Source organism: Haliotis asinina, chromosome 6 (assembly GCF_037392515.1).
Source record: "Haliotis asinina isolate JCU_RB_2024 chromosome 6, JCU_Hal_asi_v2, whole genome shotgun sequence".
NCBI classification, from domain to species: Eukaryota; Metazoa; Mollusca; class Gastropoda; order Lepetellida; family Haliotidae; genus Haliotis; species Haliotis asinina.
The window spans coordinates 13,947,890-14,092,068 of record NC_090285.1 but is presented as its reverse complement, the minus strand read 5'-3'; the positions used below and the strand labels follow the sequence as shown (position 1 = coordinate 14,092,068).

The following is a 144,179-nucleotide window of genomic DNA, read 5'->3' as shown; positions in this document are numbered from 1 at the left end:
ACGCTAGATGTTTTCAACAAACAACATCTTACATCTGAACTGCTGCTGAAATAAACATACACTCATGATGCAGGAGCACTGCAATTGTACGCCCGACTCTGGTTTCAGCAGAGATTGCTTATAAAGAGGTAACGTTAACGGTTTTCTTGCATGTATTCTAATACTTAAGCACCTTGAGACATTTCTTTTCTTTGGCAATGCATTGCATTATTTTCAGGGAATAATGTTCCAAGTGAAATAGAAATATTTCACGAAAGATTTGTACGCCCATTAGAACAATATTGTGTAGAAGTTTTGTGCGTGACATGAAACATTGAATACAATACATGTTATACGTTTGACCTCTTTCCAAATGGCATTTGTATTCAGAGAAGTTGAACAGTAAATTGTCTGAACGTTTCTATAAAGCACTGTAAAATGTTAGTTCTAAAGTGATAATTCCTTTTGGGTCATTATTGCAAAATCAGGGTAAAGTGCAATCACAGCAGAGCTAGAAAACGTTGAGAAATGAACTGAATGTTGTTCTTAGACGCTCAGACGTATGAACACAGGGTTAGGCTTTTTGACAATGAGCCCGGAGCTGACAATTTATAAAGTACGTGTTGGTACCCTTCGTAGGGACCAAACGTTTTTGAGTTATTTCATTCCTATTTACGTTTTGCATGCCTCGTAGTAAATCAATGTCGACTCAAGGGCTTCACAATAGCGTACCCGGCACTATGGGTAAAGTTCACCGAAACAGGTGTAGATCCGGGTTAGGATTGGTCTTAACCCATGGTCTTAACCCAGCAACCCATGCTTGTCTTCAGGGGAGACTAACGGGGTTTACTATTGAGGCTCGGTGACATCGACATTACATAGATCTTCGCTCATGATGTTGAACAGTGGTTTGCCTGGTGCAGATTCGATTATTTACATAACACCGCCATATCGTAAAACAAACGCTGAATCAGCAAACTCAGGTTCCGCCTTACGTTTATGGTTACAGAAAATGATGGGAAACCATGTCACTCCACAAAATCTAAAACAAATTAAAACTGATGGCAAACACCAGGAATGTATGGTATATGGACATATCCGATATGGCCATCATTTGTACAATGTATTTTTGTATTTGTACTAGGTACTCTCCGTTAAGAACATCGGTAATCAGGTAGATGACGTTGGTGACATGATCACGGTGGCGGGAGGGAGGCTGCCAACGGTTGCCGGGACGATGGGAGCATCTGCCGTCACTGCACACCGTCTGATTACAGTGGAGAAGACGCTCCATCAAGTGTGTACAATTACGTCATTTCCGGTTGTACTATCAGGTTTTGGTTGAGTTATCAGTGACCACTGTAGCTATCCGTTTTACTGACATTTCAAGAGAACTTAGAGCATATCCAGGTCCATTAAATCTCCATTCCATGAAATAATAACTGCTCCACTGTTCGAGCTCCAAGATTCGAAGCCTTTTGTGAAAGGAATGCAATGAACACGTCACAATTTAATTCTGGACTCACAAAAGTCCAGAAACTCTCAGCACTCTGGCCACTCTCTCACAAAGGATTTGGCAAAATTAAACAGGCAGCTGTTATGTATATGTGCTAAGGATGAAAAAATGAAAAAAAAAATTTTCGAAAACTCAAAATTTAAACTCGCTCGCCCATGGGCACACCCATGGGCGAACAGTGGCCAATGGGTAGGCCCATGGGCAGGCCCATGGGCGAAAGAGTATAATTTCATCCAGAATAAATGTTTTGGAGGTTGTAAATGAATGAAAAAATGATAATAAGTATCATGACACACATTTCAGCTTGTTGTGACTTGACTCTGCTAACTGACAGCGATTTTAAAAAATCTCGCCCATGGGTGAAAAACATATTGGCCCATGGACGAGAATAATTAATGTCATTGAAACTACATGTTTTTTCCAGACTTTGCAGTTTTTCAATAAATGAACGTGTATTTATAAGTGTCGTGACGCGAAATTAAGCTTATTTTGACTTAATTCGGCTAATTTAGAGTGATTTTTCAAAAAGTCTCGCCCATGGGCGAAAACCATTTGGCCCATGGGTGAGAATATTCACTTTTACTCAAAATACACCTTTTCTCATGTTTTGGAGGTTGTGAATGGATGAAAGTATGTTCATAAGTATCATGTCACAAAATTCAACTCATTTTGAATTAATTCCGTTAATTTAGAGCTGTTGAACAAAATCTCACCCATGGGCGAAAAACATTTTGGCCCATGGGCGAGAATATTTCCTTTCACCCCAACACACATCTCTTCCAATGTTTGGAGGATGTAAATGAATGAAAGTACATTTATGAGTATCATGACAGTAATTTCAACTCACTTTTACTTAATTCCTCTAAATGAGAGCAATTTTGAAAACTGTCGCCCATGGGAGAAAGACATTTTGGCCCATAGGCGAGAATATTTGCCTTCACTCAAAATACATCTTTTCCTGTGGTTTGGAGGTTGTAAATGAATGAGGATATATTTATGAGTATCATGGCACAAAATCCAACTCATTATGACTTAATTCTGTTAATTGAGACCGATTTTCAAAAACATCTCGCCCATGGGCGAAAAACATTGGGCCCATGAGCGAGAATATTTCCTTTTCACTCCAAATACATCTTTTCTAATGTTTTGGAGGATGTAAATCAATGAAAGTGCCATTATGAGTAGCATGACACCAAATTCAACTGATTTTGACTTACTTTTGCGAATTCAGGAAGAGTTTTAAAAAATATGCCAGAATAATTACTTTTACTCAAAATACATCTTTTCCTGTGTTTTGGAGGTTGTAAATGAATGAGGATATGTTTGTAAGTATCACGGCACAAAATCCAATTCATTTTGCCTTAATTCTGCTAATTTGTAACGAGTACAAGAATCTGGACTTCCACTTAAATTTTCGTAGTTTTTTTTTTATTGTCTTGGAGGTTGTAATTATATGAATAAAAGTGTGTTTATAAGTATCATGACAAAAAAAAATGAAATCATTCCGGTCTTAATTCGACTAATCTCGTTCGTGGACGAAAATATTTTCGTTTGCTTGTTTTCTTTATTTTGCAAACATATGGTTTAAAAATAGATGAAATTCTAATGACAATTCAGTTTAATTTCGTGAGTTTAGTTTTATGTCGCACTCAGCAATATCCCAGCAATATGGCGGCGGTTTGTAGATAATCGAGTTTGGATCAGACAATCCAGTGATCAACAAGATGAGCATCGACCTGCACAATTGAGAACTGATGACATGTGTCAACCAAGTCAGCGAGTCTGACCACCCGATCCCGTTACTCGCCTTTTATGGCAAGCATGGGTTGTTGAAGCCCTTTACTTCCAGCAGCATGTACAGTACACTTAGAATACTAAGCCTGGAGATTCGTTTGAATTTATCTATTCTATAAAAGATAACAAAATTCAACCTATAGCTATGAAGTTGAAGTTATTTGAGAAAGCCCTAATCAAGAGTGACCAAACTCCACTGACTATGCTGGGACACATTAATAAACGGTGTTGTGAGATCTTTAAATTGTATTGAAATATGTCTTGTCAATTCCACTGACATTCACCAAATGTACCTACCTAGTAGTTTTAAGTGTACCTACCCAGTTTAGCATGTTTCGTTTTAATAGTGTGGTCTCCATTTTTAGTAAATCCCTTTTGCCCGTCCCGGCTTTTCTTCGTCCGAGGTTTTATGGGGTATTCTCCTATTTGTCAGACCAGAAATAATCTACAACAGGGGTAGGTCACTCGCTTGTTTTCTTTACCATTTGTACTAATTAGTATGCGCCTCGTCATGCTCCAATGCACAAAGTGACCTGATTCGTTTCCATTGCAACTTTTAACAGTACTTCAGCCAGTTTACTGTATCAGTCGAAATCTTACAATGAATGAATGAATGAAGAGCAAGGAGTATATGTGAATGAATGAAAGAAATAATAAAAGAAAGAAGTTCATATGTGAATGAATGAGACAGATATGATAAAAGAAAGAAGTACATTGTGAATGAATGAAAGAATAAATGATACACCACGGCCATCCCTTCCAAAACATGCTAAAGAACGCAAAACTATCGTTAGATCACATGTGTTAACATCAGCTTGTTATTGTCTCCCTGGTCAGACGTAACAATTGTCAGACAGGTTAAAACAACAAACTATCTGGTTGACTGCACAGCTGCCTGTTGACGTAGTATACCCACATCACCTACTTTTCCTGCGTAACCTTCATATAACCATCCTTAATATATTGAGCAGAGAGTACAGAAGGCCGTATAGATGTAACCACTGAACCGTGGCGTCTCTCTGCTCCCAATTGGGGGTGTCCTTTTCTACCTCTTCCATTAATCTTTAAAACATCTAACAAGCTCAATGCATGCATCTTTTTATTAAAATGTGATGTTATACATAATCATAGAGTATTTTGTATGTATTATTCAGTTGATAAATCATTATTTTATGATCCATATATGTACCATATTTTGCTTTGATGTATTTTGCTGTAACTATCCACATTATCACATTGAGACCTGGACAGGTCTAGGGCATTTTGTGTTAATTTACCATTCCCATTTTCATAATGCTTAAAAAAGACACTCATTAATCTATCACAGAGTTTGTCATTCCTTCACTCCAACATGGTTGCTAAATCCCCTATGATCATAGTATATCGACTCTCCCATACCCAATTCACCTAATCCTGAGAGATCAACCAGTCATGACATACCCACATCGCCTAATTAATTTTCCGTACCTATCGAGTAGAAAATACATAAAATGGGAGTGAGCCTTGTAGGGAGTACCCTCACTCTCACAAACCCATATATTGAGGAGAAGCGGCCGTGTTTGTCGGGGATTTTTCTGGCGTTGCTAAATAAATCGTACATAAACATGTAAAATATTTTGCTTTGATTCTGTAACTACCCACATTATGACATTGAGACCATTTTGATTTATCGAGTAAAATACGATTGAATAGTTTTGAGTTTGAATCTTGCCACTTTTGCGCTCTATCTTTTTAAATGGGGCGTGCATACTAATATTTAGGTTGTTTTTAGTATTCCATCTATTTGTTTAAATTAATTGATTTATCTGTTTTTGCTTTGTTTGGTTTTTTTCACTGCTAGTGGCCTAGCGAGTGAGTCTGCTTTGATACCTGTAAATTTATTCTGACGTTTGACGAGGGACGTAAACAAGAACATATAATGAGCCCCTGCATCAATACGTATTAAATTGTTTGAAACATTATTCTAGACCAGTATTTGTACACAAATGATGAAATGTACCTGAAAGATCAAGGTTCATAAGAACGTACAGGGCACATTTCTCCTACCCCATTTAAGAATGTCCATTTCTGATTGGTTCACGTGGCCTTGCGAGGGAGAATAGATCATTAAGTTTTTCCCCGCCACGTGGGAAAAGCCTGCATCCACGGCAGTCAGTGAACTGTAAAGCAGTGGTTCGAATCGACTATAGTTAGTACCATGTTAATATAATACACGGTTTCAGCTTGTTTTGATGCTCTATTTACATAAAGTGATATTTAAACATTCGTTATGGTAAATACTTTGTAGCAATGTGATGAAGAGTATGCGGGTTTTCTTCATCCCATTTCATCCACCGATGAGAATGGTGGTATCCTCTTTTGGTTCACACCCGGATTGTTGAATGTTTTATCAAATACACAACAGGACTGTCGAAAAGCAGTGTAGTGTGACAGTGCTCAACGCTGTTCTAATGACACCCGGAGCGTCGACTGCCTTGGAGAACTTGTGCCCGAGAATAGCAGAAGACTCGTCTCTTCGCTAATTAACGAGCTAAAACACATACACAAAGACATCGGTGAAAGAATGAGCTTTGGAACCAATTCCTGCATGATACGAACAGTAGTCGAGAAAGCTGGCGTCATCGTGAATCGAGGGTCTGTGAGCAATGTAAACTGCATATTGTGACACAGTGGCCACAATAAAGAATAAAGAAAAAATTGACAAGGCTTCAGCGTCTCAACGAGCAGCTCCAAAGACAAGAGATTTCCGTAATGAGCTGTGCTCATCAGACTGTCTGCCTCGCTCACAGTGACCACATTACTGTACTTTATAACGTATTTGGTTTTCCTTCATGTCCGGAGCGTCGAACGCCATAGTGTTGACACCTGATTACCTCCATACGTAATCCCCGAAACATCGAATTTACAAAATTTTCAATTCAATTTTAGACAGCCCAGGCAAGTTGATTGTTTAAGGAGTAAGAGGATTAGGAGGCATGGTCGACTAGATTTCTTTGTTTAACTAATCTCACACGGCCTTCACCTATAGACGGAATGATTTCTGTTCAGTTATGACACTTATGTTCTCCATAGGTCTTTATTTTCTCCACACATCTCCATGTTGTTGTATATTTGTGTGTTTTGTAACTCTGATTGGGACTGGTGAACAAGCTTTACAGTACCTCACCCATACAGCATATAATACAATATAAATGAAGCATGTGCCGTCATCCATATGAACTATCATATAATAACATATGCATACATATCATTACATCAAATACAACTATCATATAAGTTGTATATGGTTTGTTGTGTCTGACTAGCTCTTTGTAGAAACACTGAACATTTGCGAGAAGGTTTTTGACAAGTTAATTAGTTTCCTGTTAAAAATTAAAAATCAAGCTTAGTGTTTTATGATAAAATTGTGGACGGATTCAACTGTTTTCTGGTTTTCACAGTGAATAAGTTCTTTTCCGTTCACCGAAGTCATCATAGACCACAGTGAGAAAAGGTCGATCTTCAAGCAGTAAGGAAGACCATGATAGCGTATGGAGTACGTGTGTCTTGGTCGTCTCCTCCGTTACCCCCTCCCCCGAATCCACACCCCACCAGGGCGTGTAGGACTTGTCTCGGTGGATAAAAAGGGACTCCTTTTGTGTATCCGGTTTTGTGTATTCTGTAATATTGTATAGTACTGGTGAAGTGTTAATCAAAGCAATATTTTGCTTGCTAAACGAACCACATTCTTTGAGAATCAAAATATGTTTTAAGCACATTTCCAAAATTGAAATGCAGCATGCACACAATAACTAAATTGGAAGAATATCGTGCCGCACAAGGTTTTTTAAGAGCACATGCACATAAATGTCAATGTCTTTTAAAGACTAATATGTGCAGGTCTTGCAAAAGGACAAAGCAGGTATGCTTGACAAAGTTCTTGCCAAGGAGGTTTATACACAACACCAAAACCAACTGGTCAGCTCGACGCCTTATAAAACAATCAATTCGAGATTTCCTTTGAATGTGAGATATTTGGCTGCGCGTCTTGCGCAATCAGTCTTTTTCATCCATATATACTCACGAACACCTGTTCATTTCAAAGCTGGTGTCCCCTAATGACCTAATGTGATCCATGGATGAATTTTGTATATGACAAGTAAAATACACTTGAAAGCGGCAGCTGTTTTACTCCAATAAACAAGACCAGCGGACGAGACATGACGTTTTCGGCGCAAATTGTCGTAGGCGCTTTGCGGAAATTACGTAAGTGAACGCGGAAGAAACAAAGCGTCATCGTTCCGCTCAGTTTCCACTGTCTTTGCGAGTTATGCTGAGATACTCAACAAACTGAGATAAAAGTCAAAATGATGAAAAAGTTGAAATCAGTGTGTGGATTAGAACTTGAAAATCACTTATGAAGTCTCTGACAAAGTAATATCTTTTCAGGTCATGATCATTTGAAAAAAAACCCGAAAGTTCTATGGATATACAACTTCTTATAGGGTAAGCAGCATTTCGGCGTAGCTGTTAAACTCGTTATCAAGAAAGGGATATCTACAGGAGAGTCCTGTAAACCTTTGTTTTGGGTCGAGGTCAAAATCGTTTGGTGTAGTGACAACGGTGTAGTTTTATGGGATTAGACACGGATTTTCTATAAAAAAAAGTAAAATGTGTGTCCGCAGGAAACGAAATAAGACACGTGTACCAGAATGTAAGTGAATCGATGTTAGCGAGTTCAGTCAGTGACTTCAGTTAATAAAATGGGCTTTCAGTTCACTCCTTCCATTAGTAATGAGTTATTTAGTTTCTTGATAAAATTGCTTGCAAGGTGAATGCTGGAAATGACAGTTTTCAGGATTATTTTAACAACTTCAGATATGGCAAATGCACTGCTATGCTTCATGTTTCTTCCTACTTATTTTACGGGAAGATACCTTTGTGTAAACGGTTATATGTTCATTTTGAGAAATGGTAAAAAGGGAGAATATATCTTGTGAAAATGAATTTTGAAAGACTGCAGATCAACAGTTCCAGTTGTCTCAACAACATAATTTCTGAAATACTTAGAGACCACAATCACGAAAGCCAAAGTAAATCTTTTCGAGTGTAGCAAAAATAGTGAAAATTTATTAAAAAAATAGAAAAGTAAACGCAAAGTCAATCTTGATTATATTACGTATTCCTCATAGCCCGATATAATGATTACACATTAATAGTATGGATACGTTAATCTATAGTTTAAACCAATCTCCTCAAGTAATCGGGACTGGATTGGCAAGCATAAACATACATATCAATGCCGCTCCATACCAATAATCTAATTACATAACATACATGATAACAACACTTCATGTTCCGCTCGTCAAACGTCAGAATAAATGTACAGTTATCAAAGCAGACTAACAGGCCCACTAGCAGTAAAAAACAAAACAAAACAAAAACAAATAAATTAATAAATCCAAATGAATAGATGGAATACTAAAAACCACCAAAATATGCACGCCCCCTTTTAAAAGGTAGAGTGCAAAAGTGGCAAACCGGTAAAATATGCCAAGATTCAAACTCAAAACTATACAATCGTATTTTACTCGATACATCAGGATGGTCTCAATGTGATAATGTGGGTAGTTACAGAATCAAAGCAAAATATGGGACATATATGGATCATGAAATAATGATTTATCAACTGAATAATACATACAAAATACTCTTATGATATGTATAACATCACATTTCAGTAAAAAGTTGCATGCGTTGAGCTTGTTAGATGTTTTAAAGATTAATGGAAGAGGTAGAAAAGGACACCCCCAATTGGGAACTTGGGAGCAGAGAGACGCCACGGTTCAGTGGTTACATCTATACGGCCTTCTGTGCTCTCTGCTCAATATACATGTATTAAGGATGGTGATGTAGATGAAGATTACGCAGGAAAAGTAGGTGATGTGGGTATACTGCGTCAACAGGCAGCTGTGCTGTCAACCAGATAGTTTGTTGTTTTAACCTGTCTGACAATTGTTACGTCTGACCAGGGAGACAATAACAAGCTGATGTTAACACATGTGATCTAACGATAGTTTTGCGTTCTTTAGCATGTTTTGGAAGGGATGGCCGTGGTGTATCATTTATTCTTTCATTCATTCACAATGTACTTCTTTCTTTTATCATATCTGTCTCATTCATTCACATATGAACTTCTTTCTTTTATTATTTCTTTCATTCATTCACATATACAACTTGCTCTTCATTCATTCATTCATTGTAAGATTTCGACTGATACAGTAAACTGGCTGAAGTACTGTTAAAAGTTGCAATGGAAACGAATCAGGTCACTTTGTGCATTGGAGCATGACGAGGCACATACTAATTAGTACAAATGGTAAAGAAAACAAGCGAGTGACCTACCCCTGTTGTAGATTATTTCTGGTCTGACAAATAGGAGAATACCCCATAAAACCTCGGACGAAGAAAAGCCGGGACGGGCAAACGGGAATTACTAAAAATGGAGACCACACTATTAAAACGAAACATGCTAAACTGGGTAGGTGCACTTAAAACTACTAGGTAGGTACATTTGGTGAATGTCAGTGGAACTGACAAGACATATTTCAATACAATTTAAAGATCTCACAACACCGTTTATTAATGTGTCCCAGCATAGTCACTGGAGTTTGGTCACTCTTGATTAGGGCTTTCACAAATAACTTCAACTTCATAGCTATAGGTTGAATTTTGTTATATTTATAGAATAGATTTTCTACAAACCGCCGTCATATTGCTGGGATATTGCTGAGTGCGACATAAAACTAAACTCACGAAATTAAACTGAACTGTCATTAGAATTTCATCTATTTTTAAACCACATGTTTGCAAAATAAAGAAAACAAGCAAACGAAAATATGTAAGTCCACGAGCGAGATTAGTCGAATTAAGACCGGAATGATTTCATTTTTTTGTCATGATACTTATAAACACACTTTCATTCATAAATTTACAACCTCCAAGACAATAAAAAAATTCTTGTACTTGTTACAAATTAGCAGAATTAAGGCAAAATGAGTTGAAGTTTGTGCCATGATACTTACAAATATATCCTCATTCATTTACAACCTCCAAAACACAGGAAAAGATGTATTTTGAGTAAAAGTAATTATTCTGGCATATTTTAAAGAAATCTTCCTGAATTCGCAAAAGTAAGTCAAAATCAATTGCATTTTGTGTCGTGATACTCATAATGGCACTTTCATTGATTTACATCCTCCAAAACATTAGAAATGTTGTATTTGGAGTGAAAAGGAAATATTCTCGCTCATAGGCCTAATGTTTTTCGCCCATGGGCGAGATGTTTTTGAAAATCGGTCTCAATTAACAGAATTAAGTCATAATGAGTTGGATTTTGTGCCATGATACTCATAATTACAATCTCCAAACCACAGGAAAAGATGTATTTTCAGTGAAGGCAAATATTCTCGCCCATGGGCCAAAATGTCTTTCTCCCATGGGCGACAGTTTTCAAAATTGCTCTCATTTAGAGGAATTAAGTAAAAATGAGTTGAAATTTCTGTCATGATACTCATAAATGTACTTTCATTCATTTACATCCTCCAAATATTGGAAAAGAAGTGTTTGGTGTAAAAGGAAATGTTTTTTGCCCATGGGTGAGATTTTGTTCAACAGCTCTAAATTAACGGAATTAATTCAAAATGAGTTGAATTTTGTGACATGATACTTATGAACATACTTTCATCCATTCACAACCTCCAAAACATGAGAAAAGGTGTATTTTGAGTAAAAGTGAATATTCTCACCCATGGGCCAAATGGTTTTCGCCCATGGGCGAGACTTTTTGAAAAATCACTCTAAATTAGCCGAATTAAGTCAAAATAAGCTTAATTTCGCGTCACGACACTTATAAATACACGTTCATTTATTGAAAAACTGCAAAGCCTGGAAAAAACATGTAGTTTCAATGACATTAATTATTCTCGTCCATGGGCCAATATGTTTTTCACCCATGGGCGAGATTTTTTAAAATCGCTGTCAGTTAGCAGAGTCAAGTCACAACAAGCTGAAATGTGTGTCATGATACTTATTATCATTTTTTCATTCATTTACAACCTCCAAAACATTTATTCTGGATGAAATTATACTCTTTCGCCCATGGGCCTACCCATTGGCCACTGTTCGCCCATGGGTGTGCCCATGGGCGAGCGAGTTTAAATTTTGAGTTTTCGAAAAATGTTTTTTTCATTTTTTCATCCTTAGCACATATACATAACAGCTGCCTGTTTAATTTTGCCAAATCCTTTGTGAGAGAGTGGCCAGAGTGCTGAGAGTTTCTGGACTTTTGTGAGTCCAGAATTAAATTGTGACGTGTTAATGGATTTCAAAGATGTTCGGATACATTCAGACGTTCATAGATTATTCTCTTTTGGGGAATGCTTTTAAAAGTAAAAGTGAACTCCTTTTTGTGAGTCGTCATGCATCCCTTATACTTCCGAAACAGCATTCATCTTGTGTAACACAGGTTTGTTGTAGAAAGCGAGTAACGGGACCGGTTGTTAAGGCTCGCAGACTTTGCTACTGGAGGCCATCGAATCCCATTAGAAAAATGCTCATGATGTTGATCACTGGATAGACTGGTCCAGACTTGATCATTTACAGACCGCCGCCATATAGATAGATTATGGCTGTGATAAACACGAAACAAATTCTGTGATGCAAATAAAATGTGCATATTAGTGTAGTTAGTCTTCTGGAAGCCATATAGTCGGATAGGGTCGACCTTAACTACCCTTGAGCAGTTACAGAACAAATTCATCTGACACGCCGCCCTTGTATATGTCACTTTTCATTGTGAATTTTTCCCATTACAGAGAAACCTGGAGGTCGAGAAATTAAAGGCGGAGTTGGACAAATACAGGAAGAAGGAATGAGACAGACCACTGAAAATACTGAAATCCCAACAAAGTGTCTTGTTTGTTGATACCATATTGCATTATAACAACCATGTACAGACAAATAGTTGTTTATCAATAGTATTTTAAGTTAAAAATGAAATCTTATAAAAGTAAGCGTTCATGTTTATGTCCTTATGATTTTATTTAAAAACTTGTGAAAATCCAGAGTTGCGTTTCTTTTGCTGTCAGTATATGAGTGGTCGATAAATACTATCGATAAACAATTATGTGTATAGACATTTTTGTTCATGTACCAGCCTCGATTATCCATCGCAACACTCTATGATGCAATTATATATAGAGTGTTGCGTTGGATAATCGAGGCTGGTACATGAACAAAAATATAAATATCCTGACACATTATTAAGACTTACAATGTGACTAGGGTGATGTTTACCTACGAACTGACAGAAACAAATAATTAAATAATTTTTTGTGATGGCGAGCCATGAATACGTGGGACACTGCAATAGTGAGGTCCGAGTTTGAATCCTTATTTATGTTGTCATGCCTTCAGATAAACGTAACGTCACTTGCGAATCGTGTGTTACTTGAATCTTGAATGTACTGTATATCGCAGTATCTTTGGACTAGTGTTCTGGAATATTGTTAATCTCATGAATATATTCACATGTTAAAGACTGTGTATGTACTGTGCTCAAGCCCTTGTTTCATAATTAACTTGAGAGATGCTCGAATCTACAGGGGACATGTTTCAAAACACACGTCGTCTATGTTTATATTTTTCATTGCCACGACACATTCCGTGATGTCTGGTCACAAGGTAGCACATGCACATATGTTAAACATATTCATATATCGGGCACATGTGTACTCCATTTCATAAGTAAATATTGAACGTCATAGCCTATCAAAGATTCTAAGCAACCGCCGGAAATCCATTCGGAGTATTGGTGGTTAAGCTCATATTAACGGATCACCACAAAATTACTGATGACATAAAGTGTTCTCGAAAAGGGTAAGCATTTAAAACCAGTATGAATAAGAGACTTATTCTCTTAATAATATGATAATATAGCATTAATTGTGAGAAGATGATCATATGTGATCATCGTTAGTTACCGAATTGATCACTATGGACGTGCTATGTTGATCAAGGATATTATATTAGCACAATGTGCCGCTCTAAGGATACGCCCTTGAACTCCGCTTACCTCCATGCTTGTGTTTGTTTTTGTTTACACTTTGCAGTTGTTTATTACACGACCACGATAGACTCTTTGTGTAAAAAAAATTAGTGTTTCTTATCATATTGAAGCTAGTCCTGGTCAATCAGGGATCATGTGAGTCACTTGGGTTTCACGATTGCCATACTACGGGACGATGAGGATGTCAGAAGGTATTTAAACTTTTATCCTCTTGCATATAAGGGAGATAACTCGAACGGAAATGTTGCTGGCGAATCAGAATTACACTTCATGTGATTTTGGGCTTCGAAATCATGATTTAAGATCCTGATACGTTCAAGGTACGCAACTCTTCACAGCGGGAAATGTCCGTGACATGTTTCCAGCTTTGTTCAAGGTGCATGACATACAGTCATCCATGAACGCCTGTGATATTGTCATGAATAGCTTAATTATAGAATTAAAACAGTCCAGGCTCATGAACTGACTCGATTCAAAGTCCATAGCTGTGCCATGCTGTACTGATGTTTCCGTTAAAGTCGTGAATAAACGTTCTGGTTTCCTTCAACATGTTTTCTTCTTGTTTGTTTTATCTATGTGTGTTTGTTTAAACATTAGCAGAAAAAAAACAGTAATGATACCAGGTGTTCGCGAAAATGTGAACGTGTTCTGCCCCACCGGTGACACCTCCCATGCCCCACATCTATTGTTTAGGGTCAAAGTCCACTCGGACATCACCAATTAGTTAACAAAGGGAGATTAAGCAAGAAACAAGATAACACCATTGACACTTAGTATAAATATTATGCACAATTTGATGTTAACCGAGGTCGTTGAATATGATATTCGTAGATACAGTAAGAACATTTACAAAATTCAGTACTGTGTTGAAGTATTAGATGGGTGTCTTGACACCAGTGAGCAACAAGTTCTTCCCTTCTATGACTCTCTCATCATGGCTGCGGTGCTTTCTTCTCTTGGGAGCACGTCTGCCTCCAGATTCGAGTTGCCTGCTGTTCAATTCAATATCGTCTCTGTCTTGATCAAGTCGAGGAACTTGTATGTTTGGATGGCAGGCACCAAACTTCTTCAGTTTGAAGTGCCATCCTTCCAGACGAGTGGTTGTCCTTGGCCAGATTTCTCTGTCACCATTGATCCAATGATCTGTCACATAGTCCTCAAACTGGTTGACTCGGGGATCTTCAGACTAGGATAGTTCCATGATATAAAATCAGGTATTTTTATGTCACGTGGTCGAAACAGGGCAGTGTGTTATTTATATCAAAACGATGAAGCATAATTAAAACTGTAATTTATTTGGTTTTATTTCAAATTAATTATTAATTCAAGACCTATCAAAACCGAACACAATTTATAAGTGAACTGGCACTCTAACTGTCCGTCCAATTCCTTTTCAAAATGTTTGTGTTTGATGTACCTAATCCATATTCATGATTCATTCTTTGTTGTAAATCTTCATTACTGGAGGAAATAAAGAAGTATATATAATTAAAACTGTAGTTTATTTGGTTTTATTTCAAATTAATTATTACTACAAGATCTATCAAAACCGAACACAATTTATAAGTGAACTGGTTTCACCATTTGGTCTTTGCTCCCTTCTACTGATCGTGAGAAGGGTTCATCAGTGATGTTAATTAGGACAGATCGTAGTCTCACATCCTTAATCCAGTGGCCTCCTAATCCCTTATCCAAACGTTCAGATGCGTGGAAAGTGAGGTTAAATCCGAAAGATATGAAAGGTCTAGCAAGAATAATTCCAGAACGTTTGGTAACGTACACGCGTGTTGTGGGAAGCTTACTGGTTGGTTGGTTGGTCAAGTGAGTGAGTGAGTGAGTGAGTGAGCGAGCGAGCGAGTGAGTGAGTGAGTGCGTGAGTGAGTGAGTGAGTGAGTGAGAGTCACTATACACACAGAAGTCGTTCGAACCTGACAAGATAATACAATGTCCAAAGTCTTCTAGTGACCGTATTATTTTATTGATTTGTTTTTGTTCGCGAAACGTATACATTCAGTGTCACATGAAATATGACGCATGTAACTGGCGAAGTTACTCAGGATATCACATTGCTAACGATGTCTCGGGTGACGATAAAGATCTCTGTATGTGAATGGCCTCTAATAAACCATACTAGAGTTGGACGGGTCCATATTTTCTACCCCTGTACCCCATTTCCTATTAGTCTACCCTACCCGGATACCCGCATCACATTTGCAAGAAATGGCAACACATTTTACTCGGAGGCTAAAATTTCCAGATTTCATACATCTCAAAATATATTATTATTAAAAAGTAACAATAAGTTATGTCTAAATGTTCAAAGACAATGCAACATTTTTATCATGGAAGAGTAACATGTTGTTTAATCCATTAGTAACATGGTAATAACCGGTCCGGGTACAGAGACGGGTACCTGGGCCTAACTCTTTATCCACTCGTAACGGGTATCCGGGCTACCCAGCCCAGGGCGAAATCATGCAACCGTGTAATTGAGATCACAACATGTACCACGTGGTTTAGCTTTATTCTGAAGCGGTCCGTTTAGTTTTACGCCGCTTTTGATAACATTCCAGTAATATCAGAGCGGTGGACACCTGACATGGGTTTCTTTGTGCCCATATGGGGATATTTAGCCCTACAACATATGATGGTGTATTTATGTGTGTCAAATGTGTATGTTTCTTTGAGGAACAGCCATGATAGTTTGTGGCATTATTGTCTTAATCCTCATGAATACTTAAATATTTAGTATTAAACAAAGCAAAACTCAGACCCTTATTTGATTCAAATTGTCTGTGCAAAGCTATTGAAGACGAAGTACATGTTATATACAACTGTAAGTTCCATGATAGCCTTCGCCAACGCCTAATTCCAAAGACATCAGGTGGACATTATATTTCGATTCTTAGTCTCTGTACATCTCCAGATACCAATATAATAAACAACCTTGTGAAATATTTGAAATATGTTTATTCGTCATAGTAGTGTTAGCACATTCTTTCTTACCCTTAGTTTATACCCATTAGGAAATTCAACATATTATATAATATTTCATATACAGACCAGGGTGTAAAATATTCGGTACGCAGTCAATCCAGAAAAGGTTTAGATGATGTCAGTGAAAATGTTGCTGATGTATAATTCAGTAGTCATCAAGTGGGAAATATGTCTTTGTCTTCTCGGATATGCAATATATTACCAACTCTATGAAATATTTAAAATACTTTTATCCTGTGACATAGTGTTAACAGCATGGTCTCCTTGATTTGTGGTATGTACACATCTGATAGCTCAGCTGTATAATGTACCACCCTATATGAACCTACAACGCGCCTCTTTATCTCCATCCAATGGCCTCAGATATGTAACATGTCTAACAACCTTGTGATGTATCTCTATTACGTGTATTCTCCGAAATACTGTTAGTGAAACTTGCCTCTTTGACCCATATTGTACACATATCGGGTAACGTATCTGTACTATGAACTATTTTGTACTGTAGGTCGAAAGGCCATATATACAAATCAACTATCTTCTTCTTCTTCTTCTTGAACTACTGAATACAAAATCATGAGCAAACTTTCCAATTTTTTTCGTCATGTCTGTTAAACCAAACTTACAAATAAAATGAACGAATATGGTTTTACGCTTCCAGCAATACGCCACAGGATTCCAGATTGTATTCATGGAAGAACTCGAACCCAGACATTCCGTGTGACAAACTAATGCTTTAACTACTAGGATACCCCTCTCCTTCATTCACAATTCAAACACGGCCCGTGAAGAATTGGTTAGACCTCGTCTTCAGTCGCCCACTTTTGTCGTAAGAGTGAACAAGTTTAGTTCTACGCCGTTCTATTCGCCAGCAACATGGCAGCTTGTAGCGACTAACGTTATTAGGTCTTCAAGCTCGCTAATTTGGTAAACACATGCCATCGTACTCCAGTTGTGCAGATCGACGCTCATGTTGTTGATCACTGGATTGGCGCCGTTATTTACTGACCGCCGTCACATAGTCCTCAAACTGGTTGACTCAGGGATCTTCAGACTCGGATTGTTCCATGATATAAAATCATGTATTTTTATGTCACGTGGTCGAAATCAAATCAAACACTCGAAATAATCATGAAATATACACAGCAAAGGGAAATAAGAGGGATACTTTCAGCAATAAACAAAATTATATCCAGGGGCGATTTGACAGAGACCAATGCAAAGCTACAAGAGAATCAATATTCCAAGGAGTCGCCTCAACAAGATACACATCATCGAGATTCTTTGTAGGTGGCATATACCCCATGACTACTGAAACTGCTATCGTTAACTACCTGAAGCAGAGAAATATTACTCCAACTCATCTCCGTTATATGAACATTCCAGGGAGAAGAACTGCTTATGCTCAACTAAATGTTAGAAGCCAAGATAAAGATGCGCTATTGGCCGACGACTTCTGGCCAGAGTATGTATACGTTAAACCCTGGATACTATGGTCTGCCAAATCTGGAATGAAACCCAACAGCAGGAGGTACTAACCATGGATGTAAATATACTTACCTGGAACTGTAGGGAATACACTCGAGTATTCCTTATTTATTGCACTGCTTACAGGACAAGAAGACGCATATTTGTTTTCTTGCTGAACATTGGATGGCGGAATATGAGGTTTCAATGCTCTCTCAAATAACAACCGAGTATGGTACATTTATCAAGTGCTCTGATGCGGTGACGTTAGGAGGTGCTTCGTACAGATCGTGCCACAAAGGCGGCGTCGCATTCCTTGTAGCAAATGACTTCTTACCATACTTCAGAGACATCCCATGCGAAAGCGATAGGATTATCCTTATTGAAGGCAATATTCCCGGATGTAAGCCAATATTCTTCGTAGGAGTATACCTACCTTCGACAAATTATTCTGATCATCTGTACTCCTCCTTGATCGACACTATAGCGGAATTATATGACACGTACTCTGAGCATGGAGAAGTTGTAATCCTTGGAGATTTTAATGCCCAAATTGGAAATAACATACATGAAACTAGGGCTAGTAAGAGAATGGTTATCCTTTCAAAGTTTCTTCGAGATAACGGACTGACATATCTCAACAGTCTACCAAGCTGCAAAGGACCTAGATGGACCTTCCAGTCTCACAAAGAAGGACCTACTACGATGGTGGATCACATTCTTGTGTCTAGCAGTCTTCTCAGTTCCGTCACTGATATCCGAATTCTTGACGATCATCTGTACAACGTCTCAGACCACAACGGTATCACGTGTACATTGAAAAGACATAGTATACTTACTCTGCCGAAGATTGATTGCAACTTCCAGGTTTCTTGGAAGAACGCTCTGAGAACGGAGGCTATAGGAGCCTACAAAGAGTCGATTAACGACGACCTGAAAAATATCAACATCAAAGCCAGTAACCCGTGCCATGATGATGTTGAATCGTACTACAATTGTTTAGTTTACACCATCAATAAAGCTAGTAGAGAAACCCTGCCCAGCAAAAAATTCTCTCCTCACTTGAAGCCCTACTGGAGCAAGGTTATTAAGAGTCACCAAGACATTATGAGACACTTCCGGCATATGTGGTTAGCAGCTGGAAAACCTCGCGACCCTAGCAACACCACATACACAGACTATAAAAAAGCTAAGTGTGACTTCAGAAGAGAACTACGTCATGCCTCCAAAGAATATATAAAGTCCAAAAATGTTGAAATAGACACTGCATGTGAACTAGTTGAAGACCTATTCTGGCGTCTTGTAAAAGACCGGAGTCATACTAACAGGGGACCAACCATAGGCAACCTTGTGCTTAATGGTAAAAGACTTACATCAACAGCCGATATCCTAAGCGGCTGGGCAGACCACTTCCAAAATGTGTTCACCTGCGATAACAATCCTAAATATGACAATAACTTTGCAGAATATGTCTCTTCTCAAGTAAATCAAATAAGGAGCAATAATTCCATCAAGGCCTGTGTTGTGCGACTAACAACTCACGAGGAAGTGTCAAGGATATGCTTGTCCCTCAAGAACAATAAAGCAGGCGGTGACGATTGCCTTGTTTATGAACACCTCAAGTATGGCGGTACATGCTTACATCAAAACCTCTCTGCACTGTTCAATCTAGTAATGTCTACAGGACACATCCCATCAAACTGGAAGTGTAGCACTATTGTACCGATCCACAAAGGAGGAAACAAACCAAAGTCTGACCCAAACTCCTACAGAGGCATATCTCTCACTCCCGTTATAGCCAAACTCTTCGAGAAGGTCCTTGAAAAAAGACACCCTGAATTACATACAGATTCAAACTTCCCTATCAAGCAACAAATGGCCTATCAAAGAGGACTCTCTTCAATCCATGCTTCCTTCAACCTACAGGAGACAATACATCATTATCAAGAACGTAATGACTCTGTACACGTTGCTTTCCTAGACTCATCAAAAGCATTTGACTCTGTGTGGCACGATGGACTAAAACTGAAGCTATTCAATGTGGGTATCATAAATAGAAGATGGTCACTACTGGACTCTCTCTACACAGAAATCAAGAGTTGTGTAAAACTTGGTTCCGAGAGCTCCCGTTACTTCACTTTGCAACGTGGTGTTCGCCAAGGTGGTGTCCTTTCAGCCAAGTTATATTTTCTTTATATAAACGACCTACTGGACAAACTAACTTCCTGCAACAAAGCAGCCGTAGTCCTCGACTTAAATGTTGGGTGTCCAACACAAGCAGACGACGTAGCTGTCATCAGTCCAAGAATTTCCTGTCTTCAAGACCTTCTCCACATCTGTGAAGATTACAACAACCACTGGCGTTTCAACTTTTCCCCCTCGAAGAGCGCTGTGATCTCTTTCAATAACAAACCAGGTGATGAAGTACAAACAGGACACCTCACCCTATGCAAAGAACCACTTCCGGTATCGCAGAGTGTCAAGCATGTGGGTATTCTCCTCGACAAAAACTTTAATAGCATGGAGAGAACTGTCTCAGTCTGCAGGTCTCTAAAAACAAGCACTCACAAAATATGTGGCTCATAAATCAGCTCTTAACCTGATGTCAAGTGCCAAACTTATTAAACTATGCTGTCTTACAAAAGCATTATATAGATGTGAACTCTGGAACTTCATTTCGCCTACACAGATAAAAATGCTGGAGAGGGCACAACACCACTGCATCGAAGCTATACAAGGACTTCCAAAAAGAACACGTTCTGACATGTGTCAGAGTCTGATAGGTTGGCATCCAATAGAAGCATACATCGACAGGAGGAACCTTCTATTCCTAAGTCAAATTCTTCATCTCCATCCCCGAGCTCTGCCTAAACAACTTCTTCTCACTAGACTCATGAAATACAAAAAGCAATGTTCTCCAAAGTATTAACGATTCATCCAAGAATAGAGACACACTCTGCATGGAAGCTGTGTAAGTTGTACCCCCATATTACAGGCAGAGCACAGTTCCGTGTTCTACTCTGCGCCTCTGTGAGGAGTTCGACATCAGATATCCTGTGCCATAAGTGTGGACTGTTCTTCAACAATGTGATCGTACATGCAGCAACAGGCTGTCAATCCACAATGACACTCCGTGATAATCTCTGGACAGAACTAGCCAATGTAGGAAGCCTGGAGTTTAGTGTGTATCTGCACAATAAATCAGACATGGACATTACGTGTATTCTCCTAGCTGCCAGAGAAAACAGTGACCTGTTATGTCCTGAAGAAAAAGAACAGTTCTCCTTAACAGCTGTCAAATTTGTGACAGCCATGTGTCGACGGTACCTCGACATATCCGACTATTGCATTGTGAATATTGCATGATTAATCTCGCGTAAAGGACATCTGAATTGGTGCTGTGTGTGTCTAACTTCCCCCTTCTATACGTTGTTATCTGCCTGTCATAAACGCCATTCTTTACTGTCTCTGTCTCACTGAGTTGTCAGTTGAGCTTTGGATTAGGTTGCCTGCTCGATGCGTCGACTTGATTCCCAACAGAATCACAACGCCTATCCACCCAATTACCTGCCGTGTACTCTAACTGTCCGCCCAATTCCTTTTCAAAATGTTTGTGTTTGATGTACCTAATCCATATTCATGATTCATATTTGTTGTAAATCTTCATTACTGGAGGAAATAAAGAAGTATATATAATTAAAACTGTAGTTTATTTGGTTTTATTTCAAATTAATTATTACTACAAGATCTATCAAAACCGAACACAATTTATAAGTGAACTGGTTTCACCATTTGGCCTTTGCTCCCTTCTACTGATCGTGAGAAGGGTTCACCAGTGATGTTAATTAGGACAGATCATAGTCTCACATCCTTAATCCAGTGGCCTCCTAATCCCTTATCTAAACATTCAGAAGTTACTCAGGATATCACATTGCTAACGATGTCTCGGGTGACGATAAAGATCTCTGTATTTGAATGGCCTCTAATAAACCATACTAGAGTTGGACGGGTCCATATTTTCTACCCCTGTACCCCATTTCCTATTAGTCTACCCTACCCGGATACCCGCATCACATTTGCAAGAAATGGCAACATATTTTACTCGGAGGCTAAAATTTCCAGATTTTATTATCTCAAAATGTATTAAAAAGTAACAATAAATTATGTCTAAATTTTCAAAGACAATACAACATTTTTATCATGGAAGAGTAACGTGTTGTTTAATCCATTAGTAACGTGATAATAACCGGTCCGGGTACAGAGACGGGTACCTGGGCCTAACTCCTTATCCACCCGTAACGGGTATCCGTGCGACCCAACCCAGGGCGAAATCATGCAACCGTGTAATTGAGATCACAACATGTACCACGTGGTTTGGCTTTATTCTGAAGGGGTCCGTTTAGTTTTACGCCGCTTTTGATAACATTCCAGTAATATCAGAGCGGTGGACACTTGACATGGGTTTCTTTGTGCCCATATGAGGATATTTAGCCCTATAACATATGGTGGTGTATTTATGTGTGCCAAATGTGTATGTTTCTTTGAGGAACAGCCATGATAGTTTGTGGCATTATTGTCTTAATGCTCATGATTACTCCAGTTGTGCAGATCGGTGCTCATGTTGTTGATCACTGGATTGGCGCCGTTATTTACTGACCGCCATCATGTAGCTGAAATATTGCCGAGAGCGGCGTAAAACAAACAAAGAAACAAACAAACAAAGAAAGAAAGAAACAAACAAACAGTAGCTTGTGCTCTAAAAGCGCACATTGTTACAAATGCACTAGCAATAGAATTATACTTCCAGCCAACGTCCCTATATTTATTACTTGCTTTCATGAAAGCTGCATACGTTTCAAACTTTACTCTTGTGACATAAGGGTATCGTATTCATCAGCAGGTGACTTTAGACTGATGGAATGACACGCACATTGTGAAATCAACAGGTCATGAGCTCTGTCGCTAGTGTATAAGTATCGCGGATGTCAAGTTGCTGTTCAGTAGCATCAAGTAACTAATACCGGACGTGTGGATAAGAACGCTCAAACTTCCATCATGGCTGAACAAAGTCGATTGAACATTATCAATGGAGTTGCGTCCTTACTTGTCTTGGCGTGTGGTAAGTAGAATTGTATCAAGATATATTTGAAATCAATTTCATCAATTTACGTTGTCTTCTCATTGTCCTCAGTTAGCATTGTCCTCCGCATTGCTTTCCCCATCGTCTTCCGCTTTATCTTTGGTAATGTCTTCAGCTTTATCTTTGTAGAGGATACTAAACTAAATTCTGTATAATACCATTCTTATTAAACGAGGTAATGATTTTGGCATCAACCGTTTAAAAAGCAAGTCTGATACTAAATTTTTCACAGGTGTAATAAAATGGTATTTCACGGAAGTGAGTTTAGTATTCTGTTTATTACGCTCCAACATAAACTGATAGATACTGTGGCGAAATTGGGTACAGTGTGATGGCACCGAGCTTTCCGCGAGTCAGGCAAGGTGACGCGTCATGACATCTTACGTCTAGCGGTGTTACACTAACGAAGTACTGCCGTAAAATATTACACTGCATTATCTTAAAAAGGGCGAGTTAAACAGTATCGTGTTCAACATTTGTCTCTGCGTTCTCCTCAGGACTGTCTTCCCCATTGTCTTCATCAATGGCTTCAGCATTGTCCTCACCCAACATTCCTTTATTTGATGACACAGGCGCTAGGATATTTGTGAAATTCATATTAAATGGTATTGAGGTACACAAGTGATGATATATAAGCTATATCTAAGCAACACGTTTGAAGTACAGCCAACACTGATGTGTCGAACCTGGGGTCGCCTTTGGAAATACTTCGAGTTATTCGAAGTTTGACTCAGCAGAAAAGCAGATAAAAAGCATCAGAAAGGACCAAGCATGAACTTTGAGACAACTGGAAGATCGACATATCACTATTCGACAAAACGGTGTTGGATTACTTCTGGATTGTTACCTGAAGTATTTGTTCCCGACTAGTAAAGGTCCTGGGGGCAAAAGTAAATTCACTCACTCACCTTTTTCCCCTTGTAAATTTTTGTCTGATTCAAAAAAGTATCAGTACTAACAAAACCTATTTATATGGCAAATGACAAAATCCCTGACAACTGAATAGTTCTGTCTATGGCTTCTTCATATTCTTGCTCAAAAGCTTGAGCAGACCTGATGACCAAAAGCATAGGTGAAACCTTCAAACCTTGCATGGCAGACAAGTGGACCCGAACAATTATGTCCAATACAATTTTTTTCTAGATGTTTTTTGGGGAACACAATTGACTAGTCTTAAGAGTATTTGTTACCGAACGATTAAGAGCAGGGTATGTTCTGTTTATCACTATTTGACAAAGATCTAAACACTCTCTCGTGATAAACTATGGTCGTAAGTTACTGTACAATAAGATCCTTGCGTTAGTTGTTATATAAAATGATAATTTCATTTTATGTAGCCTGAAGAGTCGTTATAGTACGATAGGAAGATTTCACTGCATAGGCACATTTCAGTTGGTGCACATGTCCAATTATACATTTTTAAAATAATCTTTTCTGCTACGTATGGAGCCCACAAGTGCACAATTCCATACTTTATAAAAAATCCTTTCTGCAACGTGTGGGAAACGCTATGCTTAACACTGGTATTGACATATTCTTTTAGAAAAAAACATAACATTTAAATTATTTTCTCATATTCGAGCGGCTGTAGAATAAAACAAATTCTCTGAAAGCGTGCCACATAGTAAAACAAAATGGGCGACGTTACACGCCCACGGCTGAGTATGCGATAGCACATTATTTGACCTTATGCAGAATGTTGCTGTGATTTGGGTAATCAGAGACAAAACAAATACCCAGAGATACCCTTCCCTATCGAGTGGCAAGAAGATCAAAGCCCGATGGAAAAGCTTAGTAGTTGACGCGTCCGCTTGTCACGCTGAAGTCCCCGGTTCACTTCCCCTCATGGGTACAAAGTGTAAAGCCAGTTTCTGTTGTCCCCTGCCATGACATTGCTGCCAGAAAGTATTCCTTATTTGTCTCGTGAGTTTCATTAAAGGAAATTTTAACATAAGGGCGGCACTTGACGGTACGAAGTATTCCGACAAGGTGTTGCGCCCCTCGTGCTTTGCCACATGATACATATTGACACCAATGCCCGATACGTTATATACACATGATCGTGAATGTAGCAACTGGTACTTTGACCTTACAAGTAGCTTGTGTTTACACGGCAGCTATTGCCATGGTCACGTGTCACAAGGAGCAGATAACTCTAAATGTCACAACTGGATAAAGGCTTCCTGTGTACAGTTACTTCGGGACGATTATTGAAAATACTTTACGTTTGAACAGAGATTGTTATCTCCTGCTCGATCAAGTTTAACTAATACTACTTTTAAAAAAATGTCCACAAAAAGAGTTTAACTAATGTGCTGCTTTAAAATAGTGTTGAGGGTAATCACTGAGAGCAGTCAAATTTCAACAGAACCTCAAAGCTCTTCCGTTTCTTGTGGTTAGCATTGGCAGTGTGGTGTCTTAATCAACAATGATAAACAGAGTTTACTTTTACCCCGATTTTAGCAATATTCCAGCGATACCATGACACAACAAATGGGCTTCACACATCGTACCCATGTAGGGAACAGAACCTGATAGCCCGAGAAGCGAGCCTTTTAACCACTACCCTACCCCACCGCCCTATAATCAACAGATAATGCAAATGTGATAAAATATCATTTTTCTGATAATTGCTTCATTATTAGTAATAATACATCGAATTACATACACTATCGAGAGGTTAAAAGCAAATTTGTAATTTCTCTGTGAATATGTCAATATTTAGATAAGCGTGTTTTATAGACGTTGTCGAATGATTATCATTATCAATATTATTTTCCTGGTAATTTCTTTACTCCTAATTGAATGGGTGTGTGTGTGTGTGTGTGTGTGTGTGTGTGAGTGAATGTGGTTTTAAGTCGCTTTTAGCAGTATTCCAAGAGTATCGCGACAAGATACAACAGGAATGGACTTCAAACATTGTACCTATTGCGAAACGAACATGGGCCTTTGGCGTGACGAGAGAACGAGCCAGAATCATGTGGCAGTTGTGCAAATCTTTTTCTTCTTCGTTTGTCAGCATCAAAACTATAACCGTTGATGTCGTGGGTCACTTCAACATTTGACCTGTAATAATTAATTTATTTCAGTAATAAGGACTCAAATGCGAATATTTACAATCGGTACTGCATTTCATAAATTTTAAAGATATGACGATCGTAGACCGACAGCGTCTTTAACAAAATTTGCCAGCTTTTGTAACAGTGTGATATCAGAGGACTGTAACATTCTTACAAGAGTCTCTCTGTGATTAATAGTACGCACGCGTTAATAAGGACAATATGTAAGACGAATATCATGATAGGACAAACAAAAATAAAATGAATTTCATTTTCAATAGCATTTAAACTACAGAGTGGGCAAAAACGAATGTTTTTGTCCATACCCTGCCTTCTGCCTGTATTTTGCATAATATCGAGTTCTAAACAAGGTAAGCATGCATGCGTATTCTTTACGTAAACTGCTTAGGTGTAGCTCAGGAAAGAGTGACACTTTGAACTCTGCACACAAATTTAGTTTGTAATAGTTTGACACCTCAGAATACCATGTTTGTGTATAACAATCTTTAACCCTACGCGTAAATTCAAACATAAAGCAATTCACATCACCAACTCCTTGGCATTGTCAAAACTATTCCAAAACCTAGAGAATACAATAAATGCTTAATATGAGTAACCCAGCTTTCTCTACCAGCTGCATCTACACCTACTAATTTATTGTAACACTGTTGGGGGTACCTGTTTTGAGTCATGTTTAGAACTTTGAGCCAGTATCTTATACATCTGACATAATTATGTATCTACATAAGTACCACAACGTCCGCATTCGCCCACTACAGCAACACTGGTAGATTTGGTGCCAACACCCAAAACAAATTTACAAAATTTAGCTTGAAAGCGTTCAAGAAACAACCACTGGTGGACACCCCAAATCTCTGAACCATACAGAATTATTGGCTTGATTTGTAACTCAAACATTTTAAACAAAACCTTAGGAGAATGTTACGAAGTTTATACCTTAGTTGACGAATGGAAACGACAGCTTTGGTACCTTTCTGGACTAATGTTTGTACAGCTTTGGACCAACACAATCTATTTGAAAACATAATACCAAGATAACAATAGTAGGTTGATATTTTGATTGGAACATCGCCCTGTTTCCATTTTTCATATTTCCTTAATTTAACGCCGTTTCGAAAAAACAGTATTTCAGTCTTATCTAAATTCACTCTTAAGCCCCATTTGTTAGAAAACGTATGTAAAACGTCTATTTTCTTTTGTAACTCGAGAACAGAATCTGCAAAAATACACAAATCATCAGCGTATAAAGAACTCTAATACATCTTCGCGAAAAAAGATATCCCTACCACCGAAGTTCTGTTTATCATTTTCCAGCTGGTTTATGATCAATGAAAATAAGACAGGACTTAAAATGCATCCCTGTCGAACACCACTGAAACAATTGAAATAATCCGTGATATTGATATTTTAACAGAGGCCAAAGATGTGGAATACATATCCTTGATGATGGTGAAATTTTTACCATGAATATCATGTGAATACAGGACATGCCACAGATCCCTGTTGACAGAATCAAAATCCTTTTGAAAATCGACAAATAGACAATGAAACCTTCTTTTGATTTAGATCCGTACTAGAGACTGGAGAATAAACATGTTATGAACCGTGGAATATCCCTTCCGAAAGTCAACTTGACACTCTGGGTATTTATCATACAATTCTACAAAGGCTTTTAATCTGTTATTCAGAATTTGTGTAAAAACTTTGCCACAAATGTCCATAAGTGAAATACCTCGATAGCTGTTGACATTATGAACGCTTCCTTTCTTGTGGAGTGGGAAGATAATACTTCTGAACCACTGGCCTGGAAAGTTACCACTTCTAAATATGTTATTGAAAACAGTAAGGAGATAAGGAAGTAAAACATTTTTACCACACTTTAACACTTTAAATTTGACCTGTGATCAACAGCATGAGCATGCATCTTAGCAAGTGGGACATGTGTCAACCAATTCAGCAAGCCAGATCACCAGATCCCGTTTACGACAAACTTGGGATGATGAAGACCAGGGCATCGTTCCTGAAGGCGTTCGTTCAAAGGGTGAATGAGTGAGTGAGTTTAGTTTTACACCGCTCTCAGCAATGTTCTAGCTATATGGCGGTGGTCTGTAAATTATCGAGTCTAGACCAGAAAATCCTGTGATCAACGCCATGAGCATCGATCTGCACGATTGGGAACAGATGTTAACCAAGTCAGCGTGCCTGACCACCCGATCCCGTTAGTCGCCTTTTACGACAAGCAGAGTCGCCTTTTATAGCAAGCATGGGTTGCTGAAGGCTTATTCTATCCCGGACCTTCACGGGTCGGGAAAAAAGACTTCAGGTAACAATCAACAACACAAGCACCGATCAATGCATGTGGGATATGATTACGTGTGTCAACCAAGTCAGCGAGCCTGACCACCCGAACCCGTTAGTCACCTGTAAAGACAAACATTTGTTACTGAAGACCAATTCTAACCCAGATTTTCAGGTTTTCGTTCATAGCGAGCAATGAAAATAACAGGGTTCGGATGGGTTTACTTCGCTTGATGCACGTCATCAACATAGAATTAGGATCACTCGTGATCAGTGTTATGAATGTGCAAATCAATGTGTGATTTATCAAACAGAATAAATGGATATATTCCACTATGGCTATTGCACATGAACTCTAATTTACATGCTTTAACAAGTTACGCATATGATTACTAATTAAGGTCAGTGAGTTGAGTTTTGCGCCGCACCCAGCAATGATTACCAATTAGATGTAACAAGACCTCCGAGAATAATTCACGAATTTGTCACCTAAAGAATTAAAACCAAATAAAAATTCTCGAATGACGCCACGTCATAATTTGACAACATCCATCCCTATGGTTGCGATTACGATTAAACGCTCCATTTCTGTGATATTCAGATGGTAGCTGTAACCGTGATGTTATTGGCGGAAAACTTAACTCACTCTCTCTGAATATCAAACTTAACTCACTCTCTCTGAATATCAAACTTAACTCACTCTCTCTGAATATCAAACTTAACTCACTCTCTCTGAATATCAAACTTAACTCTCTCTAACTCACTCTCTCTGAATATCAAACTTAACTCACTCTCTCTGAATATCAAACTTAACTCTCTCTAACTCTCTCTGAATATCAAACTTAACTCTCTCTCTCTCTCTGAATATCAAACTTAACTCTCTCTCTCTGAATATCAAACTTAACTCACTCTCTCTGAATATCAAACTTAACTCACTCTCTCTCATTATCTTTCTTCGACAGGCATCATCATGAGCTCTCTGATCGGCGCCCTCTTAAATAAGGCGAAAGACTTTATTCAAACTGTAACCACCTACAACATTTCCTTCTCAGATCAACCAGTGTGGGCCCTGGGTTTTGCCGTAAGACATTTCACCTGTTCTACAGCTGTAAACGATGTACGCCAGTTCTAGTTGGATGAAGTTCTTGAGAGACACAAGTATAAGACAAAGTATTACGGATGACAACATCTTCTCTGTTGTATACACAACGTTTCTGGGCTTTTTCTTGACGGCAATTGGACGCCATTCCTTTTTGTTGAAAACGATATTTCTTCATCGATCTAGCCATTTATAGACTCTTAAAAAGTAGGGTATCTTCATTTTTATATTTACGATTAACAATATTTAGGAGATTTATCGGAGTCAAGTTCATTATCCCCTACTTTTTTTTAAGAGTATATATGGGCCCTTCTTTCAGTACATCGTTCCTGGGGTCATTGGTATCGTCGCGACGGCGATTAGAGCCAAGGGTGGCGTAAGTAGATTATTCCTTTGTGTCTTGTTTGTTTATTGGTTACTTCAGCATCTCTTCCTTCACTTCGCTGAACAGGAAGCTGGCAGGGGGAATGGAGGCGAAGAACGATCTGATATACCACGAGTTACGAGTTGCCTTAAAATGTTGATTAAAATATATTTCAGATGAGTAATTATTCAACATGGGGTTGGAATTCTGAGAGCACAATCCAGTGAAGAAATGGGTGTCTACCTTTGATTTTTATTTTGACATGAAAAATATTTTTCGAACCGAAGAGAGGGAAGTACGTTGCCAACCTTTGCTCGGTTCGTTCGCATATAAGGAGACTGGTCGTATACTCTTTGCTGCGCAACGTAATTTGCACTACTGTTTGCCTGGTCTAGCATATGTCAGGTGGTGCATGCGCATAACAAAACCGTCTATCCCCTCATAGTGGATGTGTTCGGTTTTAGACCAGCGTGGGGCCGTTAACATGTCACGACCAAGACCCGGCTCCGACTCCCCCATGGCACAATGTTTGGTGTCCGTGATATTTTTGGAATACTGATATATTGAAGGTCACATGCAACCAAAAAATCAAACATAATTAAAACACATTTATCACTTATTCATGACATATAATATACATTGCTGCTTTTACAAAAACAAATAAACACAATTATAAGCGTACAATCGCGATTCAAAAGTGCAATATTTTGTACTTGGGCTTACTTCCCCCGAAACGAAGCCCTCGGGAGACCGAACCCAGTCATAGCGGGTGGCTATGCATTCAAGTGTAACGACGGCTTCCGATTGGCTGGTTCATTTGCTGATATGCTGAGGGTTCATTGTGTGTACAGAAAGATGATCTGTTTGATGGGCATTTTAGAAGTATAGCCAGTCACACAAGAAAGTAAGATTCTTTATGGATAAACAACTTCTTTTTGTGTACTTGATGAGTCGTTTCTGTATGGATTCATATACTGTTGTCAAACAAAATCATATACACGAAAAGAAGTCGTTATCCACGAAGAATGTATATAGAGATGTTGGGTTTGGAAAATACATGTTCTCTGAATTTGCGCTCGATCCAATAACTGTAGTGATGGTAAACTACTGCGTGGCTGGAATCTGTCACTCGTCCAAGTACAAAGCAGGACTTGAAACTGACAAGAGTTTGCACCAGTTTCCGTCAAATCCAGTCATCCGAAAAAAATGAATGTAGTTTGTTTGCAACCCACAGACATAAAAACGTCATGTGTATCACACGTGCCTAATTACATAATGTGGCAGACACGGGACTCGGGTGCACGAGTCATGAATCAGCTTATTTTCTTTATGTCGTATAGTCTGATAGATGTTAAGTTCAAATTGCATGTTGTCTTTAGCAGACAGGCAGACAGACATATAGGTGTCAATAAACCAGACATTGAGCTTTCTCTGTGACAGAGACTGCTTACCACAATCAACAAGTTGTTTTACGTAACGAGTAGATTAATTACTTGTTTGTGTACACAACCAAGAATAGACTACTGCTCACGACCTCAGACGCTGGGCATGCATACTGTTTCATGCTCCGCGAACCTATTCACTGCGCATGCGTTATGGACGCAGCGCAGCACAGCAGTTGAAACCAGTTTTCCCCCCAGCGCTGGGGGGAATTTAGTGAAACGTTTGAACTCCGATTTCGCGGGCTTTTTTTTCATCGCGTTTTTTTTCAACTTTATGGGTTGAATTGGCATTTTTTATGATTTGTTTCGGTAAGTGCATACCGAAAAGTACCAGAATCTGCAAAGTTGTGTTTTACGTTGCATGTGACCTTTAAACGACGTAAACAAATACTCACTCAGTCACATTCGTGTTTCAGTACGTCGCTCACATGGTGTTTTCAATCCTCACTCTTCTCGTGATGGGAATCTTCACCATCATTGGCATCATTGCCCTTGGTGCCCTGGCTTCCACCAATGTACCATCTTGCAGGTTTGTTTGTTTGTTGTCAGCAATATACCAGCAATATGATGGCGGTTTGTAAACAATCCAGTCTGAACCAGACAATCCGGCTCTACTACACCATTCTGTTTTTGGTTTCAGTACATTGGGTGATACCAGTGCTGCTTGCGCCACGGCCGAGTCCATTTATGGAATGGGGGTAGGGGCTATCGTCATGATCGTGTTCGGCTGGATCTTTACTCTGGTCACGACTATCCTCACTGGTATTTTGGTCTGTAAGCCTGAGGTACGTTGATGTGACGGCGGAGTCGCGGAGTCGTTTGCGTCACTGATGAAGACATATATACGTGTGAGTGAGGTGAGGAGAGGTGAGTGAATGAGTGAATCTAGTTTTCCGCCGAACTCAGCAATATTCCAGCTATATGGCGGCGGTCTTAAGTAATCGAGTGTGGACCAGAAAATCGAGTGATCAACAACATGAGCATCGATCTGCCCAACTGGGAACCGATGACATGTGTCAGCCAAGTCAGCGAGCCTGACCACCCGATCCCGTTAGTCGGCTCTTACGACGAGGTGAGGTGAGGTGAGGTGAGGTGAGGTGAGGCGAGGCGAGGCGAGGCGAGGCGAGGCGAGGCGAGGCGAGGCGAGGTGAGGTGAGGTGAGGTGAGGTGAGGTGAGGTGAGGTGAGTGCGTGCGTCGGTGGACGCCCGGGAAGGAGAGCAAATGGGGAAATGCATGAGTGAGTGAGTTATGTATGAGTTATGAGCCTAACTGTTTATGAGTAATTAGTCTGGTAAACCATGGCAGGCCAAAACCGGATTGAAAGTACGGACAGTAAGGGAGTATGATTTTACGCCGCTTTTAACAATACTGAAGACTGTTCAGGCGTTCTCTAAAACCATGTTGATATACACTTACATACATAGACAGCCTGACATAGATATCCTCATATTACATTTAGTGTCTCTTATTGTATTAGACTGCACACCAGTATATAATCGATTAAGCTATACCCGTTTACACTTTCAGGTTGCCAACCCCACCTCGCAGTATCCATCAAAGCCCTTTTAGTTAACGGCGAATATTTGCGGTACCACTTCATCATAATATCGGCTGTCATAACACATTGGAAATATCACTTTGCCACGTCGGATGCCCCGTTTCAGATATAAGGACATCTCATCGCCCGACCGACTCTTTGACCACCGCCACCGATATTAATAAAAACCCAGTTTTTATTTCTAACACGAAATGGGGGTGGGGGGTATTAATTGAGAGCAAGTGTAAATGATCAGGAATGCTTGGCGCTAGATATTATCATTCTCCACTCCTACATTTCAATACATTCTAGAATCAAAATTGTGTTAGAGGTGTCAAACTTTGTGAGTGTAAAATCTGATTGAATCTAATTCGATATTCTCTGCTATTTTTATGTGTTATTGCTTGCTGTGTAATCTGTGTTTTAAATTCAAAATCAAATTTCACAAAAATGTTGCTGCAGGTGTTCATCTTTTCTGAGTAACAGAATAAATTTGTTTCTTAAGACTTTTCTTGTTTTCAGTACGAAGATTCCCCATAGCCACTTATAAACAGGCGAAATAGAACAGAATCCAAGTTATATATGTTCTTGTTATATTTTCTGACCGAGAGTGAGTGAGTGAGTGAATGAGTGAGCATTATTACTCCTCTTTGTCAATTCCAAAATGTCGCGTGTCACTTCAGATTTTCTTCAACATCACATACACTCGCCGCCTTGACTGAGTTAGTGAGTGAATGAGTCAGTCAGTCAATGAGTGAGTGAGTCAGTGAATCAGTGATTCAGTCAGTCAGTGGACAGGTACGTGAGTGAATGTATACTAGCCAGGGTTGAAGGTAGGGATAGCAAGCGAGTATTATTTTACACCGTTTTAACAATATTAATGAAAGTTCACACTCTATAAGACCGTAATGGTATACACTTCCCTGGCTAGTCAGCCTGACCTAGACACGTGCATATTACATTTAGTGCCTCGTGTTGTATTAGGTTATATGCCAATGAAAAATCGACTAATATGAACCCGTTTACACTGTCAGACTGCCAACGCCCCCGTGCAGAGCGACTGAGTGAGTGAGTGAGTGAGTGTGTTTATACCGCTTTTTGCATTATGTTGCACTATTTCAGCAATATCGAGGTGGGAAACATCAGAAATATGCATCGCACATGGTCGATGGTGGGGAATCGAACCCGGGTCTCCGCTCCGGTGTGACGAATGGTAGTGTTGATAGCGGTGGATTACATGTAGGTGTTTGAACAGACAGATTTTTATACTAACTGAAATATTTGTATATTTTGGGCAAACATACACGCGAATGTAAAGATCCAGAGTGAAGCGCTCCTACAATCACTGCGCTACCACCACCGCATACGCGTCGACGTTTGCATAGGCAATATCAGTGAGTGAGTGATTTAGCAATATTTCAGAAACATCAGGGTGCGAGACACCAGGAATGGGCTTCACGCATTATAACAATAACCATAGTCGAACACAGTCCTCAGCGTCAACACTTCATCCACTGGGCTACCCTACCGACCCTTGGCAACATCAGAAAACATCAAGATAGTGTTCTGTGCAAGATTTGTTTGTTAACACTTCTTGCTGTATGTGTAATTCAATATGTTGATAGGTGCAGAGTTTATCTTTATATGCAATAAACCTTTTCCTCCAAATAACACCGAGACGGTGTGTTAGCCTACTGGCCAAAGACTCCACTCGTCACGCCGAAGGCCTGGGCTCGATTCCCCACAATGGAACCAACTACAAAGCTTATGCAGCTTAACTCCAAGAGGATCATACATCAAATTGCTGACAAACACGTGTAAATATCACGCATATGCACAGCTGCGTTTTGGTGTGAAGTTTTAAGACTTTTTAACTGATTTTTATCATAATTTGAACTCATGACAATAATATTTTCAAAGTTACGCATTTATGTTACAAGACCTCATGTGTAAGCAGTACCTGTAAACAGTATGGGATATTTGGCAAAATTTAGCTCAGAACAGTTGCAGGAAGTAAGTAGCTACAGGTCACATAACTAGTGACCACAGAGGTACACTTGACCAGTTTCGATTAACGGGGTGTGAATGGCTCAAGCTTATTATCGCTTTTAAAGGGGTATAATTAATTTATTGTTACATCTCTACAGATGATATTTCTAATCAAAACACAAATCCCTTAATATTCTACTGTTTCAATTCTTGATGACAGCGTAGAAGATATCCTTTCGATGAAACCTTGTTCCAAAGACCACAGAGGGAAATGCCACTGGTGCTAATACTATTCAAAGGTGCAGCGTCATATGAAATTAGCGCTCAGAGTTAGCCTAGGAAATAACGGTACACTCAGGTCATAGCATGTACTTCCTCCTTAATTCCAATGGTGTTTTAAAAAGCATTTGTCCCCGTTTATCACACTAGTGGTTTGTTTATTGCATAGTTGAAGTTGAAGGGACTTGTCTAAATAGTTCGAGTTACCAGACAATCGACACAACGGAACATGCTGAATTAAGAAGGTGTATGCAATGACCTGGTATTTACCTCGAGACGGTCCTTAATTCGACACAGTTAATATTAGCTACAAGATACTTTCATACCATGCGCATTGCTCTCACAAGGGTATTCCCCGTTATTGCACCACGCCTGGTAAGTTAATGTTATCGCCAACAGTCGGCGAGCTTGTCTGATGTGACGTCACCGTGCAGGATTTCCCTTAACCAATCAGAAAGCGGCTAAATCTGGGGCATATCTCTGTCGAGTAAACTGTTCATTATTAAAATGACGAGGGGTGATAAACCCACGGACCTAGTTGAGAGAAATATCCAAATGTCAGTTCATGTAGACAGTGATTAAATGATCGGTTGAACAGTCAATGTGGTTGCTCTACTCGTTTCGCCGTTGGTGATCTAATCTCTATATAATGGGTCACGGTGACAAGCCTAGGTTTAACATATTGCACCACAGCGAGACACAACTCCGCGGCAGCGTATTTAACACTACAGTTTGGAAACCTTTAAACAAATGAATTGAGCTTGCAGCTGTGACCTCCCGCATGTCACCTTGACCCTGGCTATATCATGCAACCAAGCACCAAGGTAAGGCAAATGTACAGGGCACTTTTATGGGAGTATACAGAAATTATTACTCAAGCATGTAAGTGATACGACGAGACGAGTGTGTATTTGGAATTTGTATTTGGTGAGCTAGTGCGAGGGCAATACATAAATTGCACGAGTTTTATGCCAGCCACAGGACACATTTGCTCGAGTGCAATAATTTCTTAATTATCCATTTTATTCATATACATTTATGCAGTAAAACACGGTAAACAAATGTGAGGACCCTTTTCATGATGTCACGTGCAATTGTTTAATGACGTCACTGACAACGAAATACAGAGACAATGGTTGCCTGGCAAAAGTGATATGTACACATAAATATATGACACTAGATATGTATCAAGATATGGGTGATAGATAATTGTACAGACTGGAAGAATGGGTAGATGTGAACGGTAATGTTGTATGTTAATAGGGGTATATATAGTCTGGTTCATAATTATTGAGAATTTTTCTTCTTACTTTGAGCTATCCTAACACCTCAACTGATTCACTGATACTTAAAACTAAGTAATGGTATAAGGGAGGTAACTCATCTTGGCCTACTGAGTATAGTACAATTAGAGTTACCTCCCCTGAATTTGTAGCAGACGTCATTTTCCTCAGCACTGTCAACAATGTCTGCTGAAGATAAAAGAAGGTTGATTTTTGAGTTGTGTAATCAAGGAATTGATGATGTAAATACATTGGCAGAGAGAACAGGAACTCCGCTTTCTACTGCGTATAGGATTAGGAAGAATTTTAAAGAGGGAAAGGATTTTGGCCATCAGAAAGGAGCAGGGAGAACCAGAAAATTGGACTTCTCAGATCGCGTCCGGCTGGGAATTTTAGCGTCTAAAAAGCAAAGGGCAAGCATCTCCAACATCAGGTATGAAATGATAGAAAGGGGATCAACAGTTGTATCAAAATCTACAGTTAGAAGAAATTTGATTGATCTTGGATGGGAGAAAAAGACTGGAATTCCTTCTCCTCTCATGAAACAAGAACATAAAGACAGGCGTGTTGAGTGGTGTTTGGCACATGAAAACTTTGACTGGGAAAATGTGATTTTTACTGATGAAAGCTCAATATGGGTATATCCCAATAACGTGAAAATATGGACAAGGTCTGCGTCAGCACCGTTGTATGGACGACCTAAATACAGCCCAAAGTTTCATGTATGGGGAGGGATATCCTTATTAGGAACGACCCCGCTGTGTGTGTCTGAGGGAAATCTGACAAGTCAACGCTACACTAACATATTAGATAATTTTCTCCTTCCAAGTGCACATGTGTTTTATGGAAATGACTGGATTTTGCAGCAAGATAATGATCCTAAACACACCGCAAAACATGCCAAGCAGTGGTTTCAGGAGAAAAATGTGACTGCATTACCATTTCCTGCATATAGTCCTGACTTAAATCCCATTGCGAACATTTGGGGGATGATGAAGGAATGTGTGAATCAAAAGGGGTGGACAAAAATTGAAGACATGAAGAGAGAAGTGGTCCGATACTGGGACAGCATAACTCACGAGACACTAACCTCTCTGATAGGAAGTATGCCTACCCGTCTTAGACTGTGCCGTGAAGCTCAAGGAGACTTGATAAAATATGAAATTGTTACCTACACAACATGAAAAGGTCAGTTCACTTTCACAATACATTCAATTTTATCTGATTTGTTCTCGTTTAATAATATGAAATGCTTTAGCTATTCTCAATAATTTTGAACCATACTGTAATTGTCCAAGCTGTTGTAAAGGGTAAATATAGATGGCAATGTTGTATGTTAATGGGAGTCTATCACTTTACAGACTGTTGAAAAGGGTAAATATAGATGGCAATATTGTATGCTAATGGGAGTATGTCATTGTACAGATTGTTGCAAAGGGTAAATATAGATGGCAATATTGTGTGTTAAAGGGAGTATATCATTGTACAGACTGTTGTAAAGGGTAAATATAGATGGCAATATTGTGTGTTAATGGGAGGATATCATTGTACAGACTGTTGTAAAGGGTAAATATAGATGGCAATATTGTGTGTTAATGGGAGGATATCATTGTACAGACTGTTGTAAAGGGTAAATATAGATGGCAATATTGTATGTTAATGGGAGTATATCATTGTACAGACTGTTGTAAAGGGTAAATATAGATGGCAATGTTGTGTGTTAATGGGAGTATATCATTGTGCAGACTGATGCAAAAGGTAAATATAGATTCAATATTGTAATGGGATTCAATTAATGGGAGTATATCATTATACAGGCTGTTTTACAAAGGGTAAATATAGATGACAATACTGTATGTTACTGGGAGCAATATTATTGTACAGACTTGTACAAGGGATAAATAAAAGGTATGTTAATTGGAATATATAATTGCACAAAAAAGGATAAATATCGAGGATATCTTAATGTGAGTATAACATTTATTCAGCCTGTATAATTGTACACACTGGTACAAAGTGAAGACACAGGTATTGATGATACGGTAATCTAATTGTGATCAGGGGAAATATCCCAAGACGTCGTGTTTCTATCAGTATTTATAAATTAAGTATTTATGTTTGCTCGTTTTCGAATCAACTAATATGAAAACAACAGGCAACTATAGGAATTCCGTTATTTGAGTGTAGTTTTATGAAAAAACATACACTGGTACGTAGCCCCTAGTTGAAGGCTTTATCAGTTGATACTGTGATGAATACATGCATAAAGTGATGACAGAACATTATTAACCTCCAGTTAGAGCCATGTCCACAGCAGACTGCCTCCAGATGGTCCAAGCTCTTCTTCCTTTGGTCTTACGGGTACGTATATGTACATTTTAATACAAAACCTACAAATTTATTCAGGTTTTTATATCTTGCACGGATACTAGCAGATATTTGTTCATGGTTAATGATTGGCATCGAATCCCAAGTGTGCAGATCGATGATCATGATGTTGATCAATGGATTTTCTGATGAATCGAATCGAATAACAACCTTATAATGAGGGTCCTATTGTCAATAAATGTGATCTGAATTATTGTGTGCAGATCCAGTTCGTCCGGCTTGGTTCGCTGCTCATGCTATCATTCACTCGTAGAGTGACCCAAAAAGTTGATTATTTCGAAAACGAAACTGCATAACCGAACCTTTAACCACTGCGTAGATTTACGTCACTAACTGTCTGAATTGTTTTTCCAGGTTAGTAAAGAAAGCAAACGAAGAGAAACTAACTGAAGACAACATTTGGGACATCAACCCCAGAGATAAGTGTTACAATGTGTGCCCAAGGTTTGAAAGAGAGCTAGCAGCAGGAAGGTTGAAGCAAGACTCCCACAGGTAATGGCGGTGTCTGATGTTATCAAAAATGCATGAACAAAAATTCAGGTCCATGTCTCACATCTTCGATACCTCCTGCTCTAAGTCTGCACCTACTTCGGAATCCATCCCCATAGTTCTTGCAATCTCAAACTTCCTGTCTTTGATGACACTTGGTCGAAGGTACCAATGATAACTCAAGCTACAAAACCAATCTTTTAAATTGGTGTTATATCTAACATCCCGGTGAGTCCCACTACATATGACCAAGTTTTGATCAGTGACTCAAATGCAAAAGAATGTCAGCCAAAATGATCTTTTTGAAGGAAAGCATGTCACAAAGCCCATTTAAGACGGTAGATGGTTTCTGATTTTTGGGTTATACGGATTACCTCTTCTGCTCTTTCCCTTATTAGACATTCGATACCTGAGTCGCATATTGTGGGTGCATGTGTGAGACCTGGTCAGACCTTGACAGATGAATCCACGAAAGAGATTCCGGCGTTTTTTCTTTCCTTATTAAGTTTTGAGAAACATGTATACATAATACAAATGATGAAAGTGAATTTAGTCTAACTTATCACAACGTATATGTCTAGTATGTGTGCATTTATATGTATTATTTTAACGTTTGAAACAAATTGCAGTTTATGTATTAGCCCTTTGTGTAAAGTATTCTTTAAGGACTGGCATTTCAACCTCTTGATATCATATTTTCAAAAGTCAAGCACATGCAGCTGGTGCAGAACTGTTTGGCATTAGTCTATTTGATAAATGAAAAATCTTAGTCTGACTAGAGCCGTTTCATTTTCAGATGTGATAATTACGCATCGAACAGTATCCGATCAACACCAGCACCTAACATTTCCAGCGAGACTATCAGACATAGGGGAAAGAGAAAGACTTCACTTCCTGGGACGAAATTATCAGCCCACAATGCTCACAACGAGAAGGATTTTTATGACTCACATGAAACGCCCTCGGGGAAGAAAGTAGATCCTGTTGACTCAAGGGAGAGTATCGCATGCTCATCTCTGAAGGTGGCCATACTGAAAACCTTCTGGAAACAGTTTGTCTTTGCGATGGGGCTGAGGTTACTACAGTATTGCACATTCTGGATCACAAACCCGCATTTCATGGTGTAAGTAATTAGTAGCACAGGGGACCGAAAAGTGTGGTGATTATTTGTTCTTTTAAACACCTTGCCAACTTTGCCCAAACATATAAGTAAATAATCTATTTTCAAATGGAGTCAAATGTAACATATGTCATATTTGTGATTACGCTTTCTTAGTAAAGTTCAAGTTGTAATACTTTGAGCGTCGAGTCTGGGATTCGAAAACACATTCCCAGAGGAATAGTCAGCGCACAACGTCAGTGATCTCACCCACTCTGCTACCGTGACATTTACCAAAACTGGAAGTCTGGCTGTGTTGTCTTGGACCCCCAAAATGCTCCAAAGGTTCCAAAGACTTTTGTCACTTTTCACTTGTGTCTTTCTACATGTGTTCAAAACTAGTTTATCAAATTGAAATCTAACTGTAGAGGTGTAGCTTGGCAACAGAATTTGATAATTTATATAATTCGCATTAACTACGATAATCGTTGACGCATGACTGCGACATGGTGGTTCTAATGTGCAGCAGACAGGCGTGAATACAGACGAGTTCGAATTTCAGTCGAAATGATTACGCACTTACATTTTCGAATTATATTAGAACTAGATGTATCTGCATAGCCTTTGAGAAGAGTTACCTTTGTGAATAGAGTAATAATTGAATGATAGTGACTGAGTTTTGTTTTACGACGCACCCATCAGTATTCCATCGACAGTTTGCACAAAATCGAGGACCAGACAATCCAGTGATCAACAACATGAGCATCGAACTACACAGATGTGTCAGCTAAATCAGCGACCCTCACCATCCCGTTACCTGCCTCTCATGGCAAGCATGGGTCACTGAAGATCAATTCTAACCTGGACCTTCTCGGGTCAGTTGAATTATACGCTATTGAAGAGAGCTGTGTTTGCAAAGTGACATTCATTTTTCAGATTTCTCATGGACGTTGCAGACGACCCTTCTTCTAGTGTATGGACGGGGGCTCTTCTCTCTTTTGCGCTTCTAGTACTTCTTGTGACAGGGGGTCTCCTTTTTGAACATGCATTCTTCCATAATGAAAGTCTGCAACTGCATCTTCGTTCATCATTAATGACATCGGTATTCAAGAAGGTAACAAATATTTAGCCTTATTGTGACCAAGCTCTATCGTTTATGAAAGGTCTTCTTCTCTAACATACCTTATTCAATAATGAAGCTCCGGAACTGCATCTTCGTTTACCACTAATGACATCAGCATTTAGAAAGGTAACGGAAATTTAGCCCGATTGTCACCAGGCTGTTCGTTTATGCATGTCTTCTCTAAAATACCTTATTCAATAATGAAGCTCCGGAACTGCATCTTCGTTTACCACTAATGACATCAGCATTTAGAAAGGTAACGGAAATTTAGCCCGATTGTCACCAGGCTGTTCGTTTATGCATGTCTTCTCTAAAATACCTTATTCAATAATGAAGCTCCGGAACTGCATCTTCGTTTACCACTAATGACATCAGCATTTAGAAAGGTAACGGAAATTTAGCCCGATTGTCACCAGGCTGTTCGTTTATGCATGTCTTCTCTAAAATACCTTATTCAATAATGAAGCTCCGGAACTGCATCTTCGTTTACCACTAATGACATCAGCATTTAGAAAGGTAACGGAAATTTAGCCCGATTGTCACCAGGCTGTTCGTTTATGCATGTCTTCTCTAAAATACCTTATTCAATAATGGAGCTCTGGAAGAGTATCTTTGCATTTAAAAACAAAAAACGTTCTCTATGTTGGCGACTATCTGCCTTACGTTCACTCTGGCACTCTAGAAACTTAAGATAATTATGATCCTTGGTCTGAATCCCGCCTGACCTGGGGTATGGTTTATCAGCACCACACTCGTAGTTGTATGGGGAAGGATTACACTATATGGATGAACAACTTCTTTATTGTTCATCTAGTGTCATTTTCCCTTACTACTATAACTTCCAAATGCTTCTCAAAGAAGTTCTCGTTTTTGTATAGTTTACCAAAGCTTAAAACTGTAAGAACTATATTACTTCACATCACTGGAATGCTCTTTAAATCGACTTTTAAATTAGCTCTCTATTTAACATTAACCAGAATAAACATACATTACTGCCACACAAGTCCTACATGCTGCTGTTCTTCCACAGGCAATGAATCTCCACTGGAGGTCCAGGAAGAAATACTCCATGGGCACAATGACCAACTATATGTCCAGCGATACAGAAACCATCGCCTACCATCTCACCCATCTCACAGAGGTGATATTCACCCCGCTCCATTTCATTGTCGTCTTTTACCAGCTGTTCCACATCCTTGGTCCATCTGCAGGATTTGGTCTCATCGTCATTTTGCTGATAATGCCCATCAATACCTACGTAGCTGTAAGGATGCAATCTCTGATCGATGAGAACGCTAAACACAAGGATGAAAAGATGAAACTTCTCAATGAGGTCCTCACAGGAATGAAGGTATTCCAAAAGTAAACGATACAGATAATTATCTAAAATGTTTTTGGAGGAAAGGAAGGCTTGATTGCAAAAGAAGTGGCTCGGTTGCAAACTCATTATTCCTGATTCCCCTTGTTATAGTCAGAGTTCGTGGAGAGAGAGACATATATGGCCATACTGGAATGCCAACCAGAGGAATGAATTATGCTCTTGCAAATGCATTCAATATTAATTCGCTTTACTGAAGATATGTGGCATAATAACATTCAAATGTTAGTCATTTCCTTGACAAATGCTACAACTGCATCCTTGTTAGGTAGGTGACCCCGAAGTTCTTACTAACCGTCCAGTCCTAAGATTAGTATACGCAAGTGGATACATATACAAAATGTAAGGATCCTCTGGGACACTAGGACAGATTAAGTGCCCAGTACCTCGGGAGTTTCGAAATCGTGACAATGACGGGGACGTCAGTTCAGTAAAAGTCTAATATCTTTCTAAATAGGCATTATATTCGTTTCATTGGCAATAACTGGGATTTCAGGGCAAAATAGGTCCCTCAAGAGTTTCTAAATAGGTGACAGGTAGGGGTATGTCAGAGCAGAACAAGCCCCCAGTGCCTCATGATTTCCAAAATGGCGATCAAAGATTGGGCATCAGCATCTGTCAGTTGATGGACTGCATACGATTTTGCTTTTAGAAATTGAACTCCCTCGATCGTTTACAAGCCGCCATGATGAAACAGGAATGCTGCACCTGTGCAAGGACATTATCTTTCAGTTAATGTGACAGTTTACATGCTAGTATTTCTGTAGCAGTCATGTGACATATTTGGAAACAAACGTCTTTCTCTTTAGGTATTGAAGCTTTATGCTTGGGAGAAGTGCTTTGGAGACAAGATCCATGCTGCCAGAGAAAAGGAGTTGGAGTGCCTGAAGCAGCTGTTCTCTATTAGGGCATTCAGCATCTTCAGCTGGAACGCTGCACCTTTTGTGGTACGTTAACACATTGACTAGATCATTACCAGCTCCATCTTGCAGAAATATCGGTAACACCGGAGACTTTACTTTTCAGAGAGTCCACAAGGCCGTTTATTTTCACATATACATGTTACATGAGTACTTGTTGGTAGACCGACCTCAAAGAAGCAATAATTAATTATTATGTCGGTTTCGAGAACCGGAAACTAAACAGTTCCGCACATAGTGTCGTTCGGTTGAAAATACCTGTGGTCATATTCAGTATAAGTCTTGTCTTCATTTAATACACGAAACGCCTTAATTATGCAAAAAATATGATACGTTTAAAATAGTTTAAGGATGTACATTTAACAGTCACAAAAAAATCTTACGCAAAATCATCCAATCACAGCTTTCTGCACTGTTACACGGCCCTGTCTGTGACTGTAGAAATGTAGGATATGCAATCCAAACTGTAACGTTTGAGCCATTCTACGACTTTCTTGAAAAGCATTGTGTATCCAAAGCTTTTGATTACGTGAACCGTGTCAATTGACATTTGTTCGAGTGGTTCAGAAAGTATGTGGTCCAGACGACCAGTGCTCGAACTCTTGCGAAATCATCGGTGGCTGAGTGGGCTAGAGTTTGTTTACTGACGGTTGGGTGATTCTTGTACAGAGTGTGAGATTCAGCCCAAAGTATTACGATGTGTACATTAACACGAAACCAAAATACAAAAATAACACATGTCAAATACAATTTTAACCAAATGTGACATCGAATCCTTGAAGGGCATTTAGAAATTGTGAATGTGTAAAACATTAAGAATGGATAAAACGATTTGGAGGAATTGATTGATTTCTTGCACTTCAAATGAATTCTCGTATCAACCTGTTAATCGCACCTTAATTTTATATCACATGTTCGTACTATTGTTAATCTCCATTCCTGAAGACAGACAACAACTTTGTTGAACACAAAATAAGAAAAACGCCTTCAGAAACCGTGGACCAAATGTCCTCCCTCGAGGTTTAACCTGAATTTCAGAAACAATGGTCCAAACACTTATTTCCTGCAGACAAGTTTTAATTCCTTACGATCTTTTTTCCTTGTCTAGATATCCGTAGTGATGTTCTGTGGATTTTTCTACCTGAACGGAGATAGTATTTTGACCGCTAAATCAGCCTTTGCCATTGTGTCTTTGTTGAATCTACTCCGATATGCCATTAATCAAACTCCTGAAGTTGTCTTCGATCTCATTAAGGTAAGCCTTTTGGATAACATTTAGAGCAATATACATATAGGGGAAAATGTATGACTGTCAACTTCTTTATCATACACTTTCAAGTATGCTTGCTGGAAGCAAATGCATATATACTGAACATCAAAAGAAACGCAACAAATAGAAAAGATGAACATGAACGCTTATAAGATTTCATTCTTTTTGAAATATTGCCTTTTGCTGTTCGGTATATATCTACATTGCAACATACGTTTTGGTGCGTTTAATTAATACAGCTGTCAGGGAAGGGTTGGGCTCAGTGACGACACGCATTCACGATCGTTGTTTTCTGTGTAATTACTATATTAACACGATGATAATATATGAAATTTGAATTGAAAGGGTGCGATATTCTGTGGTGTGTAAGAAACAAATGACTATGCTCGTGGAAGTCATTGATGCAAAAGGTATAATAAATGCAATAATCATGTTTGTCAGTAACAGACGGCGTCATTCACATTATTATTTCAACAGGTATCACTGATTGTCAATTCATGCTAGAATGTGAGGTATAACTCAGTGTTTATTCATATTTTTGGGGGTGTTGCACCAAATGAAGAAGATGACAATTTTCAGTGGCTTATAGCACTTGGTGTGATGAACTATAAGCAGAGCACTGGGGATATAAAAAATCCAATTATCAAAATGAATAGCTTCAGTCACATGCTTGATAACGGTGTTAGCAGGTACCCTTAAACGTCGAGTGACTGAGTGAGTGAGTCAAGTTTTTCGCCGCACTCAGCAATATTACAGCTATATGGTGGCGGTCTGTAATATATAATCGAGTCTGGACCAGACAATCCAGTGATCAACAGCATGACCATAGATCTGTGCACCTGGGAACCGACGTGTGTCAACCAAGTCAGCGAGCCTGACCATCGGATCCCGTTAGTCGCCTCGTACGACAAGCATAGTCGCCTTTAATGGCAAGCATGGGTTGTTGAAGATGACGTGTGTATATTCCCAACTTCCCAACACAACCATGATACCCACAGCGGCAATAATGTATGGGTTTTGCTCTGTTACAAGCAACACGAGAAGTAACAGTTAGATGATGGACAACGAAATCTTAGCATCCGTTCATTATCTCTTTATCAGTTTGGTAAATGGAACTCAATAACTCACGTTTCAATAGTACTACGGCGCCATGAAAATGTTTCTTAGACATGTAGTATCATAGGGAAAAGAAGGCGATTTTTTTTGTTTGAAACGTATTTCAGGCTGACGTCAGCATCAAGAGACTCCAGGAGTTTTTCAGGGAAGACGAATTTGGTGCCAACATCGATCAGTGTGATAATACAAATGGTAAATTCACGTACATCTTCACCAAAATACGTTTGTCATCCTTACGAAAAATCAAGCTATGAAGGAAGGAAGTTCTCTAATACAATATGTAACTATAATTATCAGTAACAGCAAACCAAACGCCATCTTATCGAGAATTACTTAAACGTTTATATTCGGAATATTATTTTTACATTAAATAAGTTATTTCTACCTAAAGTAACACACAGTGTGCTTGATGTATACCCGTTGAAGCATTGACATCAGTCCCTTGGGTTTCTTTGTTTGTTTGTTTGGTGTTAAACTCCACATTCAGCAATATTCACTTTTATGGCGGAGGTCTGTAATGGATGCAGTCTGAAAATCCAGTGATTAACATCATGAGCATAGATCTACGTAACTGGGATATGGTGGCGTGTCAACCAAGTGAAAGAAAACGAACACTCGATCATATTCGTCGCGTCTGGAGAATATTTATATTCTAAGGAGGTCATAACGTATGTACAATGTGCGTTTTGCAGGTGTGGCAATAGAAATGAAGAATGCGTCCTTCTCTTGGGACGACAACAACCATCCAGTTCTCAGCAAGTGAGTTCCCCCATCCCGCCCTCTATCTGTGGTTGGTTGATTGTTGTTTGACACCGCACTCTGCAGCATTCCCGCTGTATGGCGGCGGTCTGTAAATATTCGAGTCTGGACCAGACAATTAAATGGTCAACAGCATGAGCACCGATCTACGCAGTTTGGAAAAGATGATATGTGTCTACCCAGTCAGCGAGCCTGATCAGCCGTTAGTCGCCACATGCAACAAATACGGGTTACTGAAGACCAATTCTAACTCGGATCTTAACGGGTATAACCCCAAATGAAATTAAGCTTAAGACAGAAGTATTCTGTACCTATGCTTCTGTATTATTTGAATGACCTACGATCAAATCATATTGATGCATTTCACATTAGCGTTTGTTTGTACTGGACTGATATGATTCTTCCAATCTTCCAAAACGAGTCGTAAATCTATCCTAAACTAAAGGCTGATCATATTAAATCATATTAAATCATATTGATGCATTTCACATTAGTGTTTGTTTGTACGGGACTGATATGATTCTTCCAATCTTCCAAAACGAATCGTAAATCTATCCTAAACTAAAGGCTGATCTGCTTTAGATTGAATATTTTACAGGAAACTTGTACTGTTAATGAACAATATATTTTCGTCATAAAAGTCCGGGAACATTTTTTTACGATAATGGTCAAGTGCTTTATGCAGACTGGACTTTTCATTACCACAAAACCTAATAAATCCTTCTTAGGATGTTTTCAGTGATGAAATACTGACCAGTGGTCTATCTTTTCAGTATCAACCTCAGCATACACGAGAACAGATTAGTTGCCGTGGTAGGTCACGTCGGCAGTGGTAAGACGTCCCTGCTCGCTGCTGTTCTTGGGGAGGTTGAAAAGGTACAGGGTCAAATTGGAGTGCAGGTAAGTCAGCAGACATCTATTTCCGTTATTCTTTTAAAGGGGCGTTGAGGTAGTCACGTGGATAAAGTGTTGCACATCCTATCTCGATCCCCCCCAACACAATATGAAAAGTCAATTTCTGGTGTTCAGTCGTGACACTGCTGCAATATTGCTAAAAGCGGCGTAAAAGTCACCCACTCACTCTTTATTCTTATAGAGTCAACTGAATTAATTTTCAAAGTAAATTCCATCTCTAAACATAGTTCATTGTCTGCGGGGGAACTATTGACTAGCAGAATACTTCTCAACTTGTTACAGATCTTATCTCGATTCCCTATTTAGGTAGTAAGTGAGTGAGTTTAGTTTTTCGCCGCTCTTAGCAATATTCCAGCAATATCACGGCGGGGGACAGCAGAAAATGGGCTTCACACATTGAACCCATGTGGGGAAATCGAACCCGGGACGAGTGAATGCTTTAACCACTAGGCTAGCCCTCTATTTAGGTAGAATATGTGAGGTTGGTTTGTGGTGAAATGACCTGGTCGTAAGCAAGCACTAGTATAGATTGATGGTGTGGTCAGACCTTGTAACTTGCCTCATTAACGTTCATCGTTCCGCATGTTATGGCTTTCAATGTCTTGACTTGATTGGATAAAAGTGACTGTGCTAGGGCGGACTCATCTCAACTGAATTGCTAAGATCTATTGAAAGACTCACTTACATGCATTGCAGGGCCGTGTGGGTTATGTTCCACAACAAGCATGGATACAGAACGACACCTTGAGGAACAACATCTTGTTTGGCAAGCCACTGGACAAGGATCTATACGAGAGGGTCATCAATGCTTGTGCGCTGCAGCCTGATATAGACATTCTGCCTGATGGAGACTTGACGATGATCGGAGAGAGGGTCAGTTCACATTTGATATGGCATATGGGATGGATGTGAGAGCAAAACGTAACAGACTACTTGTAATTCTGAGGCTTCCAAAGCCGACGTTGGCTGGGGTGAAACAAACAATCTACACAGGTTAAATACTGCTGTAATGTGAGAGGTGATATGCATGTTAGTCTAATTACCTTCTAGAAGATTCTTCTCAAAAGATGTATTGGGCTCACAGTTGTTGAAACTTGCAGATGTAGCATAGCGATGATCAGAACAAAATAGCTTAATAACGCCACATATTTCTCTCGGCATTAGGGAATCAACTTGAGTGGAGGTCAGAAACAGAGGTTGTCGTTAGCTAGAGCTGTCTACGATGATGCAGACATATACCTCCTGGACGACCCTCTCAGTGGCGTGGACAGTCACGTAGGCAGACACATTTTTGACAAAGTCATAGGCTCCAAAGGCATGTTAAAGGACAAGGTAGGTTCTTTAGAGGATCTTGTAATGATAATATTTATGCTAATGATGGTTATTGACATTAAACATCACTGAACCGAAAAGAATATAGCGAAAACAGTTATCCCTACCATATATTGAATGACTCACAGGAGGTTATGCATCGAAATGGATAGGGCCTGTAAGTCCCGAGAGACGCTAAGCTGATTCCCGTCTCCCTTTGCGAGACGGGGCCCAGCTTACTTCCGGTACAAGATTTCCGTTGCTATGCGTATATTCAAGGACGAGTTCTGGCTCCAAATTGCGCGACCGCCACAGATACGACTTTGCTAGACCTGAACAAGTGTACAACTATGACTGGCTGTCACAGATGTTGACAGTCGTAATAGTTGCCTAATTTTGGGATGGTTAGATCGGAAATTATTCCTGTAAGTAGGATCGGTTCATTACTGTCAACTGAATCATGGAACTATTCAGTCACCAGATGAAGGGGTAAGAACAGTAAGCGTCGTGGCCCATCACAATAAAGAAGTTGTCATCTATTAAACTCTTGCCTTTATGTGTATCACTTCTAAATATCCTTCAAGGGTTCTTTTTGAAAAGGTTTGAAACACAGGCGCCCACCGCGGGTCCGAAAGATCGATAAACTAAGTCCGGTTTACTATCCAACCCCCTTACTACATAAACTATAAAGGTGCATCACCAAATCACGGCGACGTGATCAAAAAACAGGACAATTTCGCACTCTGCATTGAATACCATGACATGTGTGAACCAAGTCAGCGAGCCCGACCAACCGAACTTGTTTGTCGCCTCTAAATTGTAGGTTGGTGGAGGATCAGTTTAAACCAGAATCTTTACCGGCATTTTCGATGATGTGATCCCGTCGATCACACTGATATCTGGTGTCATTTATGCCATAACGGACGTCTTAGCAATTTTACTCGGGGTTGGACGTTGTAAAAAGGTGTCAAGCTGATCTCAGCGATGCCCAGTTAGATACTGACTGACCAGGATATTCAGAAACGGGGATTGATATTGTTTTGCTGGCTTACTGAAAAAGGAATCGGGATTTGGACCTACGATCTAGCACACCCAAGGGAGACTAGTCTACGTTGTGAACGCCATAGACCAGTAAGCTACCCTCACCCTCATGATCTACTTTCGTTATTAGAACTATATACACACATCAGACGGTGATTGACCTGCATGAAATATGTTATACGTCATTTGAACCAATACTTACAATGTGACCCGTGAAGGTCCAGGGTAGAATAGGTCTTCAGCAACCCATGCTTGCCATATAATGCGACTATGCTTGTCGTGAGAGACGACTAACGGGATCAGGTGGTCAGACTCGATGACTTGGTTGACACATGTCATCGGTTCTCAATTGCGCAGATCGATGTTCAAGCTGTTGATCACTGGATTGACTGGTCCAGACTCGATTACTTACAGACCGCCACCATATAGCTGGCATATTGCTGAGTGCGGCGTAAATCTAAACTCACTCACTCACTTGAGGTGTGTACAATAACCTCAGTCGTTGTATTCACAGCAAGGTTTTGTTTACGCAGACACGAATCTTGGTAACGCACAACGTCCGATATCTACCTGACGTTGAAAACGTCATCGTCCTGGCGGAGGGTACCGTGGCACAGACGGGAATCTTCCATGATCTTCTCAGAAGCGAAGGGGCGTTTACCCAGGTTCTCAAGTCATATCTCACAGAGTACGAAGAGAGTAGAGAGGATATCGGAGGTACTGTGCCATTGGTGGCAAAGTATAATTTTAAAACTACAATAAAATTCCGATGAGTCAAATAGCTAGGGACCAAGTAATAAAATCGACATTTCATTTTGAAAGAGAGCAGTGCAGTGGAAACCGAATAGTCTGTTATTATACTGGACACAATAACTTAGGGACATGGTATTTTTATGACTGATATTTCATCAGTATATCAATGAATATATACATCATTATTCATATTATTTGTATTATTATTGTCTTATTGTTTTCAAAATTTACAATATCCCTAACTATTTTATTTATCGAGCATAGAGCAAGACCTGCGTCAGTTTAACGTCGTAATATGTAGACAACATATATGTGACTCAAGCCAAGACTTTGAAATGTTACACGGCAGAGGAACCTGAATAGTATGTTTGTAGAACATGACTTGGTTCATTTAAACATCGTAATATATGGACAACGTAAACGTGACACGAAACAATGTATATCATTGAATGTTCTTCTTTGATAGATCTTGAAAATGACCATGATTTAAAGAGTACACTGAAGAGGTTGGAAAGGTATGTATGTATGTATGTTATGTATGTATGTGTGTGTGCGTGCGTGCGTGTGCGCGTGTGGGTGTATGTGAGTATAATTATGTAAAATAATACTTTACTGGGCGTTGCCTGTGATCACTGATTCTTGAAGTGTATTGCGTAATAACGATGGGAAAGTAACGCAGAGTGTTTAACTGTGGCTCACTTCCTGCATCACGATCTTATTATGCTTGCAAATACGTTTTGATGATGAAGTCGTTGCTTTCTATACAACAATTGTGTCATGGTGGCTTTGCATTGTTACATATAAATCATTTAAATATGCAGTAAATGTATTTGATTTAATTACTAAAACCATGTACGTTCAGTGAGGACCACTCACCTGGGCCATCAGCTGGATATGAAAGCCAGACATCGAGAACTTCCAGACAGTCTTCCATACGTCTGTCTACCTCAGAGGACACTCACAATGCTACTGGTGCTACAACTGATGAGGAGGAGACGAGAGACATTAGCGGGAAAGTATGCAGCAATTACACATTACACATTAAGTCTTCTATACCTTTCAAAAAGTAGGGGATCTCCCATTTTGCGAGCATACCACTAGCCAATTTCAGTGTATATGAGATTGAGGGGCTTCATTGTTATAGCCGAAGAGATTGGTCAGTATCAGTCCTTTATCCTCTTTAGTTATGTCTGCTATGATATAGAGCCGAAGAAGAAGAAGAAGAAGAAGAAGAAGAAGAAGAAGAAGAAGAAGAAGAAGCAGTTTAAGATATGAATATGTTTGAGCACTATAATGTTATATAAGGCAATTATATAGCACAGTGTCAGATACAGTGTGAGATATGAATATATTTGAGCACTATAATGTTATATAAGGCAATTATATAGCACAGTGTCAGATACAGTGTGAGATATGAATATATTTGAGCACTATAATGTTATATAAGGCAATTATATAGTACAGTGCCAGATGCAGTTTAATATAATATAAAAATGTTTGAGCACTATAATTAAATATACGGCAGTTATATAGTTGCTATTTTCATATTTTAAGGTCTTTAAAATATATTTTTAGATCAGTATCATTGTTACAAAGAATGGTAAGTCCTCTAGAATTAGATAGTATTTCGAAAGTACCCCGAAAAAGGAGGGAGGCATTTTCCAGTGTAGTATAGTATTGATTCATTTCTCTCTACACTTTTGTGTATTATATTCTATTTTGTTTTCTTATACAGGACAAATGGTACCTGCTTTTGGACTATATGAACGCCTTTGGGCAGTGGAATATGCTTCTACTGCTTGTTGCCTTTGCACTCTACTATGTCTTGTTTATCGGGGCCAACATCTGGCTCGCTAACTGGACCGAGGACCCTTTGCTCAAGACGGTCAGTTTAGAGGATCCAGGAAATGTAACACGGGAGGACATATGGAGGACCAACATGAAATACCTTGCAGTTTACAGCGGACTCGGACTGGTGATGTGTGAGCATTGTTATAAGATTTTTTACGTTTTGTTAATATATGTTTTTAAAATCATTTAAATTATGCCGTGATTGCAGTTTTCTTTGCAGAATTTCTCTTTGCTATCCGTACATTCATCGCTTGGGCTTTTAACACCACACTCAAGTAATGTTCCAGATATAGGACAACGATTTGTAAATAACTAGACAATCCAGTGACTAACAGCATGAGCATAGATCTACGCAACTGAGATACGATGACGTGCCAAAGAAGTCGTCGAACTTAACCACCCACCCCTTTACGGATCCGGGCTGCACATAATGGATCCTGAGACAGCCAGTAACTATTTTAAAACTGGTTTACCAACGTTCAAGGAGTTGAAGTACAATGCGCTTCGAGCATGTTCCAGGAGTCCATTATGGCACTAAAGCGAACCGAAAACATACCCAAAATAAATGACAAACATACTAGTTTTTAACTCGTACTAGGTATCACTACTATTTGATAGTGATTCATGATCGTTAAAGGGGTCAAAACATTTCCACGAGCATAAGGAATGCGAACTAAAACACAATCCATTCCTTCAGAATCACTATCTAGTACTAACCAAGTTAGATTCCCCGGGTCTCACTATAACCTAGATTCTAACTGAGTCCTATTATTTTCAGCATTTCTTAGAGACACGTCCCCGGGTTGTTCTGTTTTCATGTATTTTTAAAATCTGTCTCGAGAATTATTTTTATTTCAAAGTGTTATAGAAACACCCAGCAAGACTGTAAAAAGTAATACTTTGTAGTGTAATTGTTGTCCATTTGTGTTTTTAATTCAAATCCGGGTAAGTGCTTCTTTTGGTGATTCAATGTTTCTAACGAACATTTTGAACTACGGAAACCATTTTTGTCTATGTTTATTATTTGATTCCAGCCCTCTGTCTCCTGACATATGCTTTATTAATGGCGGTGGGAGTTGTGAGGGCATCACGAGACTTACATCACAGACTACTGAAAAGTATTCTTACATCACCAATGGAATTCTTTGAAACAACTCCAATAGGCAGGATAACCAATCGTTTCTCTCGAGACATAGAGATGATAGACGGAGAATTACCCTTTAGACTGGAGTTTTGGTTCGACTCGGCGATGAACATAAGTGTCGCCATGTTTGCTGTTGCATACAGCACCCCGCATGTTTTGGTGTTATTGATCCCTTTGGCATATTACTATTACGATGTGCAGGTAACTTGTTTACTATATTCATTGCTACAACAACACGGTGGAAGCTGTCTAAACCGGCACTCATGGGGACTGAACAATAAATACGGTTTAGACAACGTGCTGGATTGTAGAGCTGATGATAAATGTACATGCCATGAAGTGGACTGATATTTGTGCCGGTGTTGACAACTTGCCAGATTGGACAGCTGCCGGTTTTGACAGCTTTCTCTGTATATAGAAACCCATTGACCATCATAGAGTGTGCTACTATCATATCATATATTGAACTGTTAGTCATCCAAAGGGGTATTGCTACCACGGTATATAATACATGTAAGATGTTATTACTGATTCCCATATCATATAGGGACCTATTAACCATATACAGGGTGTTACTGCCACTGTAGATAGGACTTGTTAACCATATACAGGGTGTTACTACCACTGTAGATAGGACTTGTTAACCATATACAGGGTGTAACTGCCACTGTACTTAGGACTTGTTCACCAGATATAGGGCGTTACTACCACAGTAGATATGATCTATTAACACCATATAGAGGGTGTTATTGCTAGTGTAGACAAGGTATATTAACCATCCCATTAGGTATTACCATCAAAGTAAATAGCATCTGTAGTAACAACATATATATAGTTAACAGATCCTATCTACTGCGATAGTAATATCCTACATGTGGTCAACAGATCCTGTCTACTGTGGTAGTAATACCCTATATATGGTCAACAGATCCTATCTACTGTGGTAGTAATACTCAATATATGGTCAACAGATCCTATCTACTTTGGTAGTAATACCCAATATATGGTAAACTGATCCTATCTACTTTGGTAGTAATACCCTATATATGGTCAGCAGATATTGTCCACTGTCATTACTATTACTAATACGAGGCTGCTCCGTCGACTGTAAGGACTGAAACGAAAATAACGACATGTGAGAAACTGGAACATAAATTATCCAGAAAATACTGATGCGCTGACAATGCGATATGGTGAAAACGAAGGCTAAATCGTTGTCAACCCGTTTACCTGTGTCTCCGTAGAAACGTTACACCAAGACAAGTTGTCAAGTGAAGATGTTGGAATCGAAGCTGCGGTCGCCAATCGAAAGCCACTTCACCGAATCCGTCGCAGGGGCTGACATTGTGAGAGCATACAGAGCTCAAGGAAGATTTTCAGAAAGGTTCGAGGAAGTGACTGACAACTGGAACAGGATGGGATTTTATAGTTTGGTGTCGCGCAGGTATTTGTTATACATGTCTTATATGCTTTTCCCATAAGCCTTTACTTACAGTCTTGCTCAGATGAGTGACACTGTGGCCTCTGTCGTCGCAATACGCAGTGTAGAGTCACCTATGTATAGGAGGTGGATTCAAAATCTGTTTCTTCGCGGCCGTTTGCCACGCGTATCTGCAACATACCCACTTACGATGGATTCACCTAAGTTGTAAACGTGGGAGATCCGACCATTGTCTTGCCGAATGCTACACTTGTCGGGGCATCCACTACGCGCAATATTTGGATGGGTGGATGCATGGAAGTATGGATGACGGATGGATAGGTGGATGGATGGATAAGTGGATGGGTTAGTTGACGGATGGGTTGATGAATAGATTAATAGACTGATGGGCGGTTTGAAGGATGGATGATGGACGAACAAACGGATGAATCGTTGGATTAGTGGGTAGGTGGTTGGATGGATGGGCGGGATGGATGGGTGGGTAAGTATGAACACCTGAACGGAAGAATGGATAAGTGGATGGATGGTTGGATGCACTAACACTTGCATTGTTTGGCCATATACCTGATGAAGTGGATGAATCAATCAATCAATCAATCAGTCAATCCATCAATGAACTAAATCTTGCATTGGTTTTTGCAGGTGGCTTGGTGTACACATGCTAGGTGTGGGTAACTTTGCCTGTGCGATGTCTTCACTCCTCAGTGTTGTCTTCAAAGGTCCCATGTCTGGTGCCCTGCTGGGGTTAGGGATATCATTTTCAATCGAGGTAATGTCAGCAAAGGGTAACTAAAATACAGTTCATTGCACAGAGTATATTATACGCCGCTTCTATCAATACTGTAATTCACACTTTCAGCTACAAGGAGAGTGATTGGGTAGCCGAATGGCTAAAGCGTCGTCTCGTCACGCTGACAAACCGGGTTGGATTCCCACATGACTGCAATGTGAGAAGCCCTTTTCTGGTGTTCCTGTAATATGCCGGAATATTGCTGAAAGGTGCATTAGTATTGCTAACACTGAATTCACAACATTCACAGTTTTAAAGATGAAAAAATGCCTTACCTATAATGAGTGAGTGAGTTCAGTTCTACGCCAGCTTTTTGCAATAGTCCAGCCGAATAACGTCGGGGGCACCTCACATTGTACCCATGAGAGAATCAAACCCAAGTCTTCGGCTTGACAGGCGAACGCTACTGTCCCATGTATTAATGTGGATTGTACAAAGTTCCGAATAACCTGGCAGCGTATTGAATTAATGTGTTTGACGTTGTGTGACTGCAACTCCAAATGGTTGTATTTTGGGTGTTGAGTAATTCCTTTCGGTTGATAAAAGCTCAATAGTGCAACGTAAACCCCGCTCTCTCTGTTGTCAACAAGTCAAATGACAGTGCTCCCTTGATGGGTGTGGCCTAATTTGTGTCGATTGATGGAAGTCCGATATCACAACGTATACGTCAACTCTTTTATCAGTCAGTCAAAAGGCAATACTCCTTGATGGGTGTGGCCTAATTTGTGTCGATTGATGGAAGTCCGATATCACAACGTATACGTCAACTCTTTTATCAGTCAGTCAAAAGGCAATACTCCTTGATGGGTGTGGCCTAATTTGTGTCGATTGATGGAAGTCCGATATCACAACGTATACGTCAACTCTTTTATCAGCCAGTCAAAAGGCAATACTCCTTGATGGAAGTGGCCTAATTCCTTTTTGGTTTATGAAAGCAAGAACAGAAAAAAGGATGACCAATTAAATGTCATGGACTCACATATAATATATTTATCTTGTTGTTTCAGATAAATGGCTGCATGATGTGGTTTGTGATTCTACAGGGACAAGTTGAGACCAGCCTCATTTCAATGAAAAAAATAAATGAATACACTAACAGTCCAAATGAGGTAATTGTGTACATATATATATGTGTGTGTGTGAAGTTTGTTTTAATTAGTTGGTTTATTGTCCGGGAACTCTGTGGTGTATCCAGAGACCGAGTACATCTAGGAAGGTAACTAGCATAGTTAACTAGCATCGTCTGAAGTTTGTGATCACTCTGCCTTTGAAAAAGAAGTGGCAAAACCCTTTTTCATACCATACGAGTGAGTGAGTTTAGTTTTAAGCCACACTCAGCAATACTGCAGCTATATGGCGGCGGTCTGTAAATAATCGAGTCTGGACCAAACAATCCAGTCATCAACAACATGGGAATTCCACCATCCAGAATTCGAACATATACCCTCAAAGCCAGGCACCTAATCGCCTCCACACTAAACAGCTGCCTAATCCGCTCAGTGGAAGCTGCGGTGGGTGACCGGGTTAGGCGGCTGACATTTTATGCTGGCGACTAGACACCTGGCTCAGAGGATGTGGGTTCGAGGCCCGGATGGTTCTCAACCCAACAAAAGCACTAGAATCTGTACTTAAATTAGAACGTTTAAAACTAAATATAACAACAGTGTTGTTTGCTTAAGACTTGGTCGTACATTGGTTGCAGGCTGCCAGAAGAAAAAACACGGATCGGTTGCCAGCAATGTGGCCACAGAAAGGAAATCTAGCATTCAAGAACTATAGTTTACGATACCGAGAAGGTCTTGACTTGGTATTGCGGGACATCACTTTTACCGTTCATGGAGGAGAAAAGGTAAGCATTTGTTTTACCATTACTCGTCAATGACATTCGTCTCACTGACGATGAAAACACATACAAGTCAAAACATTGATTACAGAACAGTCTCGTTTCCTTTGTATTGGACTCCTTCCTATTACGCAGCTTAGTGCGATACCCAGTGCAGAATTTTTAGACTAACTCATTTGACTGGATGCATAAATATTCATCAGTTTGATGTAATTCGTCTAACTACTTGTATGTTGTAACATTAGGCTCCTTCTGATCCATGCAAACACGCACAGCGTGCTCAAGTTGTCCCTAGGTGGGGACTGGATGAAGAAAGATAAAGACACCCTCGTGAACATACTCGATAATCTTCAGGACACATGTTCCGATACATTTCTAAATGTACCCTTGATGCATCTAAGGCTTGGCCCGATTATTGTATTACCTCCCCTTGGTGACTTTGTATCCTGTCGGGTGTCAACTTTGGGAAGTTGATGTACCAATCACAAGGCTTCTGTCATAACACATTTCTGTTTCTTCGGTAAACAGTATGAGGTAGAAGACGATTTTGTAAGGTTTCCTACCCCTCAGTTTGTCTTCATGAAATTTTCATTTAATCTCAGTTGCATTGCGATCAAACCTTCGTGGCTGCAGTCGCCACCTTTGTCGACACCGGCAAACATGTTTGTAACGGCTTATCAGATTGGCTGCTGTGAGAAGACAGAACTAGCAAAGGGAGGTAATCAAATTATGGAACCGAACCGTAGATACATCGAGGGTGATAGTGGAAATTTACCGGATGCCTAATGAAGAGCAATCGCATAAATACACCATATTATCGCTGAATAATACGTCACTAAGTCATTAAAGACAAGAAAAATACTCATCCATAAGGTGTGATCCGTATCTCTCAAAACTCACTGAAGCTGAAAATCAGTTGAAGGAAGGTAGCAGATAATTCTGTATGCCCTTGGGCTGTGTCTATCATGACTGCACTTAATGTTAATGTATTTCTTGTGCTTGTGCACATTCCTGAGCCATGCTGAAGGGAATTAACCTGCATGGTTCTAGGGTTTCTCCGGTGTACTCTATGTTCCATGGGCAAAAATAATGTGGTTTCCAGCTTTCCGGAGACCTACACGAAACTGTGAAATGTCAGAATCACTTGGAGTCAAATGTACTTATTGAACACTTGTTTCAAAGACGATGCCATCAATGATGTATTCCAAATGCGTTATGAAATGGGAAACTAACATTGATTCTTTACTGTAAGTTTCCATTTCTGAAAACAAACCTTGTTGGTCTCAGGCAGTTTTCAGTGGCTGAAACTAACCTTGTCAGTTTCGGTATGAGAACACCTAAAACCAACAATCATCATTATATTATATGATAGTTTTTGTCAGAGGAAACTTACATGATTCTGATATTATCCAGTTTCATGTAGGTTTCCGGAAATCTGGAATCCTGGTTATGTTAGCTTTAGGAATAAAATGAGGTGATTGGAGAAACCATGGAATCATTTAGATTAATTCATTTGATGTATATGTGCTGTATCCCGTACCAGCAAACGAACCTGTCAGTGTGTGACAAGGCTAGCTAGAATGAATCTGTAGCCATGGAGATAGAAGTGATCTTCAGCAATCCATGCTTAATGGTCCAGCAAGATGCATATACATCTGGTTCAGGTTCACTGACTAGGTTCAGGTTCACTCACTAGGCCGATCCATGTTATCGTATCCCCTTTGTGTAACTCGGTCTTCATGATCACTGGATTGTCTGATCCAGACTCAAGTATTTAGTACACAATAACGCACAGACGAATACGTTACTTTTCTGAACGTATCCCATTTTTAGTGAAAAACAGTAATACCGATTTGGAAACAATACACCTGGAAGTTAATGGGAAGGCGAGGAAAATATCGTGGTCCGACAGTCGACGATGGTTCTTATGAATAATGCTGATTCTGACGATGAAACGCATGCCATGTTATATCCTACCATAGATAACGGATGGACATTTTGACTGCTATATATTTAGCGACGCTGCGCTAGATCGATGTTTATGCCGTTGATCACTGGATTGTCTAGACCAGGCTGGATTAATGACAGACCGCCGCCATATATTTTGGATATTGCTGAGTGCGGCGTTACATAACCAACCAACCAACCAACCAAACAACATTGATATTGCAATGTAACTCCTTTATTTACTGCGAGAAAGGTGAAATAATGAGTATTTTTTAAACAGCATAATCTATTGTCAATGACAGAACGAAAAGTCAACCTAACTGTGAATTTGCTAGAACAAGTATCATCGTTCATGCAATTCATAAGTAGTTTACGTTACTATTGGTAAACTGGCGTGTGCAAAGCTGACTTTCGAAATCCGTCTCAGCTTCTGGTATGCCAAGTTTTGGACAGTTTAAATATGAATAAAAATGTAAAAAATGCAAACAAAATCAGGCCTACATACTACTTTTTAAAACAGAAACCTGATGAAAAGAAGAAATGTATTTTATGTGGCCATAAATCAATAATGCGTGAAAGAATGTGGTGGAAGTGATGCAGGACATTAGGCAGGAGAATTTGAAGAAGGGCTCTTTTGGTAAGGTACGCTGTAGGCATGGTGGGAGAGCTGTCTTCGGCACAAAGCTAGTGATCCAGCGAGCAGGATCAAGCCCACTTGTAACCGGGTGTAAACACCTTGGAGTCAGCTTTGTTTGTAGACTCTTTTAGTATTGTCGAAACCCGTAGTGTACAGTACTCTAAGAAAGAACCAACGAACCTTTGGAAAATGACCAGATAGCTGGCACTTGAATACAAGATTACAGAATCATAGACTGGCTTCAAAGTGAAAACGTATCACTGATACAAATGTGTTTCAAACTGTATCATTCTGAAATATCCTGACCAAAAGGGACAAAACTATGACTCGTGCGTTCGATTCAATAAACACAACTAAACAATGGACGTTCTTAGACAAGCATGGTGTCAGTTGCAAAATGTGTAAATTACTGCGGAGTATGTAGGAAAATGTGAAAATTTGTGTATGGCATAGCAATAAAGTATCAGATACATTCGTGAGTTAAGTTGGGGTTAGGCAGGGTTGTATATTAAGCCTCTTTCTATTTCCAGATTTTATAAATAAAGTAAAGTCCAAATCAAAGAAATCTGTTCAATCGGTATCCAGTTACAAGATAAAATACATTTACATTAACATTCCTGTTGCTATTTGCCGATGGCATCATATTGTTTTCAAGCACAAGCAAAGGACACCAAAGAGAGAATCACTGTGATAAATCGAAACTAACTTTAAACCAGGATAAAGGAAAGATAGGAGTAAACTAACCAATAATGAACAATGGTTGTACAATGGACATAAACTGGAAACAACCACTTCATATAAAAACGTAGGTGTGCATTTTACCAATAATTTTTCATGTTCAATACTCCAATCACAAGCATCTACAAAAGCGAATAAAGTATTAATAGGTGTTAAAACATATACACATTTTAGCCGACTCGTGTTAGAACACCATTTTTTCTAAATATTTGAAGCCAAAATAAATCCAATTTTGTTCTGGTGCAGAGGTAACTTTTGATGTTGTAGAAAAACAGCTGTATAATCTTGTATGGTTTATCGCGAATGAGGAAGATGTCCATTGTACCTAAAATCAAACGTAAAAATTATTAGATGTTGGTGTAAAGTATTAACAATGCCTACATACAGATTGCAAAGGAAATGTTACGATATAATAATACTAATAGTATACAATAGTCATGTAATTGGGTAACAGACGTAAAACACCTGCGATCATGTATCAGCTGCGACAGTTAATAGAATCTCATTCTCATGTTGTCTGTTCAGTTAAACAAATACTTAAATATGATTTCTTTAAAAACTGGTCAATTAGTCTCTCATTATCGAATAACTGTTTTAATTATACAAAATGATAAAAATGTCCATATACGCAGAACATTATCTTGCGGTTTCATCATAAGGAATTATAAATGTTCACTGGCGAGATTCCGTTGCGCTGGATTTATGATGTATATGTTAAACCTGAAGAAAGTGGCAATGTTTACATTAGCGAGTATAAGCCTTTGATGGGTAGTATACATCTAACAAATATTAGGATCACAACATATAAAACTTTCATCATGTTCTAAACACTTTGATGAAGAGAATGTTTTTAGAAAGTTTATGTTGAATCTTTTCAGTTACTCCCTCCGGTAGGAAACTCATGCAGAACCTTAGGGCAGTTATACACAATACAACGTAATCAAGCATTCGTTGGAAGATAAAGTGACGATGAGCGATAAGTCAGAAGATCACTAAACAACCACACTTTTGGACGCTAAATGTACCAGATTGTCTTAATATTGCATCATTTTAATTTCATGGTGTAAAAGGTTTACAAAGTTGAAAAAACCCATGCAACATCCCGTAGTCAAACATTGTAAGCAACAAGGTTTTAAGTTATCCGACGTTGATTGGTGGGTCTTTATAATTTTGTTACCATACAAGTGTCTTCAACTTCAAGGGTGTGTTTGTTTTTTTAACAGTATTCCAACTACATGACGGTGGTCTGTAAATATTCTCAACCAGACAAGCCAGAGTAGTGACTGAACCAGGTTCGTTGCTGAAAAGTTTAAACTGTGTAAACAGAACTTTGTTGTGGTTAAATGATGGTCTACTTATCATCTCAAATCTGCTTCTACTATCATTTAATACCGAATCTAAAACATGTTTGTCACCGACAGGTTTGACTGTGTTCATTGACTGAAACATATTGTATTCATTCAAGGAAAGGAGTAGACATACGTTATCCAACGTCTTTATATCTTAAGGATAGTATCCAGGTGCACATTTTTCTTTCTGATGGAATGCTCATGCTGACCAGGGTCTCGGTAAGCAAAACACTGTTGGACAGCTTTCAAGCTTATCAATTCGCACAAGCCACTGTCCATTCTTTCGACAAATATGTTACAGGCTTATTAACAATGGGCTCATCCTCGATATCGCCAGGGCATACGTTCCAATAAATCTCCCACATACCATGGAAGCATCTACGGCTAGGCCCGATAATTTTAGTCGGAAAATAAACAATTTGTCCTGTTTGGACAGATTTCTTCTTGAATAACCCCAGCCACACGATTGCAAAAACACACACACACACACACACGCACGCACGCACACGCACGCACACACACACACACACACACACACACACACACACCACAACAATTGTAGGGGAAATTCAGAAACTTAAATATGGTGTTGAAAAACCAGTAATCATGCCCAGTTTATGTTTCGATCCATATTTAAAGTTTCATGGCAAGTTATACAAAGTCTCTGTAAATAGGACCTGTTTCCCATTTTAACTCTCTCTGAATTAGCTCCACTGAGCTTAGAGATTCTGAGCCAGTGGGAGTTTAGGCTTGCTTCTTGTTGGACTATTGCATTGCGAAAACTATACTCAGCGAATTTGCTTCTTACGAAACGGGAAACGCACTTTGAAAGAAACAACAACAAAAAGAACAAACCAAACCAAACAAAACACACGCACGCACGCACGCACGCACGCACGCACGCACGCACGCACGCACGCACGCATGCACGCACGCACGCATGCACGCACAAACCACTAGTCTTCTAGTAGTATTAGTTTTCGTATTTAGGAAAAATGATATATAGATCCGGGCAAGCAATTTGAAAAACCCTCTACTGAACACAGGTGGTGACTTCAGAATGCTGGATCAACGCTGGTGACTGGGTCTGTCAATATTTTAGGACTGTATTGATAACGTGCATCAGCTGTTAATGATATTGATTCATGGGAGCATATTTAATTATGCCCAAACAATTATCAATTGTTGTAACTCTGCTTGGCTGCCAACGTTCCCATGTGACACACTAAAATCGGGGAAAAAGCGAAAGTTGGAGTTAGGTATTTTTGTAGGCGTGGTCACCCAGGCATGTGTCTATTTGTATTGGGATTTCAAGGTAAAATTTATTTCTAAAGCTTCTACTTCATCTGCCAAAGTCTATACCAACTTCTGTGCGTGTATTTGGATAGTTAATGGTGATTACATGTAACTTGACAATACCCTCTTTGAGGTATGACTTACACAGAGACAAGTAAATTTGGGCGATACACTGCGTTATATTTTATAGCACTGAGAAAGACCGACAATCCATATCATCAGACAGACAATGCAAAGTATTTTCACAGGTTCATGAATATATAGGATCCGTAAGACAATCTGGGTCAAAGTTAACCCTCACCAGTGAAACCAGAGATAATTAAACCATCTTGTCATCGGTTAAAATATTACCATCACTGAAACAATATGTTGTACCTTAAAAAGGCCCCTAGTCAAGCACGGTAGCTGATGACTACCGGCTTTATATCAAAGCTAAATCATTCCCGATTATGAAAAATCACTTCCCACTCGGTCGTCAAAACTGCACCCAATTTTCACCATTTTTGGGTTCTGGCTTCCAGGCCAATATTTACAGTTACAAAATTTGTCAGGAATTACGGAGACAGCCATGCACCTACATTATCAGAAGGAAGACTTCAGCATGGGTTCCACTCAATATCAGTTTGTAAGCATTGTCCCTCAATAAAATATCTATATTATAAAAAAATAGTGAGACAGCCAAGCATCTACATTATTAGGAAATATAAACAGCAAGTATGACGGCGATCAATAGGCTGGCGATAAAACAAAAAAAACACGTCGTAAGAAACGCATGACTTGTTTGAGTGGCATTTTAGAAGATGAGGTGTACAAATGGGACAAATTGTTATGGATAACACCTTCTTTTTTGCGTGGATAACAACTTCCTTATTGATTGATTGCAATCACGCAATAAAGAAGTTGTTATCCATAACAATTTGTCCTATTTGTCAAAATCGGCTTTGCTAAAGTAGATTTTTGTGACATGAAAATGACAATGCACGTGCATCCCGAGGTGTCATCCCAAAAAGAAGAGCCACCGAACATGCACCGAGTCATCCTCTGTACGACAGTAGCGACCATGCTACGAGTATCAAGGGAGTGAGTGAGTGATTTTAGTTTTACGCCGCACTCAGCAATATTACAGCTGTATGGCGGTGGTCTGTAAATACTCGAGTGTGGACCAGACAATCCAGTGATCAATAACATGAGCATCGATGTGCGCAATTGGGAACCGACGACGAGTCAACCAAGTCAGCGAGCCTGACCACCCGTTCTCGTTAGTCGCCTCTTACGACAAGCATAGTCGCCTTTCCTGGCAGCCATGGGTTGCTGAAGGCCTATTGTACCCCGGGTCCTTCACGGGTCGAGTATCAAAGGAACAGCGGGACCAAGCTTTAGGAAGACTGAATACTGGCTAGACTGCAAGACATGTTGTAAATCTTTTTGCTGTTCATGTTCGAACAAAATACCGCCTGCAGCAACTAGTCCGAACCACTAGACGGCCTGTGACAACGTCCGTCATCACCTGCAATATTGCTTCGCTAGGACTACGAAAACTGCACGGACAACCATTGGCAATCACCAGAGACCAATCAGTGCCGACACAGAGGCAGAGAAACGACAGATGTTGCAGGCCTTACTGGGGTCCGCCCCTGTGGTCGACACTTCATCGGAAATGGCGTAACTGGGAGTGGCGAACTGTAGTCTTCTCCGACGAAACAATGTGTTGCATCTCGAAGGCGGATGGCACAGTGAGAATGTGGCGACGACGCGGGGAGCGTTTTGCAGATGACTGTGTCCTGCAAAGAGACTCGTGGGGAGGTTCGAGCTCTCAGTCAAAAAGTAGACCCTATGGCGTTCCAGAATATTGCTCCCGGTAGAGGAAGTGGGTTAACATCTGCCCGCTACATTGATCAAGCATTGCGAACCTTCGTCGTGCCACATTTTGGTCGTCATGGGAACCACGTCTTCTAGCAAGACAACGTGCGTGTCCATACTGCCAGAGCAAGTGCACTTTCTCCGTCAACATGGCAACTCTTCAATATCCTGTCCTCTGTCCAGATTTAAACCCGATAGAACAGTTGTGGGACGAGATTGAAACTTTTTTATTGCGATTCAGTGTATTTGGGATTACACTTTCTTAGTAACGTACAAATTTTAGTACTCAGTCGGAGGTGAGTACCATGTTTGTCAACGAGAGGTTTGACTGTGTTCATTGACTGAAACATACTGCCAGAGCAGCTACAGACTTTCTCCGTCAACATGGCATACAAACTCCTGCCCTCAGTCCAGATTTAAACCCGATAGAACAATTGAGGGACGAGATTCAGAGGGGACTCAGGGATGTGCGACCAAGGCCGACAAGCGCAGAGGAACTCTATCGGGTGTATCACTGTGTCTGGAATGCCGTGGCCTTCATCAACCGTCTCATCCACTCCGTGTACAGACGATACAACGCTGTTGTCAACGCTCAAGAGGGCCATACACGTCATTGACTTTCGGATAGCCCTGTCGTCGTTAAGTACTGATGAGCATACATGTCAATTTGGAAACGTTTTTATTGCGATTCAGTGTATTTGGGATTACACTTTCTTAGTAAAGTACAAATTTTAGTTCACAATCGGAGTTGAGTACCATCCGTGATTCGAACCCGCACCCTCAGAGTCAAGACACCTACTCACCGTCATACAAATAAAAATAGCCAGATTTGTAAAGATTACGCGTTTGTTTTGACGAGAACACACGACACAAAATGATTGAATTATCCCGATTGACTAATGTTAGGAAATACGTTTCATCCGTATGAACAACTTTTGAAATCTGGGTATCATTTGGCTCTCATGTTTAAAGGGGTATTAAAATATACGAACTCTCAAAACTGCATTTCACGTATTTCACAGGTGTATAAACCTGGCCGTTGTTTTCATGTGTTTTCTAGCACGTGTAACACATGTAAATGCTGTGTTTGTAGGACATGCATTTCAAATACCTTTGAAATCTCGTATGACCAGGATTAGGGTTGTCATATATATAGTACAAGCATAAATACTTGATAATGGGTAAATAGAGTGTTACAAGACTGACACTATTTTAACTTATATTTCAATGGTTCACCTGGGGTTCATTAGTCTGACCACGCCATAATGTACCGAGATAATAACAAACACATGGTGAAGCGATACCCGTGACTGGGCAGTAGCATTAACGTGCGTGTCTTTCTTGACACACGGTGTCTATTCAAAGGTTCTAATATCTGGTCTATTGGCCTAAACGATATGTATGTTAGAGTGCGTACGTGTGTGAAAGAGGGAGAGTGTGTGGGAGGGGTAGGGCGAGGGTGGTGTGGTGGCGGTGGGTGGATGTTAGGGTACTGATAAGTTTGTCTGATTAGTAGGTAATATCGTTTGTACTTTTTGTAATGGGCTTTACATTACAGTTTAAATAACTGACCCCTGGTACACTTCTTAAATGCGGTTACACTGCTCATCGCAATAAAACACAAACAGAGGTACGCACAGAAGGTCCCTAATTTTTGCGCACGCTTGTATGAGTTACCTCACTGAGTTACTAACTGCACAAATCTCTTTATCTGTGCTTTCTGAAAAGATGACTACCATGTATTAATGATTTCCGGTGCAAATTACCGTTGTAAATGTGTACAAATATAGCATGGCATCTTCTTTATTCGGAATACAGATAGTATTCCATACCGACGTTTTCGAAAAATTCCGTCAAGTGACGGAATATAGCGTTTTTATTGTAAGCATGCTGAACGTACTTCATAGATAGATCATAGAGAATTCTTGTGACTGAAATTAGTTCTTAAATCTAGATAACTAAGCAGGTTCGATAATTATTGAAAGCTTACCATCTCACAACATTTAAATTGCTCATGCGTTTTCATTTTACTTTTGCGTTTTGCTGTTTGATTTGTTACACTTCATACAATTATGTTAACCATTTTGGCATCCCAATATCACATTTAATGTGTGCTAGATGTGTTTAATGGAATATTGTGTGTACTTATTAGTCTATCAAAGTACTGAGACGTATTATCTATGTTCTTTGCTGTTATTAGGTGAAACTGTTAAGTGTACCTTCGCTCGGGATTTCCATGAAAAAGAAACCGAAAATTGCTAAATAAATTGAAAACTGAATTGGGTAAGAAATCTAAAGATTGCTAACAAATATTATTTATATATCTGTTTTAAATTATCAGTGTGCAGATCATGTTACTAACATAAAATAACTCTTGTATTTTGCAGTGAGGCCTTAATTATAGTAAACAAAGAAGTATAGGCTGCCATGTGTTTTCCAATATCAGTGAAATACTATTATGTACCAAATAAAAATGCAATGGAGCCTTTCTTCTGGCAGTGACTTACCGCAGTGCATAGCTGTATTTGTTTAGAATAGACTTCATAGAAAGCATGACAGATATTTCACAAACATGGTACTCTTAGCGTCAGTAGCTTATTGCCTCATCAACTGCAAATTAAGTGTTGGCAGGTGTAAATGTTTCTGGAGATGTTGGTCTCGCCAGCCATGGGTGTTTCATATGTTTACCCTGTAACCCGAACCCTACGGTGGGTCCTCCAGCAGATTATAGCAGACGCTGAACCTGCGGAGACCTCATTCAGAGCGAAAGCATTACAGTAAGGGTTGGGCGATGGGGATAATATCGTTCTGTGACAGTGATACAGACTGTGACATAATATGGAAAGAAAAACAAAACAATAAAAATAAAAAAAAATAGATAAACAAAAAATATGACAACAGACCATTGAAAGAGTCTTTTAATTGTAAATATGATTCAAATATCTTAACCTAAAGTTTGATTTCTTTCGAATGTACAAAGTCATTTGGTTGAACCTGGAAAATATACATCCCGAGACAAGAACGAATGCTTAAATATATTGTAAAAGTATAGCAGCACGAGTGTTCATTTTGTCCTTTACCTTCTACCCGTCTCTGCTAGACTAACAAAGCTAGTCTCTGAAATGAACATATGTTACAGAAAAAAAGTTGACAGTAAAAGAATAAATAAAATATAATGAAAAACAGCCCTGAGACTCCTGAAGGTGTGAAAATGTAGAATTACCACATTTTCAAGAGTTGCGAGTGCTTAGATGCGTTTGGTTCAAGGTCACATACGTTGCCAGGTACGGTACCTTACAAAGGACATCGGATAAGAAAGTTAATATCAATAGTAAGAGATAGTAAGGCGAGGCCACGAGATAGTAAGGTGAGGCCACGAGATAGTAAGGTGAGGCCACGAGATAGTAAGGTGAGGCCACGAGATAGTAAGGCGAGACAACAAGGAAATAAGTCAGTTGGACCAGCTTGAAAACAGTAAAAGATATATATTGCATGCTGTGTGATGCAATGAATCAGAGAACAGTAGAATTACATAAATGCCGCTTTAATGAAATATGAAACGGTACGAAATATTCAAGGACTGCGTGATTTAAATTATGGCTTAAATCTTGAACGTGGTAAACTACACATGCCTATTATGTAAAGTCTTTCTAAGTAACCTAATTAGGTGTGCAAGGAATGTTTATAAGCTACACGTAGTCTTGTACTGCAGGGCCAGGAGGTCTCAAGACTAAGAGAATCATATCACAAAATAACAAGTAAAACTTCTGCTGTTTATATACACGTATTAGATTTTTGCCGAAACAAATTTCTCAGAAATTTCTGGATATACTATATCACATGTAACAACAAGCTAGCCCGTTAAACTGAAGTCATTCCTCTCTCCATTCCCAACATAGCCTCAGTCAAAAGTATTTAGTTTCTGATTGGTCCGATTTGGCCTCATCCATGAAAAGCAAAGTAAACCTCACACATGTGTCCTGAATTGTGTATTAATCCATAGATGTGTATTATATCTACCTAAATATCAGTGAAAAGAGATTCAAAGCGTAGTATTTGAAACAAACACGTTGCTCAAAGTTAGTTTGGTCGCCCACGTGAATGTCAATTTTCTGAATCTGATTTGTCAAAGACACACGATGTGAAATAATCCATCAATATACTGTTTCTATGACGCCATATGTGACAAAGACATTTTCGTGTAATCGCATTTGTGTTGAGAATAACCAGTTGTTATTTATCGGTGACGGAATATTGATACATCTGAAACGCATAAGCGACTCCTCACACCACATGTTGTGTTCGAGGCATGGCTACACTGTAACGAATATTTTTTAGAAGCAATATTCTGTGACAATTTTGTGACTTGTTGTTGTGTGCACCTGTTGGTTTGATACCTTTGTAATATTACTAAATGGGCAGTACGCATGACAGCAATGTGCTAAAGGAGAGTACTCAGCAGCAAGACTAACGGACGTGTGCTGCTGGAGCTTTCAGTACAACAAGCAGTAAACTTCTTGGGTCAGCAATTCCTTGCTCCCCCTCGTGGCCTGGTAACTATTCCAGAGTGATTTTCTGATCACACATATGAGAATCCACTTAATAAAAACTCTTACGCACGAAACAAGGAATCGTTGAAAAGAGCCTCCCTTATTCAAATTACTTCGATGAGATTTATGAAAAAGGGCTGTGAATTAGATATGACTCTGTTCTATAGATATAAATACATGGCAAGATACATTTATGAAGTATAAGTTGTTCTTGACGGGCCTAGGACAATTAGTCCCCAAGGGCAGACAGACAGACAGACACACACACAGTCAGCTTTTTTACCAACCTTCATTGAGTTTGACATCGTAATCCCTCACAAATGATAATAACAATTCTGGACAATTCAATTCTGGACTCACAAAAGTCTAGAAACTCTCCGCACTGTGGCCACTCTCTGACAAGGGATTTGGCAAAAATAAACATGCAGCTGTTATGAATATGTGCCAGGGATAAAAAAATGAAAAAATATTTGTTTCGAAAACTCAAAATTTCAACTTAAATATTATTGCAAATGATTCATGTACTATAATTACTTTCATAATATCCTCAAGATTGCACGAATCATCGTCTTCCTCACATCATGGACGCAGTGTAACATTTCTATTTGATTATGATGCACAAACACATGCTCGTGATATGGTCGGAGTCGTGCCTCGGATTAGCAGATGTTTATCATGAAAACAGTGTTGTTTCTGTGTAGATGGCTTGAACAAAGCTAACAAAGGCCTATAGGCTGGATCACAATACTTAACATGCTCACGCCAAAACTGATTTTTATTATAATCGCTGATTAAAGAAAAAGTAAGCCAAATTATAGTCACCGTGACAACCCTGTGATATTTCACCTTGTGGAGGAGAGTAATAAATACGAACCTAAGCATGGCATGTGATACTGTCGGCCATAGGGCTTAGTAAGCTAATTCTGTTCTACCTTTTCCCACTTGAAATAAGAAACAAATGAGCAACGTGTGTATAATACATTTCGATACGTTACCATATAAGTATGCTCTTTCACATAACAAAGAATCATGACTAATTGCAAATATCCTCTTTAAAAAAGTAGGGGAACTTCATTGTTTTTATTTACGATTAAAACTTTTATCTGAGTCAATCAGTATTGATATGATCTCATTGAAAGTTTTGAGAGTGCATCACTATTTGCGCTTCCTTACAATCAGTTATTTGGAATGTAGTCCTTTTTTGAAAGATGACTGGTGTATGGCATGTCATTTGCATGTATACGATTTTCATTTTAAAACAAACGACTAGATACAAACACTAACATATGTGTTATGCAAGATGAGTGCCAAAATTAATGTTCTAAGTGATTCTCGACCTTCTTGAAAAAACGTCAAGATCATGAATGGGACCCCATGCCTGTGTATGGGGCTACTGCCTTGTGCACGTGCATATCATGCGTTGTGTTTAGGGGTGGTAACAGAGGGAAATGGTGGTGCGTTCATAAGATGTCTGTCCTTGAAACGTTTGTTAACGTTCACACTTCCCTTCCCCAGTTACCTAGTTTCAAATGATATGAAATTCACGTTTTAAACCTTCAACAAATGCTGTTACCAGCGTTAACATCGACAATGTATGTTTCAATTACTTTGGGGTGCCTTGATCGAAAACTGGACCTCAAAATGATGCACACGCAGCCTTTCACTGTTTGTTACAATGGACCAACACTGTTACGGTTAAAAAGTTGCTGTGACAAAGGGTGTAAGAAATCCCCGGTGAACCACCAAAACAGAACAAAGACAAGTCGAAAACATTCAAATATTGTATTATTTGAAAAGAGAGCAAGTTATACAAAGTCACAAGTCAATTTCACAATACCGATTTCAAAATACAATACAAGTGAAACATAATCTAAGGCAATGGGTAACAAAAACGTATAGCAAACTCACCAAAGTCTTAGTGCGAGTGAGAAACAGTTATGCATTTTGTAACACAGCGAGCGGTCTGACGACGGCTATGAAGATAAAGCTTTAACGGATTTGTTGGCGATGATGTATACTCCAGTGAATGTGTGTCCGCATTTATATGTACATTCAGTCATTTCCCGAAAGTTCGAGCACTTACGGCCATCGCCAAAACCGTACTAGAAAGCTCCAGAACTTGTGTTTTTATGTTCTTCAAAGGGAGATAACCCTAAGGTACTGTCTTAGAGGCGTGCCGCTTAAATAATTCTCTGTAGGAAATGTGACCCAGAATAACTAACACTAAAACCTTAAACTACAGCAATAATAATTAATAACAACGGAAATGCACTCTCGTAACAACACAAAATGCCAAACTGAAAGAATGACAGTTTGTAACATGTTGTTTAAGACGACTTTTTAAATTATGTATTGTATTATTCTATCACCTGAATTTCAAACAGAATTACCCCATACAACTTACATAGTTTCTCTCTCAAAATGTGTCTGCTGTTTGATGACTGTCACCATATGAAGTAGGTATAGCAAACCACTAATCCTATTGTTTCGAACACTTACCTCTGAACTTTCTAGCAACGTATGTATCGGTTAGTATGTATGTTTTCAATGGTTTTCATTGTCATTGGTTCAGTGGTGTTCATCACTAGACACGAGGGTGAAATTCTATTTATCATCCAAAGTTTCATTACTTTCCAATTAAAAATGTACATCTCTCAATACACAGCGCTGGCATCAGCTTTGCAGTTCATGACGTCATAGCATTGTCAAGGCATTGTGCGAAGTCTACTGTCAAAGCAATATCTCCTAGGTGATATCGCCTGATCTCACACAAGCGATATCTCCTGTGGAACACAGTGTTGGATGATAAATAGGCTGTTTTACAATACTGGAAATGTGTGTTGTTGGCATAATGTTTTACATGAAGGGGCATAAAATTCAAACAACTATTGGTATGATAACGCATGTGTTGCTTGATTTCTACCAATCCTGTTTATGGTGCTGAAAAGTAAATTTTCCAATATTGAACGATATTTATAGGGAAAAGCTGTTTGAATTCAGTTGGTAAATGTTTTGAGTATAAATTACTGACAGGATGCTTACCATAGACCAGGAAAGCACGCTGCTACACAACATATGTATCCAAAGTTTGGCGTATCCAGCGTTCCAACACTCTGTAACTATTCCGATTTGGATGGTTTGCCCTTTTATTCTCATTTGGATGCTTCATAATTAGTATGTTGTTCTTCAAATGCTTTAACTGAAACCCAAACTTCAATATCCAAATGACTGTAGCAACTTTGGTGAATCGTCTCCGACATAGCGACAATACCGTGTGTATCGTTTTGACAACTTTGACTGTCCCTGCATTGCCAATATAAGCACAGAAGACCTGAAACATTGTTTGTTGTGTAGGGTGAGTGTATGACTTTCTGAATAATGCACTACTGGGCACAATATTTGCTGTATTTTGAACAAATTACTGGTGACATAAATTGACCTCATTCATGAAAATGGGTGTTAATGGGTTAAAATATCTGGTCTGTGTGCTAGAGAGATGTATAGATTATGTGGCGGTGGGTTCGTGTTAGGGTATTGATAGGTGAGTGAGTTTTACGCCGCACTCAGCAATATTCCAGCTATATGGCGGCGGTCTGTATATACACGAGTCTGGACCAGACAATCCAGTGACCAACAACATGAGTATCGATCTGCGCAATCCGGAACAGATGACATGTGTCAACCAAGTCAGCCAGTCTGACCACCCGATCCCGTTAGTCGCCTCTTACGACAAGCATAGTCGCCTTTTGTGGCAAGCATGGGTTGCTGAAGGCCTATTCCACCCTGGGACCTTCACGGGTCGGGTACTGATAGGTTTGTCTGATTAGAATGTAATATCGTTTATATTTTGTAATGGAAATTACATTACAGTGTAAGTAACTGGCGTTAGGTGATTGCAGTTAGTCTAATAGTTCATAGACTAAGCAGTTTCGATAATCATTGAAACCTTACTACCTGACAGCATTTATGTTGTTGATATGTTTTCGATTTTTCTTTGGCCTCTTGCTGTTTCATTTGTTTACATTATATAATCATGTTAAGCATGTTGGTATCCAAGTATCATATTTAATATGTGCTAATAATTTATCAAAGTACCGAAACGTATCATCCGTATGCTTTGCTGCTATTGGGTAAAACTGAATTAAGAATTAATAGTATTTAATAGAAACAGAGATTTACCAAATAAATGAAAAATTAACTTGGGTAAAGATTGCAAACAATTAGTATTTATATACTAGTACCTGTTTTGTAGTATCAGAGTGCAGATCATGTCACTAGCATATAAACTGAAGGATATATGGTGAAAAAAGTTGGTTCAAACTCACAGTTACAATAAATGTACCGATACAATGCATATTATTTAACAATATCAAGGCATGATGGAGTACGCTCGTTAAAGCGCTTTCTGGGTCCCTACCTAAGGCGGTCAAATGGAACCATCCCATTTCTTTACAGCATTTTCTTACAGACATATATAGAAAATTATGTGTAGGGGCGTGGAAAGAATAAGGGAAAACGCGTGCCAGCTTAGATTATCCTTCATTAACATCAATGGCACATTCAACAATCGCTTGTAATTAAGCGCAACCAAAGCTTTGCAAAGAGGCCAAAGAGGCCATATTTCCAGACAGCAGAGCATCACCTTTGGCTGGAGATCCTGAGACTGCAAGCCTGTTAACGCAAAGGAAATAGTCCTTGTGTTTTACATGAGGCCTTACTCATAGTCACAATGAAGTATAGGTTGCCCTATGTCTCCAGTATGATAATAAACATTCAGCAAATAGGTTGCCCTATGTCTCCAGTATGATAATAACCATTCAGCAAATAGGTTGCCCTATGTCTCCAGTATGATAATAAACATTCAGCAAATAGGTTGCCCTATGTCTCCAGTATGATAATAACCATTCAGCAAATAGGTTGCCCTGTGTCTCCAGTATGATAATAAACATTCAGCAAATAGGTTGCCCTATGTCTCCAGTATGATTGAGCCCGTGAATTATTAACATTCAGCAAATGAATTCTAAAGGGGCCTTTCTTCAAGCAGTGACCTAAAGCCATACATAGCTAGATTTGCAGAGATTACAGAAAAGAAAGACGAAAACAAACTCAAACCCTAAACATATAAACAAAGAAACAAAACAAAAATACCAACAACAAAATACCACAAAACCCAAACGAAGCAACACATACAACATAAAAAAGCGAAAACAAAAGAAATACCAAACAAATTTTTCTATTGTTCATACCACAAGGTCTTCAATCGCATAAAGCAACATTTCTATGCAAATCCTCGCACCGATATCAAGCTGGAAAGGCCACAGCCATGCAATTCTGCTCAGTGGCGCTGTGACGGCATGGTCCCATGTGGACAACAGTCTTGAAACAACAGTTTATGATCTGGTGACTGTTATTTCATGCATGAGTAATATGTTTACCCCCTTCAGACATACGTGGAATTTCCCTTCATTTGATTACTAGCACATGTAGATAAACTGGCTTTTTCCATAAAAGTACAAGAAATATATTTCTTTCATATTTTTATTCGTAACACATGATAATACTAAATACAATACATTTATCAAAATGACACTGGCTGTTCACTGTTACTCTGAACTTGAGTTCATGGTATTTAGACAGTTTTGACAGTCTATTTATTTGCGTAATATCGGCCTTGTGGCCTATAATACAGTTATACAGTTATTTAACCGGTGTACAGTGGTCAACTGGGAGCAGATCTTGTTTTGAATATATCATGCAAAAATATGGCAGTAAAACATATTACCTGACTTTATGTTGATTTGAGGATTGATTCCAGGCTAATGGAACTCTATACACTTTTCGAAGTTGTAAGAAATAATTTCCAAGCCAACATTCGTAATATTTACTTTTGAAAGAGACATGATTCTCATCTTCAACTTCCAAGGCAGAAAAAGTCTGTTATGGTGGCATCTTTCTTACATCTAAATATTTATGTTTGTTGAGCTCACCAAAGCTTCAGTGAGTGACCTGCTGCATCCAGGAACTGAATAGGTGATCTGATCTGAATAGGTTGCTGTCTCAGTCGTTTATGTCGCAGGTCAACATCTCTGTGAGCTAGCGAGCGTGGCTAAGTTCTTGCACCATGGTCCATTTGAAGGCGAGTGATCTTGTTGGTGGATTCAGTCTTCCTGATAGCTGTTATTAATTATTGATGCTATAAAAGGGGAAGCCTCTCCTGGCTGACTGGTAGATATACATGTATTCACGTCTCGCCTCAAGATGGGGAAAAAAAACAAGTACATGGGCGGTATTATGTTGTCTCGTATGCAGTTATGAGAGACACTTGTGCTAAAATGTATAGAATGTGTAAATACAATAAAACTGGGTACACTATCTTACCTGACACATAAATGTCACTGCTTAGCGCTCTTCTGTTACCTTCAATGCATCCCCGTACAAGCGAGGTGTATTGCAATACAATAGCAACTCATTCGGTACCTCGTGGTAGTTATCTCGAATAACATTGCATCATGCAAATCGATATCTAGCGATGACGTCGAAAAAATTTGCATCGCATTTCAAATAAACAAATTTTGACAAAACGATCAAATGTAGTTAGTGTGATTATTACGAAAGGGCGACTTTATTAAGACAATACCTACGGAACAAAAAGCAAGATGCAAGATTCGAACCGTTTGATTCACACAGGTTGGCAGAAGTGTACGATCCGATACCCATGCTTGAAACAGTTCAAAATTAACATTGAGGTGTTCGGTAAGATAAATACGTTGTTCATTGGTCCCTCGGGGACCATGGGTTGATGTATCCTCGATGTTTGGTCATGTACCCCTCGCTTTACGGGCTCTACAGGCTCATGAAACATGAACAAACATCGAAGGTACCTCAACCCATGGTCCCCGAGGTACCAGTGAACAACTTATATTACGAAGATGCATACAAATTTGCAGTACGCTTTTAAAGGATATTAAGGCAGGCTTGGGTGGATAACAAACGATTGCAAAAATAGCTGGACAAGCTAGAATAAAGGGTTTTTTCCCAATATCCTGCAGATTTAAAAAAAAGTTGTAAAAAATCGCTCATCAGCAAAGGAATATGCAGTAACACATGACACTCATCTTCGTAGGAATGTTACAGCAGAAGCTAATTTTCACTTTTCCCACTGACGCATGTTCCCTTGAGTGCATGGATCCAGGAACAAGCTAAGAAAAACCCTGTGTCAGTTTTTTTTATCCGTATTAAGTTCAGAATGGAAATGGAAAAGGAAATGTGGCAAAAATATTTAAAAACACAGTGCTGTAGTTTTGTATTCAACTTGCGTTTCCCAACCATTTTCTTCTACTTACATATTCCTGTATCTTCCCATCACACATTTTACATATCCTATCGTCTTCTATTAGTCTATCGTATTATATTTAGTACGTAAAATGTAAAATTCGAATCTAATTGAATATTAATAGCAGCCTTTGAGAAATAGATATACTAAGAAACATTACTTGTACATCACAATATTTGTAAATATATATATCTATTAACCTATCGTAGCGAGGAACACCTGGAAAAGTTGTCATTGTTTTTGCATCATGCCTTTCTACACAGACGAAAAGTACGCTCTATTGCCTAATAATGATACAGTCAGTACATATGTACTATGGCCTCGGGTTCGACTCCCTACATTGGTACAAAGTGTGAAGTCAAATTCAGAGGTAGACAAATCGTAGCGTAATGCATTCCCTGGAAAAAAACTTCTGTGGCAACCACGGTTTCCAGAAGTTCTTGAAATGAATCATGTGTCATGTTTACTGTTCACTGTCAACAGAGCTGAGATATTTCATTTGAAGTTTTGGCCTTCTTGAAGTTATTATAATACTTCTACATGTGTACAATGTACGAAGCCCATTCCGGTGTCCCCTTGATGCGGCGTAAAACTAAAGTCACTCACTATTTTCTTAATTGCAGGTCGGTGTAGTAGGAAGAACGGGGGCTGGGAAATCATCCCTGATGTTGTCCCTTTTCCGGCTAGTTGAACCAGCAGAGGGCGCTATTCTAATCGACGGGATTGATATATCAGATATTGGACTCCACGATCTGAGGGAAAAACTTGCTATCATACCACAGGTAAGTTGTGTCAGGCGTTCATTTAGCAACTCCAAGGGAAAGGAACGTTTTAGCAATTTTCCCTGTTGCTAAGATTCCAACTGACGTCAGCTTTGTACAAGAGTGTGTCTGATTGGTTAGAGCTGGCCTACAGCAACCCACGCTTATCGTAAGATGCTACTAACGGGATCGGGTGGTCAGACTCGCTGACTTGTTTGACACATGTTGTCATGTCGCACATACGTACATCGATGTCCATGTTGCTGATCACTGGACTCGATTATTTTCAGACCTGGACAATGGCTCAGTGCGCGTTAAACAGCTAACAAACATACTGAAGTGGCAGAGACATATGTACAAGTCCGAAGTACTGGACATAAACTACCAGTGGGAATTGTGACTAAATAAATGGTTTACTCACTTAAACACAATCTGTACAGTTTCAGAAGATGACACATTTGTGAAGCCTTTACGTAAGGCTTTACGTTAATCTTTAATCGTCAAATACTTTTCTCGTACAGAATGGAGCGCGGAAAATACACGAAAGCTGGGTTGATGATCAATTTACTCAAAGGGCATAGTTTTTTTATCAAGCCTTCACCAATCAGTTCCATATCAGACTTGTTGTACATGCCCCCCAGCGTTGCATTATTACCCCATGGCAATTTCAAAGCTGCTACTATGCGTAGATGCAATAGAGACAACGTTTATAGATAAACAACTGTTAATTTACCAGTGGCTAGTAATGACCACGTGTTTGGCAGTACAATAACTAGTGCTAGTTTGTACTTATTGTTTACTTGTTGTTTGTTAATCATCATTAATTTTACTAACACCTGGTGTTATCTCTGTTTTAAGTGATCAGTTCATATCATTTCCACAGCCATGTTTTCTTTTAAACCACACCCTTGAAGATCTGGGTCAGAATGGATTCCAACAGGTTCGGGTGGTCAGATTCGCTGGTTTGGTTGACACATGTCACCAAATCCAAGTTGCGTAGATCAATGCTCATGCTGTTGATCACTGTATTTTCTGGTTCTGAATCGATTAGTTACCATGTAGGTAGAATTGTTCTGAGTGTGGAGTAAAAGTAAACTCACTCTCTCCTTTACATCAAACAGAATTTGTATCTGAAGAGTCAAGACCAATATTCTTTTGATCTCATGATCTTTGTTCTAGGATCCTGTTTTGTTTAGTGGATCACTGAGAACGAATCTCGACCCCAAAGGCTTGCACACAGATTCTAATATATGGACAGCTCTTGACCACACCCATCTTCGACATTTTGTTGCCTCCCTCCCTGATAAGCTCCAGACTGATTGTGGAGAAGGCGGAAACAGCATCAGGTACCAAAAGGGATAACAACATCATATGATCAATAAAAAATAATGATAACGATATTTCTATACCACGGATGATGCCCCCTAGCGTTGCATTATTACCCCATGGCAATTTCAAAGCTGCTACTAAGCGGAGATGCAATAGAGACAACGTTTATAAATAAACAACTTCTTTATTTCGAGAGTGCCCCGTTTCGCGACAGATATTTGTACTGTTTTGAATTTTATCTCATGAAACATTTCATATTTTTTTGCCGTGTTTATCTCAGCGTCCTTAGCGGCCCATGTTTTTTGTTTGTTTGTTTGTTTGTTTGCAAGAAGGAACTGACGTAGTTGTCTCGGTCTAATTACATACGAAGTATACGAAACTCGTGACCTTTCTATGGGGTCTAGGAAATTGCCACCGGGACAATTGCCATCGGAACAATTCCCACCCAGTTGGTCTTTGTCCGGGTGGCATTTGTTCGAGTGGCAATTGTCCGTGTGACAACTGTCCTGCTCCCCTTCTTATGATATCTGACCTCGCTTTCGCTCAGTGAGATACCATAGGAAGGACACTGGTTTGATTTAACCTCCTGTGAGACGGAGTGTAGTATTCTCTATTTATTATCCAAACAGTGAAACATAACTGAGTACGTAAAATCATATGTTGCACGCGTGTAATAAACCCTAATCCGGATTTCATTGGTCAGTTATCCGACCATGACCTCCATGACCCCATTGGAATGTGGAACTACTTTTTCATTCATAACTATTATTCTAACTATTTACCAGGAATGTTCAGTCTCGCTACCACGAGAACAAACCAATGAAATGCTATCAATACAACATGTTACAAACATACCGTGTTTATTGATATGAGATTTCAAGAAAAGGTTAAAAAAACTCGGCTCGATAATGACAAGTGGAGCACACAACACTGGCGACAAACGGCTAACTAATAACAGAAGTTACAGGACAATAACCTAGCTCCAACGCAAATCATGCAAGTGTCTGGACATAAAAATGCACAGAGTTTGAATAATTATTCACGTTTTTTCTGATGCACAACACAGTGGGACATCTGTTGTCTTCGATCCGAAATCGGCCTTACATGTTTCCATGCTCGCTTCTGGCAAAACTAAATCTACATCCCAATGCATGTCGTACACAAACACAAGAAAAACCTTGTCTAGTGATGTTGTTCACATTATCTTCGAAGGTCCAATATACAGGGGGACATTCAACATCAATATTGGTACGTCTTCTATGGCAGTGAGTGAGACCGCGCCCGTTACAAAACGTCGCCGTGTTGCTCGCTCTCCTCTCTATCAGTGACTCTTCTGACGACGAATAACTTTCCCATTTACATTGTTTCCAGTCATACAATTCTTACAGTTACTTAAGTTGATAAAGATTAAAGTTCAATTCCAAATGTGTTTGTATTTTTTGTCTTCGTGCAAGAGTATCGAGTCAATATATCGCGCTCTACCATTACACCGGGAGTTAACGTTCATTGTGCAGTATCATTGTATTCGTACGCGACCTTGACCTTTACGTCAAGCGACAACAGCTGATTTCGTTTTACGTGGACTTTGTTGTTTAGAAATACAAAGTCAGATACAAACACATAATAAAGAAATTAACACATTCGCGAGTGTATTAAGCTCTATTTATATCCTGTTTCTGCGAGTCCCTGTCAACTGGTTTATTTTCAGTGTCGGTCAGAGACAGTTACTCTGCCTGGCGAGAACACTTTTGCGAAAGGCAAAAGTGTTGGTTCTAGACGAGGCTACATCAGCTGTTGACATGGCGACGGATGACCTGATCCAGGAGACAATCAGGTCAGAGTTCAAGGACTGTACGGTGCTGACCATCGCCCACAGACTCAATACCGTCATGGACTACGACAGGTTAGACCATGCCAAAGTTTTTTGTTTGTTGTTTAACGCTACACTTAGCATTATTACAGTCATATGGCGATGGTCTGTAAATTGTCGAGCCTGGGCAATCCAGTGATCAACAGTATGAGCATCAATTTACGCAAGTGTGACATGATGACATGTGACAAGCCTGATCACCCGATCCCGTTAGTAGCCTCTTAATTTGGATTGATAAAGACGGGGCTTTGGGACATTTATCTGTCTGTTGTAATAACAAAATCCAGGGAATTAGGATAACACTTCCTTATTTCAGGATCCTTGTCTTGGATGAGGGAACTGTGGTGGAGCTGGGCAGTCCAAAACGACTCCTTGAGGAGAAGGGGAGGTTCTATCAAATGGCCGTGGATGCGGGACTCACATCATGTGGCCGTGCTGATAACATCATGTAATAAAGAGATCGAAATACGTTGCTTGTTTGTTGTTTCACGACGCGATGTGGGTTACCCTGCCGGATAGTGCCTGCCAGACATTGTTCAATAAGGATACGATGGCTTTGTGTCTCACAAGGATACGGTGCAAAATAGCACTGGTCAACTATCAACATAACTGGAATAGTATACAAAAAAAACAAACCCCCCAAAACAAAGATAACAAACACAATAAAGTGGTTACACAATGCCATTTAGAAAGCGGTCAAAGGTAACATGTCATATTTGGGATTACACTTTCGTAGTAAAGCAGAAATTCTAACACTTTTTGTTGAGTCGCATCCGGGATTCGAACCCGCACCCTCAGAATCAGGCACCTAATCGCTGGCATACAGTATCCCAAACTGTATTAGAATTTGTACTTTACTAAAAAAGATAATCCCAAATATGACACGTGTTCCAAAATAAAGTGACCCGTGAAGGTCCCAGGGTAGAATAGGCCTTCAGCAACCCATGCTTGCCATAAAAGGCGACTATGCTTGTCGTAAGAGGCGACTAACGGGATCAGGCTCGCTGTCTCGGTTGACACATGTCATCAATTCCCAATGGCGCACATCGATGTTCGTGTTCTTGGCCACTGGACTTTACTGGTCCAGACACGATTATTTACAGACCTCCGCCATATAGCTGGGATATTGCTGAGTGCGGCGTAAAACTAAACTCACTCACCCAAACTCACTCCAAAACAAAGCGCTAGAGACAAAGTCTGAATCTCAGGAATTCTTCATAGCTACTCCGAGAATCAGGCTACCTTTCCCGTGGATCAGACATCATATCGGCAGTACACCAGAATGCCCTATAGGTGGATCAGGTTGCCCTTCTGGTAGATCAGAGTTTAATACTGGTGGATCTTATTGCTGTGCTGGGGATCACACTGCCGTATCTGGGGGTCACACGTCCGTGCTGAGGGGGTCAAACTGCCGCTCTGGGGTATCACACCACCGCTTTTGGGGGTCACACTGCCGGGGTGGGGGCGGGGATGTGGGTAGGGGGAGTCACACTACCTTAGTGGGGAGTACGTTTCCTGAGATAAATGTATAGTTCAGATAGAACGCTGCGAACATTCGCCTGAACGCGACATTACAATTCATAAATGTGGTGACATCGACTACCTGTCAGTGTGTGGTCCAAAGCCTCACTCGAGCACACACGATATCAGTTGTTTCTCAATCGAAGCAAACGTTCTGCCATGATGAAACGATTTTTAGCCATTCCTTGTCTTAGTATTGTCATACTTTCAGTGTATCTACGTTTGAACTGGACTACATTTAACCTATCGCCGTAAGTATCACTTCAAGTATTCATTTCGATCACAGCATCACCCGAGGACACGCCAAGTCATCGAAACACCCGCAAACGGCTCATTCCCACTTACCAAACTTGCAGGGGGAGGGGGAAGTGGGGTTAACCCATTTATGCATAGTGTGCCACTTGTGGGACTGGTACTTTGATCAGCTTGTACTCATTTGCTATGGAAGAGAATCACTTGAAACAAAGCGCATATTAATACTTAGATATCTGTCTCTTCACAAGAGGGTAGAACAATTTCCAAGGGTTATCTCCCCTGAACATGGCAGCCTCATCTTCGACGGAGTTCAAGGTAAGAGCATATCTTAAATAACAAAATGATGACTTATTTGTCTTTATGGGTAAAAAATTTCGTCCTTTGTGAATAATTGGGTATAAATGTTATAAAACAGAAATGATATTTCAGACAGACAGATGTATTGGTATATATGTCCCAGAGGCCAACAGTACAATGTAAATATAATGGAATATACATAGTGACAGCGCTACCATGCAATACGACGTAAATAGCATACCACAGAGAGGCAGTGTTAAGCGTAATACAGAGCTATTGGCGATGTGACCTATTGCGATTTATGTGGTATAGTAGTAGTGCTATCTTGTACAGTAGTTGCACGTCATTCGTTGCTAAAACAGCAGTAAACTTGATGTTTGTCTACATAGATAGAGAGGTAGGTATTTATGCCTTAAGTATGAATATTGAGGGCATTCCTGGAGTATATGGTATTCATCCTCTGTGAGGTTACAATGATCACAGGTGGAAATTTGATCAAACGGACGTTCAGAAAACCTTGCAGCTTTTATCTTAAAATCATGGCCATTACATCGAAACCTAGTTACAACTCTTCGTAGAGGGACGGATAGATTTTAGAGAAGATAAGTATAATTCAGGTTTGATAATGGATTTAAATTCTGCATAATAGCTAATACTACTTGAAGAACGACGTCATAGAAACATTCCTGTTGTTATGGATCTTTACATCGTTGTTTGAACAGTTTTAGAAACAAATCACTGTCACCAGCATCTTGTGCAAACCATACATGGTCAAATCCACTTTGAAACAGTAATTCCCGTACAGGTGAAGCACGGTTTATATCTCCGGTACCATCTAATTTCTTGAGAAGTTTATAACTGTTCCTGGATATTCTATTAAGAGGTTGTCTAATCAATGTTATGCAGAACGATATTACTCGGCAACGAGCGTTGATAACTAGATAACTTTATGCTAGTATAATTTTATTGGCAGCTTTATATCCCCTTTTCAAAATGACTTTACAAATTTTAGTATGAAGTTTTTCTATGTTCTGGTTACTTTTAGTCCCCTAAACTTCCGCACCTTAAAACAGAATTGGCTGAATTTTTCCGTCAAACAATATGAGTGAAGACTCAATGGGAAGATTCTTATATTTACAGATAAAACGCTTTACAGCGGGCAGTGCTCTTTCTGCTTGCATTGCAAGTATCTCACAAGCTCTGGAGAAAACATTTCTACATGAAAACACAATTCCTAAATACTTATAGTATAGTACAACATCTAGTTGGCTATCGCCAATATGCCATTTTTCACAGTTTGCATTTTTGCCTCCTATTTTGAATACTATTATTTTCCTTTTGTTAATATTTTTTTGAGAGACCCAATTTCAAACAATATTCCTTTAAAACATCATTCTTCCGCTGTAAGTTAATAACCGAATCTGCGAATATAGCTACATCATCCGTGAACAAAAGTATTGATATATCATTGATTGTTTCATTAATGAATATGCCTCTCGTGTCATTTGCTAAAATGTCTTTTACAAGTTCTTCTATATGGTTGGTGCGTCGACTGGGCATCGGTTCATTGATAGGATGACTGGAGAATTAGCTCATGATTTTTATGAACATTAGGTTGACGAAGACAAATGAATACGTTGATGAAGACGAAGCCATGGTTTAGTTGTTCAAACTTCTTTAGTTGGTTTCACAAGACATGACAAACAAGTATACATGAATGAGGTGAGGGACTTCCAGCTCAACCCCAGGGCGTTTCCAGCGAGCAGCATAATCCTGCTCGCGGTCGTCCCTACTAGGACTGTCGGAATGCCAGTCTCCACACTCTCATCTCACATCCAGTATAGATGTGAGCATACACATATATAGTTTTTAACAACAATAGACAGGCAAAGATTCAACAATGGACAGATAGCGAAATTAATAGCCCTTCCTTCTACAGTTGATGTGATGACAGACACAGCCAAGGGGGATGACCAATAAAGGCCATAAATGTCATATACAGTAATTAATGGAAGTGACAAAGAGGAACAAGGTAGCTGACAAAACAATGTACTCTGCGGTAGTGATAAAGATCAAGATTGCAGACTGAATAATAATAACTAAATATCATATAGTCTGGCTACAAAGTTTTTTGGTCTGTAGAAAAATTTGGACATGGCTGTCCTGAAGTAGACACTATAACATATATACAACAAGAACAGTATGGGTGACAAAACGCAACCTTGTCGAACACCAGAATACGTATCAAATATATCTGTCATCTCATATTTACTGATGATTCTTCAGAAGCTTTTACGTTATTGTACATGTTTCTCAATAAACGTTGAAGTTTGCCGTGTACACAAGATTGCATCGTAACATAAATAAGTTTGGATCTATTCACAGAGTCGAATGCATTTCGGAAATCCACAAATAATCAATAAAATGTCCTCCCTTCTTGCGCAAATATTTATGTGCAAAACTGTTCAAAGTGAAAATATGGTAAAAAATAGAGTATTCTTGTCTGAAGCCTGCCTGATGCTCTCATGGGAGTTGCTGGCTCGAGATCCAGAATTTGACGCGATTATCTATGACAGCAGAGAATATCTTATTTAAAGTATTTAGCAAGGCTATAACCCTGTAGATTTCATATTATTCAGACTATTAATGGCACAACGGATCTCATTATCAGTAATACTGCTACCAGTTAGTTAATCAACAATAGTACAGTCAGCACATTCAGCGGCATTATGAGAGCTGAAGTAGTCTGCGACATGTTTATCAAAATAGTCATCGCCAATCAAGGTTTCATTATCAAGGAGTTCCCTAAAGTTATACCAGTCATCCGCAGTTATAGTTGGTCAACATTTTCTGTACAAAAACCATCTTTTTTAATCGCTTTCCAAAAATATCGACAATCTTTCCTTTTGGCAGCCTTAACTATTTCATTCATAATATTTTCTTCATAATCCTCTTTCTTTTTACGACATAAATTTTGAAAGTTTTGTTTGGTGCTTAGGTATTGTTTACAACGGTTCTTAATATTCGTTTTCCTGAATATATTTAGTAGATTATATTTAGGCCGGTTAGCTTCTTCACATTGCTGGTCGAACCAGGATGGCTGAATACGTGTACGGTGTATGGTGGACATACATACTCGTGTAACATGTCTGTGTGAGTCTCCTCTCAGTGCATGCAGTCCCTTCATTACAAGATCATTCAGGGCTTTAATAGCATCATCGACATTATTGTGTATACAGTCGTAGAATTCGTGGCCAAAATGTTCAACATTGTCTCTAATAAATTGTATAAACTCACCCTTTCTCTCGTCGTCTCATCTCCCTGACTCGAAGTTGCGAGTATTCGCAAGTGCTTGCTCGTGCACTATGTTGTCACGTTAACTGTGACTGGCAAATGATGCGAGTCAGATCTACATAAAACGTCGAAGTTTTCAAAATAGTTATAGAAACAAGTTGACACAATACAATAGTCTACAACACTGTTGCCTTGGTGACCAATAAATGTAAATTCTACACTAACATCATTACCAGCTCGACCATTTAGGAAATGTAGATTGAAACTGCGACGCATTTCTAACAATGTAGCTCCCTCTGGGTGTACTATCACATCTTTAGAATTTCTTGGGATGTTAAAAGTATCATCTGCATAGTCGACATCATCAGTGGGTATATAGTCTGTTGAGTCGTGCTCAATGTGACATTGTTTGTCACCAATCCATGCATTAAAGTCACCAAAAAGTACAATAGCTGCGTCGGGGTGTTCTCGTAATAGCACATGCAGTCTGTTCTCCAGGAAACCTATTTCATTGAGGTCTGACCGCACAAAAATATCATTATCTGTTACATACACAAATCCAAATATTGAGGGTTTGGTGGTTTGTGAATACATGATGTCGCTTGTGAAGAAGATGCAGTCCGCCCAGTCCTCCTGTATATGACAGAAGCGTGCAGCGATGGACTGTCTAATGCACACTGCCAGTCCACCACCGTATTGCCCCACCCTCTGCCTGCGCTCCCTCACACACTGGAATGAGGTGAAGCCTGGGAACAGTTCCGTGAAATTTGTTGTATTTTTGGCACATCATATCTATTAATGCAACGCAGTCATATGACTTACTCAACTCAGAGTGAGTGAGTGAGTGAGTTTAGTTTTACGTCGCACTTAGCAATATTCCAGCTATATGGCGATGGTCTGTAAATAATCGAGTCTGGACCAGACAATCCAGTGATCAACAACATGAGCATCGATCTGCGCAATGGGGAACCAATGACATGTATCAACCAAGTCAGCTAGTCTGACCACCCGATCCCGTTAGTCGCCTCTTACGACAAGCATAGTCACCTTTTATGGCAAGCATGGGTTGCTGAAGGCCTATTCTAGCCCGGGACCTTCACGGGTCCTCAACTCAGAAAGGTGATATGGCTTGTTTATCTTTGAATAGAGACCATTAACATTCCAGCATAGAAATTGTAACAAATTAGTATCACTATTGTTAATATCGTTAAAACTACTGTCATTAGCTCCATCATGAGTTAAACATGTGGTATATGTTTGAGTGCTACTTAACTTTGATTCATGATGCTCGAAACTTTGGTTTCCGCAAGGGACCCTAGCTCCGGGTGTCATCTGTGGACGGCTCTCTTCTGTTTGAGCGGTCACGTGACTGGTTAGGTGTTGTAGACGAGGGTGGTGGTCTATTCGCTGCTGGGTAGCGGCGTTTCCCCACTTCATCAGTTTATCTTTGATACGGTTAAGAATTTACGGTGACAAATGATGTAAGAAATCCCCTTGTGAACCAGCAAAACAGAACAAAGACAAGTCATAAACGTTCGAATTGTGTTATTATGCAACGAGAGCAAAGTATAGAAAGTCACAAGTCAATAGTCACAATACTGGTTACAAATTCGATACAAATGAGACAAAATCTAAGTAAATGGGTCGCAAAATATATTTAGTAGCAAACTCACCAAAGTCTTGGTGTGAGAGAGAATCAACCATGCAGAATGTAAACACAGCGATCGGTCTGACAACGGATGATGTAGATAAGGCGTGGACAGATGCAGATGATGTAACTCCAGTAAATATGAATGAGCGTGTGTGCTGCAACACGGCAACCAGCCTTTATATATACTGTCATTTCCCGAACGTTCGTGCACTTATGACAATGACAATCATCAACACTGTAGAATGCCCTTGAATACGTCTTCCAGAAGTAAACACATAGAAAACTAGGAGCAGATAAATTCTGGAAAACCAGAATCCTACAAGTGTTGACCATCTATTAAAACGAAATGTCACCCATCGTAATTATTAATCAAAACACTAAATATTTTGTGACCCAATGATAATTATTACTTAATTAATAACAAAATATACAGAAAATACACACTTGTAACACTCTCCCCCTTGAGGAAAGGAAAGTTTCGCAGAAACTTCTGTTACAATCATAGCAATATTAACATAACAACATGACATGTAACACTATGAGTAATATTTTTAAAAAAACTTCCTGCAGAATTACTATGACAAAATGCTGATACATACATACAGCATCATCAAGCCATCATACATTTATACCCTGGAAAGTGCATCAGCACAAACATTGTCTTTGCCTTTAATATGTTTGATCACAAGATTGAACCCTTGCAAGGTCAAACTCCATCTCATAAGTCTCTGATTTTTGTTCTTCCTTTTGTGAAGAAAGGTCAAGGGATTGTGATCAGTAAAAACTTCAATTGGCAAAGTGGTAGTACCAGGGTGCACTTCAAAATGCTGTAAAGCTAACAAAAGACCTAATGTCTCTTTCTCAATGGTACAATCATTTCTTTGGTGCTTGTCTAATTTCTTTGAAAAATAACAAACTGGATGTTCAATTCCTGAATCATCCTCTTGAATAGGAAAAGCACCTGCACCAACATCACTTGCATGAATTTGCAACTTGAATGCTTTCTCAAAATTTGGTGCCGGCAATACTGGAGAATTCATGAGTATGGCTTTGACGTTTTCAAATGCAGTTTGACAACTGCCATCCCACTTGAATTTTACCTTTTTCCGCAAAAGGTTAGTAAGTGGAAATACAACATCTGAGAAGTTTTGACAAAAGTGTCTGTAATAGCCAGGCATACCAAAGAATCTCATGAGTTCTCTCTTAGATTGAGGTACTGGAAAATGTACTATTGCCTCAACTTTAGTATGAACTGGTTGTACCTGGCCGTGCCCTACAACATGCCCTAAAAATTCGACTTGTGCCTTCCCGAATTCACACTTGGGGAGATTCACAGTTAACTTCGCCTCAGACAGTCTTTTGAAGAAAGCACGAGTCCTTTTAAGATGGTCATTCCACTCCATGTCGTAATCGATGACATCATCCATGTTCGCCTCGACACACTCAAGGCCTGATGTTACATTGTTGACGAGTCTCTGGAACGTCACTGGAGTGTTCTTCAGACCAAACTGCATCACCTTGTACTGATACAGTCCATCTGGCATAGCGAATGCCAATATTTCCTTTGCACGGTCTGTGAGTGGAATCTGCCAGAAGCCCTGCAGTAAGTCAAACTTACTTATATACAAATGACCAATGCGATAAATGCAATTGTCTACTCTCGGAATAGGATACGAATTAGTTCGTGAGAGCGCATTGACATCTTTCATGTCAGCACAGCAGCGCCAAACACCTCCACTCTTCTGCTCAAGAACACATGGTGAACTCCATGGACTGTCACTGGGTTCAATAATGTCATTGTCCAGCATGTATTTCACCTCTTTCCGTAAAATTTCATGCTTCACTGGATTCATCCGATAAAGGTGTTGTTTTACAGGCACAGCGTCACCTACATCTATATCACGACTAACAACATCTGTTCGACCAGGCACATCAGGAAATAAGTGAGAGAACTCATAAATCAAATCTAACATTTGAACTTTCTGTTCAGGAGATAAATGTGACAGTTTCTCATCAAGGTGAGCTAACACATCAGAATTTCTCCACTTTGGTGAAACATTATCACTAAGATCATCAAACTTCATATTGCTAACACAGTCATCAATCTTGTCAACGTTTTCACAATTGTCTTTAGTACAATCAGTAACTAGGGAGAGTGTGGCAATACAATTGACATGTTTGGTTTCTAACCTGTCATGATATTTCTTAATCATGTTGACATGACACAATCTCTTTTGTTTACGACGACCAGGCGTCAAGATGACATAGTCTGTGTCGCTAAACTTTTTGTCAACAACATATGGACCTTGATATCTTGCTATCAGTGGCTGACCAGGTATGGGAAGCAAAATTAACACTTTCTCACCACAAGTGAAATTTCTCTCTTTCGACTTTTTGTCATAGTTAAGCTTCATTTTATCTTGTGAAACGTTCAAGTTTCTTCTGGCCAACTCACTTGCTATTAATAGTCTGTCCCTGAATGTAGACACATGGTCTAAGAGATTGATCTCAGGTCTGTCATTGAGCCATTGTTCTTTTAAGTGTTTTAGTGGCCCACGCACACCGTGACCAAACACAAGCTCAAAGGGGCTAAACCCTAAACTTTCCTGAATTCATCTCACAGCAAACAACAACAAATGCACACCCTCACAGGTAGGGGGCTGTGAATGGCAAGCATATGCCATGAAGAAGCCACCGAAAGCTGGATCACTATGCTACGATTATATGGACTTCCACAGCATTTTATTCATGGCCCGTGTGGATGCTGGATACAGGTTCTTGTATTTTGAACTTAAGCAGAGGGTGGTGTTTTAGACAGAACATGGAAGAACTGCATTTCGCATGAACACATGCGTTTATGTATATATGTATGTACTATTTGTGTCCTGTTCACGTTGTTCATTTGTAAGAGAAAATGGTCACACCCTCTCCTATTGTGACCACAAATGTGGACCAAGACGTTTCAAGCAAGACAGGCATTGATACCTGGTAATTAATATTATTGCTATTGTCTAAATTCGTTTTGTAAAGAAAGGTATTAAAGAAAGTGTATTGTATTTCTTCTTTTTAAAAAAAATATAAATAAAAACATCCAATGTATTCACCTGCAAAATGTAGACAAGAGAAGATATTTAAGACAAGAGAAGGATTACTTTAAAATGAAAGATGTACGAGTGAGAGATGTGAACACACTTACTGTTGCAAGGCATGAGAGAAGTGTCCATATTGTCCACTGAAGCTGGAGAGATACCCTTCTTCCCTAGGCAAACTCTGTGGCTATCCCTCTCTGTGGTTCTCTGGTCTTCGTCGTTTTTTTTCGTCATGTCTTCTACCCACTGCTGGATCTGCTCCACTTTATTCTTCTTGGCTGGCATCTTGTTGACTGTTCGCTTTTCAGTTGAGGAATATGGGCTCTGGTAATGGGTACATTTTTATGTACATGCGCAGTCATCATTGATTTCGGATTTGTGCGCCAAGAAAGCCTAGAGTATACGTAACAATGCATATCAATTTCGTGACGTGCGCCAACTATGCGTCATATTATGTGGAAAGTCGTCGTGCTATGACCTCGTGAACGATTCGGGACAATACACAAGCCCCGCCCGTCCATGCTTTGATACGCACCGCCTCAGTGTTTGCGGGCTGGTTGAGCAATGTTCATGACTACTTCACACAAGATTGTGCATGTCAGAATTTTTTGGCATTTCATTTTCTTTGAGCACTGTGTATTCGCATGCATGCAAAATTACGTACACGTGCGGGTCAGAGTGGATTAAGTGTAAGAGTAACCTCCAAAGCCCAGCAATTTGCAGACTCATATTGATAAAGACACATATGCCATAATATAGATTTTTTACTCCGAGAAATTAATCTCAACCAGTACTTTGAAATGTACACGTTTGGGTTCACTTTTAATGAAAATCGCCTTGGTTCAAACATCGCTACAATGTTTGGGACAGTGTGTTTGAGACATGAGACTCGGTAAAACCTTCAAACAACTTCTGTGATGGAAGTTTGTGAAAATGATAAATACTAGCTTTAAATAAGAGTATCATTTTCCGTTTCCAGACTTGAGCATTAACATAACTCTCTCTCTATATATATACCTGCTTTCATGCTTGACTGCGACTCCGACTGAGTGTTTTCTTTGATGGTCTTGCTTTGGAGATTTTACGTGAGCTTTAAGTCATTTTAGGAACTGTAACAGCTACGGCCTTCAGACCATGTGTTTATATCAACTTCAGTCTTAAACGTTCTGCTTACATTTCGCCTCACTGGTGATGTTTTAGCCTGACGTTTCAGGTTTCTCCTTCAAACAACCATGGTACTGTAAGTGATTTCGTAAAAAGATATATGTACAGGATAACCCTGGCAGTATCTGGCCTATTGTAATGAAGAACATGTCTAACAGCCTGCTGACGTAACTCACCCGTAATACTTACACCGTTAAGGTAATCCATTGATGCAGATGCACAAGTATTTTCAGAATGGCTGTTGGCTGAATGGGGCATATCGAGACCTTGACACAGCGACAAAGCAGCAACAGGAGGTTGTCTTAGTTCAAGGATTTAATTATAGATGTTTAACCTTATACACTCTTCAAAAATAAAAAAAAAATGTAAAGCAAAATGAAATTCAAAAATAATACTTACAACTTTGTACACATGTATAAACTCAAACATTTTGGGGGGTTTCACATTGTTTCTGGAATGTTTCAGAAGATCATGATTGACCAGGTATCCCCCGTTCAACTCGAATTAGATATGCCTGGATAGACATGGTCCTGGGCAAGCAGAGGCTGTTCATATCATACAGGAAAAGGGTTCGACCAAACAGGGCTGACAGGAACAGGATGATTATTGATTGAGTGATGTAATAATCATCGTCACATCGGCAATATTTCACCCATATCGTCACGAACACAATTAATAAAAAAAATAAATTATATTATAAAAAATGGAAATTAAAACACTGTTGACATTAAAAACACCAATGTATCACAGATGTCCATTTAAAACTGGTCATTAAATTTAATCATTTTAATTAGCAATAGCAACACGGTTTACAAAAGAGGCTACAGATTACCAACAACAGAAGGTAGAACACGATAAGGGAGGCCGTAGGGCATAGTGTAGTTTATATCTGATCCCAATGTCGACTGTGGATATCAAAACAAGTACGATGAACAATGGAAACAGACAAGCTAAGACAATTTATCGAGCTAAGGTATTATTGACCCAAGTTCTGTAAACATGCATATGAACACAGACGTCATTATGTTCCTTGTCAAGACAAAGTAACGATAAAAATAGGATTAGACGTCCACATTTTCAAGCTTGTAAACATCTTGGAAAGATGATGTTTCCAAGACATTCACAATTTTGGAAAGATGTTTCCAAAACATTTCCAATTTTGTAAATATGAGATATATATGCAAATGTTTTGTTGTGGACTGATACATATAAATGCATCACCAACTGATTCAGAACTGTATAGCAGAATTGCAGTACCTTGAAATTCAGCACGCGGAATAGCAGGGAGTGCTGTCTTTGCTTCGTCTCTCGTCCCTCGTAGTTCTTCTGCTCTGTTCCCAACTTGAAAAAAATAATTGTAAATTTATTGTCATCACGAGGCGGATAAGAATGTCATTCCATGTCGAGATTATTTTAAAATTACCTGAAGTTGTACTTGTTGACTGATTTAATGCTTTGCAACTCTTTGAAGTTAGAGTGTGTTTATATCATATTAAGTATATTCATACGTGTGTTGTGGATTTATTGCAATCGCTCTTGTAGACGCAGCATTCCGTAGTGCTACAATTCCCTCTGAAAATAGACACGAAAGAAATACACATTCAGATTAGATTATAAAATACACTGGTGTTCAATTTGGTTTTAGAAATGATCCGCGTCTTTCTTCTCTCAAACTGTAGCATTTCAAGTTATTTGCAGAAGGACGACACTTCTACAGACAGGCCATTTCCATAAAAAGACAGATATGTAGTTATTTGCAAAGGATTTGTATAATTAAGCTATACATAAACCTACACTTACAGTTTCTGTCAAGGTTGAAACTTTCATCATCTTCACTTTCGCTGTCTGCAATTAGAAAGACATGACATACATAATTTCCATATGCATAGCTGTTAAAGAGGCCATCTTATGCAAACATTGCAATACCGGAGACAAGTACCCGGTATATGACATACATAATTTCATATGCATAACTATTAAAGAAGCCATCTTATGCAAACAGTGCAATACCGGAGACACGTACCCGGTACATGATATACATAATTTCCATATGCATAACTATTAAAGAAGCCACCTTATGCAAACATTGCAACACCGGAGACAAGTAACACGAATGTTGCACAGGCCGTTTCCGTAGGACGTTGTCTAATCTTCCCTGTTGTTGCTCGTGGACGTGACTGCTTACGAGGTTCCTTTAAATAATTCAATTGCATTTTTAACCAACATTTTGCACCATTGTAATGGAATATATACGAGATATCTGTCATACCTTGGTATGTGTATTTCACAGATTGAGGTAGAAACTGTGTGTACGTTTACTATTTTCTGGGCAGCGACCAGTCAGAATATATATTTTTGCACTTATTTCACGATATAAAGATTATCGTTAGTTGGAATAAGGTCTGACTTTATGACCGATCAGGATATCCTACTGCATATGTTATTTAAGAAATACATTGTAAAAGTAGCATTTGACCATGCTGAGAATATGCAGCTGTCACACCTGAATTACCTGGTTGCTCTTGACAAAGTCTGTGGTGCTAGTTTGCCTATTTGATATTCACTCCCTGGAACACAAATATCGGACACAAGAATAATACACATGCATAACTGTTGAAAAGTGAAGATCCTCCATTTTGTATCCCTTGTGATGAGAGAACCACGGTCAAGCATATCCTGCTTGACTGTGTTGAATTCTCCATCATAAGGGATAAATATTTCAATGTAAAAACACTTCCGGATCTTTTTAACACAGTCAATACTCATTTAAGTATTTGATTTTTAAAAGAAATTGATTTCCTTGTTGAATTATAACTGATATGTTCTATAGATAGTTGAATTTGAATGGTTGGTAGTATAGATTAGGAACATTGATCATTAGTGGCTGTACCCTCAAAGGGGGTTGAAGTATTGTAAAATTATTGTCCACCTGAGAGGGTACGTAAGTCCCAAAAGTTTCAAAGTAAATTTATACTTTCCAGGATTTTAAGTGTAGTATTTGTGTTCTTTTAATTTTGGCAAAAATTTCTTACAATCGCCAGCGGTTGAGGGGGTGGTATAAATCCAACTAGGGCCCATGCAGGTAGCAAAGGTACTGTAAGTCCCCATGGTCCCTTGTGTGGTGATCTGCCTTCAGTTGTTGGCGATCTATAGCCGGTTTTTATATTGTGTTGTCCCTTCTAGATAAAGTACTAGTTTTACATGTATATCTGTGATATTCTAGTTATTTTACTCTCCTTTGTCGAGAGATTTTTAGTATATGCATACATTCCATTTAAATGTTAAATGTTCTCGTCACGATATGGCTGAGATATTGCCGATATGACGTTAAATATTAACTCACTCACTCACCCAAGAATAATATGACTTTTGGAGTATGCTGGCATTTTAAGATAGTGTAATGTGTCCGATTCACAACAGGGAGAAAACATATATAGAAACCCTTCAACGCGTATAAAATCTTAAATTAAATTGAGATATGAATCTTTGGTTTCAATTCTGGATGCTGGGTAAAGATGAGAGCCGTTCACCCTGTTGTGGACCCGGGGGATATTTGGTCCACCAACCCGTTTGCCGTGGGTTGTGGCCCTGTGTCGGCGGAGAAAGGGATCCTGGTGACCGAGGGCAATAGGGGCCTGTAACCGTGTTCCTGTTGTTCAGTATACCACTTTGGCCCTGACGTCGCCTAGACGCGCGGTTGAATGGGCCAGGTTCAATCAATCGGCTGGTCATGCCAAGCCCCGTGCATGGATTATAATTATATTTATCATTGCACAAATATCATTTGGAATTATGTAATTTTGGTCTTGGCTTTACTATCCAAAACATGTTTGATTTTGAATTATTGTTGTTCTGAACTTTGTCTAGAGTCCTATGCCCAGAAGGCGGTAGCTCATGGGCCGATCTGGTGGAATTGTTAATCTTTAAATTCCTCTGCTGGAGTATATCATGCTTTAGCATTGTCCTTGTGATACTCCGTGGTGGGTTGGGAGCTCGGATGACGAACAAATATACCAATAATCATGGATTACAAAACCCACAACAACAACAAAATACAAACGTCAACTGGAAAATGATGATCAGCAACGATCATCACTGGCCACGTTTTTCGGTTATCGAGACCCGTGACAAGTCTCCTTTAAAATTAAATCCCTTTGCAATGTCAAAAGGTATCTCTGGCATTGCAGGTGAGGTGAAAGATATCAAACACTGATTGAATGTAGCAGAAAACAACAAGCTACTAACCTGTTATCAACTGATATGTTTGTCGGAGTCCCGGTATTAGTTTCTGCTCACAAAACACTGAATACAAGCAAAGGTATAGTTCGAGACCGTGAGCGTCTTCTACCAGACATAACTGAGCTCGATATAGTGTCCGAGATGAAAGATCAAAGAGTATCTTTCGTCAAAAGTTTCTCAAAACGGAAAACTAATGAGACTGTACAAACCAATACATATCTGTTTTCATTTTCAGCTCCAACTCCTCCAAAGTCAATCAAAGCAGGTTACTGCAATCTGAATGTTGACATATATATTCCAAATCCTCAGCCCTGCTTTAAGTGTCAAAAGTATGGACATAGTGTTAATACTTGCACATTGTCTGTTACATGTGCTCACTGTGCTGAGAATACACATGTAACCGAAGATTGTGACAGTATTCAGAAAAAAATGTGCAAATTGTTCAGGAAATCATTCATCCTTTTCTAAAGAATGTCCCATTTGGAAAAAGCAAATGGAAATTAACAAAATCAAATTTTCCAGGAACGTCAGTTTTGCTGAAGCAAGAAAGATTTACAATCTACTGAACACACTGAAATGTACGCCTCTGTCACAAAAACATCTGAAACCTTATCAAAAGGAACAGAGATAGACTATCTCAGAACAGTCTACTCAGACAGATACAGCTAAGTCTACGTAAAAGATCATATCTCCTTCGACTACAACTCCTTTACACTCTGATAGAAACGATAAACAAACTGTAAAGTCGAAATTCAAGACAACGCCAGATTCGTTTGGTCTTGGCTTTATTGAAATCAAACCAAATCAAATCGAGCAGCAAGGGGGTCAGATAATAAAATCAAATTGTTTAACAAGTTTGGATCACTTGAGGAAATGGATGTATCTGATCACATCCATCCCAATGCACATAGGCTTGTCGCCCTCAAAGAAAGCCCGGGGTAGATACCCAATCAACCCACCCAAACCATAATGTCTTCCAGAAATATAAGACAGTGGAAATGTAGAGGATTAAAGACAAATTTTAATGAGTTACATCATTTGTGCATTAGTACATCATTACATCATCAATTCAGGACCTATCACCATCAGTATTTTGTCTGCAGGAAACTCATTTGAAACTGACAGATAATTTTAATCTTCGTCAGTTCGATGCATATCAGTCTTTCTCCCCTCCGGGTGACAGGGCCACTGGTGGATCTTCAATCCTTGTTAAGTACAATGTTATTCATAGCCCGCTAACACTTGAAACTAATCTTCAAGGGGCTGCAGTGAGACTCATTCTTCATATTGCATTTACAATATGTTCGCTATATATTCCACATTCTTTCACACTTCACCTGTCTGATCTTCAAGCTCTCTATGATCAACTTCCGAAACCATGCATTATAATGGGTGATCGTAATGGCCGTAATCCACTCTGGGGTGGTACAAATACTAACACTAAGGGTAAAACACTGGAAGATTTTATTTCCAATAATTATTTGTGTATATACAATTATATGCTCTGAGCAATTATCTGCATCCTGCAACCGGTACCTACTCTTCTCTGGATTCTTGCAGACTCGTCTGCACTCAATGAGTTTGAATGGTCAGTCCACATTGACCTTTGTGGAAGCGATCACTTTCCAACAATACTATAAAAAATATTTCCAACTGATTCACCATCTTACACCAGATGGAAGTTTTCCAAAGCAGATTGGTCCTTATTTCAAACTTTATGGGCACTCGTGAACGGCCAGCTCCTCGTGCTGGGTGCTGGGTAACGATGAGAGCCGTTCACCCCGGTTGTGGACCCGGGGAGATATTTGGTCCACCAACCCGTTTGCTGTGGGTTGCAGCCATGTGTCGGTGGAGGAAGGGACCCTGGTGGTTGAGGGCAATAGGGGCTTGCAACCATGTTCCTGTTGCTCAACACACTACTTTGGCCCTGATTTCACCTAGACGCGTGGTTGAATGGGCCCGGTTCAATCAGTCGGCTGGTCATGCAGAGCCCGAGTGCCGAGTTAGTCCTTTAGCACATAATTTGATATTTTGGTCTTAGCTACTTTGAATTACAATGTATCAATAATTATTAGATATTATGCCTATAGTCCTATGCCAGAGGACATTGGCTCATGGGCCAATCTGGCAATATGAACCGCTGAATTCTGTGTTTCTCTAGAATGATGTCATGTGCGAACCAGCCTGACATTTCTTCTTTCAGATTCTAAAGCTATTTATGTTTTTACTTGCTGGAGTATACCATCCTTGTAGCCCTGGTGGAACAGACTGGCTTCCGCTGTCACACCGTCCAAGTTGACAATTCATGGTGGCTGGGAAGCAGGGATGTTGAAGACTTTTTACACACCACGGCTTTTTCCATTCAACCTGGTTCGTTGAAACACAAACATAGGCTTGTGGTATCTACATCATCAGATGAGGAATCTCCTGAAATCGTTGATTCACGGCCGAAGTTTATTGTGATCTCGTCTGCAGATGAAAATCCGTGGAATACCGAACCCATTCGCTATTTCAAAGGGCATTGTATACCAAAAGTCACTGTGTTCTGTAATCTGATCGGTTGAAAAACATGATTAAATGGTATTAGATTCCCGGAAACTGCAAGACTATTTCCTGCGTACTGACACGTAGAAACCTCGCAAACAATAGTTCTGTTGCGTCATCAACAGTGGTGACGTCATTCAAATCATATTGTGACGTAAAGTTAGGAATATTTCATTTGAAACCTCCGGCTGACGCCGTCGGTTCCAAATGCATTTCCGTGCTTCAAATACTCAATAACACCCTGAAATTGGCCAACACATGATGTTTATCTCCTAATTCAAGGTGTCTGTGGAGGGGTGAAGGACGTAACATGTCTCCGAAATGGTTCATTGTTAGTAGAATGTCCGTGAAAACAACAATGTGATAATCTGTTAAAATTAAAGCAGTTCGCAAATACACCGGTTGTTGTCTCAGTACACAGAACTTTGAACTCCTGCAGAGGCATAGTCAGAGACAAGTCTCATTGTCTTTCTGATATGAGCGAAGAGGACATTGCTGCCGAGCTGAAAAATCAAGGGGTGATCGCTGTAAAGCGCTTCACCAAAAGGAGAGATGACGGCAGTATTGTCAAACTTACCCCGTATCTGTTTACATTTACACTTTCGGCTCTTCCGAAGTGTATAGAGGCTTAATACCTTAAATACGTCCTTAATGTCTTCAAGCTGTTGCTGTCAGATTGACTCTCAACATTGTTTTCACATTGTGCTCATTGTAGGCACAACCATCTTCTATTCTTCGACAAACCGACCTTCAGACACTTTATGACCAGCTCCCCAAGCCATGCATCATTATGAGTGATCTAAACGGTCACAATCTGGTGCGAGCAGAAATGGCAAGATACTAGAAGATATTATTTCTAACAACGATCTGTGTATCTTCAATGATAATTTGACAACATACTTACATCCTGGTACAGGCACATATATGTGGCAGTGATCATTTTCCGACCATTCTTCAGATAATAACTCCAGCTGACGTTCCTCCATCATCAAGATGGAACTTCAACAAAGCTATCTGGCTTTTGTTCAAGTTATCATGTACGCACAGATTAAATCCTGATCGTTTTATTGATGTTTCCGATTCAGTGCAATTATTCTCTGATGAATTACTCAAAATAGCCGATGAATATATTCCTCTGCAGTTCCACATATTCGTATACCATGGTTCAATGATGAATGTAAACTGGCTGGGAAGTGTAGGAAAAAAGCAGAAAAGCATTTTCGCCGACACCCTACCGTTCATAATGTCAACAAAAGTTAAATTTTCAAATGTAAAGGCTAGAAGTGCTTTGAAACATTATAAGCGTCAGTCTAAAGGATTGTGATAATTTCTTAACTAATAAAAGTGGCATTGCCATTAAACTAGGTGAAACACCCGCCAAATATTCATCTTCATCCAATTACGTTCCTGGGGTCCAAAAACACCACGAACAACAGGAGAGGAAAAGACTTAATTTTAACTCGGACAATGGTGAAGACTATAACGAATTTTTTTCGTTACATGAGCTCCATACTGCCCTTGACCAAGCTCATGATACAGCAACAGGGGCTGATGATATTCATTATCAGCTCCTCAAGCATTTACCCGAATCTTGTCTGGAAACTCTACTAAATATATTGATAAAATATGAATCACAGGGAACTTTCCAAGTTCGTGGCGTAATGCCATTGTAGTCCCCATACCAAAGCCTGGCAGGGATCATATTGATCTCTTTAACGAGTTGTGTCTGTAAAACCATGGAACGAATGGTAAACAATAGACTTGCCTGGTATCTTGAAACCAATAACCTTGTAACAAATATTCAGTGTGGTTTCAGGAAACATTGCAGTACCATTGACCATTTGGTACGTTTAGAATCCTTTGCTAAAATGCTGTAGTAAATAAACAACATGCTGTATCAATTTTCTTTCATCTTGAGAAAGCTTATGATACGCCATGGAAGCATGTCATTTTGAAGGATCTACATGAGTTTGGCTTGAGAGGGCGTTTGCCTCTTTTTATAACACAGTTCTTACAGGACAGGCAATTTCAAGTCCGAGTGGGTTCAACCCTGTCTGATCATTATAATCAGGATAAGGGTATCCCACAAGGTAGTAGTTTGTCTGTCACTCTATTTAGTATCATGATCAACAGTTTATCCAAGGTTTTAAATGATTCAATTGGTGGATCACTTTTTGTGGATGATTTTAATATTTCTTGCTGCAGTAAAAATGTGCCTACCATTGAACGGCAACTTCAATTATATTTAAACAAAATAAATAAATGGTGTCTAGAAAACGGCTATAAATTTTCTATGTCAAAAACTAATTGTATACACTTTTGTAGAAAATATAAGCTGCATAAGGATCCAGAACTATTTTTAATGGCACTCCCATCAAAGGTGTAAAGGAGGCCAATGTCTTGGGTTTAATTTTCGATTCTCACTTAACCTTTTTGCCGTATATCAAATCATTAAAAACAAAATGCTTGAAAGCACTCGATTTGCTAAAGGTTGTTTCTAATTCAAAATGGGGAGAGGATAAAACTACTCTCCTTCACTTATACATGTCACTTGTCCGCTCTAAACCTGACTATGGCTCAATCATATATAGTGGAGCCTGCAAAAGTAACCTTAAACGTTTAGATTCTGTCCACCAGCAAGGTCTAAGACTTTGTCTTGGCGCTTTCAGAACGTCACCCATTGAAAGCCTCTACGTCGAGGCCGATGAACCATCTCTTGACCAATGACGTATAAAATTAGTTTTACAGTACATAACAAAATTATATTCCAGTCAGTCAAACCCTGCCTATAACTGATCCACCTGTAGGACATAGAATTAAACCATTTCTTTCTTCGGCCGGCATTGAGCTGGAAGATGTGGCTCCTTCCTGTCTTCTTTCTTCTCCTCAAGTTGATCTAACATTAACTGCATTTTAAAAAATCAGAAACGAATGAATTACAATATAAGCAAGGATATAATCAATTAAAAAGTAAATATAGCAACTATAAATCTACATACACAGATGGGTCCAAGCACGGTGGCGCAGTGGCTTGTGCCACTGTCATTGGATCCAGAACAATATCTTCTAGATTACCAGATGATGGCTCTATTTTCACTGCTGAAGCTAACGCAATATTAACGGCTCTTCAATATATTCAGAAACATCCTAAACATAAACAATACATAATCTATTCAGACTCGCTTTCTTGCCTTCAGGCAATTAAAAATATTTCTTGCAGACATCCACTTTTGATAGAAATTGTTGAAGTGTATAATGATCTTGCTACTGGCCAAAAGGACATCGTCTTCTGTTAGCTACCCAGCCATGTAGGAATCTCTGGTAACACACTGGCTGAGCTTGCTGCTAAAGCAGCACTCAATAAATCTGTGACGCCACTTCTTATTCCCTACAGCGATTATAAAGCCACCATTAGATCTTACATCCGTGATCTGATGCAAAAGAGGTGGGGCACCCAGGTAGGTATAAGCAAATTACATGCGATAAAACCCTATATTGGTTATACCTACTTGGGTTGTCAGTCGACATTTGAAGAGGACATTATGCGACGATGTCGCATAGGCCACACAAGATACACGCACGAAAATATACTAAAAGGTGATTATCTATTAAAAGGTGACGATCCTCCGTTTTGTATCCCTTGTGATGAAAGAATCACAGTCAAGCATATCTTGCGAAACATATGATGTAAATTTAAGGTTTCCAGGTTTTTAATCGCAGTATTTTTGTCATTTTAATGTATGGCTAATTCTCCACATAAAAGCCAATGACCGGAGGGATGGTGTAAATCCAGCTAGGATCCATGTAGGTAGCAAAAGTAATGTAAGTCCCCATGGTCCCTAGTATGGTGATCTACCTTCAGTTGTTGGCAATCCATAGCCCATTTTTATGTTGCATTGTCCTCTTATAGTTGAACTGTTTTAGATCTAATTACTAGTTTTACATTCTCTATGATAGTCTAGTTGTTTTACTGTCCTTTGTTGACAGGTTTTTATGATATAAATATATTCAATTTCATGTTACATTTTCTCGTCACGATATGGCTGAAATATTGCCGATGTGGCGTTAAATATTAACTCACTCACTCACCCAGAAGAATTTGAACTGTTTTAACACCACTGAAACCTGCATGTCCTAAAGCCTTATCCGGGGTAAAGCCCTTTGGGCCAGAAAACTTGGAATTACCCGCAGATATAAAGGAACTGCTGCGAGTCAAATAGGAGTTATCTGCCCCTCGTACCCTCATGTGAGAGACCAGCCTTATGTTCATCCAACTACGTCTGGAGATCAAAAAGAAAGTTCTGCTTGAAATACTCAATCAAAACTGACTGCCTCAAACTAACAAAATCTGTTACTTCTTCAGAACCAAAGACTTTCCTTTTCTGCAGCAAATTCTACACAAAAAAAAAAAATAAAATAACATTGTCCCCTACAAGGACCTTTCTGAAATTCGAACGATAAGCTTCAGACACCTTGTGACTTCAAAATGGGTACCCAGTTGGAATACCAGAGGTTGTCTCTCTTTGCCCAAATACCTTAGTCCTAAAATTTGCAAATGTGAAGTCAATAACTGTGACCTTCGGGTGTCATTTGCTTTGATGTTTTAGAATTTGGTCTGAACCAACAAATGTAGTTGCATAATGTTTCTGTTGTGTCTACGGTGAGTAACAAAAGCCCACGTCTGTCACGTGGGAAAGCAAATAGGTAAACTCGCGATAAGGCGCTGAAACGATAGGGATGACCTCAGATTTTCAGTTGGCTTTCATTCCTGCTATATAGGAACACACTGGGATGGCGTGTATTTACATTCGTTACTTTGTAATTTTCTCTATGAACCACAGTATGTTAAAATGGTGCTTGTTTTGGTGTTTGGAAGCAACAATCAGTACATGTTTGGAAAAATGCAATCGGCCAGCAGTGCTCACTGAATAAGGCAAGACAGCCTCACTCTTACCATCCAGTCAATGATAATTGCAGAAGTAATACTAACAATCTTCTACAGCATTTTCTGAATCCGTTGTTGTTTGGGTGACACAATAGCCAACTCCTTTCAGTATGTGTTAATCAAAGAAGGTTTCATTCTGGCTATCAAAATGTTTTGACTCGAAGCATTTGTTCCTCAACTCACAGAAAATGAGGTCAGTTTTTAACTATTTGGTATGGTTTCAGGGTCTACCTTCCCGAAAAAGAACTGACATATCTCACAGAGGAGGTTCTGCGTTATGGAACAATCTTCGTGCCTTCGTTGTGTGCTCATGCGAAGAAATCACGCATGTATCTCAAGCATGCTCACACAGTCTACAATCTAGGAGATCAAATTGAACTGCAAATAGATCTGTATGATGCGTATGGTAACCGCAAGGTGACAGGAGGTGATTTCTTGAGAGTTTGGATGGAGAACCCACAGAAAGGAGCTTCGGTATCTGCTCGTGCGTTGGACCTCAATAATGGAAGTTATACTGCTCTGCTTAAAGCTTCATGGCCAGGAAATGCAACAATCAAGGCAGTCATTGGTACGAGAAGGGAGGAGATAGTGCTCGTCTATATGATATTCCAAAAGCATCACAGTCTGTGGAGGAATTTTGCTGAATTTCGAGCAAACAATCTGCGAGATGCAACAGAGTGCTCAGTTAGACTGGACAATTCCTCAAAGATGAACGAATGGTGTAATTTCACGAATGAGAACAATGGATACAGTTACTACTGCAGGAAGTCCAAGATCAAACAGTTAACTTGTGATAAATGGTCCCATTCTTATAGTGTCAACGGAGTTGCGGCTTCACTTAATTCCACAGAGAGAAACATTCTTGGTTTGTATGTATTTTCACAACAATACATGTTTGGGTGTCTGAGTGTGGTTATTGCAAAGGCTACACCATTTTGTGTTTACAAGAAAATCGTTGAAGAAAGGAGAATCATCATTTGTAACATTTGAAGAGATAAAGGTAACAATGAACGAGAAAAAACCAACAAAAAACAAAACAAAACAAAACAAAAAACTCACCAAAGTGGACTCATTAAGCTTTTGGTTAAATGTCGCTATTGCATATGTTGGTAATTTGACAGAATGTGAAACTCTAGTCTTGAACATGCGCCATTTCCAATTCTATACAATTTTGAACATGTTTGAACTTATGATTGTCTTTAACACAATATGGCCTTATTCCAGTTATTCAGTTTGTTATTTTTTTTAAAATTGCAGGTCTGTGGCAGATTCAAACCTAGATATTTTACAGAATTCAGTAAAGGTTTCTATCAGAAGAGGTGAGTACAGCTCGCCTTTTGAAAACCGTTCACATCTACTGATAGTGTTGGCAGGATGTATGCAGTCTGTCACCCATTGCACAAATCGTCCACTTCGTGTGTTGACAGGGTATATGCAGTCTGTCACTTATTGCACAAGTCGTCCACTTCTTGTGTTGACAGGATGTATGCAGTCTGTCACCCATTGCATAAATCGTCCACTTCTTGTGTTGGCGGGATGCAATGCATCACTCACTGCTGGACATTCGTGCATTGTTAGAATGAAACGTGATTGTGCTGCACGAGTAGGGTCAAACCGTTTGCTTTGATAAACGATATTATTAATATTGAATCAGATCTTTGGCCTTGCTTCCACCTACTAAACTACCAAACATTGCGCCTCCCTTAAGCACAACAGAGACACATTCGGAATTGGTTAGCTTCTAATCATACAAGCCTAAACAAATCATTATTGGCTGTTCTGAACGACAACCAAGGGAGGGCTGTCCTTCCGGTTATAAATATTGTCTCATCGGTTACCCCAAAACATTTGAAGGATATAGCCTTTGTATATCCTGAAAAGGTGTAGCGATACGCACTCAGCCATCTAGACATTCAAAAATGTTATTTATTCAGTATTCATATTTCAATTCGAACACTTTTTCAAAAAAGTCTCTGAAAGTGAAAACATGGAATGGAGGTCATTAGTGCGGAACTTATGTGGTGTTAGTAGAGAAACGTGCTTCAGACTGGCAATTGTGCGGTTTTTGCCATTGGCCTCTTGAAGCCTTGAACTGTAATAGCATTGGTCACTCTTTGCCTTTAACAAGAAATATGGTCTGATTATGATATGACTATGTGACAATTGTTACTAAACGTTCCTCATCACTACACAGAACATTGTTTACAGACAAAGAAATATCACCAAGCGTAATAGCTCCAGTGCCACGTTTATACACTTCTGATGTACAATCATGAATATGTATGTATGTATCAATATTTGAATTTTTTTCTGAGACCCCTTTTCTTTACCAGCTTCTAATGATATGGAACTGCCGGCCCCTAAAACTCCCTGCAGCAAGTTACCAACGGCGATAACATGGCAACGTACCTCTCCAAATGGCTACTTTCTTCAGAATAAGTGGCATTCGTTGTTGTGCACTGACACACTTCCCCGAACCACTGCTGCCTACAGACAATGCTTAAAAGGAAGGACTCTCTGGCTTTATGGGGATTCTACAAGCAATCAGTTTAAAGGCGTTCTTCATTCAATTTTACGCTTTCCTTCCCATACAGACGGGCATGTGCCAACTACAGACAGAGATGTTACACACAATTTTTCAGTTTCCTGGCACGCCCATGAACTACCGTTTTATCATGGAGGTCGACACTATAACAGGTCAACAAACGAGGGACAGAACGTCATGATGGATCGTCTCCCGAACACAACCAAGGACATTGTAGTGTTGTACATGTACGTTCATTTCACGCTTGTCCATCCAGATGTCTTTAGGCGGCATGTTCAGAGACTTGTTCCATCAGTAAGGAACCTCTTGGCACGCGCTCCTAATGTTACAGTTGCAGTTCGCGGGCCACATGCATTTTTCAGACCTATGCATGGTGTGTTATCTTACTGGGGTCTTCTGTACACTAGTATTTGGCATGAGGCATTTGCTTCACTGCAGCACAAGATTGTGTATTTAGATTTCTGGGACCTGACTATGGCTAAAACATCTCGAGATTTCCACCCAGCAGAGAACACAGTGAAGGAGATGGTACACACCATGATGTCACTTCTGTGCTTTAGGAAGTGAAAGAGTCTGTCTTGTGTACTAATACTTTGTTGTCTGTATTGTAACCACGAAGGTTGTGCGTTCTCACATGTTTCGGTTTATGTCTGTTTGTTTAGGGTTTATATTTACATGGTCCTGCTGTGATGCTTAGATGATGACAGTCAGTCGTGGATTCTTCTTAACATTAAATGTTTCATTGTAGAAAATGGCTCATTGACAGATGATTCAAACTACTTTGCATTTCCTTTCTCCATATTGAACATCTCAATCTGAATGCAAAGTTTCCTCGGTAAATAAAGCTTTGCGGATTTTTGTTGTTTACATAATAGAATGAGTAAAGTTATAGAGATTGTATCTATACATGCAGTTAGTTCTACTTTAGTGTGGGAATCTGATAAATGTGAGACCTTCGTCAAAGCTACCTCGGAACACAGATGTGCTTTGTTTTTTTCTTTTTTTTTATCTGTATGGCGTTTTCTGGAAAGTTGTTTACACAACTGATGCAACTTCGAACAGACCCACAGTTTGTACATACGTGGTGGGCGTGACGAACGAACGTTTTAACCAGAAGGCTACTCCACCTATTCAAAACAATGATGTCCTTGCATTTAGTTCATCTGACTAAAGGAAACAGGCTTGTCGTTCAACGATGATGTGTACGTGTGTGGGGAGGTGGGGAGGTAGGGTGTTCATGTTCATGGTGCATGTAGATTGGCAGTCTGGTATTTTCTGTGATGCCATTACCCGGTTCGTGTACATCGTGCCTCATATTGAATCCATGACATTTATAATGTTCATTCGAGGATTTCTCTCGCGTTTGGACTGATCGTCTTTATGTAATGTGATATCCGGGTCAACTGCATATGTTCTTAAAAGAAAGTTGTTTGCTTTCAAGTAAATTGTGCCTCGCTATGAGAATATGAGTGATGTTTTAATTTATTCCTCAAGCTCGATGAAGATCAGCGAGGGGCACTTGTGGCCGAATCACCTTTAACGCGGAGCCTTTACACGCAGTCTGGGCTAGTATATTGTTGCACAATCCTGTGATAGACTGGACTGAAAACGTGTCAGTACCTGTATGAAGCTTAAGCTTATTCAGGTAGACAGTGAAATATATGTTGTGCCTAAATCTGACTAGTTTGGTCACGTGTGATTAATATATTCTTCAATACAAATTACTGGCTGATCTTTTAAATACCATATGACAACGAACGAGATATTTATGTCATGTTTGATTTGTTTCTTTGCTAAGTGACTGAGACTTCATACAGACTGCTTGCGTTTCATATAACGACTGCTTCAGTAGTAGATCTGTTTGAAAAGTTCGGGCTCTTGTTAATGGGAGTAATGAATGGCGCTACTAAGTGTACCCCCCTTTTTTCACAGATGTTTATGTTGAGATTTGGAGATGATGAGGTCCCTGGAAGCTTTTCACAGATGTAAATGTGGCATGAGGTGTTTACTTAAACAATACTCAATCTCTGATTCTTTGGTGTATATGAACTTAAAAAATATCAATGCCTCACCATATCATGTTGTCATATTGTATGGCAGTATCTTTCATGAAATATAGAACTGGGACATACTACCAATCATATGTGGAAATCTGGATGTGGTTTTGCTAATGATTCTTTGAACATACAATTCTGTCCAACATACTTGACTTTTGTTAAATACAAGTACAAGGCTTTGTTTTCATCATGAGTTTGGGAATGCTTCACAAGAAGATCAGATAAAAAATAGGCAATAGTTTGCAAGAATAATCTGTCATGGAAAGCTTCCACTTTCATCAAAACAAGACATCCAAATAGAATTGATTGATGTATTAACGGAGAAAGCAGTTTGGCATAACATAAAATTGAATGAAATAAAAGTTATTTGAAAAGTTACGAAAAGGACCCTATAAAGCATGTAGCACGCGCATAGTAAACTTTGACGAGTCCAGATGGCAGGGGGCAAGGTGAACGGTACTACGCTCACGCATATGTTATTGACGTCGACTGCTCGGTAGAAGAAGCGTTATGGTATGGGGGTGTTCAGCATGATGCTCTCAGTCTGACAGGTCTGCGATACAGGGATAGATCATTGGGCGCGTGTGCAGCCGTACATTCAAGGACATGGATTTAACGTCACCCTTCAACACGATAATGCCCGTCCACATGCGGGTAATAGATTTGAGACAGCAGAACGTTCCGTAACTGGGATACACCGACATGCGTCAACTAAGTCAGCTAGCCTGACCACCTGATCAGGTTAGTCTCATCTTACAAGCAACATGGGTTACTGAAGATTACTTTTAATCCGGGTAAATATCTGTGTAAATATTTGTGGCTTTGATATGTTGTGCAATAATTTCAGCTCCGAACTTCAGAATTTCGTAATTATTATGAACATTATTATTTCGGAGATATGTGAAGGTGTAAACTGCTACATACCGTATATACCTTTTGACCTTTGGTTTCAGATGATAACAAAGAGCCGACGCTCCTCACATCGTCTGACGTACCCAGTAGGTACGAGGAGATTCCACGATAACGAGCGTCCACGATAACATATGATCAGCAATACAAGACCGTTAGTGTCAGTGGATTCCAGTTGATCCGAGCAGCACATCACAACCATGGCGGGTACAGCTCACGACAGAAGCAACATTGCGAATGGGATTCTCTCTGGAATTGTGCTAGCATGTGGTGAGTTGAGTGAGTGGGTGAGAGTAGTTGAACTGGTTGCTGGCTTGTTATTCATATATGACCCCACTCAGCAATATCCCAACTGTATGACTGCGGCCTGTATGTAATCTGGACCAGACAATCCAGTGATCAACATGACCAGCGATCTACACAATTTGTACACGATGTACACAATTTATAATGCCTCGACGAGTTGAGCGGTTGAGTGAGTGAATTGTTGTGAGTAAGCTTTTGAGTGAATGTCTGGTTGGGTGAATCGTTTAGTAAATGAATGACTGAATGAGTAAACGGCTGAGTGAGTGGGTGGTTGAGTAAGTGTGTGGTTGAGTTAGGTGTGTGGTTGAGTTTGTGGTTCTGTAAGTGTATGAATGAGTGCCTGTGTGGTAGAGTTTGTGATTGACTGAGTTTGTGGTTGACTGAGTTTGTGGTGGTTGACTGAGTGTGTTGATGGAGTGAGTGAGTAGACAGGTATTCTCCCCAGTGCCTATTTTCTCGTTGAATTTCGGTCTCAGCTGCAATAACCTTCATATAATCACCTACCAGCATTTTGACATGATAGCTGCAGTACGCAACCTCAACAAGTGAGACCCACAAAGCATGAGAGTATTTCTGTGTTAGTGTTATCGTGGATAACATGGGATTTATCTCTTGTTATCTGTAAAGAGGACGGTACGTGACGTAGCGTACTATCAGCCCATGGCACAGCAGATATCACACTCTAACAACATACATTCCGAAATGTTATTGTTTTACGCCGCATATTCCTGTTATATGGCTACGGTCTGTAAGTAATCAAATCTAGACCACACAAGTCCGTGGTAAACATCATGAATACCGATCTACGCAATTTGGTCAGCAATCAAGTCAGGAAGCCTGACCATTATCATGTCCTTCTTGTGTTACTACTACTTCTGTGTAAGACGACCAAGTGGATGGAGGGAGTAAATTAGGTTTATCGTGACTGCTTCTGGTAATACATCTAGCTGGCGCTATCAGAGCATGGTCGACTAACTAGCATGCCTTGCGCTACATACTTCCGGTACAGAAATAGATGTTAAAATCCGGAGATACTGGGATACTACAACCATATAATCCCGTTAATCCCCTCTTACAACTAGCATGGGCTGCTTAATATAAAAATCCTACCCAGACGTCTAACAGGCACAAGGGGCGGTTCGTGTAGTCTAGTGGTTAAATACTTAACTTTTCTGTCACTGAACCAAGTGTTCGTTTAAAAGTTGATTGGAAAATTATTTTTGTAACAACACACCCTCAGTAATACCATACACGTATTTGAAAAAAAACCACAATAAATGAAATTAGCGGTGGGGTAGTCTCTCGATAAAGCGTACGCTCGTCATAACAAAAACCCGAGTTTGATTCTTCATGTGGATACAATGTGTGAAGCCCAGGTCTGCTGTCCCTTGGTATTGAAATTATGCTAAAAGCGGTGTGAAACTAAACTCACTCACTCGCAGATACTAGTTGAGACCTACAGGAAGATTCAGCCGCTGATCTCTGTAGCATCCCCGCTAAATGCTCCTGTTAAATATTTCCAGCACATTAATCTGTAAGAGACCTTACTACGCCAGTTAGATGTTTGGCCTTTGCTACTATCACTTCAATAATGATAATAATCATCCAAGAAAACTGTCAAAAGTCAGACTCTCTTATATAACAAACGTTGTCATCGTGCACATATATTTTCGTGGGTTTCATGTTATCATCACGTTGGTTGGTGGTTGGTTCACCACGCAGAAGACCCGCTTTCTGTTCACACACGAGTATAATGTGTGAAACCCATTTCTTCTGCTTCTCGGGGTTATACTGTTATACCAGAACATTGCTATAAGCGGCTTAAAAACCATACTCACTCATAATGAGGTAATCATCGTCTCGACATCATAGTGACGTGCATCCACGATGGGCAGTGGAGTAGCCTAGTGGATAAAGCGTTCGCCCACACCCACGTTCTATTCCCCACTTGGGTACAATGTCTGATGCTTATTTCCGTTATCCGCCGTAGTGTTGTTGGAATACTACAAAGGAGTCATAATGGGCCCAAAATATTCTGTTGAGTGAGTGAGTGACTTTGGTTTAAGGCCGCTTTTTGCAATATTTTCTCACTATCACGCTGGAGACGCCAGAACAGGGCTTTACCCATGTGGATAATTGAACCCGGCTTTGGGAGAGTTAGTGGTTAAAACGTTGGCTGATCACGCCGACGTCCCGAGGTTTATTCCCGCACGAGTACAATGTGTGACACCCATTTCTATGTTCCTTGGGTTATACAGTCAGAATATTGCTAGAGGCGGCGTAAAACCATACTTACTTACTCACTCGGTATGAGTTCATCATCGTCTCGACATTATAGTGAACCAGTTCATAAGTTTAGATAGTGTTGTACATCCGGGTTAGAATTGGTCTTCAGAAACCCATTCTTATGGTAAGAGGCAACAAAAGGGATCGGGTGGTCAGCCCGTTAGCTTGGTTGAGACATATCGATGTTCATGCTATTATTCTCTTGGTTGTCGACGCCGTCGACATTGAATACGTTAAATAACAAACTGTTCAAATCCATCTTTCTCCAAATTTCAGGGATCATTTTCAGTGCTCTGGCGGCTGTCATCATGAGAAGAGTCATCTCGCTTGAGAACATTCCTGCAGATGAAGGTTCCTTGAACACGTTGGCTACTTTGCCTGTTTGGGCTGTGGGGTTTGCTGTACGTATCTTCCATTTTTACTTTTTTGCAATTTATTAATTTTTACAATTGTGCTGTTCGAATACTTTAGACCAATGTTGGTCTCTGAGTGTCTTCGTATGAACACGAAGGTAACCTATGTCTTTTCTGTTCAATTTGATTATCAAATTAATGTTATTCGTCCACAAGAGACCAGCGAAGATCCCGGTTAGAATAAGCCTTCAGTAAGTTATGGTCGTGGTAAGAGGCGACTAATCGGACTGTGTGGCCAGGCTGTCTCCCTTGTTTGATACATGTCATCGGTTGGTCAGTGTGCATGATACTGATCACTGGATTGCCTGGCCCACACGCGATTATTTAATGAAACCCCGCCATATAGTTGGAATGTTGCTGGGCGCGGAGTTAAACAAGCAACCAACCAATTGTCCACAATATTCTTTAAACTGCAGGCATTCGAATAATAAAATCATCAAAATGTTGCATTCCTTTCAGATGTATGTATATGAACAGCAGATGAAACGCAAGTGTGTGGGTTTTTTCAAATTTCTAAGTGGAAGATATATACATGAACATTCACTTTTATGAGATGTCATTTTGTAGAAATTTGCGTTTCTTTTGCTGTTCAGTATATTTTGGTTCTAGTACATGGTACCAGGACTGATGGGACTTGTTGCAACATTCGTCAAAGCGAAAGGAATGGTAAGCTGGAACTTCACGTCACATTGTTATTTTTTAAAAACAGGCGCAGTCACTATGACTTTTTCCAGCACAGTGAATTCTGTACGATTGTGTGAAATGTGACTGATGAATGTAAAATAATCTGGTTTAATAACGTTATTTAATTTTAAGTTTATATAAAAGATATTTTAGTCGCAGTATGTCAATGAAAAGATGGCGAGATTGTTGATTAAAGGAGACACAAGCATGAAATGAGGAATACTTGAGTGATGTTTGATTCAACCCTCAGCTATGGGTTCATATCAACAAGTCTGCCAGAAAGTTTACCTCAGTATCAGAAATATCTCTCAGATGAGGAAATACATTGATAAAAGAACTACAGCAACATTAGTGAAGTTCCGTGTCCTATCACACCGGGACTGTTGTACCGGTCTTTTGTTTGGTCTCCCTAAACCCCTCGTTAACAAGCTACAACTTTCTCAAAATCAGCAGCAAGACTCATTACAAGTACACGAAAAGTTGATTACAATTATCTGTAAACACGATTGGTTGTCTGTTTCACGTAGGATTCAGTACAAGATCCTCCCCCTCTTGTTTAAGCAACGCATGATCTTGCACCAGAGTATTTCCAAAGTCCCTTAACCAGCCATATAGACAATCAACACTTCAGGTGATCAGAATCTTCTCTGTGTGCCATCATCTCGCAAAAACATTGTATGGAGATAGGTTCTTTGATGCAGCTGCACCTGATCTGTGGAACAATCTCCCCACTGACATTAGTGTCATTCAAGACGTTGACACTTTCCAGAAACATCTGAAGACATATATGTTCACGAAAAATGTGTGTGTGTGTGTGTGTGTGTGTGTGTGTGTGTGTGTGTGTGTGTGTGTGTGTGTGTGTGTGTGTGTGTGTGTGTGTGTGTGTGTGTGTGTGTGTGTGTGTGTGTGTGTGTGTGTGTGTGTGTGTGTGAACCAACTGCAAAACCGTTTGCAGATAAAATCCGAGGGGGTCATGGATCAGCTTCCTGAAAAGCATGTACAGATATCGTACATGTGAACAGTAGCGTTTTGGTGCAAGATTTCGTTAATTTTTATTAACGGTAATTTATGATAGTTCTTAATTATCTTTTCAACGTTACAAAATTGTTTTACAATGGACCACTTCATGTGTAAACAGTACCTGTAAAAAGCATTGAATATTTTGCAAAATCTATTTTAGAAAATCTAACCAAACCCCATATCCGGTGTTTGCCGTGATAATACTGGAATATAGCTTAAAGCACTTGTATTGCTATGGTGAAGCACAGCAGTTAGCCAGATATGTTCGACGCCTACATCAAATGTGTAACCTGCCATTATCCCGAGTGCAAAGTAACGCAAATCACAACACAGTGCTAAAAGCGGCTTAAAACTAAACTCACGCACTCACACAGCGTTAAGAGTGTAGACGAAAAAGAATAGTGACATTTATGGAAGTAAAATTTGATATACTTCCTTGTAGTGGTTGCACCAATTATACATGTTGTTGTTGACTCACATTTATGGAAGTAAAATTTGATATAATTCATTGTGGTGGTTGCACCAATTATACATGTTGTTGTTGACTCACATTTAAGGAAGTAAAATTTGTTATAATTCCATGTGGTGGTTGCATCAGTTATACATGTTGTAGACTCACATTTAAGGAAGTAAAATTTGATATAATTCATTGTAGTGGTTGCATCAGTTATACATGTTGTTGACTCACATTTAAGGAAGTAAAATTTGATATAATTCATTGTAGTGGTTGCATCAGTTATACATGTTGTTGACTTTTTTTCCTAATTTTTCTCTTCAGTACATCACCCATATGGTGTTCGCCATCATCACGCTTCTCGCCATGGCAATCTTCTTCATCATGGGAATAATCAGTCTCGCCGCCCTAGCTGAACTGAATGTAGATGTACCTCAATGCATGTATGTAACAAAGTACAATATATATCGTCATCATGGGAATAATCAGTCTCGCCGCCCTAGCTGAACTGAATGTAGATGTACCTCAATGCATGTATGTAACAAAGTACAATATATATCGTCATCATGGGAATAATCAGTCTCGCCGCCCTAGCTGAACTGAATGTAGATGTACCTCAATGCATGTATGTAACAAAGTACAATATATATCGTCATCATGGGAATAATCAGTCTCGCCACCCTAGCTGAACTGAATGTAGATGTACCTCAATGCAGGTATGTAACAAAGTACAATATATATCGTCATCATGGGAATAATCAGTCTCGCCGCCCTAGCTGAACTGAATGTAGATGTACCTCAATGCAGGTATGTAACAAAGTACAATATATATCGTCATCATGGGAATAATCAGTCTCGCCACCCTAGCTGAACTGAATGTAGATGTACCTCAATGCAGGTATGTAACAAAGTACAATATATATCGTCATCATGGGAATAATCAGTCTCGCCGCCCTAGCTGAACTGAATGTAGATGTACCTCAATGCATGTATGTAACAAAGTACAATATATATCGTCATCATGGGAATAATCAGTCTCGCCGCCCTAGCTGAACTGAATGTAGATGTACCTCAATGCAGGTATGTAACAAAGTACAATATATATCGTCATCATGGGAGTAATCAGTCTCGCCGCCCTAGCTGAACTGAATGTAGATGTACCTCAATGCAGGTATGTAACAAAGTACAATATATATCGTCATCATGCCATGTTTTCATCATGCACATGACCCGTGAAGGTCCCGGAGTAGAATAGACCTTCAGCAACCCATGCTTGCCACGAAAGGCGACTGTGCTTGTCGTAGGAGGCGACTAACGGGATCGGGTGGTCAGGCATGTCATCGGTTCCCCATTGCGCAGATCGATGCTCATGCTGATCACTAGATTGTCTGGTCCAGACTCGATTATTTACAGACCGTCGCCATATCGTAGAGTGCGGCGTAAAACTAAACTCACTCACTCACCATGCATATCCAAATAAAACCTTTATTCCTGTGGTCTTCGTGTCCGGTAGATGCACCAGCGTGATCGCTAAAGTGCTGATGCATGTACATAAGAATCCATGACAATTTAAATCATTATGCATATATATCTAAAATCGTTAGACAGTCCCGTGATCAACATCACGACTTCGGCTTTGTTTGGTTGACTGTGTTGAATTTACCATCATAAGGGATCAGTATTTTAAAATGAAAACTGTTAAGGATTGCTTTAGTACTTTTAATGATCAGTTAATTATTTTATTTCAAAAAGAAATAGAACTGCTCGAATTTTTATTCGTATGTGTAGATAAATACATTTAAGCATTGGTGAAATTAAGTTAGAAACTCAATTTGTGCGTGTAACGTTGAAGGTTGTTGGCGTAGCGTAAACTGCTTTGTCCTACTGATAATGTGCGTCAGTCCCAAATTTTCGATTTTCAGTAAACTGAAATTTACTACCAGGTTTTTAGTCGCAGTATTTTTGTCATTTTAATGCATGGCTGAATTTCAGCATAAGCTGAAGGGATGATGTAAATCTAGTTAGGGTCTATGTAGGTAGCAATAGTAGTTAGAGTCAGTCCCCACGGTCCCTTCTATGGTTATCTACCTTCAATTGGTGGCTATAGCCTGTTTTCATAGTTTATGCTCCTCTGTAGATAAAATATTTTCGATTTAATTACCAGTTGTAAATATATATATCCGTGATAGTCTAATTGGTTTTATTGTCCTTTGTCGTCAAATATTTAAAACCTAGTTTTAATTGCTGTATGGCTGTAATATTGCCGATGCGATGTAAAATGATAAGTCACTCTCTCACCCATGAGCATCGTTCTAAGCAGTTGCAATATGGCGACTTGAGTCAACCATGTCAGCGCACCTGACCACCAGATCCCGTTCGTCTGGACCATGAAATGCTGATGACTAGTAACATGATCTTCAGTGGTCCGCTAATGGCGAGTGCTGTGATGAGGTATGTTGGGTGCCATGGTGCAGTTGACTGAAGGTCCTTAGCGTAAACAAAATGTGTCAGGTAAATGTTTATCTTTATATAAAATATGACAAAAACATACTGTCACTGCCTCTGTTCTAGCCCACCAGAAACCGACTGTAACATTCCATCAAGCTTGTACTCAATGTGCGTCGTCGTGATCGTTGTCATCATCTTTGGCTGGATCTTCACCCTCGTTACTACCATCCTCTCGGGGATCCTCGCCTGTCGAGATGAGGTAAACCAATATCATACCATCAAAATTGTCTAATACGTTCCATGTGGCCAAAATTCTTTTTCCACGAAATACTTACGCGCGATTTAAAACACCATGGGCAATGTTTATTCCTTGTGTTGTTGATTTTATCCCGCTTTGAATAACTTTCATGATCTCATGGTTTTATTCCTTTTGTTGCAGAATAACACGCACTTGGTATACATGCAGAATGTGCCACCATCAATGACTAACGTGGCAATAAACTCAACAGTCAGTGGCTTCTCAAACCCTAACTATCCCACGAAATATTAGCCGTAACGACGTTGGCATTCAATCGCAAGGCGTGCGTGGGAACTTCTAAAACACAAAATGAGGAAGAATTAGTTTTAAAATTATAATCAGTCATACTGTTTTTAAAAACTTTTTTTTTTTTTTTTTTTTTGGGGGGGGGGGGGGGGGTATTGCTTTCTAACTTTATGGATTTATCCGTATAAAATAGTTCAGTCGTTAAACGTTTTACGGTTGACGTCGTTTATTAGGACTCGTCAACACGAACGCCAGTGGAATGTCGCTGTGACATTCAAATTCGTCATTTAAAAAAGCTAAGACTATGCCATGAAGTGTTTATATTTCATCACCTGCAAGTCAGTATCCAACATTGAGATAAGTACAAACTAAGCACTTTGAAAAAAAGCCAAAACATTTGCGACATCCATAAACCAAACTGTGTGTATGTCCCAGGATGTTCTCTTGTGCTTTCAAAACAATGTATGTGTGTTGTTATTTCCAGATTCAGTCCATTTGATTAGTTTAGAAAATTTGTAACATAATATGTAATTACAAAAATTAAATTAAAACGAACTGATTCTTTTGTTTTCATTGCTATGATTCTGAACAAAATAAGGCAAAAATCGTTCCAATAACATATCAACTGAAGGTTGAGTCACGTCGTCTCTTCAGGAATAACAAATCATGTAGCTCCGGATAAAGCAACTTCAAAATGACATACATGACAGTTTGTCACATTTGCTCATGCTATTGATCACTAGGTTGTCTGAGGCAGAGTCAAGTAATTACAGACTGACACCTTCTAGCATCGATCTATACAAATGGAATATGACATGAGGTGTGCCAACCAAGTCAGCAAGCAACACCTCGGGATCCGGTTCAGTCGCCTCTTACTTCAAGCATGGGTAACTGAAGATCAATTCTAACCCGGATCTAACCGGACAAGGTATCTTTGTCTGGCATGCGTTGGGCGTTTACTAACCGTAACCCCCATTTCTGGTTTCATCTGGAGCGGTTTGATAATCTTATGCTTTACACGTTCTTGCGTCCTTGTGATGACCGGCGTACTATTTCCGACAAGGATACTGTGTCATCAAACCCATTTCTGGTGTCGCTTACCCTAAAATTGCAGTAATATTGCTAAAAAGGGCGTAAATCTAACCTCCCTCATGCACTGTTAGCCGAACCAGTATCGGTTTTCATTTCTTTCCTGATCAAAATCGTGCTGATGAATGATTTTCATGTGTCTTGTGCTGCCACGCTGTGACGAAACCGACACTTGCATACTATGGGCCGAATAATTACTTTTTAGCCAGCAGATGTCTCATACAATTTTCACATTGCCAGAGGAATCGACTTAGCCGGATGGCCGAGACTTGTTATCCTCAGGCATTGACGTTCACATTTGCACTATACATGTCAAACATTTAACCCGAATTTTGCAACATAGATGACCGTTCATGTGAGGCACAAACGAAATTTCTAAAATGAAAACAGATAAAATATTCGTATACAGTCTCCTTGACGGAGCCCCGTGAGACTTTAATACCTCCGGTGGCAAACAACGTTTCATACCTATACGAATGGCAGTAAAGAACAGACAGTCCTTGCACGAATATTAAATTTCCGAAATAATAATCCTCAGATTTAGTCAACTAATACGACTGTCAACAGCTGTGGCAACCAGGCATGGCTGTATCGTTGGTCCGGTCCGGTAAAGTTATATGTGGCGGTCGCGCACTTTAGAACCAGATCGGGTTTTTGATTTTACACTTATCATACGAGATCTGGTACCGGAAGTAAGCTGGGGTTCGTCTCGGATATCACAAGTTCACGCGCGCACAAGTTCACGTCGGGAACAGACTCCTTTGCCTTTTTACCAGTGAGTTATAATTATAATTCATGACATGCCATGTTGGGTATTCATACAATTATAATTCATGGCATGCCATGTTGGGTATTCATACAATTATAATTCATGGCATGCCATGTTGGGTATTCATACAATTATAATTCATGACATGCCATGTTGGGTATTCATACAATTATAATTCATAGCATGCCATGTTGAGTATTCATACAATTATAATTCATGGCATGCCATGTTGAGTATTCATACAATTATAATTCATGGCATGCCATGTTGAGTATTCATACAATTATAATTCATAGCATGCCATGTTGGGTATTCATACAATTATAATTCATGGCATGCCATGTTGGGTATTCATAATACATATCGTCGGATTAATGGAAGTAAGCGTTTCATCTGCACATGTTAACAAAGTCACCCAAGGCAACAAACATATCCAGGAAGTATATAATAAATAAATAAATTTAGAATTTTAGTTTATGGTAATCTGTTCATGAGCTTTTCGTTTAAACAATTTCATTTTGGAACGAATGATAGAATGAATGAATGTAAATTCTATTTCACACAAAATGTCTCCGGTTGCACATAGGTTTATTTGAATTTTTTAGATTTATTTTATAATTTACACATCATGAATTAATTTTTATTTTTATTTATATATATTCTTTAAAATTTTTTCTGTTAATTTGGATGTTTGGGGAGGCTGTGTGTGTGTGTGTGTGTGTGTGTGTGTGTGTGTGTGTGTGAGAGAGAGAGAGAGAGAGAGAGAGAGTGTGTGTGTGTGTGTGCTGTTGTTGCTGTTACTGCTGTGTTTATTTGCAGTGGGGGTAGGAGGTTGGGGTATAGTTGTTGCTTTATTTCTATGTGTGTGGGCTTTTTTGTTGGGTAAGGTGGGGCGGGGTGGGGGCGGGGGGTGTCGTGTGTGTGGTTGGTTGTTTGCTTCTTTTTGATTTTGTATGGGGGAGGGGATCTTTTAGAGTCCGTGTATCTTAAAGCTTACATGCAACAAAATAACACCAAAAAAACATAATTAAAACACATTTATTCATGACATATCCATGAAATAACATCTCCGATTATGAAAACAAAAAACAAATAAACAAACAGTATTACTTGAAACAGTATAACACTGTCTTGAAAACGTGGTTGTTTGCAAATTTGCCAACCCCTACAAAGCAAGATGTAAAACAAATAAGAAAACGTATGGAGGCAGTGTGTTTTTTGCAGGCTTCCAGTCCGTGTCAGAAAAGGACCTATGAATTTAATCTTTTATTATCGTACAAAATTGTCACGCAAAAATAAATAGTACACATGTTTATCATTTACTAATGAACATCAGCTTTCTGATGTTTGAACATTTTCCGGACTCCACCAAAATAGTTGTTTGAGAGAAGCTATCATCATTGAAAACTCACAAGTGGTTTTCTGTGGGATGTAACCTATGAAATGGAACAGCCACTAGCTCGTCGTGCACGGGATACATATACCTACACATACACATACATACACATAAGTTGAATGCTGACGTGAAACAGTTGATGATTAAAGTATAACGATTTCTTCCGTGCTGAAACCAAAAGGGGCAAACCATTTTATGCCATTAATAAATTCATCAAAAGCTTTAGAAGTATCAGCAAGGGTACTGACAAATGTTCTGGAACACAAACATTGTGAGGGTGATGCGAAGCAGGTAGGGGTCGTGTCAAAAAGCACACAAATTAAAACATACCTTACCTAGTAAGGCAGTCTATCAACATGTAATAAAACAAATACATGTCGCTGAAAATTTTTAATAAAGCATTTGAATCAAGAACACACGTATCGAAGTACACACTCTGGCGACTCTTACACTCTTTCGGGTATCGTTATAAGAAACCTTCTGTGGAGAATAGGTCAGTACTCTGTGAACGCACTGATATCGTTCGCCTGAGAAATAATTTTCTCGGAATAATAAAGAAGAAGCGCGAGGAAGGGTTCGAGCCAGTGTACATGGACGAGACCTGGGCTAATGCCTCGCACACTGCCAGCAGTCAGTGGGTACCCGATGGGGGTGACAAGGGGTAACGTAGAAAGCTGCCTCAAGGGAAATCAGAGAGACTAATCATTATCTGCGGTAGTTGCTCCAGCAAATGCTGCGACTTGGTATTCAGGGCGAAGTCCACAGATAACAGAGACTACCATTCCGAGATGAATGGTGCAGTTTTCCTCGATTTGGTTAAAAGGAAGTTGGTACCAGCTCTACCAGGGAAGTCTTTTATCGTAACTGAAATTTATAACAATGATATTAGTATTTCTAAACTTTCTTGAAAACTTGGTTTGAAAATTTTCCAACCCTTTAAAAGCAAGATGTAAAAGAAATAAGAAAAGGTATGGCGCCAGTGTGTTATTTTACTGCAGACCGACGGTGTGTGTAATCATAAGAAAGGTCTCTCGTTCTCCAAATTCGACCACAGCGTAATCCTTGCACGCATCAATTATGGTGTTTTTACGAGCCGTCTTTCCGGTTCAAGCCGCGCGAACCTAATCATTGAGCATGCGCTATGTGCGCAGCGCAGCATAGCTGTTGAAACCAGTTTTCGCCCGGCTGTTGTGAATTTAGTGCATCGTTTGAACTGCGATTTCGCGTCGCGTCGCTTTCTAAGTTGATTTTGCACTTTTGATAATAAAGGTGTCAGAACCCGCAAAGTTGTGTGTTGCGTTGCACGTGAGCTTTAAGAAAGTTGATGTAGCCATTGTACTTATTTTGGATAGTTGTGCTCATCACTTTCTGGTACCACTGCTTCTCCCAAAAGTGTGATATAGGTGTCCAATCAAGTAGTCAAATTTTTTTTCTGGCTTTGTTTAACGACACATTCAATAACATATATTCCAGAACAGAACAGAACTTTATTACGCTCAGGCCGATATCCTCGGCATATGAGGTACAAATGGCATCAAAATGTCAACATAGCGGAATAGTGGTTAGCTGGAAGTTTTTACAGTTTGCATGATACATTTGCAGAATTTGCTTAGGTTTCTCAGGACAGATATCTTTTTACACGTAAACAGTGATCTAAATTTTAACATGTTTGGTCTTTTTACAAAGTTACTGTGTATATACATTGATCTTTCTTTTCTAAAATGTCTACATTTAAAAATATAATGAAATTCATCACCAACGTCATTTATACAACATAATTTACATTTTCTCTCATCTCTTGGTATCCTATTCCATCTTCCTTTTTCAACTGGTAAATGGTGGCAGGAACTACGAAAGTGAAGTAAAGGAATAGCTTTATTAAAGGGTAGGGACGTTAGGTATCTTTCAAATTCAAACTGGGGTTTCATGAGGGAATATGTTTGACCTTTGGGGGAACTGTCCACCTCTGAGCTCCAAAGTTGAATAGCATTGTCAATTAAGATTGAGTGAGCTGTATTTTTAATCCAGGAAGTTGAAATAGGAGACTGTGATAACCATACATACCTCAGACCAACAGGTGCCTTCATTGTGGAGATTATACACGATAGAATACAGGATTGAAGACAACTTAGGAGAATTCTTTGTACATAGTTTAGACCAAAACGTTACCATGCGGGTTTTAACATCAACAGAGAGTGGGACTCTACCGAGTTCACCATAAAGCATGAAAAGTGGAGTACTTTTTTAACAGGTAGTAGTTTTCTCATGAAACATATATGTACATTTTCAATCTGTTTTAGTTGAACATATCCCCAGATTTCACAACCGTACATTAAAATTGGTTTTACCATAGAATCGAAGAGATATAATTGGCATTGTATTGATAAGTTAAGCGTTCTACTTCTGCGTAAGACGAAATGCATGGCTTTAGTAGCTTGTTGGCAGAGATGTGATATAGCTGATTTGAAAGAGCATTTTTTATCAAAAATAATTCCAAGATATTTATATTCATTAACATGTTCTAAGGGGATTTTGTGTAGAAGAATATCTTTACGCATATCATTTTTATTACCACCAAATACAAGAATTTTATATTTATAGTTAATTTCCAAGTTTTGCAATAAACTTCAAAGTGATTAATAGCTTTTTGGAGATAATCTATTGAAGAAGCTAGGAGGACGGTGTCGTCTGCATATAGAAGAACGAAAAGCTTGAGGGAGAAATCTATCATGGTATTGAATGTTTCTGAGTTGATAATTACACTCGGACATTCACTGGACATTAGAAAGGCTTCTAGGTCATTTAGAAACAAAGAAAACAAAACTGGAGATAAATTTTCACCCTGCCTAACGCCAACTAAACAAGGGAAATAATCTGATTCCGCACCTTGTACACTAACGCACGATTTTATACCATTATACATAGATTTTATAATTTTTAGGCATTTGCCGTCTATACCTTGTTCAAGTAATTTACTCCATAGTGCTGCCCTCCACACACTATCAAAGGCCTTTTTGAAATCAATGAAACAACAAAACAATTTCTTCTTTCTATATCTAAATAAATCTATTAAACAGTAGAGAGTAAATATATGATCATTTGTAGAATACGATTTCCGAAATCCAGCTTGTGCTTGTGATAAGATATTTTGATCTTCTATAAAGTTTTGAATTCTGTTACTAAGGATACTTGTAAATAGCTTACCAAAACAACTTATGAGACTAATTGGTCTGTAGTTTTCTGGGTTATCTTTATCACCTTTACCTTTATAGATAGGGCGAATTATTCCACTGAGCCACTGCTCAGGGTAGACACCATCATCTAAAATTTTATTAAACAGTTTGACGTAAACAGGTAATAATACCCCTTGAGTGGTTTTAATGTATTCATTTATTATAGCATCAGGACCGCAGGCTTTATTATTTTTCAGATTGGAAATAGCAAGCCAAATTTCTTCACATGAAATTGCCCTATTAAGAAATGAATTACTTTCTTCAGTGTTGACATCGAAGTGATCAGCTATATCGTCAGGTATTTCAGCAGTCAAATCAGAATTTAAATCTTTGAAATATGAATAAAGTTTCTTAAGTGGAGGTACATCTTTATCGTTGTTGCTTATTCGCAGTAGTTTCCAAAACGATTTTGAATCATCTTTTCGTAATTTTGACAGTTTGCCCTGTAAATTATTTCTGTGTAGGTTATGGAATTTTGTCAATGTTTTTTTGTATGATTTACTTGCGTTGATAAGTCTTCTTTTATTTTCCATAGTTTTATTCTTTCGAAATGTAGATTTAGCCTGGTGATATTTTCCTCTACTGACTTTACAGTCGCGACCAAACCAAGGTCTTTGTCGTCGCTTATTTGTATGGGTGACGTTGTCGGGTTTCCTAAAACCAAAAACATTTTTAGCACTGTCAATAAAAACATGGTTGATTTCAGAAACAAGATTAGTCAATGATACATGATCACCTGTTGCACAGTTATCAATGCCAGATAAAATGTTGTCAATTTCATCTTGACGGGAATCAATTGCACGATGGAATTGAGAGGCACGCCGTTTGTCCCAGCGGCGGTGGGAGCACGTAGAGTCCGTGTTATTGTCAATTTCTGGTCGTGATTGACAGTTCGGAGCTATTATACCACACATGTTAACACTCAATTTCAATGCGCAGTGAGCATCTGAGAGTACGGGGTCAAAATCCAGTACACTGAAGTCCGTTATTGTTTTCAACATATTAATTGAGCAGATGCAGTAATCAATTAAGCTGCAGCCTTTACAAGTAGTTTTGCCAATGTATTTATCATCACCAAAGCGGCCATTAATGATAAACAAATCATTATTTCTACAAATATCAATTAGCTTATGCCCATGGTTATTTATTCTTCCAGAGTCAGTAGAAAATCTATCAATACCCAATCCAAGTGAAGAGAACATAGATAATACATCTCTTTCATTAAAAACATCTTCTGGAATACCAATGTTATCACATACAGAGTGTGAAAGTTGAATAAAATCAGCCAGGGTCTTAGTTCTAGCGTTAACATCACCTAGCATCATTATTTCACAATCATTTGCAAATTTATTAATGTCATTTTCCATGTCAATAAAATGGGAGATGTTGTAATAGGGGGAACTCTCTGGTGGAATATATACTGCACCTATAAGCAGATCCCTGTCTATATTTAGTACATGATGTGAAACTCTTATCCACTGAACACATTCTGTGTTTGTTTTAATAACTTTTACATATTTGTTCAATGAACATTTGACTAAAACTGCAATGCCTCCTGATCGCACTCTGGAATCTCTGTTCTTAACATATACATCATAACCAGGCATATCAATATCATCAACATTTCCAAGTTTAGTTTCTGCGAGTAATATGAAATCATGGTTGTTGACATAAGCATGAAAGTCAGGGTTGATGAGTTTGCTTAAAAGTCCACAAACATTAATGAAGAAGAATGTCAGAGTATTCATAGTTGTATATCTTCCTTGACACCCCTAGTGAGAGGGGGGATTGTCACTGTACCTTGCTTTCTTCTCTGGTTGTCTGTTGTTGGTAGGGGTTAAGGATGAGGGGGAATCTCTGTTAGAAGTAAGGGGAGGGAAGTCTCCTGTAGGATCTATGTCAGGGGTGGAATCAGGGTAGATTCTTTTACCATCAATGTACAATCTATCTCTGACAAATGAGGTTTTGTGGCCATTACTCTTAGCCTGCTTGTATCTATGCCAAAGTTGTTTTCTCCTTTGTTGAATTTCATAGGGAAAATGTTCATTTATTGCCATAGGTGTTCCTTTCAGTTTATAACTTTTACTTTTAACAATATCCCTGTCCTTTTTTGAGCTAAACACAACAAGAATCGGTCTACATTTCCTTTGATCACTCCTCTTCTTTCCTATTCTGTGAGCTTTTTCAAAGTCAACTGGTGTTTCCATTTGTAAATTATTCTCCATCACATCTTGTACTTTCACCTGGACATTTTCCTCCTCTGTTTCTTTTAATCCAATAAATATGAGATTGTTTTCCATATTTCGACACTGCAATTCAAGTAGCTGCTCTTTTATCTCATAGTTCTGGTCACATACTTGATGTAATCTACCATACAGATAGTCAATTTCCTCATGACAGTCATCAAGTTTACCCTCCAGGCTGTTTATTGAGTTTGTGCACGTGAGCTTTAAGAAAGTTGATGTAGCCATTGTACTTATTTTGGGTAGCTGTGCTCATCACTTTCTGGTACCACTGCCACACCCAAAAGTGTGATATAGGTGTCCAATCAAGTAGTCAAATTTTTTTTCTGGCTTTGTTTAACGACACATTCAATAGCATATATTCCAGATACGTTATAGTATGAAAGTATTTCACGTATGGACAGAAAAGCATTTCGAAACCATCATCAACTTATGATTCAAATACAGTGTTCAAACACAGAACTTTACAAAACTGTGATAAATATTTCCGGCTTGTACAGTCCCTTAGATTTTTTGTGTTTGTTTAACACTACACTCAGCAATATTCCAGCTACATGATGGCGATCTGTCAACATGAGCATCGACCTACGCAGATGGAATACGATGACATGTGTCAGCCAAGTCAGCGACCCTGATCTCCGACCCCAAAGCATGGATTTCTAAAGACCAATTATAACTCGGATCTTTACTGTTTCATCCAGTGCATGGATGAGTTCCAAGAATACAAATGCTGGATACGGTGTAATAGAAAATTTACATCCCATATGAATTGGATCTTCCGGAACAACATCTCTTGTGGTTTTGCCCCTACAGTACGACAAAAAAATTAAATTGAATAAATTCTCTTTTATCAACTCACCTCGCGACCCCTTCTCTCTTGCGGTCACAGACACTATGGACATTAATGCTAACATTTGAATGACATTTTCACCATTATTTATTTCCCATTGTTACATTCTCATAATTTGCGACATCAGTATTATATGTTGTATTAAGTTGAGACAATTCAACGTTAATTTATCGAAAGCGCCACGAACGTTTGATTGCGAGAGATTTATGTCCCCACAGCATACAGAAAAGGGATTCGGTACTATTCCCTACACAAACAATGGTGTTTGCATAATCGCATGTTTTTCTGAACCATCGTTATAATTCGCTTGTCCTTTCAATTTCAACATGGAATTTATATTTTATATTTCTGAAGACTTCTTCGGGATTCAGGTTTCATTACAAGAGTTAATGTATAACTAATTTGTTCCCACCCGGATATAATTGTCATGCAGTTTCACGGCGACTGTGTTTTTTGCGCATGTATCTAAGATATTAGATCGTAACAGACAGACAGACAGACAGACGGACTTAATGTGACAGAGGCAGAACTCACGAGCCATTTATGTTGTATAGCCTAATAGGTGTTAAGTCCAAACTGCATGTGGTCAGTGATTGAAGTTATGTATTGTATATGGCCACTGGCCAAAAATGCATTCATACGCGGACAGAAATTGACATACATCATGTTTTAATTCTGTTTTTTTTACTTTAAAGTATGTAACTTTAAAGGAAAATAACACAAAATGTTCCAAGTAATTTTTTCAAGCTTATAGTATGTTCATCGTTGGATTTTGTAAATCGAATAGTTTTTGTGCATCTGTTTTAGTTCACTGTATGAGAGGCCCTTTAATACCACATCTAGTTGGTCTTCGATGACATGAATGTTATATGGCAATATGGCCTACATTTCCCCTATTCTCCGTCAACTATCTAACAACTGCTTCTGTTTCCTCACCGTACAAGCATCTGCACAGAAACGTCGCTTTGACAAAATACAAGAAGATGTAATCCATGAATTTCTCAGTCATTTATTTCCAAACTTTTAAAAAGCAAATGAAAGAGGACACTTCTGTGTTGGAATATTCCTTAAAAACAAGTTTCAAAAGAGTGAGTAAGTGAGTTTAGGTTACGTCGCACTTAGCGATATTCCATATGGCAACGGTGTTTACATAATCGAGTCTGGACCAGACAAGCCAGTCATCAACATCATGAGCATCAATCAGCGCATGTGTGAACCAGGTAAGCAAGCTGGTTACGCAAGACCAAATCAGACCTGCAGAACTAAGAATTGTACTAATCTGTAATTAACGTCACTGATTTCCACGTTTACACGCATCAGTTCCGATTAATAGTTTAAAATATATTTCTTATAGCAACATAGGTTCTTTATAATAACTCATAAGAAACAAAGGATAGTCCTTTCGTACTGCTTTAAACTTTATGTAATCGCAAATGACATTTAAGCGTGACCTAACCTACAATTTTAGTATTTTTCTCGCCAATCGCGGGTAGAAGAGGCAGGGTAGTCTGAGCGTTGTGGGTATGATCTGTTGTCAGGGTAACCCGAGCCATGCGTATAAGACCTGTTGTCAGGGTAACTCGAGCCATCCTTGTAGGATCTGTTGTCAGGGTAACGTGTGTCTCGCGAGTAGGACCAATTGTCAGGGTAACCAGAGCCTTGCGTATAGGACCTGTTGTCAGGGTAACTCATGCTATCCTTGTAGGATCTGTTGTCAGGGTAACGTGTGTCTCGCGAGTAGGACCAATTGTCAGGGTAACCCGAGCCTTGTGTATAGGACCTGTTGTCAAGGTAACTCGAGTTATCTTTGTAGGACCTGTTGTCAGGGTAACCCGAGCCTTGTGTATAGGACCTGTTGTCTGGATACCCCGTGTCTTGCATGTAGGCCCTGTTGTCAGAGTAGGCCATATTGCCCTGGTAGGCTGTAGGCTGCATGTCAGTCGTGGTGGAGACTAGGGTCATTGGTGACATTGGCATCATCACTTGACCTTGGCTTGCCTGAAACGTGACAGTGTGAGGCATTAGTGGAATATCGTGATGGAAGGAGGGCATAGGCTAAACCAGTCGCCTGGACCTAGATAAGGGGCATAGGCTAAACCAGTCGCATGGACCTAGATTTTCGGAGCTCTCCTAGTGTTAAGATTTGTGATGTTCCCTGGAAATCCAGAAAGATTTATTCAAAGTAATGGACACACAAAGCTTGGTGCTAGGCTCAGTGGCGTTAAACGTCCTTGAATGAAATGTTAAAGCTGGAAGTACAATGTAGACAAACTTTATGAATAACACCTTTATTTTGTGAGTGTGATTGTCGAGCCATTGCCATTGTCAAGCTGTACAAGAATCTGTATCTCTATCGCTCACACGAAATAAAGAAGTTGTTATCGATAAACAGACGCGCAGCAAACCATTTGTTGCGTCTAAGTCTTATGGGATGCAAAGGAGTATTTATTTAGATAGTTCTGAGAGCTTGCTCAACCTTTTAAACAAAAATCATGTGTAAGCAGAGGCTTTTTTAATAATGGTAGCTACGCCTCTGGTGAAGCTTCTATACAAGAATCGTTCTTCATGAACCGATCACAAATCACAGCCTGCAAACATGCCGCCCTTGTATTCAGGCTACTGGCATCTGCGAAAGAGGGAAAGAAGCTGACTTCGCCAGAGGTCATCCTGATAAAGGATGTGATCGTTTCCTTTACGGAAAGTACAATCGATAGTTCAATCCAGTTTCCCCACATTACCGGTCGTCTGCATGCGAGGATGCCACCCAGGATTGTGATGATGAGTGTGAGGACCCAGCCAAGTACCATGCTGATGGAGATGCTGTAGAGAACGGCGTAGAAGCTCGTGGAAGTGATGCAGGAACTTTGGGAGGCGGAACTGAACAGAGAAAAAAGGAGTGAGTGAGTCACCTCCAAGAATGGCTACTTCAAAGTGCCGTCGATACAGACGATGCTCATAGACTGGAGTTTGTTAATGATTATTTTTGTATATTTGTTTATACAGTGGAAGCTGTCAAAACCGACATCTGTCCAATCCGAAAAGTGGATTATAGCTTCCACTGTAGATATGTTGTTGACTGTAGAGTTTTCGCTACAAATACCCTGTCTGCTGTTTTGTCTAACATTGAGCAGCCTTTTCTCAAGTGATATCAATACATACAATACGCACTCAGCAATATTCCAGCTATATGGCGGCGGTCTGTAAATAATCGAGTCTGGATCAGACAATCCAATAATCAACAGCATGAGCATCGATCTGCGCAATTGCGAACCGATTATGTGTCAACCAAGTCAGCGAACCTGACCACCCGATCCCATTAGTCGCCTCTTACGCCTTTTTATGGCAAGCATTGGTTGCTGAAGGCCTATTCTACCCTAGGGTAGATAACCCAAGTTGTTCTTGTGGAAATGTTGGTGAAAATTTTTGCCATTACCTAACTGAGGGATCTGCTATGATTTGACTAATTTTACCAAGCTGAATATGAATATAGACTATGAGTTACTATTATATGGCAATACAGATCTGAAACCTCGAATAAATCAAGACATACTTGAAATTGTTCAAGCATACATAAGTAAATCAAAGACTTTTTATTTGATTATTGCAATTCTTACATGTCTTCCCAGTTCTTGTCTGCCCATCTTGTATAACAAATGTAAATAATATTATGTAAATACTACGGAGATATTGCTCCAAGTTGTATGACTGCGTGTACCCATCCTTTGGCTGTTGGAGTGTTTAGTGAGTGAGTTTAGTTTTACGCCGCACTCAGCATAATTCCAACTATATGGCGGCGATCTGTAAATAATCGAGTCTGGACCTGACAATCCAGTGATCAACAGCATGAGCATCGATCTGCGCAACTGGGAACCGATGACATCTGTTCAACCAAGTCAGCAAGCCTGTCCACCCGATCCCATTAGTCGCCTCTTACGAAAAGCGTAGTCGCATTTTATCGCAAACATGAGTTGCTGAAGGCCTATTCTACCCCGGGTAGACCTTCACGGGTCTGTAGTGCTTAATGCTTTACATGGGTTCGATGTCCAACATAGGAACAACATCTGAAGCCCATTCCTGGTATCCCCCGCCTTTACATTGCTGGGATATTGCTAGAAGCACATCCCAACTCACATCACAGAAAAAATAGTATGCATCTTCTTACCCGCACGCTCTGGAAACGTAAGGAAGAGTGGTTAATATCAGCAAGGCGGCAATAACGAAGATCCCCATCACCAGCAGAGTGAGGATGCAGAACACCATCTGGACAATGTACTGAGAAACAAGAGTATACTGAATTAATTCATTTTAGGTCAATTTGTTGTAGTGTCTCATCTCCGAACGGCAAGATCGAAAAAAAATCAAAACTATATAAATACAAATAAGGATGTTTTAATGTATGGTACACATAGATTGTGTCGCTTTCTTTTAAAAGCACAATCTAAATAATGTACCAGGAAACGAAAGCATGCTGAGTTTATTCATTTTAGGCCATGTGCATTGTCTGTCTGTTTCGCATTTCCAACTGTAACCAGAAATAGGACGCACCGTTTAAGAAAAAAGCAAACTATATAAATATAAGCGAGAGTTGATATTTCGTATTTCATTTAAAATTCAGATCACATGGTATTTGTCTAAAACATTGTTTAGGATCTAGATCATCATCACATCCAGGAAACATTACAGATAGATTACACTCATTTAAAATATTTCAGGTATTCCGCATTTTTCCCATCTCCAACAACAGGATATTGAGGGGGAAAATATAAAAGAAAGAAACATAATACATAAAACATAATGTTCAGTAATTGTGTAGCTTATTGCACGAGATTAGAGCACTTTGTAATGGTCTTTGAGGTAAAGTTGTGTGTTGTTCAGCAATTTTCCACTTATACGATGGCGGTCTGTAAATGCTCCCGTCTAGACGAGACAATTCAGAGGTTGACACCATGAGCATCGATCTACGCAGATTGACTCTTATGACAAATTCTAACCGTTAATGGTTTGCAAAGGAAAGTATACCGCCTTGTTTGGCTATGACAAATCCAGAAACAACCAACAGCATTGGTTCGTTCCACAGAAACTCCTAGTTCGATTTCCGGCAGGCAATTTATCAAGGTCATTTCTTGTTCCTAAGTTATCATATTGTTGTAATGAACATGAAAGTAGTATTGGAGTAAACCCTCACTCACTCACTCACTCACCCACTCACTCCCTCAATCTATCAATCAATCAATCAATCACCCTCCCACCCTCCCACCCACTCACTCACTCAATCACCCTCCACACCCTCCCACTCACTCACTCACTCCCTCAATCAATCAGTCACCCTCCCACACTACCACCCACTCACTCACTCACCCACTCACTCACTCATTCACATACCCACTCACCCACTTACTCACTCACTCACTCTCACCTACTCACTCACTTTTTGCTGAAGGAATGTAATATTGGTAGATACTGAGTTACTTACGGCGCATTTCGATTTCGTAAATGTTCCAATGAGACCGAGAAGCCCTGGGACTATGTACTGAAACGATAACAAACTTGTTTATGTTTGTTGTTTATGTATTTATTGCTTAACGGGACAACGATATTCCAATTACGACAGTTGCCTTGGAAAAATGGTCTTGACCAGAAATCCAGTGATTGATATCACGAGTAGAAGTAAGGATTGAATAACTAAATTTATCAACTTAAGTAAGTATTGCTTATTGTCTTGGCTCGTTTGGTTTGGTTGTTGTTTTATGCCACACAAAGCAATATATACGTTATCTGACGGCAGCAGGTACATAAACGATTCTGAAATAGACAATCCGGTGATCAACAGCATGAACATTGATCTACACAGCTGGGATAAGATAACACGTGTCAGCCTAGAAAGTGAGATTGATTGATCCGCGGGTCACCTCTTACGTAAAACACTGGTTGCTGAAAACCAGTTGTGACCCCTTTCTTCACGAGTACCAGTGGAGCACAGAAAAAAATTCGTGTGCATATCCATTCTTTCACAAGGGTAACAATATTGAGCTTCGAGATGGTAGACAACATGGAAATTGCAATGCATATGAATCATTATCATCATCATTACTCACTGCAAAGCCAATACTCCACAAGGGAACGGTTGAAATGCCGACAGGGTTCACTCCAGCAAGGACGCTGTCAACGTAGACTCCTGACAATGCGCTGTAGATTACACCTGTTAAGATAAGATTGTGGCTAAACAGTTCTGAATGGGTCTTTCGAAATGTGCCTTCATGGGTGTACTTCAGCGTTATGGATTAATCATTATTAAGAGGGTATCTCGTCCCAACTACATAAACAAATAAAAGATCTGGCCCCGACTTATTCCTGCAGTAAATATACCTTTATAGTTTATGTTAATGCTTTTTAGTAGTCTTTAAAGTAAAGATGTTTGGGGTTGTTTTTGTTTAACACCGCACTCTGCATTTCACATCGATATGATGGCGGTCTGTAAGTGCTCCGGACTAGAACAGAGAATTCACAGGTTGACATCATGAGCACCGATCGACGCAGGTTGACTTTTAAGGCACATTCTGACCGCTAATAGAAAGTATACCACCGTGTTTGGCTATGGCAAAACCGGAAACAAACAGCAACATTGACTGACGAGCGAGTACTTTAACCGCAGATTACCCCGTTACCCCTTTTGAGCTACGTAGCAATGGCATCATAACGCTGGCCAGGAACAAAAAGTCGCACAATTTATGTAGCATGTCGACAATGGACAATAAAACAACAAACTTATAACAAAGTCGTATAATCGACCGAGTGTAGAGTGCATGAATGTACCAGAACTTAACAAAACAATACTATGTATACTATTGGGCTACAAGATATTAACAAAGTAATAACCCAATTCACAACAATATATGTTACTAATATAACACTGTCAATGACTATACTATTCGAATATATATGCTCTCATATGTATATACATGATTACCGCAATGAAAAGATACCAACTAGGTCGAACTAGTCTAGCACTACACTGCTGCATAACCTAACGAGGTCAGACTGTACAATAGTATAACACTCCACTGTTGTACGACCTACTGACGAGGTCGAACTTTACCACAGTCTTACACTGCATTACTGTACAACCTACTGACGAGGTCGAACTGTACTACAGTCTAACATTGCACTGCTGTACAACCTACTATCCAGGTCGAACTTTACTACAGTCTAACACTGCACTGTTGCATAACCTAACGAGGTCAGACTATACGATAGTATAACACTCCACTGTTGTACGACCTACTGACGAGGTCGAACTTTACCACAGTCTTACACTGCATTACTGTACAACCTACCGACAAGGTCGAACTGTACTACAGTCTATAACTGCATTACTGTACAACCTACTGACGAGGTCGAACTGTACTACAGTCTAACACTGCACTGCTGTACAACCTACTATCCAGGTCGAACTGTACCACAGTCTAACACTGCACTGCTGTACAACCTACTAAAGGGTCGATCTGTACTACAGTCTAACACTACACTGCTGTACAACCTACTGACAAGGTCGAACTGTACTACAGTCTTACACTGCGCTACTCTACAACCTACTGACGAGGTCGAACTGTACTACAGTCTAACACTGCACTGATATATAGCAAATCAGACACAGCTGTGATGCGTTACAGCCTTTACTTACAAATGTGAAACTTACGAAACAGAAGACTAAAGGTTGGTATAAGTCTCTGTTTCGCAGTAACTGTCAGTGCGTGACTGTTGTACAGATTATACACCTGATGACAACCTATCGTTTTCCCTCCCCCTATTGTACCTTTACCAGCCACGCCGGTCTGAACAATACAGTAACATGGCCTTGTAAAACACATTAACTTAAACAAGGTCGTAGTTTCCTTTGGAGACAGGATCTCACTGTGTCACGGATAAACATGATACGACATCGAGTTCAACAGATTCCTGGTGAACAATAGAACTACTACTTGAAAACTACGCCTGTACGTACTCACCACACGCAAAAACTAGTCCTGATATGACTCCATTGGCGATGTTAACTCTGCGTTTTTCGTCATCTGCCATCTTGGTGTTGTGGTGTCCTAAATATCACATCCTAGTCAAAGCGTTTAGCAATCCCCCCTTTCTTCTTTTCATCAAGGTCCCGTTCCGCCCCTGTTTCACAATACAACCGATCGTGTTCACCGTTGCGTGATCTGGGGTAGCTACTAGTTTGAGTATTCAGAAGGCCTGGCTTTGTTGAGTAACATATACAGTTTGTTCAGGGAGAATGGTGTTTAACGCTGATCTCGGGTATATCAGGTTGTGTTGACTGGTTCGGGTACTGTTCCTAGACTAGGCTGTGACTGTCCCCGTTGTGACATGTGCGTCACCGCACGTTGTAAAGCATAGGTAGTATATCCTTGCATGCATTGTCATCAAGTACTCTGGGGTGGAGGGGTAGCCTGGTGGGAAAAGCGTTCGCCCTTATCACCAAATTCACTCGACATTGCAGTCTTCAACGTGTATACAATCAAAAATATTTAGCACTGTGATAAACCTTGAGAGTGGAGATAAATCGAATGCACTGAATGTCGATTAATGTCTATATGTTGAAAAATATGTATCTTTAAAATCGCGTGAGGAATGCGGTAACTCCAAATCTGGATGTAGGTACCGCAGGATGAGGGGTGGTGATAACGGCGAATACATAAGTGTTGTTAGTGTTATTTTTAAAAAAAATACTACAAAAATATTAAATAATGCATGTTTACCAAGTGTATCGGCCCACGGGAATGCAAACATTGTTTACGTGGTATCATTACTAATGTACCTGCCCCACTACAAAAATTTCAAGGAATGTTCAAGAAGACGCACCGATGCAGCTGTTGTAAGTTTACATTTTGAAAGAAATATATTCACATATTCATCATATTTTACTGTTTGATGTAATTTGAATTACATTGATTGTTTTCTGTCTTCTTTCAGAGCTCTTTTCTCGAAGGTGCGGATAAGTGTAGACTTAAGTTTATTGTTATGTTTGCTTTGAAATCTATCTTTTACTCGTTAAAATTCTGTTACAATATTATTTTTCTAAATTTATTCAGTTAATTGTTTCAATTTATTCATGACTATAATCCCCCGCCACACCTTAAGCGCAGGGAATAGTGTTAGGCTCCGTTCGTCCGTTCGCAAATTGGAATATGTTAAAGGCCGTTGACATAATTCTTTTTATATTTGGTGTGTAGGTATATCAAAGTATGAGATAGATCGCGTTCGGATTTGTGGCCTTGACCTTCATCTTAATTTTACGTTTGTCAGCGAGATATCTGAAGAACCATTCATGGGATTTTCTTCATATTCAAAACAAAGCTGCATCTAAGGAAGAAGCGTGATCCAGTCAATTTTGACGACCTTCATCCAATTTTCAAAGGCAAAATGAAACACTGAATATTTCAGTTTGTTAGCCGACATGTTCACCTGTCGTCGAGACATCTCACAAACGATTCATTGTATTTTCTTCATCTTTGACACAAAGCATCCTCTTGGGAAGGTGGGAGTTGACTGAACATGATTTTGTTGACATTTACTTTCATCTTTAACTACAACCTTCACATTCATTACCTTTAAATGTGATTTGAAAATTTGCGGCGGGGGGTTATGTCACTTTAGTGACAATGCATGTTCATTTTCATTTCACATGACAAAATTGAACATGTTTTGAATGTTTTTTTTTCTTTCATTTTAATACTCTGTGGTTTCCGTGCACTGTTAGATTGCTATAAAGTTTCTTGAACATATCTTTGGCCTACGTTAGAATATGTGTACAAAATATCATTTTAGTTGACTAAAGTAGTACTGCGCTGTATGAACAAATGCGCTTTATGCAGGGTTGGATTTTCAGAGTTAATTGTGCTTTGAGGAGGATCAAGAAGTTCCTCAAAGTTGATGATATTCATATCAAAATCACATCGTTTAGACGGGGAATTCTCTCCTTAAGGTTTCTGTACATGTTATCTGGGTGGACTCATAAATTACCTGAATGATCGGCCCAAGTCACAAATTGCCCAAGGACAAAAGCAGGTGAGGAGCGTATATCCCTCAATAAATATGCCACAGGTAGGCCAGTACAGGTGTATCTCATGCAGAGAATAAACATATTTTCATTATCATGTTCAAGTTCCCATCTTGTGTGAAATACAGCAACATTTATATCACACCATACAATAATTCATGTTCACATGCTTTTATGCCTGTCAGATATAACCCACGCCCAGACTAAGTTGATCAAAGCAATCACTAATGCTTAAGATAGTTATAAAGGTAAGATAGTTATAACTCTTTAATAGGCGGTCACCGTGATATCACAAGTACGTTCCTGTTAAGTCGCATTGAATATGAAGGTACATGGAAATACTTACAAAAAAAGATATTTGAAAAATATGCAGTCCCAAAAGTTAAGATAATGGGGTTAAATAATACACTGAAACGAGTGACAAAAAATATTTGAAAAATATGCAGGCCCAAAGGTTAAGAAAAACAGGGTTTAATAATACACTGAAACAAATAACAAAAATAAAAGATATTTGAAAACATATATGCAGTCCCCAAAGTTGAGATAGTAGGGTTTAATTACAAACTGAAACGAATAACAAAAACAAAAGATATTTTCAAAATATGCAGTCACAAAGGTTAAGACCACAGGGTTTAGTAAAACTAACAACACTAACACAGTGTCCAGCATGGGAGACGTCGCCGTCGCCGTCGCCGTCATCCCACATTACAAAACTGGCTATATGTCGAGGGACCGAGGCAGGACGTGCGTCTATGTTGCCTAGCTTCTTCACAGTTCAAAGTTGAGCAAACTGTATCGTAAAACACCTCAAGTGTTTTCCCCCAAAAAGACAGTAAACCTATAACTCTTGTGAATAATACAAATAATGATCACGTGACTAATAGGTTAATCAGTGTAGTATGTTATTCTTTCATGATTAAAAGGTCGTGTTGTCAATGAAGATTTGGACATAATTTATAGTCACCTATTTTGAATAAAATACGTGGATAACAATTGAAAAAAATCGACATTTTATCATCCGAGCTGAAGAATATTTTGTCATTTCTTAAAACTTAGATGTAAGGAATTAACATTACGGGTGTTCGGGTTGGGTAAGCTAATAGAGGGTGAGGTACCCGGGTAGATACGTTGGACAGGCCTACATAAGGCTACAATAAAGAACTGACATGTGTTATGAGTGGTGTTCGCTAGGCCAATCATTCATGACTGTGTTTAGATGAAGTTTTAATCGGAAAAGAAGGCGGGTGGGGTACATCGAAGTGTAAGGTCTTGTCTAGATATACATTGTCTTTCTAGATATATATATATATATATATATATTGTACTGTGAAGCGTTTCTAGTCGGGGATCATCTCAAAATTTATATATCCATGAAAAGCAAGTTTAATCCTGGCAACGACACGAGGGCCACTGTGTACTACCCCAAAACGAGGCACACACGATACATTTGGTCCTACCTTAGGCAAGCCTGTTAAAAACTACGTCACCCAGCAATAAGTGGGTACCAGGTGGGATAGAGGTTAAACGACTGTTAATAGGAATGACGATTGTTTATGGATGATCAACTTCTTTATGTACAATATTAACGTTGACAGATACTTATGCCGCTTAAAGAATGCATGAGTCCTAACAATGACAATGATAATACAATATGTCTGACAATGAAAACAAGCATAGATATTGATGAGATAAGCCGAGGCACGATAACGACATGATCAATAGCATACCAGTGGGTGTGAGGCTAGCTAACAGGCGAGGGGATTAGTCAGAGAAGCCAGAGAGAGTCAATTAATTAGTTTTGGTTTGGATGGTGGTAAACTGATGAGATGAAATAGTCATGGCGCCCCTGTTAAGTTTTGGGTGGCTTCTCAGACCACATACAGCAGCAGAAATTTCAGATATGTCAATTAAACATTCCTGAGCTGTATGTCATTAAAGTATTATAGCTTACTGGTGTCACCAAACCGCGAGGATCCGGGGTAGAATTAGTCTGAAGCAACCATAGCTTGTCATATGAGGTGACTTACCCAATGGGCTGTTTCGGTTGTGCTTTAACGCGACACTCTTATGCTAAATAAAAAAATGTTTCTCGGCCATCTACGCATCACTTTTAGTTGTTCGCGTAACAAATAGTTGTTGTCATTTTTTAAAAAATCCTTTTCACTTGCCCACGTCCCAGTCATCCATTTGTCCACTATAAGAATGAATGTCTGTAAGAAGGAGTGTGACTGAATCTACTACTCATTACCACGTGTTAAACGTCCCAGGCTGTATTTCTGAGAGAAAAAAATATAAATGTATTCCCTCCTCGTCGCTTTTTTTCTATCGAAAATTAAAAAAAAACAAAACAATCCTACCGTCCTGGTCATTTTTGGCATTTGCCCTGTGGCATGTGGCTTTTGAAAAAGATGAACCCCTGCATTTCTATTCCCGCATTGGTTACAACTTCTGCAGTGCCCCTCATATAGTTCAGGACTGTTATCCATCAAACGCCACAGCCCACATGCAGCTTGGGTTAACAGGGCAAAATGTCTGCGCCTTGTGCGTAATTTATCCTCAAACTGAGTATTTTCTATTAACAAATGTATTTAAACTGTGTAAATGGGCGAAAAGATCAGACTATACGAACACCAGGTGAAGTACGTCAGATTAAATTGGACATTATTCCTCTTCAATATTGCGGTACTCGTCAATCACGGAAAGATCGAAAACACGAAATACAAAGAAAACAAACAGAGAATAACCTGTACTGGCTTAAGGAAATCGGGTTTTGAGCAGATAATTTCAATCCTCGTCGATGGAGGATATCTGTGTAATGTATACCATCCAAGTCACCAAGCCGAAACAGTCGATCAGTTAAGTCGAATATTACGACAAGCAAGAAGAAGACCACGAAGATCCGAGTCAGAATTGATCTTCAGTAACCGATGCTTGTCGTAAGAGGCGACTAAAGGGATCAGATGTCAGCTGACTTGATCAACAATGACATCGTATCCGTAGATCGATGTTCATGCTGTTGATCACTGGATTGTATGGCCCAGATTCGATTATTTAAGGATCGCTGTCATATAACTGAAATACCGCTCAGTGCGGCCTTCAACAACAACCAAACTAGACCTCAACAGTCGAGCCGGTAAGTCGTCTCTTCCGACAAGCAATGGTTGCTTCGAGTTGATTCTAACCCGGATCTTCACGGTTTAGTGAGCTATTGCATTTTAATGGCATACAAACATTAATTCAGGAATGCTAAATTGAGAAATCTTACATTTCTGTCTTACTTATTTGATATCAACAACTGTGACGAATGGCACACTTCTTAAAAGGAAACCGAAAATCCGGGATAGAGTTGCTCTTTAGCAAACTGAGCATGTCGTAAGAGGTGACTAACGGGATGGGTAGTCAGAAGCAGTGATTTCGGTTGACACGTGACATCGCATTTTAGCGGTATTAGTCAATGCTCGGTATCGTAATCACTTGATTGTCTGGCTCAGACTCGTTTAAATACAGAATGTTTCACCGAAGATGCGACATGTTCGTTTGATTACATCTTGAACTGTGTTAAATGAAAAGAGAGCCAGTCAATATTATCGTTTACATTAAATGAACTACCGTCGAACTAGTCAAGCCAAGTCACACCTTTTATTTTGAGATTCAACCACCTGACACATGACCAGGTTGAGGAAGTGAAACATAGAAATAGAAATGAAACGGAAAAACAATAATCATTTCTTTCAGTAAACTTGCTATTACTCTTCATGGGTATGTTTTTATGTATTCAGATTATCTATGATTCAAAATCGCGTTACCCATGTGTTAATCATTCACACAGCGACATTTAATTATTAATCTGCATTCCAGTTTCGTACTTATGTTGCAACATCACACACTAGCAGAAGTCTCACCAAGAGTTTATCTTCCTGGACATGTCATAAACTTTGATTGGTTGATGCTTAGTCCCCTTAAATCCTTAAATTTAACTTATTTTCATATGTAATGTTGCATGTTAACAACCCGTCCGTTCTTTTGGATGGGTTTCACATAATATCTTGCATATTAGCATTGGAATTCTGTTCATGATCCAGTTTAGGTCTACTGTCGCAGCTGTTCGCTTGTGAGTGAGTTTAGTTTTACGCCGCATTCAGCAACATTCCAGCTATATGGCGGCGGTATGTAAATAATCGAGTCTGTACCAGACAATCCAGTGATCAGCAGCATAAACATCAATCTACGCAAATGGGATTACCGATGACCTGTGTCAACCAAGTCAGAGAGCCTGACCACCCGATTCCGTTAGTCGCCTCTTTTGACAAGCAGAGTCACATTTTATGGCAAGCATGGGTTACTGAAGGCCTATTCTACCCTGGACCTTAGCGGGTCTCTTTACTAGTGTATGAAATATGGATGAAACTTATATTTAAAACTGGATGTGAGCGCGGCGTAAAACTAAACTCACTCACTCACTCATAACCATCTCCTTTCCTTCAACGACAATTCACCTATGAGTATCTATGAGCATCGTCTAGAAATGACAATCTCAATAAAGGCAAACATTCTGAGATGAAACGACTTGATGTCAAAATTTCGTTTTGAATATATATCCACAATTTACTTATACTGGTCTACAAGATGCCATAAAAAATCAGTGTTTGTGTTCCTTTTAAAATCTTTCAGCTGTATGTTAACGTATGGTGTATAATGCATATTTCAAACATTCGTTTTTATTTCTCAAATAACACTCAGTTATAACTCGTTACACACTGGTTTGATTTTGTATTTTTCAGTGTCTGTGATTATTTTTGAATCATTTGATGCGGCGCGTCAGTGCTATTAACTATACAGGGACGGAAGGGGTAGCCCTGTGGTTAAAGCGTCTATTCATCACGCCGAAGACCCGGGTTCGGTTTCCAAAATGCGTATTATTATCCTGTCCCTGAATCCCATCATTTTGCCTACTGCCATGTCCTCTCTGCAATAGCCTTAAATAAAAAATCTAGATTTCCTCATATTCACGATAGGGTGTTACTATAAAAAATGATCAGACTCTTGAGAGACATGTAGAAGTTGGTATTCAGGAGTAAGAATGTCACCTTCTTCTTTATTGTTAACACGACGCTCCTGGGCTATCCCTTGTCCCTTGGTCAGGTGGATGAATAGCCCAGAAACGTAGTGTAAACAGTGAAGAAGAAATTGACATCCATAACATTTTGTCTTGTGATTTGAAGCACGTAATACCTCTCCGAAACAATATATTTTATGTGGGCTTCTGACACTTGTTCGTATCTATCTACTATTTCAATCATATGATTTATTTGTTTGCTTGTTTGTTGTTTACCGCCACACGTAGCATTTGTATAGCTACAGGACAGCTGTCTGTTAATCGTCATGATTTGTACTGGGTTAGAAATAAATAACATCAATAAAAAAATTAAATACATAAATGCAAAAACAAAAATATAATGTTGGACCCAGCTAGCATACCTGCCTCCTGCCTGACATTCGTGCCTCAACCACGATGCTGAATGTACTACAAGATGAGCGTTGGCGTGCTGTGTTTACGTGGGAATGATAACACGAAGCCATATGAACACAAAATATTTGCCTGGATTCTGCACTGTCACAATCCCAGGACAGAACCAAGGTCAACTATGTCAAATGATGGAATTTTTCGTACTCGTACTAATACTGAAACTGAAAATGAGAAACACGGCATTGGGAAAATTTAAATAAATATTAATCATAATTGAAAGGGTAGTGAGAAAAATTGTCCCGAACGACGTAGAAGTCGTTCTAAGGTCCAAAACATGGAGAAGGGACATTAACCCCGTACAAAATAATTTCAAGACCTACTTATATTTATGTCAGATCAACTTCAATTAACGTGTTAGATAAATAGACTTCCTTCTGGTACAAGTCGGACTAAAACTATATCACCTCCACCACTGCATTTTAAGACACCTATTCTCATGTTTGGAATAGTATAATTATTCATAGTATATTGAATATCCATCTCCCAAATTTAAATAGATTTTGGGAAAAAATGTCTTGAATTAGAAACGGACCAACTCCGTACATGTTTGTGGAGCCCTACATATACGCGTATACCACTGTAACATCTGTGTGGTTTGAGGGTGGGTAGGGTTGCCTAGTGGTTAAAGTGTTCGCTCGTGAAGCCGAAATCCTGGATTCGACTCCCCACA

The 144,179-nt window shown here is 39.3% G+C and overlaps 6 protein-coding genes across 8 annotated transcripts in view; 5 read left to right on the top strand and 1 right to left on the bottom strand.

The window, feature by feature from the left end:
• Positions 1 to 12,204, top strand: part of LOC137287700 (gamma-aminobutyric acid type B receptor subunit 1-like) — a 31,866-nt gene extending 19,662 nt beyond the window's left edge. The window contains exons 15-16 of the mRNA XM_067820088.1: positions 1,124 to 1,276; positions 12,145 to 12,204. Coding sequence (XP_067676189.1) covers positions 1,124 to 1,276; positions 12,145 to 12,204 — 213 coding nt within the window. The remainder of the gene's footprint in view (positions 1 to 1,123; positions 1,277 to 12,144) is intronic.
• Positions 12,205 to 22,913: 10,709 nt separating this feature from the next.
• On the top strand, positions 22,914 to 32,851 carry LOC137286252 (uncharacterized). Its single transcript, XM_067818001.1, has 6 exons — positions 22,914 to 22,977; positions 29,339 to 29,457; positions 29,795 to 29,851; positions 31,698 to 31,810; positions 31,922 to 32,066; positions 32,810 to 32,851. The coding sequence occupies exons 1-6, from the start codon at positions 22,914 to 22,916 to the stop codon at positions 32,849 to 32,851; spliced, it is 540 nt and encodes a 179-aa protein (XP_067674102.1).
• Positions 32,852 to 35,640: 2,789 nt separating this feature from the next.
• Positions 35,641 to 82,142, top strand: LOC137287093 (multidrug resistance-associated protein 1-like). 3 transcript variants are annotated; one of them, XM_067819223.1, is made up of 26 exons: positions 35,641 to 35,911; positions 38,667 to 38,731; positions 39,113 to 39,250; positions 40,044 to 40,370; positions 41,283 to 41,460; positions 42,500 to 42,820; positions 43,657 to 43,794; positions 44,876 to 45,022; positions 46,261 to 46,345; positions 46,846 to 46,912; positions 47,686 to 47,812; positions 48,524 to 48,700; positions 48,992 to 49,159; positions 50,713 to 50,896; positions 51,399 to 51,447; positions 51,795 to 51,948; positions 52,668 to 52,914; positions 53,818 to 54,128; positions 55,172 to 55,371; positions 56,011 to 56,137; positions 57,166 to 57,267; positions 57,861 to 58,007; positions 78,335 to 78,493; positions 79,652 to 79,818; positions 81,510 to 81,704; positions 81,988 to 82,142. In XM_067819223.1, the coding sequence occupies exons 1-26, from the start codon at positions 35,894 to 35,896 to the stop codon at positions 82,121 to 82,123; spliced, it is 4,134 nt and encodes a 1,377-aa protein (XP_067675324.1). In that variant the 5' UTR covers positions 35,641 to 35,893; the 3' UTR covers positions 82,124 to 82,142. The 3 variants fall into 3 exon arrangements, with proteins under 3 accessions (XP_067675324.1, XP_067675326.1, XP_067675325.1); XM_067819224.1 differs by lacking the exon at positions 48,992 to 49,159 and having other exon boundaries at positions 35,845 to 35,911; XM_067819225.1 differs by lacking the exons at positions 79,652 to 79,818; positions 81,510 to 81,704 and having other exon boundaries at positions 35,749 to 35,911.
• A 1,166-nt stretch (positions 82,143 to 83,308) lies between these two features.
• LOC137287155 (NXPE family member 4-like) lies at positions 83,309 to 108,634 on the top strand. The gene is made up of 4 exons (XM_067819318.1): positions 83,309 to 83,443; positions 104,895 to 105,539; positions 105,928 to 105,989; positions 107,004 to 108,634. The coding sequence occupies exons 1-4, from the start codon at positions 83,352 to 83,354 to the stop codon at positions 107,780 to 107,782; spliced, it is 1,578 nt and encodes a 525-aa protein (XP_067675419.1). The 5' UTR covers positions 83,309 to 83,351; the 3' UTR covers positions 107,783 to 108,634.
• A 1,344-nt stretch (positions 108,635 to 109,978) lies between these two features.
• Positions 109,979 to 119,031, top strand: LOC137286529 (uncharacterized). Its single transcript, XM_067818445.1, has 7 exons — positions 109,979 to 110,066; positions 110,226 to 110,451; positions 113,050 to 113,174; positions 113,796 to 113,852; positions 115,669 to 115,787; positions 117,916 to 118,051; positions 118,232 to 119,031. Exons 2-7 carry the CDS (start codon positions 110,382 to 110,384, stop codon positions 118,340 to 118,342), a joined length of 618 nt encoding a protein of 205 aa, XP_067674546.1. The 5' UTR covers positions 109,979 to 110,066; positions 110,226 to 110,381; the 3' UTR covers positions 118,343 to 119,031.
• A 2,187-nt stretch (positions 119,032 to 121,218) lies between these two features.
• On the bottom strand, positions 121,219 to 136,281 carry LOC137287213 (uncharacterized). Its single transcript, XM_067819399.1, has 7 exons — positions 135,923 to 136,281; positions 134,012 to 134,115; positions 133,390 to 133,446; positions 132,079 to 132,188; positions 130,655 to 130,793; positions 129,373 to 129,914; positions 121,219 to 122,454 (listed from the first exon to the last, which is right to left on the bottom strand). Exons 1-6 carry the CDS (start codon positions 135,990 to 135,992, stop codon positions 129,381 to 129,383), a joined length of 1,014 nt encoding a protein of 337 aa, XP_067675500.1. The 5' UTR covers positions 135,993 to 136,281; the 3' UTR covers positions 121,219 to 122,454; positions 129,373 to 129,380.
• Positions 136,282 to 144,179: the final 7,898 nt, after the last annotated feature.

Excerpts from the sequence above, each read along its gene's own strand:
- LOC137287155 (XM_067819318.1), top strand. The coding sequence starts at position 83,352 with ATGATGAAACGATTTTTAGCCATTCCTTGTCTTAGTATTGTCATACTT. Across the intron at positions 105,540-105,927 it reads GAGAGAAACATTCTTGGTTT|GTCTGTGGCAGATTCAAACC; the intron begins GTATGTATTTTC and ends TTAAAATTGCAG. Across the intron at positions 105,990-107,003 it reads AAAGGTTTCTATCAGAAGAG|CTTCTAATGATATGGAACTG; the intron begins GTGAGTACAGCT and ends TTTCTTTACCAG.
- LOC137286529 (XM_067818445.1), top strand. The coding sequence starts at position 110,382 with ATGGCGGGTACAGCTCACGACAGAAGCAACATTGCGAATGGGATTCTC. Across the intron at positions 110,452-113,049 it reads TGGAATTGTGCTAGCATGTG|GGATCATTTTCAGTGCTCTG; the intron begins GTGAGTTGAGTG and ends TCCAAATTTCAG. Across the intron at positions 113,175-113,795 it reads TTTGGGCTGTGGGGTTTGCT|TACATGGTACCAGGACTGAT; the intron begins GTACGTATCTTC and ends TTTTGGTTCTAG.
- LOC137287093 (XM_067819223.1), top strand. Across the intron at positions 50,897-51,398 it reads GAGTAGAGAGGATATCGGAG|ATCTTGAAAATGACCATGAT; the intron begins GTACTGTGCCAT and ends CTTCTTTGATAG. Across the intron at positions 54,129-55,171 it reads ATTACTATTACGATGTGCAG|AAACGTTACACCAAGACAAG; the intron begins GTAACTTGTTTA and ends GTGTCTCCGTAG.
- LOC137287213 (XM_067819399.1), bottom strand. The coding sequence starts at position 135,992 with ATGGCAGATGACGAAAAACGCAGAGTTAACATCGCCAATGGAGTCATA. Across the intron at positions 133,447-134,011 it reads TGTGGAGTATTGGCTTTGCA|TACATAGTCCCAGGGCTTCT; the intron begins GTGAGTAATGAT and ends TTATCGTTTCAG. Across the intron at positions 129,915-130,654 it reads TCCTCGCATGCAGACGACCG|GCAAGCCAAGGTCAAGTGAT; the intron begins GTAATGTGGGGA and ends GTCACGTTTCAG.
- LOC137286252 (XM_067818001.1), top strand. The coding sequence starts at position 22,914 with ATGGCTGAACAAAGTCGATTGAACATTATCAATGGAGTTGCGTCCTTA. Across the intron at positions 31,811-31,921 it reads ACCAATGTACCATCTTGCAG|TACATTGGGTGATACCAGTG; the intron begins GTTTGTTTGTTT and ends TTTTGGTTTCAG. Across the intron at positions 32,067-32,809 it reads TTTTGGTCTGTAAGCCTGAG|GTTGCCAACCCCACCTCGCA; the intron begins GTACGTTGATGT and ends TTACACTTTCAG.